At 38.3% G+C, this 144,179-nt stretch overlaps 1 protein-coding gene and 3 pseudogenes across 1 annotated transcript; 3 read left to right on the top strand and 1 right to left on the bottom strand.

The window, feature by feature from the left end:
* The first annotated feature begins 53,537 nt into the window (after positions 1–53,537).
* On the top strand, positions 53,538–91,749 carry LOC143664360 (large ribosomal subunit protein uL4 pseudogene; annotated as a pseudogene).
* A 25,173-nt stretch (positions 91,750–116,922) lies between these two features.
* On the top strand, positions 116,923–117,430 carry LOC143664630 (N-alpha-acetyltransferase 50 pseudogene; annotated as a pseudogene).
* A 3,884-nt stretch (positions 117,431–121,314) lies between these two features.
* Positions 121,315–121,773, top strand: LOC143664359 (rab11 family-interacting protein 2-like). The gene has a single exon (XM_077137993.1). The coding sequence runs from the start codon at positions 121,315–121,317 to the stop codon at positions 121,771–121,773; it is 459 nt and encodes a 152-aa protein (XP_076994108.1).
* A 4,476-nt stretch (positions 121,774–126,249) lies between these two features.
* On the bottom strand, positions 126,250–132,062 carry LOC143664629 (high mobility group protein B3 pseudogene; annotated as a pseudogene).
* Positions 132,063–144,179: the final 12,117 nt, after the last annotated feature.

Raw genomic sequence — 144,179 nt, 5'->3', positions numbered from 1 at the left:
GGCTGGGAATGGTGCACTCTCCCGGGCTATGGCGGCTGGCGCCCTCCCGCCACGCTTGGTGCCCCGGGCTGGCTAGGAGATTCGGTCGGGCTCTCCCGGGCTGCGGCGGCCGGCGACCCTCCCCTCATTCAGACCCACAGGCCGGCTGGCACTCTTCCAAGATGCTTCGGCTGGCGAACCACCCCCATGGTGAGAGTTTTCCAAAGTTAAAGGACCCACAGTACCTTTTACTGGTGGAACCCGCAGACAAACGTGTGCCACGAGCGCCACCTACTGGGCAGGATAAGAAAAACAGAACCCAGAGATTTCACAGAAAAATCTTTCAACCTGTTGGGTCCAACACCCAGGGAAATCTGACTAAATGCCCAGATGCCAGCAGAAGATAACGGATCACGCTCATAAAATTGAAAATATGGCCCAGTCAAAGGAACAAACCAATAGTTCAAATGAGATACAGGAGCTGAAACAACTAATGCTGAATATACGAACAGAAATGGAAAACCTCTTCAAAAACGAAATCGATAAATTGAGGGAGGACATGAAGAAGGCATGGGCTGAACAAAAAGAAGAAATAGAAAAACTGAAAAAACAAATCACAGAGCTTATGGAAGTGAAGGATAAAGTAGAAAAGATGGAAAAAACAATGGATACCTACAATGATAGATTTAAAGAGATAGAAGATAGAATTAGTGATTTGGAGAATGGAACATCTGAATTCCAAAAAGAAACAGAAACTATAGGGAAAAGAATGGAAAAATTCGAACAGGGTATCAGGGAACTCAAGGACAATATGAACCGCACAAATATACGTGTTGTGGGTGTCCCAGAAGGAGAAGAGAAGGGAAAAGGAGGAGAAAAACTAATGGAAGAAATTATCACTGAAAACTTCCCAACTCTTATGAAAGACCTAAGATTACAGATCCAAGAAGTGCAGCGGACCCCAAAGAGAATACACCCAAATAGGCATTCTCCAAGACACTTACTAGTTAGAATGTCAGAGGATCTTGAAAGCAGCAAGAGAAAAACAATCCATCACATACAAGGGAAACCCAATAAGACTATGTGTAGATTTCTCAGCAGAAACCATGGAAGCTAGAAGACAGTGGGATGATATATTTAAATTACTAAAAGAGAAAAACTGCCAACCAAGACTTCTATATCCAGCAAAATTGTCCTTCAAAAATGAGGGAGAAATTAAAACATTCTCAGACAAAAAGTCACTGAGAGAATTTGTGACCAAGAGACCAGCTCTGCAAGAAATACTAAAGGGAGCACTAGAGTCAGATACGAAAAGACAGAAGAGAGAGGTATGGAGAAGAGTGTAGAAAGAAGGAAAATCAGATATGATATATATAATACAAAAGGCAAAATGGTAGAGGAAAATATTATCCAAACAGTAATAACACTAAATGTTAATGGACTGAATTCCCCAATCAAAAGACATAGATTGGCAGAATGGATTAAAAAACAGGATCCTTCTATATGCTGTCTACAGGAAACACATCTTAGACCCAAAGATAAACATAGGTTGAAAGTTAAAGGTTGGGAAAAGATATTTCATGCAAATAACAACCAGAAAAGAGCAGGAGTGGCTATACTAATATCCAACAAATTAGACTTCAAATGTAAAACAGTTAAAAGAGACAAAGAAGGACACTATCTACTAATAAAAGGAACAATTCAACATGAAGACATAACAATCATAAATATTTACGCACCGAACCAGAATGCCCCAAAATACGTGAGGAATACACTGCAAACACTGAAAAGGGAAATAGACACATATACCATAATAGTTGGAGACTTCAATTCACCACTCTCATCAATGGACAGAACATCTAGACAGAGGATCAATAAAGAAATAGAGAATCTGAATATTACTATAAATGAGCTAGACTTAACAGACATTTATAGGACATTACATCCCACAAGAGCAGGATACACCTTTTTCTCAAGTACTCATGGATCATTCTCAAAGATAGACCATATGCTGGGTCACAAAGCAAGTCTTAACAAATTTAAAAAGATTGAAATCATACACAACACTTTCTCGGATCATAAACGAATGAAGTTGGAAATCAATAATAGGCAGAGTGCCAGAAAATTCACAAATACATGGAGGCTCAACAACACACTCTTAAACAACAAGTGGGTCAAAGAAGAAATTGCAAGAGAAATTAGTAAATACCTTGAGGCGAATGAAAATGAAAACACAACATATCAAAACTTATGGGACGCAGCAAAGGTAGTGCTAAGAGGGAAATTTATTGCCCTAAATGCCTATATCAGAAAAGAAGAAAAGGCAAAAATGCAGGAATTAACTGTCCACTTGGAAGAACTGGAGAAAGAACAGCAAACTAATCCCAAAGCAAGCAAAAGGAAAGAAATAACAAAGATTAGAGCAGAAATAAATGAAATTGAAAACAATAGAGAAAATCAATAAGACCAGAAGTTGGTTCTATGAGAAAATCAATAAGATTGATGGGCCCTTAGCAAGATTGACAAAAAGAAGAAGAGAGAGGACACAAATAAATAAGGTCAGAAATGGAAGAGGAGACATAACCACTGACCTCACAGAAATAAAGAAGGTAATAACAGGATACTACGAACAACTTTACACTAATAAATACAACAATTTAGATGAAATGGACGGGTTCCTGGAAAGGCATGAACAACCAACTTTGACTCAAGAAGAAATAGATGACCTCAACAAACCAATCACAAGTAAAGAAATTGAATCAGTCATTCAAAAGCTTCCCAAAAAGAAAAGTCCAGGACCAGACGGCTTCACATCTGAAGTCTATCAAACATTCCAGAAAGAATTAGTACCAACTCTCCTCAAACTCTTCAAAAAAATCAAAGCGGAGGGAAAACTACCTAATTCATTCTATGAAGCCAACATCACCCTCATACCAAAACCAGGCAAAGATATTACAAAAAAAGAAAACTACAGGCCAATCTCTCTAATGAATATAGATGCAAAAATCCTCAATAAAATTCTAGCAAATCGTATCCAACAACACATTAAAAGAATTATACATCATGACCAAGTAGGATTCATCCCAGGTATGCAAGGATGGTTCAACATAAGAAAATCAATTAATGTAATACACCATATCAACAAATCAAAGCAGAAAAATCACATGATCATCTCAATTGATGCAGAGAAGGCATTTGACAAGATTCAACATCCTTTCCTGTTGAAAACACTTCAAAGGATAGGAATACAAGGGAACTTCCTTAAAATGATAGAGGGAATATATGAAAAACCCACAGCTAATATCATCCTCAATGGGGAAAAATTGAAAACTTTCCCCCTAAGATCAGGAACAAGACAAGGATGTCCACTATCACCACTATTATTCAACATTGTGTTGGAGGTTCTAGCCAGAGCAATTAGACAAGAAAAAGAAATACAAGGCATCAAAATTGGAAAGGAAGAAGTAAAACTATCACTGTTTGCAGACGATATGATACTATACGTTGAAACCCCGCAAAAATCCATAACAAAACTACTAGAGCTAATGGATGAGTACAGCAAAGTAGCAGGTTACAAGATCAACATTCAAAAATCTGTAGCATTTCTATACACTAGCAATGAACAAGCGGAGGGGGAAATCAAGAAACGAATCCCATTTACAATTGCAACTAAAAGAATAAAATACCTAGGAATAAATTTAACCAAAGAGACAAAAAACCTATATAAAGAAAACTACAAAAAACTGCTAAAAGAAATCACAGAAGACCTAAACAGATGGAAGGGCATACCGTGTTCATGGATTGGAAGACTAAATATAGTTAAGATGTCAATCCTACCTAAATTGATTTACAGATTCAATGCAATACCAATCAAAATCCCAACAACTTATTTTTCAGAAATAGAAAAACCAATAAGCAAATTTATCTGAAAGGGCAGGGTGCCCCGAATTGCTGAAAACATCTTGAGGAAAAAAAACGAAGCTGGAGGTCTCACGCTGCCTGACTTTAAGGCATATTATGAAGCCACAGTGGTCAAAACAGCATGGTATTGGCATAAAGATAGATATATCGACCAATGGAATCGAATAGAGTGCTCAGATATAGACCCTCTCATCTATGGACATTTGATCTTTGATAAGGCAGTCAAGCCAACTCACCTGGGACAGAACAGTCTCTTCAATAAATGGTGCCTAGAGAACTGGATATCCATATGCAAAAGAATGAAAGAAGACCCATATCTCACACCCTACACAAAAGTTAACTCAAAATGGATCAAAGATCTAAACATTAGGTCTAAGACCACAAAACAGTTAGAGGAAAATGTAGGGAGATATCTTATGAATCTTACAATTGGAGGCAGTTTTATGGACCTTAAACCTAAAGCAAGAGTACTGAAGAAGGAAATAAATAAATGGGAACTTCTCAAAATTAAACACTTTTGTGCATCAAAGAACTTCATCAAGAAAGTAGAAAGACAGCCTACACAATGGGAAACAATATTTGGAAACGACATATCAGATAGAAGTCTAGTATCCAGAATTTATAAAGAGATTGTTCAACTCAACAACAAAAAGACAGCCAACCCAATTACAAAATGGGAAAAAGACTTGAATAGACACCTCTCAGAGGAGGAAATACAAATGGCCAAAAGGCACATGAAGAGATGCTCAATGTCCCTGGCCATTAGAGAAATGCAAATCAAAACCACAATGAGATATCATCTCACACCCACCAGAATGGCCATTATCAACAAAACAGAAAATGACAAGTGCTGGAGAGGATGTGGTGAAAGAGGCACACTTATCCACTGTTGGTGGGAATGTCAAATGGTGCAACCACTGTGGAAGGCAGTTTGGTGTTTCCTCAAAAAGCTGAATATAGAATTGCCATACGACCCAGCAATACCATTGCTGGGAATCTACTCAAAGGAATTAAGGGCAAAAACTCAAACGGACATTTGCACACCAATGTTTATAGCAGCGTTATTTACAATTGCAAAGAGATGGAAACAGCCAAAATGTCCATCAACAGACGAGTGGCTAAACAAACTGTGGTATATACATACGATGGAATATTATGCAGCTTTAAGGCAGGATAAACTTATGAAGCATGTAATAACATGGATGGACCTAGAGAACATTATGCTGAGTGAGTCTAGCCAAAAACTAAAAGACAAATACTGTATGGTCCCAATGATGTGAATCGACACTCGAGAATAAACTTGGAATATGTCATTGGTAACAGAGTTCAGCAGGAGTTAGAAACAGGGTAAGATAATGGGTAATTGGAGCTGATGGAATACAGTCTGTGCAATAGGACTAGATACAAAAACTCAAAAATGGACAGGACAATAATACCTAATTGTAAAGTAATCATGTTAAAATACTGAATGAAGCTGCATCCGAGCTATAGGTTTTTGTTTTGTTTTGTTTTGCTTTGTTCTTACTATTATTACTTTTATTTTTTTCTCTATATTAACATTCTATATCTTTTTCGGTTGTGTTGCTAGTTCTTCTAAACCGATGCAAATGTACTAAGAAACGATGATCATGCATCTATGTGATGATGTTAAGAATTACTGATTGCACATGTAGAATGGTATGATTTCTAAATGTTGGGTTAATTTCTTTTTTTCCGTCAATTAATAAAAAAAAAGGGTGGTTGTTAAACTGGATTAAGGGACGACATATCTCCACCCATTTGGGTGGGTCTTGATTGGTTTATTGGAGACTTATAAAAGAGGAAATATTTTGGAGAATGAGATTCAGAGAGAGCAGAGAATGCTGCAGCACTACGAAGCAGAGAGTCCACCAGCCAGTGACCTTTGGAGATGAAGAAGGAAAATGCCTCCCGGGGAGCTTCATGAAACAGAAAGCCAGGAGAGAAAGTAGCAGATGATGCCTTGCTTGCCATGTGCCCTTCCAGCAGAGAGAGAAACTGTGACTGTGCTCCCCATGTGCCTTTCCAGATGAGAGAGAAACCCTGAACTTCATCGACCTTCTTGAACCAAGGTATCTTTCCCCGGATGCCTTAAATTGGACATTTCTATAGACTAGTTTTGATTGGGACATTTTCTCGGCCTTAGAACTGTAAACTAGCAACTCATTAAATTCCCCTTGTTAAAAGCCAAAAAAAAAAAAAAAAGAAAGAAAGAAAAAGAGATATCTATATAATGCATAAGAATAACCTTCAGGATAACCTCTCAACTCTGTTTGAAATCTCTCAGCCATTGACACTTTATTTCTTTCTCATTTCTCTCTTCCTCATTTTGATCAAGAAGGTTTTCTCAATCCCTTGATAACAGACCCCAACTCATCCTGGGATTTCTGTCCCACATTGTCAGGGAGATTTACCCACCCCTGAGAGTCATTTCCCATGTAGGGGGTAGGGCAGTGGGTTCACTTGCCATGTTACCTTAGCGAGAGAGGCCACATTTGAGCAACATAAGAAAGTTCTCTAGAGGTGACTCTTAGACCTAATTTTAAGAAAGCTTAGCCTATCCTTTGCAAGAATAAGCTTCATAGGAACTAATCCCAAGACTTGAATTGGTTGTCCCCACTGCCTTGCAAGAATATCATGAATTCCCAGATGGAGAAGCTTAATGTTTTTTCCATTCTTCCCAGCCTCCCCAAGGCACTTTTGCAAAATTTTTTTTATTCTCTGCCCAAATTATTCTGGGATGTATCAGGGTATCACACTAACCGGTGTAAACCAACAAAACTTTACACCCTATTCAAGATTCCATGTAATTATGGTGTTCAAATAAACTAACCATAAAAGTTAAATTAGATAATGCACTACTAAAAATATAAATTTTGCACCAAATAAACATCTCTTCCATTGAGCACACACAGAAGTTGAAGTTTTAAAATATGGACCATATCATCCTTTACCCTGTATTCTGCTTTCCCTTAGTCCTCCAGATCAGCTTTCATTCATATCTCTAGTCGAACTTTGATCACTTTCTCAACTTTTAAACAATTGTTGTATGGGGTAATGTTGAATTTCATAGCTTTAGAGTTCTAACTGTGCATCTCAGGTGTCACACAAATATCTGAAGTTTCAGGGAATGATCAGGTTACACATAAATAGCTCAGAATCTCAGAATTTACAAATACTTGTTACAACTCTGGAATAAATGTGACTGCTGTAAGAGCTTACAGTCTAGAACCTCTATCATAGACTCCATCCTGATAACCCATGCTCTCGACTTTAATTCTCCAAGTTTGTATATTATAGTTAGTCCATATGAGTGAGGCATGATAATATTTGTCTTTTTGTTTATGACATTTCATTCACCTAGTAGCATTCCCCACAACTTCATTCCTTCTTGAGGCACTCAGTTTTTTGTATGTATACATGTATAGTCATAGCAATGGGCCTGTAGTAGCATATGGCATATAGGTTTTACTTTGATTTTATATTTAAAACTATTTAAATATAAATATTTAGTTTTTATCCTTCAATATATAAAAAAGGATAAAAACAAATAAATAATTGTGGGGATAAGGGGTAAAAAAAATAGGTGTAGGTTGCAATACTAGTGATCAATGAGAGGGAGAGATAAAGGGGTTGAGATGTATTTTTTTTCCTTTTGTTCTTTCCTTTTTCTGGAGTAATGCAAATGTTCTTAAAATGATGGTGACTACACAACTATGTGATGATATTGTGAGCCATTATTGTATATTTTGGATGAACTGTATGGTGCATGAAGATAGGTGAAAGGATGTATGCACCCTAGATAAACCGTGTTTCAGCCCTAATTCCATTTTGTAAAGGCAACCGTTTCTTCTAATCCTTATTCAGTACTGTATGTTTGAAACTTTAATTAGATCATCTCTCTGGAGATGTGACTCAATCAAGAGTGGTTGTTAAACTGAAATAGGTGGAAATGTGTCTCTACCCATTCTAGGTGAATCTTGATTAGTTTAGTGGAATCCTATAAAAGAGGAAACATTTTGGAAGAAAAAAGAGATTCTGAGAGAGCAGAATGACATATCCATGAGAAGCAGAGTCCACCAGCCAGTGGCCTTTGGAGATGAAGAAGGGAAATGCCTCCTGCGGAGCTTCATGAAACAGGAAGCCAGGAGAGAAAGCTAGTAGATGACGCTGTGTTCACCATGTGCCCTTCCAGATGAGAGAGAAACTCTGACTGTGTTTTCCATGTGCCTTCTCACTTGAGAGAGAAACTCTGAACTTCTTCAGCCTTCTTGAACCAAGGTATTTTTACCTGGAAGCCTTAGATTGGGCATTTCTATAGACTTGTTTTAATTGGGACATTTTCTTGGCCTTGGAATGATAAACTAACAACTTATTAAATTCCCCTTTTAAAAAGCCATTCCATTTCTGGTATATTGCATTCCAGCAGCTAGCAAACTAGAACACTCAATAAAAATATTTTTTAAGTAAAAGTTAAATTTGAATTGGAAATATCAATGTAAACTAATAAGTTACTTTAATTATCAAAAACATTTTTTTCTAACTCTTTCCACTGAAAAGACCTTGATTACTTTATATTCAAGCACCCAGATTTTGGTCTGTCACATTTTATTGGTCAATGCAAGTCAAAAGACACACCCAGACTCAGAAGGAGGGGAAATAGAATCCACCTCTTGGTGTAAGAAGTGGCATTAACACATAGAGAGAGAAGGAATTGATGGCGAATCACCTATGAGACCATCTACCATAGCCCATCCTCTGGCTAAAACAATTCATATCCCTCCCACCTGCACAGTATCCCCTGTTTCATGTTGTAAAGCTGAAGAAATGCAATAAGCCAGAAGTGGGTTGTCTTTGACAATGGGGATTTATTAGCTTACAAGTTCACAGTTCTGAGGCTGTGAAAATGTCCAAATCAAGGTATCATCAGTAGGATACCTGGACTCTGAAGGTCAGCTACAGTGAGCATGGGCTCCTCTGTCACATGGGAAGCTCTGTAGTGGTGTATACTGGTTCTTCTCTCCTAGGTTTCATGGTTTTCAGCTTCTGGCTTTTAGTTTCTCTGGATTTCATCTCTTTTCTTTTGTATGTGTTTTATCCTCTTATAAAGGACTCCAGTTAAGGGACTAAGGCCCACCTTGAATGAGATGGGTCACATTTCTATTGAAATAACCTAATCAAGAGGTCCCACCCATAATTGGTTTATAATCACAAGAATGGATTAAAGGAATGTGACCTTTTCTGGGGTTCATACAACTTAAATCTACCACATTCTCCATTCCAAGAGCCTTAAAGATCTTATTGCATTATAATATAATGCTCAGACTTGACATTCAAGATCTCATTAATTTGGGTCCAGATATGAATGATCTTCCTTGTATTTGGTTCTTCACATGCAGGGAGGTGTGGACTAAAAGACAAGTTATTCGGGTGCATGGATAGTTCAGTGGTTAGAATGCCCACCTCTCTTGTGGGAGACCTGGGTCCAATTCCCACACTATGCACCCTGCCCCCCCCCAAAAAAAGACAAATTATTCCTCTATACATCCAATGGACAAAGAAGATGAAACTAGGGTAAATATTTTCATTTAAAAAGGGAAAGACTGGAAAGCATAAAGCAATAATTGGTCCATAGAAATTGTCAGAGCACAAGCTGTCAGGGTCCCCTTTTCTAGCAGCAGAGAATGTTCCTTGATTTTGACCCCATCTGCCCTCTGGGAATATTTTCCTAGACAATTGTTCTCAATGACTCTTGGCTTTGCTCACTAAGAAATCCTTCCTTTACTGAAGGACCTGTGTTTGCCACTAAGTAGCTGTATTAGCCTGCTTCGTGTGCATAGAATTCTGAGGACTCAGAGGCCTGTTTTGAACTGTTTCTGTCCCTTTTAGTTCAAGGTGAAAATGCTTTCACCAATACAATCTTCTTTTAAACCAAAACCAAAACTATGGTTTCCATGAATCTGATTGGGGTTCACTCCATGCCCCCAAATACATATCCATAATTCTCTCCAAAACAGACCTCTCTCTGCCTGGTCATGCCAGACAGCTTTGGAACTGAAGATTATTAGAAGTTCTTTTCTCTAGCTGAGAGGCTCTGCAGCATTACCTTAAGTGTTTCTATCTTAGAGGGTGTCATGGTTAGGGACAGGTGTCAACTTGGCCAAGTTGTGGTACCTGTTTATCTGATTGGGCAAGTGCTGGCCTGTCTGTTGCAATGAGGACATTTCATAGGATTAGGTCATGATCACGTCAGCTACATCTACAGCTGATTCCATTTGTAATCAGCCAAAGGGGAGTGTCTTCTGCAATTAGTGATGCTAAATGCAATCATGGGAAGCCTTTTAAGGAGGACTCAGAGGAGACAGGTTCCATTCCTGCTTTGGCTGGTGAGCCTCTCCTGTGGAGTTCATCCAGGCCATCCATTGGAGTCATCGGCTTCGCAGCCTGCCCTGTGGATTTTGGACTCTGCGTTCCTACGGTCACGTGAGACACTTTCATAAATTTTATATTTGCAAGTGTTCCCTGTTGATTCTGTTTCTCTAGAGAACCCTAACTAATACAGAGGGCTTTATAGTTGTACCCTAGATTTGTTCTTGATGCTGATGACATTTCTTATTTTGAGAGTCATTTGCTATCTGTAGAGGCTGTCAATGAGAAACAGTTTTGAATCATATTGAGTTGCAAATATTTACTGTAAACTCTGCTTGAAAATTAAACTGTTCCTTTACACACCTCTTTTTTTCCGCATTCTTTGTTACAGGCAGGAAAAAGATGGCAATTGGCACTTTCATCATCCTGCCTGGAAATTTCTTTAACCAAGTAGACAAGTTTTTGTTGGGTGCATTTTCTATCTTCAATATGACCATAGGTGACAATATTGCCAAGTATTCCATCACTAGGCAACATCTCCCACCTTTTTTGAAGCGTCTGAGAGCGGTTTCCTCCTTCCCACCTCCACCAAGAATGTCCTCATTGTTATTGCAACATGGACCTGTTGCCTGGCGCCAAAACTCAAGATTTGGGTGTAACTTGGGAGTAAAGGTCTGAAAAGAGGAGTCTAAGGATCAGAGAAGTCACCAACCAATCAATCTGGGAAGCTGAAATAGTACCATGAAGGGGCGGTTGGTGATTCTATAGGAAGCTGTGGCATCTGTGGGTCCACAAGAATGAGGACAAATTGCCTCTCACTGGCACTTATGCATCTTTTACTGCAACCACGATGACCGTCAGAGTATAATGGCTACTACTTCATCTGCATCTCCCATATCTCATGCAAATTCTTCTTTTGACCTACTGGAGAAGGGGATTCTGGGAAGTGTGGTTCCCAGATAAACCAAATCAAGAATCATGTGATTCAACACAAAGAGAAACTTCCCCTCATCAACTACATAGTTATGTGGAGGGCATTTTCATTTTTCACACTTACAAGGATGGATCCAAGTTGATATTTTCCCAAATAGCTATCCACTTATTAGGATTTTTATTTCCCCACTGATTTAAGATGCTACTATTATCTAAATTTGCATAGGCATTCTGTTCTATCTCTAGTTCCAATTCTGTTCCATCTTCTTGTTTATGCACCAACACCATGTATAATAGAGGCTTTATAATACTTTAATATTTAGGAGGGCTAGCACAACCTAATTGCTAATTTAAGTTCTGTGTTCCTGTGGTTATTCTTGGTTATTTTTCCATAATAACTACAGCAAGCTGTTCAACTCCAGAAAATCTTTTGGTTTCCTTTCTCTTTTAATCAAAATCATGTTAAATTTATAAATTAACTTAGAATTTCATGTTTAAGTGTTGTCTTTGTGTCCAAGAACATAGGTTTTCTGTTTGTTCGAGTCTGCTTTTATGTCTTTCAAGAATTTTTCAGTTCTCCTTCTGTAGGTTCTGCACATTTCATAAGAAGTCATGCCTAGTAGTTTATCTTTCTTGTTGCTATTGAAAATATGATTTTTTTCTTCTAGGCCTTCTTATTGTTATTTTTTGTATATGTTAAAGGTATGCTTTCTGTATATTATCTTTACTGGGGTCAATTTTCAATGACAATTTTGTAGATATTGCCTTATTTTCTTCTAACATTGAATGTTGTGGTTGAGGCCAGCTTGAGTCCCACCTCCAATATGTAAATTTACTTTTCTGCTTGGTTGCTTAAATGTGTCTATCTTTTAATTCAAAGTTCAGTTATTTTTCTAGGATCTATTTCAGTTTTGTCCGATTTGGTTTAATTTTTCCTGGGACAAAGTGTCCCCTTGCAATACGTAGATTAAAATATTTTATTTCAGGAAAGATTTTGTGAATTGTGTCTATGCTTAAACCTGTTTTAATTGTTACATATGACACATTGAAAAGTACACAAAAGAAAAAATACCATGAAGCACCCATCCTTATAACTACCACTCAAGTAAAGAATATTGTCAGCATCCCACAAGCCTTCCCTGTGCTCTCTCCCAGTCACTGCCCTGGCCTTCATGGTTTTAGCACCCAAGAATGTCTTCCCAAACACTGCTGTTGGAACTTGCCCATTTTTTGAACTTTATATAAGTGGACTAGTAAAGTTTTTTTTTTTTAAGATATGGCCTATTTCATTAACCAAGTTTGAATTATGAATCTTGTGTAAAGCAATAATTCATCCATTTTCATTGCTGGATGTTACTCATTATAGGGACACACTGTGATATATATATATTTATTCTACTGTTGATAGACATTTTGGGTGTTTCTAACTTTTTTCTATTACAAATGATGCTCTAGTGAACATACTTAGCTATGTTTCTTCTATATGTATGCATAACTTTGTTAGGGAGAGTGTGCCAGTTTGAATCTGTTGTGAACTCCAGAAAAACCAAGTTCTTTAACTCTCATTCAGTGTTGCTGGGTGGGAATTTTTTTGTTGTTTCCATGGATATGTGACCCACCCAACTGTGGGTGGTAATTTTGATTAGATGTTTTCCATGGAGATGCATCTCCACCCATTCAAGGTGGGGTTTTTTACTGGAGCTCTTTAAAAGGGAACCATTTTGGAAAGAGCCGTGAAAGCCCATGTGCCAGGAATTCCCCGGGAGAACAGGGGAGAAGAAGGGATGCTGCACAGGATTAAGAAATAACAGACACAAGAAGATAGTTAAGTGGGGTCAGGGAAGTCAAGCTCATCAGGAGCAAGAGCCCTAAATACACTGACATCCACATATTTATTGTGCTCTTACATGGGAACTGCTTTAGGAAGTGTAATCAAAGCAAGATTACTTTTGAATATTTGTCATGCCTGCAAAGCTACAAAGTTTGGTTCCCAGTTCCTTGTCCCAGGAACTGTTTAATTCTTACCAGAATGTTTTTTTGAGACCTCCTCAGACTTTGGAGTCAACATCCTTGAGAACATTTGCTTCTGCAGTTTGCCACATCAGCAGGGCACGGTGTGGCTATGCCCCATGTCCTTAGCTGTCAGCTAACTTCCCAGAGTCCTCATGGCTGGTCTCCAACATCCATGCAGCCAGAGACCTTAGGAGATGAAGAAGGAAAATGCCCCTGGGGTAGCTTCATGAAACAAGAAGCTGGAAGAAAAAGCTAGCAGACCTCACCATGTGTCCTTCTAGCTGAGAGAGAAACCTGAACTTCATTGACCTCTCTTGAGTGAAGGTAAACTCTTGGTGTCTTAATTTGGACATTCTCATAGCCTTACCTTCATTTGGGCATTTTCATGGCCTTAGGACTGTAAATTTACAACTTAATAAATTCCCCTTTTTAAAAGCCATTCTATCATGGTCACTTCTTAGAACATTTGCATCAATTCAGAAAAAGAAATAAAAAGAAAACAGAAAAAAATTCATACGTACCATACCCATTATCCCTCGCTTTCATTGATCACTAGCATTTCAATCTACTAAATTTTTTTTTTTTTTTTTTTTTTTAAAGGAAAGACAGAGAGAAGGAAGGAAGGAAGGAAGAAAGGGAAACATTTTTAAACATTTTCTTGTTTTTATTGTATTCTGTTTCTCCGTTTTTGTTACATGGGCTGGGGCCGGGAATCGAACCGAGGTCCTCCGGCATAGCAGGCAAGCACTTTGCCCGCTGAGCCACCGCGGCCCGCCTCAATCTACTAAATTTATTTTAACATTTGTTTCCCCTATTATTTATTTATTTTTAATCCATATGTTTTGCTCATCTGTCCATAAGGTAGATAAAAGAAGCATCAGACACAAGGTTTTCATAATCACACAGTCACGTGGCGAAAGTGATAATTATACAATCATCTTCAAGAAACACGGCTACTGGAACACAGCTCCACATTTTCAGGCAGTTCCCTCCAGCCTCTCCATTACACCTTAACTAAAAAGGTGATATCTATTTAATGTGTAAGAAAAACCTCCAGGATAACCTCTCAACTCTGTCAGCGAACATGACAAGCAAACTCACTGCCCTCCCCCTCTCTAAAGGTTGCTGTTAGATATGCTGGATACAGTGATGAGGTAAAGGGATGAACTGAAGGCTTCACATAAGAAGCTTAAGCACTGTATGAAAGATGTAAAAGTTTCACTCTGTGCCCTGAAGGAAAATCTTATTTCCTGTAGCTGTAGACTTGAGATCTCTGAAAATCAGACTCAGAGTCTCTTTATTAGAGTAGCAGCTTTACAATGTAAACTGAAATCTCAACTTTGCAGGGTGTCTGCCATTAAAGTGAGAGCATTGATTGGAAAGGAAAAATGGGATGGTGACATATGGATTGATAATGGTGGCTGTAGAGGCATTGAAACTCTAGATTGTGCTGAGTCTTATCTAGATAACCCTGTAATGGTCTGCCTTGAGGACATTGCCACTCCACCTCCAGCCTACCCTGAGGAAAGAGCTTCTGGATCTCCAGCCTGCCTTGAGGAAATGGCTTCCTGACCTAAGGTCAGTTCTGAGGAGTTGGCCACCCAATCTCCACCTGAATATATTAACCCTTCAGTACGTAATTACCTCCCATGGAGAAACAGCCCTTGTTCCTCTGCCTGGAGTGATAAATTCTGTTTAACCAGATGAAACTGCAAAGGAATGCCCTGAGATAATTGGCTTGGAAGACACTCTTAATTCTTTGCATTACCCCCACCACCCATCTTTTCTTCCAGACCCATAACTAGACTAAAGTCCCAACAGGTTCCAAAAGGTGAGGTACAGAGTGTCACCCATGAGGAGGTACAACATACTCCAAAAGAACTGCATGAGTTTTCCAATTGATAGAGACAGAAATCAGGGGAATATGTTTGGGAATGGATTTTAAGGGTGTGAGATAATGGAAGGACTATAAAATCCTTCCATTTCCTGGATCAGGCTGAATTTATTAATATGGGCACACTAAGCAGAAATTCTGCATCCAGTGTTATAGCTCAAGGAGTTAGAAAGGGCATTAACTGTTTGGTTGGGTGGTTGGCTAAAATATAGATCAAACCTGAGATCCATATTTCCTGAGGTTGAAATGCCAGAACTGCCCTGCTATAATGTAGATCAGGGGATCCAAAGGCTTAGAGAGATTGAAATGTTAGAGTGGATTTATCATGGAAAATCTGCTCATACACCCCAGGAATGACCAGAGGACACATGTTTTACCAGAACTGTGAGAAATAAATTTGTGAGACTAGCTCCATCATCCCTGAAGAGCTCTGTAATTGCTCTTATCTGTAGGTCAGATGTTACTGTGGGAACTGCTGTCACTCAGCTGGAATCCTTAAACACAATGAGGGTAATTGGAAGCCAGGTGGCAGCACTTAATTGTCAAAGACAGGGTAGGCATGGCTATCATAATGAACGGCAGATTCAAAGCAGAAATCAAAATAATCTGACTTGTTGCTTTGGCTAGTAGATCATGGGGTACTTAGAAATACAAGAGATGGGCAGTCTACTCTATTTTTGTTTGGGCTGTGTAAGCAGAAGAGTTCCAGGTCAAGTGAACAGGAGTCTAATGTGAATTTGCAAAAACAGAGAGTCATGGCCCTTTAATCAATTTCCAGACTTGAGACCATTTACAGACCCAGAATGAGGGTGAGGCCAGGTCCCTTTGGAGAAGGACCCTGTTATACTGCCACAAATTTATACTGTTAATCTTCCTCCAAGCCCTCCCCAAGGAGGCTTACAGTCTTTCACCAGGGTAGCTGTGCCTTGGGGGAGAGTAAATGATCAGATATTTCAGGGATTGTTAGACACTGGTTCAGAAGTGACATTCATTCCAGGGACCCAAAACATCACTCTGGCCCACCAGTCAGAGGTGGGGCTTATGGAGGTCAGGTGATCAATGAAGCTTTAGCTCAGGTCCATCTCACAGTAGGTCCAGTGGGTCCCCAGACCCAGTCTGTAGTTATTTCCCCAGTTCCAGAATGTATAATTGGAATAGATATATTGAGTAATTGGCATAGAGAGCTAGGAGTGGAGTCCCTGGGCCATAGGGTCTGCCTAGCTTCAACTTTAAAAGATAAGACTGAGCTATAGTTTAAGTGTTTGAGCCAATTTATACCCTTACAATTAGTGTATGAGTGTTCTACTTATTTCACATTCTTACCAACACTTAATATTGTCAATATTTCTAATTTTAGCCTTTTTTTGATGGGACATCTTAATGTAGTTTAATTTGCATTTCTCTGATTGCTAATGAGATTCATAAACTTACATATGTCATTGGCCATTTAAATATACTCCTGAATACATTTCTTGCCAGTTTTTCTTTTAGGCTGACTTATTTTGATTTACAGGATTTCTTTTGGATATTATGGATACAAACCCTTTGTTATTTGTACTGCAAATGTCTACTTACACTCTGTGATTTGCCTTTTCACTCTCTTACTGGTATCACAGGATGAACAATTATAAAGTACTGTCAATATTTTTCCTTTATGGTTATGCCTTTTTATGTCCTATTTTAAAAAATCCTTCTCTATTCTAAAATCATGAAGACACATTCATATTTTATCTTCTAGAACCATCCTTGCATTCCAGGGATAAAATTGGACAGAAATAATATCTTTTCAGTGTAACACTGGACTTTATTTGATAATATTTTATTGAGAAATTTTGCATCTACAATCATGAGGAGTTGTTACTGGACTGTAACAGCATGGTCCAATAGAACTTTTAGTGATGACATATTGTTCTATAATGAGGCTGCCCAATATGGCAGCCACTAACCCTTTGGCTACTGAGTATTTGGAATTTGGCTAGTTTGACTGAGGAACTCAATTTTAAATTTTATTTAATTTTAACTTTAATAGTCACATGTTACTAATGACTACAATATTGGACAGTGCAGGTCCGAAATTTATTTTCTCATATTATCCTTATCTCTTTAAATATTTGCATATTCTCTTCTCTTATTTTGATTTTCTTGTTCAGGGACTCTCATTACATGCATGGTAGGTCTCTCTCTATCTTTCGTATACATAATTTTCTCTCTAATCCTTTTAATACTTTTATTTCAGCTTCATCCTGCTCTCTTTTCTCATGTGTATCCTCCACTAGGGTGCTCAACAGCATCATCTGCTTTTGAGTCTGAATTTCATTATCTTTTCACTGATGACTTGATTTTATTTTTCTTACACTTCTTTCCTGAAACTCCATGAGATTATATTTTATCTCATCCTGTTTGCTCACAGTTTCTGCCCCAACTGCTTGTACTTCTTCCCTGTGCTGTTGGTTAGTAGAGGTCATCCTTTTTTTTTTTTTAGCTTTAGGGTAAAATGTTTGTCCTAAAGTGTTTTTTAAAAATATGTTGTTACAAATGTTTTTTCTAGTGAAAGTTTCTCACCCACTATGCATTTTTCTCTCCTTTCCTAATTTATTTGTGGTATCCTTCATTGGATTCTTCTTTTGATTAAGTATTTTTTTTTTTAACATGGGCAGGCACTGGGAATCGAACCCGGGTCCTCGGGCATGGGAGGCAAGCATTCTTACCTGCTGAGCCACTGTGGCCCACCCTAAGTATTCTTGAAAGAAGTGTGTGTTTCCAAACCAGTTATCTGCAGAGGTCTGTAGTAGAAAAAACGCCAGAGCTATGCTTCAAGGTAGCTAGAATTTTTTTTTTTAAATCTTTGGTTTTATATGGGAAACTTTTTTCACCCCATCCAATGGAGGTTTGGAGTTTTCACAATTCAAAAGCTCTTCACTGCTGCAGAGAGAGATTGCTTTCTAAATGTAAGCCTTTTCTGTGTGATTCCCTGTCTAGTCTTAAGTCCTCTGCTTCTCAGAACCTGATTTGGAAGTTCTGCCACCAGTTATTGCTCAGTTCATACTATTAAAGTGAGGGGTTTAGAATTTGTATTTCAGGGTATACCTCCTAACTTTGGAAAGTGTACTTTTGCTATTTCTCTTAGAGTTTTAGTCACTAAATTCTCTCTCCATTGTCTTTTCTCTTTATCCATTACCTTTTAACCACATTTCTAGTTTGCTAGCTGCCAGAATGCAATATACCAGAAATGGAATGACTTTTAAAAAGGGGAATTTAATAAGTTACAAATTTACAGTTCTAAGATCACGAAAATGTCCCAATTAAAGCAAGTCTGTAGAAATGTCCAATATAAGGCACCCAGGGAAAGATGCCTTGATTCAAGAAGGCCGATGAAGTTCAGGGTTTCTCTCTCAAGTGGAAAGGCCCATGGCAAACATGGTCAGGTTTCTCTCTTGGCTGGAAGGGCACAGGGTGAACATGGCATCATCTGCTAGCTTCCTCTCCAGCTCCCCAGGAGACATTTTCCTTCTTCATCTCCAAAGGCTGGTGGGCTCTGTGCTTCGTGGTGCTGCAGCGTTCTCTGTTGTGGTTTGCCTGTGGTTCCGCCTTCTTCTCTGCTGTCTCTGAATATCCTCCTTTCTCCAAAATATTTCCTCTTTTATAGGATTCCAGTAAACTGGTCAAGACCCACCTGAAATGGGTGGAGACATGTCTCCACCTAATCCAGTTTAACAACCACTCTTAATTGAGCCACATCTTTAATGATCTAATTAAAGTTTCAAACATACAGTACTGTATAGGGATTAGAAGAAATGGCTGCCCTTACAAAATGGGATTAGGATTAAAACATCGCTGTTCTAGGGTACATACATCCTATCAAATTGGCACAACTACCTTTCTACCTATTGGGTGCCTGACCTTTAACTCCTAATTTCACTGAAAATGCCATTTGTCATTTGAGGTAGGCTTAGGATTAGGATGGTGGCTGGCTAAGAAAAGGGCAAACTCCAAGAAAGTGGTCAGACCTCAAGGAGAAAGATATCTCTGAGAAGAACAGCAATGAACAGCAGCTGGAGGCTAAACAACCCCCACCTGAGTGGGTCATATACATTCAAGCATCCATAGATGAGGGAAAAGGGGAGGTAAGTTTGTTAAAGCTGCGAGAATGGAATAGCTTTTAAAAAGGGAATTTATCAAGTTGCAAGTTTATATTTCTAAGGCCACAAAACATCCAAACAGATTCATCCAAGGAAAGATACATTGACTCAGGAAAGGGCCAATGATGTTCAGGGTTTCTCTGTCAGCTGGGAAGGTACCTCTGGAAGCTTTCTCTCCTGGTTTCTCATTTCAAAATGGCTTCCCCAGGGCATTTTCTTTCTGCATCTCCAAAGGTTTCTGTCAGCTTTGAAACTTTTTCCAAAATAGTTTCTTCTTTTTTTTTAATTTATTTTATTTATTAAACATACCCACATACAAACACAAACATTCTTACCATATGATCATTCCATTCTACATATATAATCAGTAATTCACAATATCATCACATAGTTGTATATTCATCATCATGATCATTTCTTAGAACATTTGCATCAGTTCAGAAAAAGAAATAAAAAGAAAACAGAAAAAAAGTCATACATACCATACCCCTTACCCCTCCCCTTCATTGGTCACTAGCATTTCAATCTACTCAATTTATTTTAGCATTTAAAATAGTTCCTTCATAAAGGACTCTGGTGAGCAGCCCCAGCTTGAATGGGTGGATACACAGCTCCATGGAAACCACCTAATCAAAAGTCAGGATTAAAGAACCTGGCTTTTCTGGGGTACACAACAGTTCCAAACTGGCACAGGAGGGTAGTAAAATAGCTCTTAAAAATTACAGAAGTAAAAAGAATCTATAAAAGCAGATTGCCCCACAGTATTGGGGCCTCTCGCCTTTCACCTCTCTTTCTTTACAGGAGTGCCCACATGCTCCTTCTCTGCACATGTACTCAGTACATTTTCTGCCTGCTGACTCTAGACTGTGCTGTGGCCTTGATTTTTTTTCTCACAGCATGGACAAGAACCTAGGAAGCCAAATCCAGCAACAGTTTTGTTTCTCATTTTTTAATTTCTCTTTTCTATGATTAAAGGAAGAAATGAGAGAATTCCTAACTTTATGCTGCCATGTTCAAATTAGAAGTTTGTTTTCATCTCAGTTTTACATTGCCTTCTCTTTTTTCCTCCTTGATCAGTCGCTAAAAATACACTAATTTTATTAGTCTTGTCAAAAAACTCTTGGCTCTTTTGATCCTCCACTGCCTCTTCTTCTCTTGTTTTCCTGCTCTTTTCTTTAGATCTTCTTTCTTCTACTTCTGTTCTATTGCATGCTTAGCTCATTAGCATTCAGACCTTTTTGTTTCTAATATTCTCCCTGAACTATTGTTTTAACTGTATCCCACAGATTTTGACATGTGGTATTTTGATTATAATTCCATTTTAAATTATATTCTAGCTGTCCAATTACTTCTTATTTGTTACATGACATCTAGAAGTGTTTTTAAAATTTCAAATGTATGGGTTTTAAAACATCTATTGTTAATTTTCAGAACTTTATCTGAGAAAATTAATGTGGAAATCTCCAATGCAATAGGTACATGTTCTGTCCAATTAAACAGGCAAAAATGGCTTTGTGACAAGGATTTTAATTTATGACATGGTATTGAAAACTTTACATTAAACTGTAGCATTGTCAATTGTATTTTAAATGCCATGATGAATAATATGCTCAAAAAAAGGAGAAAAGCAGATAACAGATTTGTATTAGAACTCACTTGCTTTTCCAATAGCATTTCATCAATGCCAAAAGTTGTTTTCTAAATAAAAAAGTACAAATGACTCTGCATGGCAGAAAAAGTAAAGTACATAAAAGGAATTTCAGATTTCTAAAACTCAAATTTAGAGTCCCTAGGTATTTTTCACATTTGGGAAAAAAACACAGCTTTTAAAAAAAGCATTTTAGCCTATCTTATTTTCTGGAGAAACATTCTCAAACATTTTGTAAAAAAGAGATATCAACAAAGTATCAATGGCTGAGAGATTCCAAATAGAGTAGAGAGGTTATCCTGGAGGTTATTCTTATGCAATAAGTAGATATCACCTTGTTACTCAAGATGTAATGGAGAGACTGGAGGGAACTGCCTGAAAATGTAGAGCTGTGTTCCAGTAGCCATGTTTCTTGAAGATGATTGTATAATGATACAGTTTTCACAATGTGACTGTGTGATTGTGAAAACCTTGTGTCTGATGCTCCTTTTATCTACCTTGTCAACAGACCAGTAGAACATATGGAATAAAAATAAATAATAGGGGGAACGAATGTTAAAACAAATTTAGTTTGAAATGCTAGTGATCAATGAAAGGGAGGGGTAAGAGGTATGGTATGGATATATATTTTTTCTATTTTCATTTTATTTCTTTTTCTGAATAGATGCAAATGTTCCAAGAAATGATTATGATGATGAATATGCAACTATGTGATGATATCATGCATTACTGATTATATATGTAGAACAGAATGATCAAAATAGGAATGTTTTCATTTGCTTTGTGTTTTTTGGTATTTAAAAAAATCAAATTAAATTAAAAATTAAAAAAAGAAAAGAGATATCAAGCCATTTAAGCTATTATTAGTCAGAAAGAGAAGAAAGGTACAGTTAGAATATGGTAGTAAGTATCTTATTAAGCTTTTTGGATCAGAAGGGAATGCTAATGGAACAGATGAGCATTTCTCCTTATGACTTCCAAGAAAATAGCTTACAACCCAAATAGCATTAGTTAATTTTTTCCCGTTTGGTCTTATCCACCACCACCTGACCGTACAGATAGGTAATGCAGATAGGCTTTTTCAACAGCTACTTTACTGCAAATCTGCAGACCCAGACTCCCCAGAGCAGCATCTATCAATTCTGATGGCAGATGGCAATATTGCACAAGTTAGAAAAACAGTTTGAGGCACTAAAAAGAATTCTTATGAGCATTACAAGTGAATGAATGAATGAATACTAAAAAAAAATGTAAAGCTGTTGCCATCACTACATCGATCAGTTGGAACATTAACAGAAGCCCACACCCCACTCACTTCTCTACTTTTTTTCCAGGCCACCACAACAATCTTCCCTTCACTGCAATAGTCAATCCCAATACATTGCTTCTTTTTTAAAAAATATTTTTATTGAGAAACCTTCACACCTATACATTCCATACATGGTATACAATGAATGGCTCACAGTATCATCACATCATTGTGTATTCATCACCATGATCATTTTGTAGAACATTTGCATCACTCCAGAAAAAGAAAGAAAAAGAAGAAACTCATACATACCATACACCTTATCCCTCCCTCTCATTGACCACTAGTATTTCCATTTACCCAATTTATTTTACCCTTTGTCATGCTTATTATTTATTTTTATCTATATTCTTTTTACTCATCTGTCCATACCATGGATAAAAGGAGCGTCAGACACAAGGTTTTCACAACCACATAGTCACATTGTAAACATTATATCTTTATACAATCATCTTCAAGAATCTAGGCTACTAGGACACAGATCAACAGTTTCAGGTACGTCCCACCACCCACTCCAATACACCATAAACTAAAAAGGGATATTCATATAATGCATAAGAATAACCATCAGGATAACCTCTCAACTCTGAAATATCTCAGCCACTGAAACTTTATTTTGTCTCATTTCACTCTTCCCCCCCTTTTGAACAAGAAGGTTTTCTCAATCCCTTGATGTTGGGTCCCAGTTTATACTGGGATTTCTGTTTCACATTGCCAGGAAGATCTACACCCCTGGAAATCATGTCCCATGTAGGAGGGAGTGCAGTGAGTTCATCTGCTGAGTTGGCTAGAGAGAGAGAGGTCACATCTGAGCAACAAAAGAGGTTCTCTGGGGGTGACTCTTAGGCCTAATTACTACACTGTTTTTTTTTTTCATGGGCAGGCACCAGGAATTGAATCTGGGTCTCTAGCATGGCAGGCAAGAACTCTGCCTGCTGAGCCACCGTGGCCCACCCTACATTGCTTTTTAATGGGGAAAAGAAAAGGCACATGTCCTAATTCTTGTCACTACAATTAGACAAACTCTGTAATAATTCTAAAGATGATCCACAACACAGATAGTAAGAAGAAGCTAAAGGAGTTGCATTGTGTATAACTTCAGGTGAGGTTAGAAAGAAAGAAATATGCGGAGTGAAAAAAGCCAATCTCAAAAGATTATATACTTATATATACTGCACATAAGAGGATTACATAAGTGAATATCCTTGTTCATAGATAATGCACATGGCAATATTAACTCTTCAAGTTGTATGATGTGTGCAATCTGCTCTCAGATGTTCAGTGGATAGATAGATAGAGGGCAAAATATTCAAATTGTTGGATCTAAATATCTGGCAGGGGGTGAGGGGGTCTGTTGGAGTTCTCTATATGGAGTTTGTATTGTTTTTTCAATTATCCTATAAGTTTGAATTTCAAAATAAAAAGTCTTAAAAAATAGAAATTAAAGGTTACATACTGTATAATCTCATTTATATGACATTAAGAAAAACACAAAATTATAATAATGGAGAACAGATTACTGCTTTTTAGGAGATAGGGGTGATGGGAGGATGTGACTATGAAGGGGCAGTACAAAGGATTTTTGGGTGATAGAACTGTTCTGTGTCCCAATTGTGGTGGTGTGTTAGGGTTCTCTAGAGAAACAGAATCAGCAGGGAACACTCGCAAATATAAAATTTATAAAATGTCTCACGTGACCACAGGCAGAGTCCAAAATCTGCAGAGTAGGCTGTGAAGCCCAAGACTCCGATGGAGGGTCTGGACGAACTCCACAGGAGAGGCTCACCAGCCGAAACAGGAAGAGCCTGTCTCTTCTGAATCCTCCTTATAAGGCTTTCAGTGATTAGATTAAGCATCACTCATTGCAGAAGACACTCCCCTTTGGCTGACTACAAATGGAATCAGCTGTGGATGCAGCTGACATGATCATGATTTAATTCTATGAAATGTCCTCATCACAGCAGGCAGGCCAGCACTTGCCCAACCACCACTTGGCCAAGTTGACACATGAACCTGACCATGAGAGGTGGTGACTACATGAATCTATACATGTATTAAAATTCATTGAACTGTATGCATCCTCCAGAAGTCAATGTTATTATGTGATAAGTGAAGAGAAGAGAACAGGAGAGCCAGAGACACACAGAGATAAGTCCTAACCATTTCCCAGAAATGGGAAAATCTTCAAGTAAAAACTTTTTTTTCATAACTGCTTAAGGATATGATCAATGATAAACAAAATGTGGTATATACATATGATGGAATATTATGCAGCATTTAGACAAAGTGATGTGCCAAAACATATGATCAAGGTTCAAGGATGAACCTTGAGGACATAATGCTGAATGAAATAAGTCAGACACAAAAGGACAGATAATGTATGATTCCATTATTATGACTTTGATAAAACTGCCAGTGTTTTGGAGCAGCTAGAAGGGAAAATCTGAGTTGAGGGCATGGTAGCCCATGACAAACTCTGGGAATTGTTCTATGACTTCTTGTTAAAGTGTGCTTTGAAAATTTTTGCTTTTTTTCTTTCTTTTTTTGTATATATTTGATATATTTTACAATTAAAAATGGTTTTTAAAACTATAGGCAGTTATAGTGATATTAGATAAAATAAATTCATGAAATTAAAAATTTGAAAATAGTGACATAGCTCAATACTATAGCAAAGTTGATATTTGTAGTACCTTTTTACTTATATTTTGAGAACACATACAGTTTTGATAGTTAATCAAATAGTTTTCAAAATAATGTTTAATATTTAGAATTCAAGTAACTCTGATATCTGCATTTACAGATTTTTTCCTTCCTTGCTTTAATTTTAAATTGGTTTATGAAACATTGTACAAACAGGCTTTACAATGATTATGTAGATTTTTTTCAATATACCTATGGATAAGCTAACTAAGATATCCATTTTAGGTGGTTATGATTTCTGTATATTAATTATAAAAATATTTGTATATTCATATTTTCCTGAAATCAGGAAAATATTTAGTAACATAGACATTACTATAGCAATGCAGATATTTGTAAGAACTTTCTAGTTGATATTTTGAGAACATTCACAGTTTTGACAGCTATTCAAATGGTATCTAAGTTAGTGCTTAATACTTAGAATTTAAGAACTCTGCTATCTGAATATGTAGATTTTTCCTTGTTGCCTTAATTTTTAATTGCTTTATGAAACTTACCACACAAACACAGGCTTTACAATGATTATATGGATACTTTATTTAAATATGCCTATGGTTAAGCTAACTAAGATATCCATTGTTGGTGGTTCTAAGTGTACTGTTTGCTTTCTTAAAAAAAAAAAAGAATATGATCAATGAATCCTTTACCTCTTTCTTATTCCTGATACTGGCCTTTATTTATCTTTAATTTTTCATAGTAATTTTTGGTCTCAGTTTCACTCTATTCATGATGTTGGCAGATGTTGTAGAGTTTACTTCGTAGATCTAAATTTCCTAAAGACATAAATCAAGTCAATGACTGGCCAGGAAAGAAAATTAGGTAAATTCAATATATTTTTATAGAGGTTTTAATATATCTAAGATGCTAAATTAAATATTTTGATTCTCTAAATAGCTAAAAATTTTCTGTAGGAGAGAATATAGTTCAACGCTCACTTTTATCAGGTATTACATTCTTTATCCTTTTAAAATATTTAAAATTATGTAAGTACAGCAGTGAAAGCTACCGACCCAATTTCAGCAAATGATCAGAGAGTTAAGGAAGCTTCCAAGAAAATCTAAGCAGAATGATAAAAGTAGAGGAAGTTCAACCTGGATGGTTATGTAAACTTTGGTAAAAGTTCTAAAGGGGAAGCCTAAGTTCGCAGGCAAATGGGAGAATGAAAGAAATATACCTGGCAATTTTTTTCATTTTTGATGGTCTTTTTGCTTTACTCTTACATTTGATTACTTCTTTGATATGTTTAATTATATCAAAATATTGATTTTATACTTAATAGCTGATAATGACAGTAGCTAATGTCTTGGTAGGTCTTGTTTTGCTGCTTTGTTGAACCTTATGACTCTTGTTCATAGTAACTTCTTTTTTTAATTTTTAATTTTGAAATACTTTCAAACTTATATGAAAATTACAAAAATAATACAGACCCCATACAGAAAACTCCAGCATACCCCTCTCCCCCACAGGTACCCAGATCCATCAATTTTAACATGTTGCTACATTATTCCATCTATCTACCTACCTGTCTGTCTATTATCAGTTCATTTTCTGAACACTTGAGTATAGGTTGTATATGTCACACTCATGGAACACTTAATAATGCCATGTACATTTCCTAAGAACAAGGATATGTAACAGTTATCAAGTTCAAGAAATTTAGCATTCATATAACCCTGACAGTCTATATTCCAATTTTTTCTTATGTCCCGATGACATCCTTTGTGCCTTTTCTCCTACCTTCTTAGATACTGTTCAGAATAATGTATTGGATTTAATTTTCATCATCTCTTTTGTCACTTTCTTTTAAGTTGTGGGAACTTATACATACAATGTAAATATTCCCATCTCATCCACTCCCAAGCATAACATTCAGTGGAGTTAATTATATTCACAAAGTGTGATACCCTTACCACCTCCCATTACCCAAACTTCCCCCTCTCCCAAACAGAATCCTAAACCCATTATGCGTTAACTCCTCATCATACCTGACCCAACCCCTGGCAATCTGCACTCTAATGTGTCTCTATTAATTTGCATATTCTCTGGTATTTTCTTTGCAGCTGTCATGGGGCTTAAATTTAATATCCTAAAACTATAACAACCTCATTTGCTTAGATACCAACTTAACTTCAATAATATATGCAAACTTTGTTCCAATATCCTTCATTCCCCACCTTTAGGCAGTTCTTGTCACAAATTGCATGTTTATATGTTATAAGTCCCAAACCATTGATATCTCTTGACATTTTATGCATTTGTATCTCAGATCCTATAGTGGAGTTATAGACCAAAAATAGAATTTTACTGGTATTTATATTTAGCCCTGTCATTGCCCTCATTAAAGATCTTTATTTCTTCACTCAGCTTTGATCTGCTATCTATTATCCTTTCCTTTCAATCTGCAGAACTGAATTTAACATCTCTTATAGGACTGGTTTAGTGGTGATAACTTCCTCAGCTTTTATTTATCTGGGAATATATTAATCACTTCCTTATTTCTTTTTTTGGGAGGGGGGCTCTTTTTTTTTTACATGGGCAGGCACTGGGAATTGAACCCAGGTCTCCGGCATGTCAGGCGAGAACTCTGCCACTGAGCCACCATTGTCTGACCTCCTTATTTCGTAAAGAAAGTTTTTCTCAATAAAGCATTCTTGGTTGGCAATTTTTTGCTCTCTGCAAACATCCTTTTCTGATAAAAACACTTCAAAAGATAGACATCAAAGGTAACTACCTTAATATAATAAAGGGAATATATGAAAAACTGATAACCAGCATTGTACTAAATGGAGAGAGACTGGAAACTTTCCCTCTGAGATCAGGAATGAGACAAGGATACTCTCTGTCACCACTATTATTCAACATTGTGCTAGAAGTTCCAGTTAGAAAAATCAGGCAGGACAAAGAAATAAAAGCCTAAAAATTGGAAAGGAAGGATTAAAGCTGATTATTTGCAGATGACACGATACTATACTTGGAAAATCCTGAGGAATTTACAGCAAAGTTACTTGAGCTAATAAACAAATTCAGCTAGGTGGCAGGCTATAAAATAAATGTGCAGAAATCAGTAATGTTTATATACACAAACAATGACTTAACTGAGGAATCAGTTAAGGGAAAAATTCCATTCAAAATAGCAACTAAAAGAATCAAGTACTTGGGAATGAACTTAACTAGGGACATAAAGGACTTTTACACAGAAAACTACATAACATTGCTAAAAGAAAGCAAAGAACATCTAAATAGGTGGAAAGACATTTCCTACTCAGGGATGGAAGGTTAAATATAGTTAAGATGTCAGTTCTACCCAGATTGATCTACAGATTCATTGCAGTACCAATCAAAATGCCAACAACCTACTTTGAAGACTTGGCAAAGATAGTTACCAAATTCATCTGGAAGGGAAAGAGACCCCGAATAACTAAAAGCATCTTAAAAAAGAATGAAGTGGGAGGATTAACACTTCCTGACTTTAAAACTTATTATAGGGGATGCAAGGATAGTTCAGTGGTAGAATTCTTGCTTGCCATGAAGGAGACCCAGGTTTGAATCCCAGCCCATGGATTTCCCAAACAAACAAGGAAACAAATGAAAATCAAGCAAACAAAAATTCAACAAGTGGTGCTGCAATAAAGGAATACTCACACGGAAAAAGAATGAAATGTGACTCCTGCCATACAGCATACAATAAAAAAAACCTTATTATAAAGCCACAGTGTCAAAACAGCCTGGTACTAGCACAAAGATAGAAATATTGACCAATGGAATTGAATCAAGAGCGCAGAAATAGTCCATCAAATTCATGGGCAACTGATTTTTGACAAGGCCCCCAAATCCACTAAACTGGGACCAAATAGTCTTTTCAATAAATGGGCATGGGAGAACTGGATATCAATAGCCAAAAGAATGAAAGAGGACCCCTACCTTACACCCTATACAAAAATTAACTCAAAATGGATAAAACACGTAAATATAAAAACTAGCACCATAAAGCTTCTAGAAAGAAATGTAGGGAAACATCTTCAAGACCTAGTAATAGGAGATAGCTTCCTAAACTCTACACCTAAAGCACAAGCAACAAAAGAAAAAATAGTTAAATAGGAACTCCTCAAAATCAAATGCTTCTGCACCTCAAAAGACTTTGTCAAAAAGGTGAAGAGACCGCCAACTCAATGGGAGAAAATATTTGGAAATCACATATCAGACAAAGGTTGATATCCTGTATACATGAAGAAATCATATATCTTAATCACAAAAGAACAGATAACCCAGTATATTGTGCTGGTTTGAAAGGACGTATGCCCCCTAGAAAAGCCATGTTTTAATCAAAATCCCATTTCATAAAGGTAGAATAATCCCTATTCAATACTGTATGTTTGAAACTGTAATCAGATCATCTTCCTGGATGATGTGATTTAGTCAGGTTTGGTTGTTAAACTGGATTAGGTGATGACATGTCTCCACCCATTTGGGTGGGTCTTGATTGGTTTATTGGAGTCCTATAAAAGAGGAAACATTTTGGAGAATGGGAGATTCAGAGAGAGCAGAGAATACTGCAGCACCATGAAGCAGAGGGTCCACCAGCCAGGAACCTTTGGAGATGAAGAAGGAAAATGCCTCCCAGGGAGCTTCATGAAACCAGAAGCCAGGAGAGAAAGCTAGCAGATGACACCGTGTTTGCCATGCGCCTCTCCAGCTGAGAGAGAAACCCTGACTGTGTTCACCATGTGCCTTCTCACTTGAGAGAGAAACCCTGAACTTCATTGGCCTTCTTGAACCAAGGTATCTTTCCCTGGATGGATGCCTTAGATTGGACATTTCTATAGACTTGTTTTATTTGGGACATTTTCTTGGCCTTAGAACTGTAAACTAGCAACTCATTAAGTTACCCCTTTTAAAAACCATTCCATTTCTGGTATATTGCATCCTGGCAGCTAGCAAACTAGAACACACATGAAGTGATGTTCATTTTCATTAGCTATAAAGAAAATGCAGATCAAGACTACAATGAGATATCACCTCACACCTATAAGCATGGCTGCTATTAAACAAGCAGGAAACTACAAATGTTGGAGAGGATGTGGAGGAATTGGGACACTTATGCACTGTTGGTGTGAATCTATAATGGTACAGCCACTATGGAAGGCAGTATGGCAGTTCCTTAGTAAAGTAAATATTGAGTTGCCCTATGACCCAGCAATAGTACTACTTGGCATATACACAGAAGAGCTGAAAGCAGTGACACAAACAGACATTTGCACACCAATGTTCATAGCAGCACTATTCACAATTGCCAAAAATGGAAAAAAATCCAAATGCCCATCAACAGATGAGTGTAGTAACAAAATGTGGTATATACACATGATCAACAATGTCATCATGACCAAAAAGGGGAAAAGAAGTATAACTAATAAAGTATCAGTGGCAGAGAGAGTTCAAATAGAGTCAAAAGGCTACTCTGGAGGTTACTCTTATGCAAACTTCAGTTAGTCATTGCTACTACTGCAGCAGTAAGATGAAATGATGTCCTGAAGCACATGACAAGATGGATGAGCCTTGAGGACATAAACCAGACACAAAAGGATAGATACTATATGATTACACTTTTATGACCAGCATAAAGGTATAATCAGAGGCTTACAGTACAGAATATAGGGGACTTAGAGATACATAGAAGCTAGAGATAGGTGAATCATTAGCTAATGCAGCTGAACTCCAATGTAAGGGTGTAGGAGCCAGGGTTAATGGAAAACCTGTGGAATTTATTGGGCGCAACTGGCTTCGGAGTGGCATCGGCAATAAACTGTGGAGACTGTTATCTGCTTTATTGGAGGATAGTCTGAGAGGGAGAGAATGTTTATTTTCTCTCTTTTTTTTAATTTTAATGTATTTTTATTGATATATATTCACACAGCATAGAAACCATTGAAAGTATGCAAACACTGCTTCACAGTATCATCACATAGTTGCGCATTTAGCTCCATGATCAAGTTTAGAACATTTCATTACTCCAGAAAAGAAAGAAAACCCTAATTCTCCCCTACTACTTATCCCCCCATATTATTGACCCATAGTATTGGTGTGGCACATTTGTTACAGCTGATGAAAGAGTAGTAAAGTATTACTGCTGTTTCACCCCCAGAGAATCCCTGCAGTTGAGGATTCCTCCTGGGAAGATGGCTGCCTGTCAGCAGGGCTCAGGAATTTGTGAAGAGCAAAATCCACTTGGGGAGGTGGTTGTGTTCGTCGAGCCCACCTGCCCCAATTGCAGAAGGACCCAAGAGATCCTCCCATCAAATGCCCTTCAAAAAGGACTTATGGAATTTTTCAGTATCACGGCCACCAGCAACACAAACGCGGTTCAAGATTATTTCCAACAGCTCACAGGGGCAAGAAAAAGACCATGACAAGTTCTGGTTTAGGATTCACCCATTGACCCAAAGATGTTGTTCTTTCTCTTTCACGTGTTTTTCTTACTGTTCTTCATGTGTAAGCAGTCCTCTACCTCTTAATCAGTGTTTTTCGACCACAATCATGTTTATTCCAGACAACCATGTTTATTCCAGGCCCCCAGGCTGACTTCATATTTGGTCTTCAGTACTACGCATCAGTCAAAATGAACTTGCTGAAGGCTTATCTAGTCTTATCTAAAAGGCGGCTTCTAGAGTTTACATTTGGAAATCAATAGCTTCTTAAATGTGATTTTTCAAACTTCATGCATATTCCCCTTTGCCATCTTTACCCCACTTTGTCCCATATTGAGAATCACTGCCCTGAGCCAGTGTTCTCAACCTCAACAATTTAGAGTTCTCATGGGAAATGTTCAACAATTCCATGAAACATCTGAGGATCAAAAGCTGAGAAACTGCACGAAAAGTTAAGCACAATCCTCACTTGGTGCCAGGGTCAGATGCACAAGCGCAGATCCTGCGATCATGTGGCAATATTCTTATGTCAAATACTTGTGCAGGTAATCCTGAACGAGTTGAGTGTTACCTTGATGTAGACCATCTGCAAAATTAAAAATTAGAAATCTTGTGGATCCCTTCCCCAAGAATATTTCTTATGGAAGGAGCTAAATTTGAGCAGCACAGTACTAAATGATTCTCAGTTTTTCCTTTCTTTTTACACTGTGTCATTGTCAGGTTCATGTGTCAACTTGGCCAAGTGGTGGCACCTGTTTGTCTGGTTGGGCAAATACTGGCTTGTCTGTTGCACTGAGGACATTTCATAGAATTAAATCATGATCACGTCAGCTGCATCCACAGCTGATTCCATTTGTAATCAGCCAAAGGGGAGTGTCTTCTGCAATGAGTAATGTTTAATCTGATCACTGGAAGCATTTTTTTTTTCTTTCTTTCTTTTTTTTTTTATTAATTAAAAAAAATTAACTAACACAGCATTAGAAATCAATCCATTCTACATATGCAATCAGTAATTCTTAATATCATCACATAGGTGTATGGTCATCATTTCTCAGTACATATGCATCGATTTAGAGAAAGAAATAGCACGACAACATAAAAAGAAATAAAGTGATAACACAGAGAAAACACAAATAAAAATAAAAAGTACAAAAATATATGAGAAAGAAAAAAAAACAAGAAAAAACTATAGATCAGATGCAGCTTCATTCAGCGTTCCAACATAATTACATTACAGTTAGGCAGTATTGTGCTGACCATTTTTTTTTTTTTTTTAGACATCATACCATTCTACATATGCAATCAGTAATTCTTAACATCATCACATAGATGCATGATCATCGTTTCTTAGTACATTTGCATCGGTTTAGAAGAACTAGCAGTATAACAGAAAAAAATATAGAATGTTAATATAGAGAAAAAAATAAAAGTAATAATAATAAGAACAAAACAAACAAAACAAAACAAAACAAGAACCTATCGCTCGGATGCAGCTTCGTTCAGTATTTTAACATGATTACTTTACAATTAGGTATTATTGTGCTGTCAATTTTTGAGTTTTTGTATCTAGTCCTATTGTACAGTCTGTATTCCATCAGCTCCAATTACCCATTATCTTACCCTGTTTCTAACTCCTGCTGAACTCTGTTACCAATGACATATTCCAAGTTTATTCTCGAGTGTCGATTCACATCATTGGGACCATACAGTATTTGTCTTTTAGTTTTTGGCTAGACTCACTCAGCATAATGTTCTCTAGGTCCATCCATGTTATTACATGCTTCATAAGTTTATCCTGCCTTAAAGCTGCATAATAATCCATCGTATGTATATACCACAGTTTGTTTAGCCACTCGTCTGTTGATGGACATTTTGGCTGTTTCCATCTCTTTGCAATTGTAAATAACGCTGCTATAAACATTGGTGTGCAAATGTCTGTTTGAGTTTTTTCCCTTAATTCCTTTGAGTAGATTCCCAGCAATGGTATTGCTGGGTCGTATGGCAATTCTATATTCAGCTTTTTGAGGAACCGCCAAACTACCTTCCACAGTGGTTGCACCATTTGGCATTCCCACCAACAGTGGATAAGTGTGCCTCTTTCACCGCATCCTCTCCAGCACTTGTCATTTTCTGTTTTGTTGATAATGGCCATTCTGGTGGGTGTGAGATGATATCTCATTGTGGTTTTGATTTGCATTTCTCTAATGGCCAGGGACATTGAGCATCTCTTCATGTGTCTTTTGGCCATTTGTATTTCCTCCTCTGAGAGGTGTCTATTCAAGTCTTTTTCCCATTTTGTAATTGGGTTGGCTATCTTTTTGTTGTTGAGTTGAACAATCTCATTATAAATTCTGGATACTAGACCTTTATCCGATATGTCGTTTCCAAATATTGATTCCCATTGTGTAGGCTGTCTTTCTACTTTCTTGATGAAGTTCTTTGATGCACAAAAGTGTTTAATTTTGAGGAGTTCCCATTTATTTATTTCCTTCTTCAGTGCTCTTGCTTTAGGTGTAAGGTCCATAAAACCGCCTCCAATTGTAAGATTCATAAGATATCTCCCTACATTTTCCTCTAACTGTTCTATGGTCTTAGACCTAATGTTTAGATCTTTGATCCATTTTGAGTTAACTTTTGTGTAGGGTGTGAGATATGGGTCTTCTTTCATTCTTTTGCATATGGATATCCAGTTCTCTAGGCACCATTTATTGAAGAGACTGTTCTGTCCCAGGTGAGTTGGCTTGACTGCCTTATCAAAGATCAAATGTCCATAGATGAGAGGGTCTATATCTGAGCACTCTATTCGATTCCATTGGTCGATATATCTATCTTTATGCCAATACCATGCTGTTTTGACCACTGTGGCTTCATAATATGCCTTAAAGTCAGGCAGCGCGAGACCTCCAGCTTCGTTTTTTTTCCTCAAGATGTTTTTAGCAATTTGGGACACCCTGCCCTTCCAGATAAATTTGCTTATTGGTTTTTCTATTTCTGAAAAATAAGTTGTTGGGATTTTGATTGGTATTGCATTGAATCTGTAAATCAATTTAGGTAGGATTGACATCTTAACTATATTTAGTCTTCCAATCCATGAACACGGTATGCCCTTCCATCTATTTAGGTCTTCTGTGATTTCTTTTAGCAGTTTTTTGTAGTTTTCTTTATATAGGTTTTTTGTCTCTTTGGTTAAATTTATTCCTAGGTGTTTTATTCTTTTAGTTGCAATTGTAAATGGGATTCGTTTCTTGATTTCCCCCTCCGCTTGTTCATTGCTAGTGTATAGAAATGCTACAGATTTTTGAATGTTGATCTTGTAACCTGCTACTTTGCTGTACTCATTTATTAGCTCTAGTAGTTTTCTTGTGGATTTTTCCAGGTTTTCGACGTATATTATCATATCATCTGCGAACAGTGATAGTTTTACTTCTTCCTTTCCAATTTTGATGCCTTGTATTTCTTTTTCTTGTCTAATTGCTCTGGCTAGAACCTCCAACACAATGTTGAATAATAATGGTGATAGTGGACATCCTTGTCTTGTTCCTGATCTTAGGAGGAACGTTTTCAATTTTTCCCCATTAAGGATGATATTAGCTGTGGGTTTTTCATATATTCCCTCTATCATTTTAAGGAAGTTCCCTTGTATTCCTATCCTTTGAAGTGTTTTCAACAGGAAAGGGTGTTGAATCTTGTCAAATGCCTTCTCTGCATCAATTGAGATGATCATGTGATTTTTCTGCTTTGATTTGTTGATATGGTGTATTACATTAATTGATTTTCTTATGTTGGACCATCCTTGCATACCTGGGATGAATCCTACTTGGTCATGATGAATAATTCTTTTAATGTGTTGTTGGATACGATTTGCTAGAATTTTATTGAGGATTTTTGCATCTATGTTCATTAGAGAGATCGGCCTGTAGTTTTCTTTTCTTGTAATATCTTTGCCTGGTTTTGGTATGAGGGTAATGTTGGCGTCAGAGAATGAATTAGGTAGTTTTCCCTCCACTTCGATTTTTTTGAAGAGTTTGAGGAGAGTTGGTACTAATTCTTTCTGGAATGTTTGATAGAATTCACATGTGAAGCCGTCTGGTCCTGGACTTTTCTTTTTAGGAAGCTTTTGAATGACTGCTTCAATTTCTTTACTTGTGATTGGTTTGTTGAGGTCATCTATGTCTTCTTGAGTCAAAGTTGGTTGTTCATGTCTTTCCAGGAACCCATCCATTTCCTCTAAATTGTTGTATTTATTAGCGTAAAGTTGTTCATAGTATCCTGTTATTACCTCCTTTATTTCTGTGAGGTCAGTAGTTATGTCTCCTCTTCCATTTCTGATCTTATTTATTTGCATCCTCTCTCTTCTTCTTTTTGTCAATCTTGCTAAGGGCCCATCAATCTTATTGATTTTCTCATAGAACCAACTTCTGGCCTTATTGATTTTCTCTATTGTTTTCATGTTTTCAATTTCATTTATTTGTGCTCTAATCTTTGTTATTTCTTTCCTTTTGCTTGCTTTGGGGTTAGCTTGCTGTTCTTTCTCCAGTTCTTCCAAATGGATAGTTAATTCCTGAATTTTTGCCTTTTCTTCTTTTCTGATATAGGCATTTAGAGCAATAAATTTCCCTCTTAGCACTGCCTTTGCTGCATCCCATAAGTTTTGATATGTTGTGTTTTCATTTTCATTCACCTCGAGGTATTTGCTAATTTCTCTAGCAATTTCTTCTTTGACCCACTCGTTGTTTAGGAGTGTGTTGTTGAGCCTCCACGTATTTGTGAATTTTCTGGCACTCTGCCTATTATTGATTTCCAACATCATTCCTTTATGGTCCGAGAAAGTGTTGTGTAAGATTTCAATCTTTTTAAATTTGTTAAGACTTGCTTTGTGACCCAGCATATGGTCTATCTTTGAGAATGATCCATGAGCACTTGAGAAAAAGGTGTATCCTGCTGTTGTGGGATGTAATGTCCTATAAATGTCTATTAAGTCTAGTTCATTTATAGTAATATTCAGATTCTCTATTTCTTTGTTGATCCTCTGTCTAGATGTTCTGTCCATTGATGAGAGTGGTGAGTTGAAGTCTCCAACTATTATGGTATATGAGTCTATTTCCCTTTTCAGTGTTTGCAGTATATTCCTCACGTATTTTGGGGCATTCTGATTCGGTGCGTAAATATTTATGATTGTTATGTCTTCTTGTTTAATTGTTCCTTTTATTAGTATATAGTGTCCTTCTTTGTCTCTTTTAACTGTTTTACATTTGAAGTCTAATTTGTTGGATATTAGTATAGCCACTCCTGCTCTTTTCTGGTTGTTATTTGCATGAAATATCTTTTCCCAACCTTTCACTTCAACCTATGTTTATCTTTGGGTCTAAGATGTGTTTCCTGTAGACAGCATATAGAAGGATCCTGTTTTTTAATCCATTCTGCCAATCTATGTCTTTTGATTGGGGAATTCAGTCCATTGACATTTAGTGTTATTACTGTTTGGATAATATTTTCCTCTACCATTTTGCCTTTTGTATTATATATATCATATCTGATTTTCCTTCTTTCTACACTCTTTTCCATATCTCTCTCTTCTGTCTTTTTGTATCTGACTCTAGTGCTCCCTTTAGTATTTCTTGCAGAGCTGGTCTCTTGGTCACAAATTCTTTCAGTGACTTTTTGTCTGAGAATGTTTTAATTTCTCCCTCATTTTTGAAGGATAATTTTGCTGGATATAGGAGTCTTGGTTGGCAGTTTTTCTCTTTTAGTATTTTAAATATATCATCCCACTGTCTTCTAGCTTCCATGGTTTCTGCTGAGAAATCTACACATAGTCTTATTGGGTTTCCCTTGTATGTAATGGATTGTTTTTCTCTTGCTGCTTTCAAGATCTTCTCTTTCTCTTTGACCTCTGACATTCTAACTAGTAAGTGTCTTGGAGAATGCCTATTTGGGTCTATTCTCTTTGGGGTGCGCTGCACTTCTTGGATCTGTAATTTTAGGTCTTTCATAAGAGTTGGGAAATTTTCAGTGATAATTTCTTCCATTAGTTTTTCTCCTCCTTTTCCCTTCTCTTCTCCTTCTGGGACACCCACAACACGTATATTTGTGCGGTTCATATTGTCCTTGAGTTCCCTGATACCCTGTTCAAATTTTTCCATTCTTTTCCCTATAGTTTCTGTTTCTTTTTGGAATTCAGATGTTCCATCCTCCAAATCACTAATTCTATCTTCTGTCTCTTTAAATCTATCATTGTAGCTATCCATTATTTTTTCTTGTTTGCTACTTTATCCTTCACTTCCATAAGTTCTGTGATTTGTTTTTTCAGTTTTTCTATTTCTTCTTTATGTTCAGCCCATGTCCTCTTCATGTCCTCCCTCAATTTATCGATTTCATTTTTGAAGAGGTTTTCCATTTCTGTTCGTATATTCAGCATTAGTTGTCTCAGCTCTTGTGTCTCATTTGAGCTATTGGTTTGTTCCTTTGACTGAGCCATATTCTCAATCTTTTGAGCGTGGACAGTTATCTTCTGCTGCTGGCGTCTGGGCATTTATTCAGATTTCTCTTGGTGTTGGACCCAGCAAGGTTGTAAGATTTTTCTGTGAAATCTCTGGGATCTGTTTTTCTTATCTTGCCCAGTACGTGGCGCACGTGGCACACGTTTGTCTCAAGTGTTTGGAATGGGTCTCCCCCAGTCACTGATCTCCGTGGCCTGGGGATTTCGGATCCAATTCTCTCCGTTGGTTCAGGGGCCGTGCGTGGTGGGGGCGTCAGCTGCTGCGGCTTGAGGGGACCCTGTGGCTGGTTGCGGGCCGCAGTGGGCCTGGGGGATTCCCCACCGGACCAGGAAGCCTCCCGTGGGGGTGGGGCTACCGCGGCTTGGATAGCCCTCCTATCCAAGACTCGTATCCGCGGACTCGAAGCAGAGACTCGAAGCCGCCCACAAAAGAGGGGTGCCGCCTGCCTCGGCTTGGGAAACTTGCTTCTCCAATACTCTCAGCCGGCCCGGAAAGGAGGGAGGGAGTAGCTCGGACCACCGCAGCTGCCGCTGATCGGGAATTCGCGCACCACTCGGGGGTCTCACCGCAGCCGAGTCTCGCAGTCAGTCTAGCCAGCCCAGACTTTGGATAGCCCTCTGATCTGAGATTCGTAGCCGCGGACTCAAAGCCGAGACTCGAAGCCGCCCGCAAAAGAAGGGCACCGCCTGCCTCGGCTTGGGAAACTTGCTTCTCCGATACTCTCAGCCGGCCCGGGAAGGAGGGAGGGATTAGCTCAGACCGCCGCAGCTGCGGCTGCTCGGCAAATCGCGCGCTGCTCGGGGGTCTCGCCGCAGCCAAGAGTCGCAGTCAGACTTGCCAGCCCAGACTTTGGATAGCCCTCTGATCCGAGACTCGTAGCTGCGGACTCGAAGCCGAGACTCGAAGCCGCCCGCAAAAGTGTGGCGCCGGCCACCTTGGCTGGGAAGCTTGTCTCTCCGAGTCTCTCAGCCAGCCCAGGAAGGAGGGAGGGATTAGCTCGGACCGCCGCAGCTGCGGCTGCTCGGGGGTCTCGCCGCAGCCAAGTCTCGCAGTCAGACTTGCCAGCCCAGACTTTGGATAGCCCTCTGATCCGAGACTCGTAGTCGCGGACTCTAAGCCGAGACTCGAAGCCGCCCGCAAAAGTGTGGCACTGGCCGCCTTGACTGGGAAGCTTGTCTCTCCGAGTCTCTCAGCCAGCCCGGGGAGGAGGGAGGGATTAGCTCGGACCGCCGCAGCTGCAGCTGCTCGGGAAATCGCATGCCACTCGGGGATCTCACTCACCGCAGTTGAGTTTCGCAGTCAGACTAGCCAGCCCAGACTGGGTTAGGCTGTGTGTCCATTCCCTGCTGTAGCCCCGGGAGCTGTTCTGTACTGTTTCTGTTCACCTATTAGTTGATTTGGAGTCGGAGGAACTAAGACGCATGTACCTTACTAAGACGCCATCTTGGATCCCCCTGTTTATTTTTTCTTAAGCCCCAAGGTCTTGTTAGCTATCTCTTGTATGTAGGGAATAATATACTGATAAGTAGGCACTCTGTTTTATCACGAAATGTATGCATGCTTTTAGTCACCTAAACCCTGCAGTATATAAGCAGGAACTAGTTAAGAATAAAGTTGTCTGTTGTCTGTTATGGCTAAGCTTCAGACCCCCTGAACCTGTCTGTCTCTCTCTCTTTCTTTCTCTCTTTCTCCCTCTCTCTCTCTCTCTCTCTCTCTCTCTCTCTCTCTCTCTCTCTCTCTCTCTCTCTCTCTTTCCTTCCTTCCTTCCTTCCTTCCTTTCTTTCTCATCATTCCTTAATATCGTTCGAGCTCCATTTCATAGGTAGCAACATCTGGCACCCAACGTGGGGCTTGAAGAAGAAAAAGAAGTCTTCAAAACAATATTAAGGAACCAAGGAAAAGTCTCCATTAGAGAGACGAGTGTCCAGCCGATAGAAGAGGACTCGAGTCATATTGTTAAAGTAAGTCATATTGATAAAGTAAGCATTTTCCTTGGAGCATCAGGGTAATGGGTAATCACAATAGGCGGCTGGAGGAGTATGTGTGTGTATGGAAAACATTGTTAGAAGCTACTGGGGTGCCTGTTAAAACATCTGAATTATTAAGCTTATTTGATCTCATTCAAAAGCATTGTTATTGGTTTCAACCTTAAGGCCGTAATGTTTTAAATCTTAAGTAATGGAAATTAGTTATGAAGGCTTTGCAGGGAGCATAACAAAACGGGGAAGATATTCCTGTTTCTATTTGGTCATTGTGTTCAGTCAGGCAATGAACCACCTAGCCCTCACTTTCTCTTAAACTCTGAGTTGTGCTTTTTCTCAATCTCCCACTGTCCCTTCTAACCGTGTTTGGACAGTTGCTTGAGCTGGACTTGACAATTGGTGCCCAGACAGGGGTCTGATAGGGGAACTCTTAAAGCATAAAGTGAGGAGACGCTCCAGGGACATCCACTACCAATACTACAAATGAGCCTTTGTGGGTTGAGCAGTGGCCCTTATCTACAGAAAAGTTAGAGGCTCTAACTCAGTTAGTTCAAGAACAGTTTAAAGCAGGACATATAGAAGAATCTCATAGTCCCTGGAATTCTCCAGTATTTATTATAAAAATGAAATCAAAGAATGGGAGAATGTTAACTGATTTGATAAAATTTAATGCTGTAATTCAGCCTATAGAGTCATAACAGCCTGGCTTGCCCACACCAGTTATAATTCCTAAAAACTGCTCTATTATTATAATAGATTTTAAAAATTGCTTCTTTACCATACCTTTAGCAGAGCAAGATTAAAGAAAAATTAGTTTCTGAGCTTGTTCATAATGAGCTGCCTTTATATGAAAATTCATATACACCTGAGTCAGAAAATATTCCATAAAAACAATGCCATGCTGAACAAAAGTCAGTACTCATTAATGGATCCTATAAAATTATAACAGATTGGTCCCCTAAAAGTTATGTAATTCAGGATTGTAGTTCTGACTCAAAGTGTTCTGTTAAGTTACCTTGGTTTAATCTAAATAATTATTCTACTGAAATTTATACCAATGCTACAAATAAAATCTTGTAACAAGGAATGGGAATGGCAGCCCCATCTCCTTCTGTTAACTTAGATCCTCAACAAACAGCAGTTTAGAAACTGGCCATGAGTTTAACTCCTATTCATATTTAAAAAGGAAATATATTTTCAGAAGTTTAAAACTGAAAATTCTTGTTAAAAACTGTATGTTGGTGTTTCAAATATGCATTAATAACTAAAGTATTTTAAGTATTTAACATTATTTTAACAAATTTAATTAATAATTATATGTGGTAAAATATTTGTTTAAAATAATGATTTAAGTATGAAAAATATGAAAGATGTATTTTTATTAATAGAAAAACAATAAAAAACATTTTACCCTAAGATAAAATGAATAATTGTTACAAAATGAGAAAAATATGGGACAAAGCCTAAACTAATATAATAATTGCTAAAAGTTTGTAAAAATGGAAATTATGGTCAAAATCAAGAAAGAGTTAATGAGTCTAAAATGACAATGTTTTCTTGGACTCTTAGCCTGTTCTAATGAAAAGATTAAAAAAAATTTTTTTTCTAAATAATCAGTGTAAAAATCAAAGAGTCTGTGTTTTATCAAAAATAATTTATATTAACTTTTATCACATTGTTATCTGTATAAAGGAACTGATTTTCTCCTAAGTATCATTATACGGGCAAAAAACTGTTTCTTTTCTTGCCCTAAACCAGGTAGCTTAATCTATTAATCTAAATAATATTGCTGTAAATGAATCTATTACTGGCTAAATAATATTTAAATCATATAAATACCTAAATTCCTTCAAGCCAAAATATTTTAATGCTTTGTTCAGTGCTTATATAAACTGCATATGTATAAACTAAATTTATCCCAAAATAACCATGGCTTATGTTGGGAGCAAATCAAATTTAAGAGCTGAATGCAAGAAAAAATATGCTTGTGGAGTCTGTTCTGTTCACCTGATGTTGCTATCACATGACCTTGGTAAGAAACAATTAAAATGTGCACTCTAGCTGGGAGGACTGGCTATCCTCCCAGAAGGAGGTGTACTTTAATAAAAATATTTAGGTCCTAGGAAGCTGCTCTTGGTCCCTAGCCAGTTCCCAGAGGACCTAACTGGGCCTGGTCATGTAAGCAAATTGGAATTTAACCACTTTTAAGGGAAAATGTCATAAAAACTGCATGCAATAAATTTAAAATTACCAAAAATGCACAGCCAAATATAAAAAAATCCTCATTCCTGCATTCTTTTTCAATCAATCCAATGAATCCATTTTACAAAATCTAGTCATTTACTATAGGTACATGTCACTATTGACACTCTGCTTTCACTTTTGCTGCCTGCCAATTTAGGGATTCTAAATTATATATTACAGAACCTGTTTGATATTTTACAAAGAAATTCTGATTTATTAAGCAAAAGGCAGTTAACAGCTGCAACTGAACAAGAATTACAATTAGTTGAACAGTGCATCCGGGAAAGATAGCTTATTCAAATAGATTTTTTAAAACCTGTTAATTTTATTATTTTCTTTACCTTGCAATCTCCCACAGGCCTATTTTAGCAAGATGGTATTTTTTTTATTAATTAAAAAAAATTAACTAACACAACATTTAAAAATCATTCCATTCTACATATGCAATCAGAAATTCTTAATATCATCACATAGATGTGTGATCATCATTTATTAGTACATTTGCATCGATTTAGGAAAAGAACTAGCAAAACAACAGAAAAAGATATAGAATGATAATATAGAGAAAAAAATAAAAATAATAAAAATAAAAAATTTAAAAAATATATAAAAAAGGAAAAAAACAAAAAACACAAACAAAAAAACTATAGCACAGATGCAGCTTCATTCAGTGTTTTAACATAATTACATTACAATTAGATAGTATTGTGCTGTCCATTTTTGAGTTTTTGTATCTAGTTCTGTTGCACAGTCTGTAACCCTTCAGCTCCAATTACCCATTGTCTTACCCTGTTTCTAACTCCTGATGGTCTCTGTTACCAATGACATATTCCAAGTTTATTCTCTAATGTCGGTTTACATCAGTGGGACCATACAGTATTTGTTCTTTAGTTTTTGGCTAGACTCACTCAGCATAATGTTCTCTAGGTCCATCCATGTTATTACGTGCTTCATAAGTTTAGTCTGTCTTAAAGCTGCATAATATTCCATCGTATGTATATACCACAGTTTGTTTAGCCACTCATCTGTTGATGGACATTTTGGCTGTTTCCATCTCTTTGCAATTGTAAATAATGCTGCTATAAACATTGGTGTGCAAATGTCCGTTTGTGTCTTTGCCCTTAAGTCCTTTGAGTAGATACCTAGCAATGGTATTGCTGGGTCATATGGCAATTCTATATTCAGTTTTTTGTGAAACCGACAAACTGCCTTCCACAGTGGTTGCACAATTTGACATTCCCACCAACAGTGGATAAGTGTGCTTCTTTCTCCGCATCCTCTCCAGCACTTGTCATTTTCTGTTTTGTTGATAATGGCCATTCTGGTGGGTGTGAGATGATATCTCATTGTGGTTTTGATTTGCATTTCTCTAATGGCCAGGGACATTGAGCATCTCTTCATGTGCCTTTTGGCCATTTGTATTTCCTCTTCTGAGAGATGTCTGTTCAAGTCTTTTTCCCATTTTTTAATTGGGTTGGCTGTCTTTTTGTTGTTGAGTTGGACAATCTCTTTATAAATTCTGGATACTAGACCTTTATCCGATATGTCGTTTCCAAATATTGTCTCCCATTGTGTAGGCTGTCTTTCTACTTTCTTGATGAAGTTCTTTGATGCACAAAAGTGTTTAATTTTGAGGAGTTCCCATTTATTTATTTCCTTCTTCAGTGCTCTTGCTTTAGGTTTAAGGTCCATAAAACCACCTCCAATTGTAAGTTTCATAAGATATCTCCCTACATTTTCCTCTAACTATTTTATGGTCTTAGACCTAATGTTTAGATCTTTGATCCATTTTGAGTTAACTTTTGTATAGGGTGTGAGATACGGGTCCTCTTTCATTCTTTTGCATATGGATATCCAGTTCCCTAGGCACCATTTATTGAAGAGACTGTTCTGTCCCAGGTGACTTAGCTTGACTGCCTTATCAAAGATCAAATGTCCATAGATGAGAGGGTCTATATCTGAGCACTCTATTCGATTCCATTGGTCGATATATCTATATGCCAATACCATGCTGTTTTTACCACTGTGGCTTCATAATATGCCTTAAAGTCAGGCAGCGTGAGACCTCCAGCTTCGTTTTTTTTCCTCAAGATACTTTTAGCAATTCAGGGCACCCTGCCCTTCCAGATAAATTTGCTTATTGGTTTTTCTATTTCTGAAAAGTAAGTTGTTGGGATTTTGATTGGTATTGCATTGAATCTGTAAATCAATTTAGGTAGGATTGACATCTTAACTATATTTAGTCTTCCAATCCATGAACACGGTATGCCCTTCCATCTATTTAGGTCTTCTGTGATTTCTTTTAACAGTTTTTTGTAGTTTTCTTTGTATAGGTCTTTTGTCTCTTTAGTTAAATTTATTCCTAGGTATTTTATTCTTTTAGTTGCAATTGTAAATGGAATTCGTTTCTTGATTTCCCCCTCCACTTGTTCATTGCTAGTGTATAGAAATGCTACAGATGTTTGAATGTTGATCTTGTAACCTGCTACTTTGCTGTACTCATTTATTAGCTCTAGTAGTTTTGTTGTGGATTTTTCCGGATTTTCAACATATAGTATCATATCGTCTGCAAATAGTGATAGTTTTACTTCTTCCTTTCCAATTTTGATGCCTTGTATTTCTTTTTCTTGTCTAATTGCTCTGGCTAGAACCTCCAACACAATGTTGAATAATAGTGGTGATAATGGACATCCTTGTCTTGTTCCTGATCTTAGGGGGAAACTTTTCAATTTTTCCCCATTGAGGATGATGTTAGCTGTGGGTTTTTCATATATTCCCTCTATCATTTTAAGGAAGTTCCCTTGTATTCCTATCTTTTGAAGTGTTTTCAACAGGAAAGGATGTTGAATCTTGTCAAATGCCTTCTCTGCAACAATTGAGATGATCATGTGATTTTTCTGCTTTGATTTGTTGATATGGTGTATTACATTAATTGATTTTCTTATGTTGAACCATCCTTGCATACCTGGGATGAATCCTACTTGGTCATGATGTATAATTCTTTTAATGTGTTGCTGGATTCAATTTGCTAGAATTTTGTTGAGGATTTTTGCATCTATATTCATTAGAGAGATTGGTCTGTAGTTTTCTCTTTTTGTAATATCTTTGCCTGGTTTTGGTATGAGGGTGATGTTGGCTTCATAGAATGAATTAGGTAGCTTTCCCTCCACTTCGATTTTTTTGAAGAGTTTGAGGAGAGTTGGTACTAATTCTTTCTGGAATGTTTGGTAGAATTCACATGTGAAGCCGTCTGGTCTTGGACTTTTCTTTTTGGGAAGCTTTTGAATGACTGATTCAATTTCTTTACTTGTGATTGATTTGTTGAGGTCATCTATTTCTTCTTGAGTCAAAGTTGGTTGTTCATGCCTTTCCAGGAACCCGTCCATTTCATCTAAATTGTTGCATTTATTAGCATAAAGTTGTTCATAGTATCCTGTTATTACCTCCTTTATTTCTGTGAGGTCAGTGGTTATGTCTCCTCTTACATTTCTGATCTTATTTATTTGCATCCTCTCTCTTCTTCTTTTTGTCAATCTTGCTAAGGGCCCATCAATCTTATTGATTTTCTCATAGAACCAACTTCTGGACTTACTGATTTTCTCTATTGTTTTCATGTTCTAGATTTCATTTATTTCTGCTCTAATCTTTGTTATTTCTTTCCTTTTGCTTGCTTTGGGGTTAGTTTGCTGTTCTTTCTCCAGTTCTTTCAAGTGGACAGTTAATTCCTGCATTTTTGCCTTTTCTTCTTTTCTGATATAGGCATTTAGGGCAATAAATTTCCCTCTTAGCACTGCCTTTGCTGTATCCCATAGGTTTTGATATGTTGTGTTTTTTTTTTCATTCACCTCGAGATATTTACTAATTTCTCTTGCAATTTCTTCCTTGACCCACTCGTTGTTTAAGAGTGTGTTGTTGAGCCTCCATGTATTTGTGAATTTTCTGTCACTCCGCCTATTATTCATTTCCAACTTCATTCCTTTATGATCCAAGAAAGTGTTGTGTATGATTTCAATCTTTTTAAATTTGTTAAGACTTGCTTTGTGACCCAGCATATGGTCTATCTTTGAGAATGATCCATGAGCACTTGAGAAAAAGGTGTATCCTGCTGTTGTGGGGTGCAATGTCCTATAAATGTCTGTTAAGTCTAGCTCATTTACTGTAACATTCAAATTCTCTATTTCTTTACTGATCCTCTGTCTAGATGTTCTGTCCATTGATGAGAGTGGCGAATTGAAGTCTCCAACTATTATGGTAGATGTGTCTATTTCCCTTTTCAGTGATTGCAGTGTATTCCTCACATATTTTGGGGCATTCTGGTTCGGTGCATAAATATTTATGATTGTTATGTCTTCTTGTTGAATTGTTCCTTTTATTAGTATATAGTGTCCTTCTTTGTCTCTTTTAACTGTTTTACATTTGAAGTCTAATTTGTTGGGTATTAGTATAGCTACTCCTGCTCTTTTCTGGTTGTTATTTGCATGAAATATCTTTTCCCAACCTTTCGCTTTCAACCTATGTTTATCTTTGGGTCTAAGATGTGTTTCCTGTAGACAGCATATAGAAGGATCCCGTTTTTTTAATCCATTCTGCCAGTCTATGTCTTTTGATTGGGGAATTCAGTCCATTAACATTTAGTGTTATTACTGTTTGGATAATATTTTCCTCTACCATTTTGCCTTTTGTATTATATATATCATATCTGATTTTCCTTCTTTCTACACTCTTCTCCATACCTCTCTCTTCTGTCTTTTCATATCTGACTCTAGTGCTCCCTTTAGTATTTCTTGCAGAGCTGGTCTCTTAGTCACAAATTCTCTCAGTGACTTTTTGTCTGAAAATGTTTTGATTTCTCCCTCATTTTTGAAGGACAATTTTGCTGGATGTAGAAGTCTTGATTGGCAGTTTTTCTCTTTTAGTAATTTAAATATATCATCCCACTGTCTTCTAGCTTCCATGGTTTCTGCTGAGAAATCTACACATAGTCTTATTGGGTTTCCCTTGTATGTGATGGATTGTTTTTCTCTTGCTGCTTTCAAGATCCTCTCTTTCTCTTTGACCTCTGACATTCTAACTAGTAAGTGTCTTGGAGAATGCCTATTTGGGTCTATTCTCTTTGGGGTGAGCTGCACTTCTTGGGTCTGTAATTTTAGGTCTTTCGTAAGAGTTGGGAAATTTTCAGTGATAATTTCTTCCATTGGTTTTTCTCCTCCTTTTCCCTTCTCTTCTACTTCTGGGACACCCACAACACGTATATTTGTGCGCTTCATATTATCATTCAATTCCCTGATCCCCTGCTCAAATTTTTCCATTCTTTTCCCTATAGTTTCTGTTTCTTTTTGGAATTCAGATGTTTCATCCTCCAGTTCACTAATTCTAGCCTCTGTCTCTTTAAATCTACCATTGTAGGTTTCCATTGTTTTTTCTATCTTTTCTACTTTGTCCTTCAATCCCATAAGTTCTGTGATTTGTTTTTTCAGACTTTCCATTTCTTCTTTTTGTTCAGCCCATGCCTTCTTCATGTCCTCCCTCAATTTATTGATTTGGTTTTTGAAGAGGTTTTCCATTTCTGTTCGTATATTCAGAATTAGTTGTCTCAGCTCTTGTATCTCATTTGAGCTATTGGTTTGTTCCTTTGACTGGGCCATATCTTCAATTTTCCTGGTGTGATCCATTATTTTTTGCTGGCATCTGGGCATTTAATCAGATTTCCCTGGGTGTGGGACCCAGCAGGTTGAAAGGCTTTCCTGTGAAGTCTCTGGGCTCTGTTTCTCTTATCCTGCCCAGTATGTGGTGCTCATCTGTCTGCGGGTCCCACCAGTAAAAGATGCTGTGGCTCCTTTAACTTTGGAAGACTCTCGCTGTGGGGGAGGGTCGCCAGCTGACGCAGCTTGGGGGAGTGCCGATCCAAATCTCCTAGCCGGCCCAGGAAGCTGTGCGTGGGGAGGTGCCAGCCGCCACGGCTTGGGGGGGTGCCATCCAAAGCTCCCAGCTGGCCTGGGAAGCCATGCATGGGGGGGGGGCGCCGGCCGCCGCGGCTTGAGGGACTGCTGATCCAAATCTCCCAGCCGGCCTGGGAAGGAGGGAGGGATGGGTTCCGGCTGCCAGCCGCCATGGCATAGGGAAGCACGCGCCTCTTGGGGACCTCACCGCAGCGGATTCTCTTAGCCGGTTCAGCCGTTCCAGAATGGGGTACGCTGTGTTTCTGTTCTCTGTCATGGCTCCGGGAGCTGTTCTGTACTGTTTCTATTTCTTTAGTAGCTATTCTGGAGGAGGAACTAAGACCCGCGCATCTTACTAAGCCGCCATCTTCTTCAGAAGTCCCATTCGCAAGATGGTATTTTAAAATAGATTTTTATACCAAACAATTGACAAAAACGTTTAAATACGTATTTGCAAAAAATAATTTCTTTAATAGCCAAAGGTCACCAAAAATATTATCAATTAAGAAGAAATGATCCTAATCGCACAGTGTGTGATCTCATAAGGGAAGAGCTTCAAAATCTATCTTCAATATGTCTTGGCAAATAGCGTTAAGTGATTTTAAAGGGCAAATTGATAATCATTTACCTATGTCAAAACTTTTACAATTTCTAAAAAAAACACAATGGATTTTGCCTAAAATAGTTCAGGCTGCCCCGTTGGAGAGAGCCATTACTGTCTTTACTGATGGTAGTAGTAATGGGCAGGCTGCATATGTCACCCCAGGGAAAAACAAAAGATAAAAAACACCTTATACCTAAGCCCAGTGCACTGAATTAGCAGCTGTAATTCAAATATTAAAAAATTTTCCACAATCTCTTAATATTGTTTCTGATTCTGAATATGTCTGCCAAACAATTACTCACATTAAAACAGCTTCTTTGTTTGAAAGAGATGAATTGTCCCGAATGTTTTTACATTTACTAACATTAGTCAAAAGTCGAATCAATCCCCTTTTTATCATGCATATAAGAGCTTATACCAATCTTCTGTGTCCTTTGTCATTACAAAATCAGCAAGCAAATGCTCTTGTGGGGGTAATTCAAAATCCTACAAGATTTCACAAATTGACTCATATTAATAGCAAAGGGCTATGAAAGAAATTTCCATCTTTATCTAAACAGCAAGCTCAGGACATTGTTAGGACTTGTCCAACATGTGGACCTTTAAATACACTCCCATTTGCATCAGGGGTTAATCCTTGAGGTCAAAAAGCAAATGAATTATGGCAAATGAATGTTACTCATATTTCACATTTTGGTAAAATGCAGTATGTACATGTTGTCATAGACACCTTTTCTCACTTCATCTGGGCTACCGCACAATCTGAAGAATGTTTCTGTCATGTTCAATCACATTTACTTCATGCTTTTGCTGTTATGGGATGCCCCCAATCTATTAAAACTGACAATGGTCCTGCTTATATAGGAAAGCAATTTCATAAATTTTGTACTACTTTTCATATTACTCATATCACAGGAATTCCACATAATTCCTCTGGGCAAGGAATTATTGAACGAGCAAACCAGACACTAAAATCTACGCTCTTAAAACAAAAAGGGGGAGATGATGATCAGGAGGATGATGTTGTAAAAATAAGTACACCTAAAGATCAATTAGCAAAAGCATTATTTACTTTAAATTTTTTAAACATTTATGATAATTCATCACAGACTCCTGCAGAACAATATTTTAGTAATTTGGAAAAGAAAGGTGATACAACCCAAACAGAACTGCAGCTGCAGCCAATCAACTGGAAAGATGTTAAGGATGATCTGTGGAAACCAGGCATGATAAAGGTGTGGAGTAGGGGATTTGCTCTTATCATTACAGATGACAGAACCTCGGTTTGGATTCCCTAGAAAAGAATAAAACCCAGGCATGTTGACTCTGATGAAAATAACTAAATGGGTAATGTACATTATAGAACATATAATTTTAATTGCTGAAGGACAGGGACATAATAATACTGATTGGGTTTATATTCTTAACCCACCTCTGCTGTGGGCCGTAACATGGGCAGATCCAACTTTACCAATATATCTGAATACTAGTTTAGGATTCCCAGGTCCAATAGATTCAAGGCTTCCAAAACTACTTAAAGAAGGAAAAATGGTGTCAAATTTAACTCTTCCATTTTTAGAAAGACCCATATGCATAGGCAATGAATTACCATGTATGGCAATAAGTAATTGAACTACATGGTTTAAGACTCAGAATGATTCTCATAATTACCTATATGTATATCCCTCCTTCAAATCTATGGAATCAAATAATACTTGCCTGTTAGATGGGAAAGAAAGTTGGAATGGATGGCAGTTATGTCATATGGATCGACCATTTATCATAATTAATGATTCCTATGGAATTGTAAGAGATGCGGCCCCTGTGGGGCCTCCCATCTCTAACTCCAGGATAACTGAGACTATATGGACAGGCAAGTTAAGTCAGAATTTAATACATAGAGGATGATTTGTGCCAAATCCATGGGATAATAAATATAACATTAGTCAGAGAAATTTATGGAAAATCTTCTTAGGACTGGGACCAATTTTTATAGCAAATTCTAGTAACTATAACTTCCTTTTAAATAGCAGCCACAAACATTATATGCAAATATGTACTAGAGATCCATATGTATTTGTTAAAGGTCATATGCATATAAGGAACCAAACTTTTAATTGTGAGAAATGTTCTCTATTCACGTGTCTCCAAGCATTTATGTTGCAGGGAAATGAGATGATCATAGCAGCAAGGAGAAGAAGAGGTATTTGGCTGCTGGTGCAGATGTCAAGATCCTGGCAATCCTCTCCAGAAACACAAATCCTGATCCATTTGGTAAAAGAATATCTGAAAAGGACTAAAAGACTAATTGGACTCATTATTGCAGCTGTCATTGGAATCACTGGATTTATCACTGTGGCTGTGGTCGCTGGAACTGCATTGCATCAAACTATACAGACGCAGCATTATGTTAGAGAATGGCATTAAAATGCCAGTGAACTGTGGCATAGTCAATCTCATATTGATGAGAAAATTAATAATAGACTAAATGATATAGAGACAGCATTAGTTCATATTGGAGATCAAATGTATAATTTACATTTTTTACGAAGTTTAAAATGTGACTGGAATGAGAGCAATTTTTGTATTACCCCTTTAAGATATAATCATTCTGAAATAGAATGGGAAAAGGTAAAAAGGCATATTTTGGGACATTTGGATAGTTTAAGTCTTGATATTTTAAAATTACAAAAGCGAGTCTTAGAAATATCTCAAAGTAATTTACATATAACTAACAGATGATGTTATACAATCACTTACCCAAGAGCTAAAAAATCTTAATCCTGTTTATTGGTGGAAATCACATCATTTTTGACTACTATAGGCTTAGGTTTGGGGTTGTTTATACTCTTTCTCTTCCTCCTCAGCTGTGTCAAACAACAAGTGTTCAAAGTAGCAAGCCGCGCCACTCAGCAGAGCCGCGCTAATGCTGTGATTCTGGTGAAAGCCCTTGGCTCCCTCCTGAATCAAAATCAGAGAGCTTGACTGGTAGCCAATGATGGGTAAGACCCTTACTTCAGAGCCTAAGGGCAACCTAAGACAGGCACAGTCACCCTGGCTTATAAAATAAAAAGGGGGAGATGTAGGAGCCGGGGTTAATGGAAAACCTGCGGAATTTATTGGGCGCAACTGGCTTCGGAGTGGCATCAGCAATAAACTGTGGAGACTGTTATCTGCTTTATTGGAGGATAGTCTGAGAGGGAGAGAGTGTTTATTTTTTCTTAAGCCCCAAGGTCTTGTTAGCTATCTCTTGTATGTAGGGAATAATATACTGATAAGTAGGCACTCTGTTTTATCACGAAATGTATGCATGCTTTTAGTCACCTAAACCCTGCAGTATATAAGCAGAAACTAGTTAAGAATAAAGTTGTCTGTTGTCAGTTATGGCTAAGCTTCAGACCCCCTGAACCCATCTCTCTCTCTCTCTCTCTCTCTCTCTCTCTCTCTCTCTCTCTCTCTCTCTCTCTCTCTCTCTCTCTCTCTCTCTTTCTTTCTTTCTTTCTTTCTCTTTCTTTCTTTCTTTCTTTCTTTCTTTCTTTCTTTCTTTCTTTCTTTCTTTCTTTCTTTCTTTCTTTCTTTCTTTCTTTCTTTCTTTCTTCCTTCCTTCCTTCCTTCCTTCCTTCCTTCCTTCTTCCTTCCTTTCTTCCTTCCTTCCTTCCTTCCTTCCTTCCTTCCTTCCTTCCTTCCTTCCTTTCTTTCTTTCTTTCTTTCTCATCATTCCTTAATATCGTTTGAGCTCTGTTTCATAGGAAGCAACATAAGGGAATAGATAGAAGTAAAGGCAGTTTTCTAGTGGGCCTGTAAGTAATATTACCATATTGAAAGTGAATATGATTGAAAGGGGTTGTTTAGACCTATGTGTCCGCACTGATTAACACTAGAAATATAAATAAGTTCTTGCCAGAACTATTTCAAAGGTATGATTCATGTACAAAGAGTGTTTAAGTCCAGGGTATGGGGGAAAACTGCTATTGCATGCTATGGAATATGTTTAATAGGAAAACATCCACAGTACCACAGCAACAGCAGGAGTAAATAATGGGCAGGGGTCAAGAGTTAAGGGGATGATTAGCTATCCTATTTTGTGAAAGTATGTTTATTGGTTATCTTTCTCTTGGGAACAATGAACTTATCTAAAATTGACAGTGTTCATGGACTGTTGGCTTTGGTCATTATACATGATGCCTGATAAATGCAAGTGCCTGAAGGATGCACTGACTGAAAAGTAGATTGGCGAGTGATGGTGTATACATATGATTGAATATTGTGCTGCTACAAAAAGGAAAGAAGTCATGAGGTATGCAATAATGTGAATGAACCTGTGGGACATTTGATGAGGCAAAATAAGCCAAACATGAAAGCACAGTTATGGTATGGTCTCCTTTAGAAAATGCTTATAAGAAAACAGGGGCCTAGATTGTAAGCTCTTATAGCAGTCACATTTAGTCCAGAGTGGCAATTATTATTTATGGATTTTGAGAGGCTGTTTTATATATGTATAACCTGGTATTTAGAGATAAGAATGAGGCTGATCTGTTCGGGATTAAGGTAATTCAGAAAACAGGGTAGGGAAAACATTGTCTACATTTTAGAACCACACACACTCTTTGAGACCAAAGGAAGAAATGTTTATTTTGTCCAGAACCTAAATTTTCTGTAGCACATAATCTTAACTCAAGCTGTCTGCACAGCTCAGTTAACAATTGAAACACAAGGACCCCAGAATAAGAAAGAGGTCCTTTAATCCTGTAGAGTTTAATGTAATGCCTGGATACATCCTAGAATATATTAAACAGATAATAAAAAAGTATTGGCAAAGTCCCTTGAGGGATGGAGATATACATGGAAATGTTAAACTTTACCATCAGGGAATCCCTATATACTGTGTCAAACATTAGGGACACCCAAATCAATAGGCCAATGCGGGAGCCGGTCCGGTGCGGTGCTCCCGCTTGGGGTCTGTCTCTCAGCGAAAGGGAGGACTCAGGCAGTCGCGATCTGCTTTCGGTCCCGGGGGCTCGAAGGTGTGGAGGGCGCGTGACGCTCAAGGAAGAGTCGCGGGAACGAGTGGAGGTGCACATCAAACGTTTATTAGAGGAAGTGCAGTTGCTTATATAGGGTGAAGCATTTAGGGGAGGGGTGAGCGAGAAGGGCTTAGAGCAATTTTTTGATTGGTTGGGACGGGTTTTATTGCCATAAGAGGAAGGCTCAGGCAGGGGTTTTAGAGGAAGGGCTGGTCCTCACTTGAAGGACCAATGGGATGGTTAGAAATGTGCTGTAAATAGTTGCTAGGTAAAGAGCTGGAGGAACGGGGACCAAAGTGATACCCGGCAGGCCAAGCCCTTGATCTTGAGGCTTACTCTTGTGAAGCTTATGTATGGTGTGGAGAAGCTTAGCCTACCTATAGGTATGCCTAAGAGTTACTTCTGGAAGACCTCTTTTGTTGCTCAAATGTGGCCTCCCTCACTCTAAGACCAACTCTATAAGTGAAATCATTGCCCTCCCCCCTACATGGAACATGACACCTGGGGTGAAGGTCTCCCTGGCCGCATGGGAAATGATTCCCAGGGGTGAGTCTGGCCCTGGCACTGTGGGATCAACAATGTCATCCTGACCAAAAAGGGGAAAGAAGTATAACTAATAACATATCTGTGGCAGAGAGAGTTCAAATAAAGTCAAGAGGTTAGTCTGGAGGTTGCTGTTATGCAAGCTTCAGTTAAACATTGCTACCTATCATAACTTGCCAAACCCCAAACAAAACCATTCCAGCCAGTCCTAAAGACACCTAGGGAATTATATAATATTCTACAAAGGTTCCATGCACTAGGGTAACTTTCCAGAAATTTATGACCTCCAGATGGGTCTCTGGATCAGATAATTCCCGAAACCTAGAGGGCCCAGCCTCTCCAGAACATCAGCTAGTTCATCTCCCTAGCCCATATTACTGAAAATCCCTTTCAACATGAAAAAGTTTGAATGGTCATAGCCTAAATCCTCTAAAGAGTGAAATAGAAAGATCAAAGGTGATGGTGTAGTTATACAGTGAAGATAGGATTTAACAAATGAGTATGATTGCTGAATCTGTAAATTAATATTTCTTTTAGTCTGCAGTATCTTAGAGCAACTAGAAGTAATAACCTAAAATTGTGGGATTGTAACCCATACCAAACTCTGAAATCTGTTCTACAACTAATTGTTGTGCTGTGCTTTGAAGTTTGTTGCTTTTTTTGTAAGTTTATTATTTTTCACAGAAAAAGAAGAAGAGTTAATTGTGATGATAAAAAAAATATTTATTCCTCTAGCCTCCTACTTTTTGAAGGAAAAATCTGGAGTGATATAGTGGCCCATGATAAACTCTTGGATTTGTCCTATAACTACTTGTTGAAGAGTGCTTTGAAAACTATTTTTTCTTTCTTTCTTTGTACACATGTTATACAATTAAAAAAATATATTAAAAAATAAATCATGCATGATACAGCCTGCGTGACAAAGCAAAAAAAAAAAAAAATAGGCTAGTATAATGAATCTCTATGTTTCAATTACCAGCTTCAACAATTTGCAGATTATCACCAATATTTTTTCGAGTTTACTTCCATTCACTCCCCTTCATCTATATTATTTTGAAGCAAATATAGCCACATTATGCCATTCTATCCATAAACATTTCATGTGTATCTCTAAAAGGACTCTTTAAAACCCACAATATGGTTATCATATCTAAAACAATTATTCTTTGACATCTAATATCCAGTAATTATTTGAATTTCCTCTTGTCAAGTCATATTTTTAAGAGTTTGGATTATGATCCAAATAATATCTACATATTGCAATTGGGTGATATATTTCAAGAAGCTTGTAATCTCTAGGATGTCCCTCTACCTTTTCCATTGCAGTTTATTTGTGAAAAATAAATTGAGTAATTAGCACTGAATTTGGGTGTTATTTAATAATTCTTCTGTCTCTTTTAGTTCTGACAAACTGGTAGTGATTCAAAGGCTTGATCAGTATTTGGTTAGTTTTGGTTTTATATTTTTGTCTTTTGACAAGAGATGTCCATAAGCAGTGGTGTGTTCTTCCATCAGGAAACCACAGAACATACATTTATCTCTCTTTGTAATGCTAACAATCAATCAACAACCAGATCCATTAATTCATTAGAATTGCAAAAAGATTATATTCTAAGTTTATTTTTCCATTTTCACTTATTATCTGGAAAATTTCTATAAATAGAACTTAACTAATATTTGGTTTTCCCTTGTTTCTGTGTTCTGATTCTGAGGAGAGCGCTTATCTTCTTACCAGTTCATAATTTTTAGGATATCTAACCTGCAATTTTGCCAGAAATACTTATAGACCTTTTGTTCTTTACTACTGAGTACACTCCTCAGGAAGGCCATCTTAGTTACAGGTTTAGAGATCACTAATATAGTGTGAAATGGTACAAAAATGGCTGCTTCACTGCAGGGTAAAAGTTAATGTTGGACATATAAATCTTGGCACATAGTAAACCCTCAAGTATTAACCTATGCAGAGAATCAGTGGATTCTATTCCCAGAAAATCAGTCATTTAACTGGTGAAAATTATTAAAACAAACATACATACAACTGATACTAATCAAATGTGAGTTTCTCTCCCTGATGTACTTAATAGCCAATCTATGACACCAGGGTTTCAAAATGGAGAAAGAAGAAGACTACATGGTCTATTGGCCTAAAATCTGTCTCCCTGCACTGAAATAACTGATAATTTTATAGCATTGGAAGATTGGCAGGTTTTAGGATAATGAGTATAGTGACATGAGATGAGTAAGCTAGAAATGGTCTCATTATTGAGTGCCTACAGTGTACTGATTTGAAACTGTTACGTGCCCCAGAAAATCCATGTTCTTTAATCCTCATTCAATATTGTTGGGTGGGATCTTTTTTTATTGTTTCCATGGAGATGTGACCCACCCAACTGTGCGTGGTACCTTTTGGTTTTTTGGTTTCCATGGAGATGTCTCCTGACCCATTCAAGGTGAGGTTGTTTACTAGAGTCCTTTAAGAGGGAGCCATTTTGGAAAAAATTTAGACCTCCACAGCCAGAGACCTTTGGAGATGTAGAAGGAACCCCACCCCCCAGGGGATCATTATGAAATGAGAAGCCAGAAAAGAAAGCTAGCTGATGTCACCATGTGCCTTCCCATGTGACAGAGGTGTTCCAGATGGCATCAGCCTTTCTTAAGTTAAGATAACCTCTTGTTGGTGCCTTAAATTGACATTTTCATCACCTTAGAACTGTAAGCTTGCAACTTAATAAATTCCTTTTTTAAAAGTCATTCAAGTTCTGGTATAAGGCATTCTGGCAGCTTTCGCAAACTAAAACATACAAATTGATTACATGCCTAGTCACAGCATGGATGTAAAAAAATGGTGGCCTTAATATGATTACAGGCATGATTTTTAGTATTATAATGAGGTATAGGTTACTTACAGGTAAAGTTTTAAGCTACTGGTCATGTCAGATGGGTCCATTTTTGTTAGATCTAGCTCTATCTAGTAAGATAACTTAGGAATTGGGGAGGGTTAGTTCTGGACTGACTCATGTTCTTTCATTAATAAACATTAGATTACTTTTGTAATCTTAAGGCTCTAAAGCTATAAAACAGGACAAGAAGATACAAATGGGTCCAGCCAAGAGGTTTGTACAATCACAAGATATATAGTTAAACAATCATTATCAAAGATCAAGGCATTTGTGTTACAGTTCATTGGGTTTCAGTAATTTCAGGTATTTTCTTTTGACTATTCTATGACATACTAGAAAGCAAGAAAAAGTCATCCATATAATGATTCAGTCACCCTAATCATTTGTTAATTCTTAATTTCTTGGTTATGCATACACACATATATATTTGAAGTCTTTGGAAATTGTACCAAGGACAGATGACAAAGGAAGAAACAAATCAAGAAAATCTACTAAAACTCAGTAAATGCCTTTGGTATTTGAGCAACAGCCCTGTTCCCTCCTCACACTCCAGCTACAGTGTGACAGAAGAAAACTCTGGGGTATCCCAGCCAAGATGTGGGGACTCCCCCTTCCTCATCTCTCAATGAAGGCTTATGAATGTGGTTGAAATGTTAGGGGTTCTCTTCCTCCACCCAGCTCTTACCCAGAGGATGGAGGCTCTATCAACAGGGGTAGCAGGCTGAGAATACCAGGGTCCCGACTGTGCTTGTCTCAACTTGCTCACAGGGTAAAGAGTCTATGCTAGGAGGGACAGGCCAAGGTCAGAACTGCGTTACTACCCAGGCACAAAAGAGTACTGGTTCAGAGAGTTTGCCCAGGGGAGAGACAATCTATGACAAAAGAGACTCCAAAACTCTCCCCAAGGATCTAACTTTATTTGAAATAGAACATGGGGATGTTCAGTCTAAGGCACTCCTGAAAACAATAGTTTCTCTTAAGAACAACTGACTAAACCATAGGCCAGATAATTTTTCAGAGAGAACTAGGGAAAGAGCCCTCCTAGGGTAGATCAAACTTCAAGACTGTCTTCAAAAAGAACCCCTACCCAGTTTTAATTCGATCAGACTGGTCTAATTGCAATGTATGCCCTGGGGCATTGTCTGAAACAATAGAGCAAGGTGGCAGTAATTAGTGGAGTCTATTGAGGAGGGTGAAATGCTAAATAAATGAGGTAGACAAATTAGCGGAGTTCAGGGAGACAATCAGAGAGAACCCTGCTAACAGGATCATCATTCACTGTTCCCCTTGGAGGAGTCCAAGGCTGTGCCCCTTGGAAGAGCAACAACAAAGGGTCACACTGGGGGGAGCAGAAGGAGGGATAGGCTTCACTACAAAAGCCTAGCCAGGATATAAGACAAATAAGCATGCAAAAGCTATGAAAAATGAACCCAAGAGAGGGGAGAAGGGAATCAGCCTCAGGAGGTGCTGCAATATATTACCTGAAATGTCTAATTTTTGTGTTCTTTCAAAAATTATGAGCTATGCAAAGAAACATATGACTCATAAACAGAGAAAAAAGCAAGCAATGAAAACTGCTGGGAGGGGACCAGATGCCAGATTTAACAAAGACTTCAAAGTAGCCATTATAAATATGTTCAAAGAACTAAAGGAAACCATACTTCAAGACATAAAAGAAGGTATGAAAACAATGTCTCAACAAATAGAGAGTATCAAAAAAGAGATGGAAATTATACAAATAAAGTAAAAAGAAATTCCAGGGTTGAAAAGTACAAAAACCAAAATGAAAAATTCAATTAAAATCGGAGCCTTAGAGAAATATGGGAATCCTATAAGCTCACCAGCATACATGCAATAGGGTTACCAGAAGGAGAAAAGACAAAAGAGCACAAAAATATTTGAAGAAATAATGGCAAAAAACTTCATGGATTGGCTGAAAAACAATCCACACATCCAGAGAAATTCGTGAACCCCTTGTAGGATAAATAGAGAGAGATCTATACCCAGACACATTATAGTAAAAATGTTGAAAGATAAACATAAAGAGAAAATATTGAAAGCAGTAAAACTGAAATAATTCATCTCTTACAAGGGAACACTAATAAGGTTAACAGGTGAAACAGTAGAAACAATGGAGGCCAGAAGGCAGTGGGGTAATATAGTCAAATGACTAAAGGAAAAATAAACTGTCAACCAAGAATCTTACATCTAAAAATTGTTTTTTCAAAGATGAAGGAGAGGTCAATATGGCTCAGTGGCAGAGTTCTCTCCCGCCATGCTGGAGGGAGACCCAGGTTTGATTCCCAGTGTTTGCCCATGTTAAATATATATATATATAATATAAAATATATAAAAGAAGGAGAAATAAAGACATTCCTAAATTAAAAAAAACAAACAAATAACTGAAAGAATCTATGCTAGAAGACCCACCTTACAAGAAATACTAATGGAAGTTCTTCAGGATGAAAGCAAGACTGCAATTTGAACCCATATGAAAAAAGAGGGAGCACTAGTAAAGGTAATCCATGTAGATGATTAGAAAAAAATAGTTATGTACGTATTTTTCTCTTCTCTTCTTTTAACTGATTAAAAGAGCAAGGGTATAAAACAATTGTATTGTTTATCATTATATTGTTGGCTTATAAGATATAGAAATGTAATATATTTGATGATAGCACCACAAAGCAGGTAGATGAGAACAAATTTGCATTAAAGCAAGAAAGTGACACCATTTGGTATCTTGAACCCACAGGAAGAAATGAAGATAACCAGAAATGGTTAATATAACAAGCTCTATAAATATATACTTGCTGTTCTCTCAATCCTTAAAACATAAAATTATATAAAGTAATAATTATAACAATGTTTAATGGGGTTTGTAATTATATGGATATAACATATAACAATGAAAAACACTGAAAAGGGAAGGAGAGAACAGAACTACATGGGAGAAAGTTTTTTATATTTCACAGAATTTAGTAGATTCTGTGAAGTGAAGATATATATTTTAAACCCTAGAAGAAAATAATTTTTGAAATAGTTAAAAATCATTTTTAAAATAATTTTTAAAATTATTTAATCATTTTAAAAATAGTTAAAAATTGGGGCAGATATTTCTTTAAGATGATTGTATAATTATATAGCTCTCTCAAAGTGACTGTGTGATTGTGAAAACCTTGTTCTGATGCTCCATTTATCTACGGTATGGACAGATGAATAAAAATATGGATTAAAAATAAATAATAGGGGGAACAAATGTTCAAATAAACTGGGTGGAAGGAAATACTAGTGATCAATGAGAGGGAGGGGTAAGCGGTATGGTATGTATAAGTTTTTTCTTTTTTCTTTTTATTTCTTTTTCTGGAGTGATGTAAATGTTCTGAGAAATGATCATGGTGATGAATATACAACTATGTGATGGTATTGTGAGCCACTGATTGCACACCGAGTATGGAATATTTGTGTTGTATGCCGATTGGTTTTATTAATACAAATTAAAGAAAAAGAACAATATTTGTACCCAATAAACATCAGCTAACGAAATGTGAGTGAAGATTGGAGCTATCATATTATGTGAAATAAGCAATTGGCAGAAAAATATGTTTAACATGATTATGGTTTTGAAGAATGTGCATTTTTGATATTTTTATCAATATTTTTGTTTATCTGTGATTATATACCGATGGAAACACATCTGGAGAACATGCACCTATCTATTTTCAGGGGATATCTTTGGGTCAGGGTGTGGGCGTTGGGCAGATGGGAGATACAGGATAATTTCCATCTACACAACCACATATTTGTCTTGTTTGAAGGTTTGTAATCAGAAAATTTTATTAAGACAAAAATTTGTAAAGAATGAAAATGTGACCCAATTGACAAAAATTACATATATTTTAGAAATGTGTTTATAATAAACTGGTTTGTTGGGAAAAAAAAAAATCAGGGCGGGCCATGGTGGCTCAGCAGACAGAGTTCTCCATGCCATGCCAGAGACCTGGGTTTGGTTCCTGGTGCCTGCCCATGCAAAAAAAAAAAAAAGTTTAAAATCATTAAAATGTTATGTTAGAAAGTATTCACTGAATGAAACAGAAGGTATTAAAAAAGGAACAGAGAAACAAAAAAGACTTGAGACATAGAAAAGGAAAAGCAAAATGGTACTTACAGACCCAACCATATCATTAAAAACCTTTAATGTGAATGGATTCAACAATCCAATCAAAAGGTAGAGATTGTCAGACAATTAAAAAAAAGATCCAAATATATGCCAGTCATAGGGAAACAATTTGGATTCAAAGATACAAATAGGTTGAAAGTAAAAAATTTGTAAAAAAAGAAAAAACATACCATGCAAAGACCAACCATAAGACAGCTGGAGTGTCTAGGATAATTAAATGTGGAAAGAACAGTCTCTTCAACAAGTGGTGCTAGGACAACTGGATGTCTATATGCAAAAGAACTAAGTTGAATCCCTACCTCACACCATGCATACAAATTAACTCAAAATAGACTAAAGACCTAAATTGAAGAGCTAAATCTATCAACTCCTAGAAGAAAACAGAGTAAATATTTGTGTCTTTGGGTTAAACAATCGTGGTGTTTTTTGTTTTTTAGTTGTTAAAAATAACAAATATTCAAAAAAGCAATAAATTTCAAAGGACACCGCAACAGTTAGTTGTAGAACAGATCTCAGAGTTTGGTATGGGTTACAGTTCCAAATTTAGGGTTTTCCTTTTAGCTGCTCAAAGGCTTTGGAGACTAAGAGTAATATCAATATAATGATTCAGCAATCATACTCGTTTGTTAAATCCTTTGTTCTCTGTTATAACTCCTCTTTCTCCTTTGATATTTCTCCCAATCTCTAGAGGTATTTGGGCTAGGCCCATTCTAACTTTGTCATGTTGAAAAGGGCTACTGATAACATGGGATAAGGGGATGGAACTAATTGATGTTCTGGAGAATCTGACTCCTTTGGGTTTCAGGCCTTATCTGGCCTAGGAATACATCTGGAGACTGTAGGTTTCTGGAAAGTAATCATAGTGCATGGAACCTTGGTAGAATCTGAGATAAAGCCCTAGGTGTTCTTTAGGGTTGGCAGAAATGGTTTTAGTTGGGGGTTGGCAAACCATGATAAGTAGCAATGTCTAGCTGAAGCATGCATAGGAATAGCCTCCAGAGCAGTCTGTCAACTCCATTTGAACTCTCTCAGCCTGTAACACCTTATTTGTGAAAATTATTTTCCCCTTTTTGGCCAGGCAGTCATGTCAATCCCGCAGTGCCAGGGCCAGGCTCATCCCTAGGAGTTATACCCAACATTGCAAGGAAAACTTTCACCCCAGATGTCATGTCCCGTGTAGGGAAGATAATGACTTCTGCTATAGAGTTGGGCTTAGAGAGAGAGGCCACACGGGGCAACAAAAGGGGTCCTCTGGAAGGAACTCTTAGGCATAACTATAGGTAGGCTAAGCTTCCCTACTACCTAAGTAAGCTTCACAAGAGCAAGCCTCAAGATCAAGGGCTTGGACCTGAGGGCCCCTAATGTTTGAGATAGTATCAGGGGTTACCTCGAGGTAAAGCTTAACAGTTCCATATTTTTTCTCCCATCCCTCAAGAGACTTTGCCAGTACCTCTTAATTACCAGCTCAACATACTCTGGGATGTATCCAGTCATGGCATTACACTATACAAAATTCCAAACTCATTCCCATTCCAGGCTCACTGTGTTTGGGTTGTTTAAATGATCTATCCAGACAAGTTGAATTAGATTATGTGCCACAGGAAATTTAGGTTCTGGACAAATTAAACCTCTCTTCCTTTGGACTCATGGAGTAGGTGAAGTTCTAAAATAAAGACAATGTCCTCTTTACCCCTGTATTCTGATTTACCTTAGTCCCAACTGGATCGACTTCATTCTTATCACTAATTGAAGCCTGATCTCTTATTCAGTTTCTTTAACAGTTGTTGTATCTGGCAATGCTGACCTTCAGATCTGCTGAACTCTTAATCTGAGTCTTAGGTGTCACACAGGTACCCAAAGTTCCAGGGAAATACCAGGTTATACATAGATAGCATAGCCTCTCAAAATCTAGAAATAATAATTATAGCTCCAGATTAAACGTGGCTGCTATAGGAGCCTACAATCTAGACCCCAATTTTCTTATAAGTATTTTCTAAGAGACCATACAATGTTTGCTTTTTTGTTTCTGGCTTATTTTGCATCACATAATGTCCCACAGATTCATTCACAACATTACATGCCTCACAATTTTTTTCCTTTCTGTAGCAGCACAATATTCAATCATATGTTTACAGCACAGTTTGACATTCTACTTCTCAGTCAGTGTATCCTTTATCTACCTCTGTCCATTGTGCATCATGTAAAATGTTCAAAGTCAACAGTTCATGTCTCACATTATCCTCACTTAGTGGTATAATCATCAATACTCTCAATTTTAGACAATTTTCATTACTCCCAAGAGGAAAATAACTGATAAACACATCCTCACTATTCTAGTTTGCTAGCTGCTGGAATGCAATATACCAGAAATGGAATGGCTTTTTAAAAGGGGAATTTAATAAGTTGCAAGTTTACAGTTCTAAGGCCGAGAAAATGTCCCAGTTAAAATGAGTCTATAGAAATGTCCAATCTAAGGCATCCAGGGAAAGATACCTTGGTTCAAGAAGGCTGATGAAGTTCAGGGTTTCTCTCTCAAGTGAGAAGGCACATTGTGAACAGGGCAGGGTTTCTCTATTGACTGGAAGGGCACATGGCAAACACAGCATCATTTGCTAGATTTCTCTCCTGGCTTCCCTTCATGAAGCTCCCCAGGAGGCATTTTCCTTCTTCCTTTCCAAAGGTCACTGACTGATGGACTCTCTGCTTCTCGTGGATATGTCGTTCTGTTCTCTCCAAATCTCTCATTCTCCAAAATGTTTCCTCTTTTATAGGACTCCAGTAAACCAATCCAGACCCACCCGAATGGGTGGAGACATGTTATCCCTTAATCCAGTTTAACAACCACTCTTGATTAAATCACATCTCCAGGGAGATGATCTAATTACAGTTTCAAACATACAGTATTGAATAGGGATTAAAAGAAATGGCTGCCTTTACAAAATAGTATTTAAATAGGTTTAAAACATGGCTTTTCTAGGGGACATACATCCTTTCAAACCAGTACATTCACCAAATAGGAAATCTAAGCCTCCCCTTACCTCTTGTCCTTCCCCCCAACTGTTTACCTCTGGTATTTATGTGGCATTGTTGATGTTCTCCTGTTAAACATAGTCCATAGCATGTACTAGCTGTTTTCTCCCTATACCTTTACATTATTTACTCTTTCTACAAGATTGAAACCTTTGAAGTAGTTCATGCAGGAATTTATTTAGATTTGTAGTGTTAATTGCTGGGCTACATGGCTCCAAACAACCTCTTTCAATCTTGTTCACCTTCAATATGGTAATATCACTCATACATCCACTAGAGAACCACCTTCACTCCTCTCTGTTCCTTTACATTGGAGTTCAACCTCATTAGCTAACGGTTCACTCATCTCTAGCTTCCATATATCTCTAGGTCTCCTATATTCTGTATTATAAACCTCTGAGTTGACCTTTACCAGGTTCATAAAAGTGGAATTATATAGTATCTATCCTTTTGTGTCTAGCTGATATCACTCAGAATTATGTTCCCAAGGCTCATCCACCTTGTCACGTGCTTCAGGATGTCATTTTGTCTTACTCCATCGTATATATATATATATATATACCAAATTTTGTTTATCCACTTGTATGTTGATGGGCACTTGGATTGTTTCCATCTTTTGGCAATTGTGAATAATGCTGCTATGCATGTGCACGCATTAGTGCGCACATGTCTGTTTGTGTCACTGCTTTCAGCTCTTCTGGGTATATGCCAAGTAGTGGTATTGCTGGGACATAGGGCAACTTGATTTTTTTTAAACTTTTAAATGTAAAACACATCATATATATGAAGGAAAGAAAGAAAAAAGCAATAGTTTTCAAAGCACTCTTCAACAAGTAGTGATAGGACAGATTCCAGAGCCTGTCATGGGCTATGATACAATCCTCTCAGACTTTTCCTTCTAGCTGCCCCAGAATATAGGAGACTAGAAGGCATAAGTATTTTTTTTTTATTATTGCAATAGAATTTTCTTCTTTTTTGTGAAAAATAACATATAAACAAAAAAGCAATAAATTTCAAAGCACAGCACCACAATTAGTTGTAGAACATATTTCAGAGTTTGACATGGGTTGCAATTCCACAATTTTGGTTTTTACTTCTAGCTGCGCTAAGATACTGGAAACTGAAAGAAATATCAATTTAATGATTCAGCAATCATATTCATTCGTTAGATCCGATCTTCTCTGTACAACTCTGCTATCACCTTTGATCTTTCTATCCCTCTTTTTAGGGATATTTGGCTATGGCCATTCTAACTTTTTCATATTGGAAAGGTCTGTCAATAATATGAGTTAGCGAGATGGACATATCTGATGTTCTGGAGAGGCTGAGCCCTCTAGATTTTAGCACTTATCTGGTCCAGGGACCCATCTGGAGGTTGTAGGTTTCTGGAAAGTTACTCTCATGCACGGAACCCTTGTGGAATCTTATATATTGTCCTAGGAGTTCTTTAGGATTGGCTGGAATGGCTCTGATTGGGGCTTGGCAAGTTATGATAGGTGGTAATGTCTAACTGAAGCTTGTGTAAGAGCAACCTCCAGAGTAGCCTCTCGACTCTATTTGAACTCTCTCTCTGCCATTGATACTTTATTAGTTATACTTCTTTTCCCCTCTTTTGGTCAGAATGGCATGGTTGATCCCACAGTGCCAGGGTTGGAGTCATCTCTGGGAGTCATTTCTCATGCTGCCAGGGAGACTTTCTTCCCTGGATGTCATGTCCCATATAGAGGGGAGGGCAATGATTTCACTTGCAGAGTTGGGCTTAGGGAGAGTGAGGCCTCAGCTGAGCAACAAAAGAGGTCCTCCAAAAGTAACTCTTAGGCATATATATATCAGCCACTTGAAATCCAAAAATAATAATTACCACTTCAGATTAAATGTGTCTGCTCTAAAAGCTTACAATGTAGGCCCCTGTTTTCTTATATATTCAGCATTATGCCCTCAAGACTCATCCATCTTGTCATGTCCTTCAGGATGTCATTTTGTCTTACTCCATATATATGTGTATGTGTGTATATATATATATATATATATATATATATATATATATATACCACATTTTGTTTATCCGCTTGTCTGTTGATGGGCAATTGGATTGTTTCCGTCTTTTGGTAATTGTTAATAATGTTGCTATGAACATCAGCGTGCAAATGTCTGTTTGTGTCAGTGCTTTCAACTCTTCTGGGTATATACCAAGGAGTGGTATTGCCGGGGTCATACAGCAACTCAATATTTAGTTTTCTAAGGAACCACCAAACTGTCTTCTATAATGGCTGTAACATTGTATATTCCCACCAGTAGTGCATAAGTGTTTCAACAACCTCTCCAACATTTGTAGACTCCTGTTCATTTAATAGCCGCCGTTCCCACAGATGTGAGGTGGCACCTTACTCTAGGCTTGATCTTCATTTCTCTTATAGCTAATGAAAATGAACATTTCTTCATATGCTTTTTAGCCATCTGTATTTGCTCTTTAGAAAAATGCCTAGTCATATCTTTACTCCATTTTATAATTGGGTTGTTTGTTCTTTTGTTGTTGAGTTGTATTATTTCTTTATATATACAGATATCAAACCTTTATCTGATACGTGATTTCCAAATATTTTCTCCCATTGAGTTGATTGACTCTTTGCCTTTTTGAAAAAATCTTTTGAGGCACAAAAGCATTTGATTTTGAGGAATTCCCATTCGTCTATTTTTTCTTTTGTTGCTTGTGCTTTGTGTGTAAGGTTTAGGAAGCTACTTCCTATTACTAGGTCACAAAGATGTTTCCCTATAGTTTCTTCAAGAAGCTTTATGATATTGGTTCTTCTATTTAGGTGTTTGATACACTTTGAGTTAGTTTTTGTATAGGGTGTAAGGTAAGGGTCCTCTTTCACTCTTTTGACTATTGATATCCAGTTCTCCCATGCCCATTTATTGAAAAGACTATTTGGTCCCAGTTCAATGGATTTGGGGGTCTTGTTGAAGATCAAGATTTGGTGGTCTATTTCTGTGCTCTTTATTCAATTGCATTGTCAATACTTCTATCTTTGTGCCAGTACCATGCTGTTTTGACCACTGTGGCTTTATAATAAGCTTTAAAATCAGGAAATGTTAATACTCCCACTTCTTTCTTCTTTTTAAGGATATTTTTAGCTATTTGAAATCTCTTTCCCTTCCAAATGACTTTGATAACTAGCTTTTTCAAGTCTTCAATGAAGTTTGTTCGAATTTTGATTGGTATTGCATTGAATCTGTAAATCAGTTTAGGTAGAATTGAAGTCATAACTACATTTAACCTTTCAATACATGAGCAGGGAATGTATTTCCTCTTATTTAGATCTTCTTCGGTTTATTTTAGCAATATTTTGTAGTTTTCTGTGTATAGGTCCTTTACTTCCCTAGTTAAGTTTATTCCTAGATACTTGATTCTTTTAGTTGCCATTTTGAATGGAATTTTTTCCTTATGTCTCATCAGTTAGGTCATTGCTTTTGTATAGAAACATTACTGATTTTTGCACATTAATCTTTTATTCTGCCACTTTCCTGAATTTGCTCATTAGCTCAAGAAGCTTTGTCATAAATTTCTCAGGATTTTCCACATATAATATCATATCATCTGTTCTAGTTTGCTAGCTGCCGGAATGCAACACATCAGAGATGGATTGGCTTTTAATAAAAAGGGATCTATTTTTTTGGTTCTTCAGAGGAAAGGCAGCTAACTTTCCACTGAGGTTCTTTCTTATGTGGAAGGCACAGGATGGTCTCTGCTGGTCTTCTCTCCAGGCCCTTGGGTTCCAGCAACTTTCCCCAGGGTGACTTCCTTCTGCATCTCCAAAGGCCTGGGCTGAGCTGCGAGTGCTGAGATGAGGAATGCCGAGCTGCTTAGCTGTGCTATGTTGCAATCTCGCATTTAAGCACCAGCCAATTAAGTCAAACATCACTCAAACGTCACTCATTGCAGCAGACACGCCTCCTAGCTGACTGCAGATGTAATTAGCAACAGATGAGTTTCATGCACCATTGGCTTATGTCCGCAGCAACAAGACTAGGTATGCTTACCTGGCCAAGTTGACAACTGAATCTAACTAACACATCATCTATAAATAATGAAAGCTTTAATTCTTCTTTCTGATTTGGACGCCCTTTTATTTCTTTTTCCTGCTTGATTGCTCTAGCTAGAACATCTAATACAATGTTGAATAATAGTGGTGACAGAGGACAACATTGTCTCATTCTTGATCTTAAGGGGAAGGTTTTCAATTTCTCATCATTGAGTACGATGCTGGCTACAGTTTTTTCATATATACACTTTAGCATATTGAGGAAGTTTCCTTTGATTCCTCTTTTGAAATGTTTTTATCAGAAAAGGATGTTGAACATTATCAAATGCTTTTTCAACATCGACCAAAATGATCATGTGATTTTTTTCCCTTTCAAATTGTTAATGAGCTGTTTTACATTGATTGATTTTCTTGTGTTGAACCACCCTTGCATTCCTGGTATAAACTCCACTTGGTCATGGCGTATGATTCTTTTAATGTTGTTGGATTTGATTTCTTAGTATTTTTTGTTGAGAATTTTTGCATCTATATTCATTAAGGAGACTGGACTGTAATTTTTCTTTCTTATAGTGTCTTTATCCAGTTTTGGTATTAAAGTGATGCTAGCATCATAAAATGAGTAAGGTACTGTTCCTTTTACTTCTTTTTTTTTTTTTTTTGAAGCGTTTGAGCAGTATTGGTGTTAGTTCCTTTGGAATATTTGATAAAATACCCCTGTGAAACCATCTGGCTTTGGGTTTTTCTTTGTAGGAAGATTTTTGATGACTGATTGAATCTCTTCTCTTGTGATTAGTTTGTTGAGATCTTCTATTGCTTCTTGAGATAGCGCATCTTGTTCATTTGTTTCTAAGAACTTGTCCACTTCACCTAATGTCTAGTTTGTTGGCATATAATTGTTCATTATATTCTCTTATGATTAAAAAAAAATTTCCTCAGGGTCCATACCCAGACCCCTCTCTGAATTCTGATTTTGTTTATTTGCATCCTCTCTCTTTTTTCTTTGTCAGCCTAGCTAGCAGTCCATAGATTTTATTGATTTTCTCAAAGAACCAACTTTCTAAATTCTTTCTACTGTTCTTTTGTTCTCCAATTCATTTAATTCAGCTTTAATCTTTGTTATTTCTCTTCTATTTGCTTTGGGGTTAGTTTGCTGCTCTTTAGTTCCTGCAGGTGAGCAGTTAAGTCTTTGACTTTTTGCTTGTTCTTTTAAAATATAGGCACTTAGGGTGATACATTTCCCTTTCAGCATTGTCTTTGCCACACCCTATAAGTTCTGATATGTCATATTCTCATGTTCATTCATTTCTAGATAGTTTCTGATTTCTCTAGCAATTTCTTCTTTGACCCATTGGTTAAGAGTGCCTTATTTAATCTCCATATATTTGTGAAACTTCTGGTTCTTTGGTGGTTATTGATTTCCAGCTTCATTCCACTGTGATCAGGGGAAGTTCTTTGAATAATTTCAATCTTTAAAAACAATTTTTTTGGGGGGATGCGTTGTCCGGGAATCAACCTGGGTTTCCCACATGGAAGGTGAGCATTCTCCCACTGAATTACCCATGCACCTTTCAATCCCTTTAACTTTATAAAGACCTGTTTTGTGCCCCAGCATATGATTTATCCTGGAGAACATTTCATAAACACTAGAGAAGAATGTATATCCTGGTGTTTTGAGTTGCAACAATCTATATATGTCTCTTAGGTCTAATTCATTTATCAAATTGTTTGAGTTCTCTGTTTCCTTGTTGATCCCCTTTCTGGTTGTACTATCTATAGAGGAGAGTGGTTTATTGAAGTCTCTCACTATTGTTGAAACATCTGTCTCTCCCTTCAGTTTTGCCAATGTTTGACTCATATACTTTGGAGCTCCTTGATTGGGGGCATAAACATTTATGATTGTTATTTCCTCTTGGTTAATTGTCTCTTTTATTAATTTATAGTGTCCTCTTTTGTTTCTTATGGCTTCTTTATGCTTAATGTCTGTCTGATATTAACAAAGCTACTGCTGCTTTCTTTTGTTTATACTTGCATGGAACACCTTTTTCCACCTTTTCACTTTTAATCTATTTGTATTCTTAGGTTTAGGATGAGTCTCTTGTAAGCACCATAAATGGATCATATTTCTTAATCCATCCTACCAAACTGTATCTTTTAATTTGTGAGTTTAATTCATTAACATTTGAAATTATTACTGTATAGGCATTTCTTGAATCTACCATCTTATCCTCTGGATTTTATTTATCAGTTCTATATATTCTTCTCCCTCTTTCTCTTTTTTATTCTTTAAGTTACCCTCACTGACACTCTTCAATTCTGTGCCCTCCTCCAGACCTCTCTTTCTCTTGTCTTTTTTTTTTCAGCCAACAAAACTTCCTTTATTACTTTTTGTAGGGCCAGTCTCTTGTTGACTTTTTCTCTCAGCCTTTGTTTGTCTGTGAAAATGTTAATCTTTCCCTCACTTTTGAAGGCCAATTTTTTTGGGCCCAGAATTCTTGGCTAGAAATTTTTCTCTTTCAGATCTTAAATATATCATACCACTGACTCTCACTTCCATGGTGCCTGTTGAGTAGTCTGAATTCAGTCTTATGTCCTTTCCCTTGTATGTAGTAGATTGCTTTTCTCTTGCTGCTTTCAGGGTTTTCTGCTTCTCTTCAATATTTGACAGACTGATTAGTATGTGTCTTGGAGTAGGCCTATTTGTATTTATTTTATTTGGGGTTCATTGAGCTTCTTTAATTTGCATTGTCTTTTATAAGGGTTAGGAAGTTTCCCCCCATTATTTCCTCAACTAATCTTCCTAGCCCGTAACTCTTATCTTTTCCTTCTGGGATACTGATGATTCTTATATTTGTGTGCTTTGTGTTGTCCATCGTTTCCTTGAGATCCAATTCAAATTTTTCCATCATTTTGGCCATTTGTTCTTTTCTGCATTCAAAATCAATTGTTCTATCCTCTAGTTCACATATTTTTTTTTCCTCTTCAAATCTTCTACTGCGTGTCTGTAGTATAAATATATATATATAGTCATTGTATGGCAGGGTCACATTTCATTATTTTTCCATGTGAGTATCCTATTATTACATTCAACAAATGGTTGTTGAATTTTCATTTGTTTGGCTTGTTTGTTTTTTGGGAAGTGCATGAGCCAGGAATTGAACCCAGGTCTAGCGTATTTCTCATTTGGTCTATGGTATCTTTTATCTCTGTAATATCTGCTGTTTTTCTATTTATTCTTTCAAATTCCTCTTATGCTCTTCTAGTGTCTTTTTGAGCTCCTTTATGTCATTAGCCAACCCACTGAATTCAGTAGAGTTGTATGAACACTTTGATTTGTTGTTCCGAGGTCTATGTCTCCTCTGGTGTTTCAATTTGGTCATTAGGCTGGGCTATATCTGCCTGAATCTTCATATACTTTGTGATTTTCTGTTGCCTTTGAGGCTTGTGATTATCTTGATAGGGTTACTCTGGAAGTTCATTTCTCTCAGTAGTCTAAGGTTTTGTATTGGCAGGATGGCCATAGGCAGGATGTGGGGCACGCAATAGGGCAGAGCTGTGTGGTGGTAGCACATGATGTGGGACTAGGCATACAGTGGGGACACTACACTGGTGCCCAGGAATGTGGAGTGTGAGGCACAGGGCTGTGGGTGTGTGTGTGCTGTTTGGGCCTCAAAGTGCAGAGGCAGGGTGCAGCATGGGGGACATGGAAGTAGGGCATGGCAGGAGGTAGATCGGGCTTGCTGTGTGGGTGTGTGCAGTGCAGAGGGGTGGTGTGGGGGAGCAGCAAGTGACAGGGCATGTCATAGTTGTATGGGGGTGTGTTCTAGTTTGCTAGCTACCAGAATGCGATATACCAGAAATGAATGGCTTTTAAAAAGGAGAATTTAATCAGTTGCTAGTTTACAGTTCCAAGGCTGAGAAAATGTCCTAATTAAATCAAGTCTATAGAAATGTCCAATCTAAGGCATCCAGGGAAAGAAACCTTGGTTCAAGAAGGCCGATGAAGTTCAGGGTTTCTCTAAGTGAGCAGGCACATGGTGAACACAGTCGGGGCTTCTCTCTCAGCTGGAAGGGCATATGGTGAACACGATCAGTGTTCCTCTCTCATCTGGAGGGATGCATGGCAAACACAGCATCATCTTCTAGCTTCTTCTTCTGGCTTCTTGTTTATGAAGTGCCCCAGGAAGCATTTTCCTTCTTCATTTCCAAAAGTCGCTGGCTGATGGACTCTCTGCTTCTCGTGGCTATGCTGTTCTGCTCTGCTCTCTGAGAATCTCTCATTCTCCAAAATGTTTTCTCTTGTATAGGATTTCAGAAACTAATCAAGACTCATCCGAATGGGTGGAGACATGCCTCTACCTAATCCAGTTTAATTCTTGATTAAATCACATCTCCAGGGAGATGATCTAATTACAGTTTCAAACATACAATACTGAATAGGGATTAGAAGAAACAGATTAGGATTAAAACATGGCTTTTCTAGGGTACATACATCTTTTCAAACCAGCACAGGGTGGGTATGCAGGAAGAGTGCAGGTGCATGTGTGGAGTATGGAGGTCATAGGGATGGGGCATGGGGTTCCAGGCATGGAGGCTGGGGAGCAGAAGGGCATGGTGTGGGTGTGTCCATGCACTGGAAGAGACACAGGTTACTGGGGTGAGGAGGCAGAATGTAGGGGTGTGCTTGCATGGTGGGTAGGGTGTGGGTGTGCCTGGGGTGCCAGGGGAGTTGGCATGGGGGTATGCATGTGCATGGGTTAGAAGTGGGGTGGGACATGGATGCCCACATGAGTGCCTGTGGGGGGGGTGAGGTATAAGGAGTGGGGATGAGTGGGGCATAGGTGTATGCATTTGTGGGGTGGGGGATAGCCCTGTGGTGGGGGTGCGTGCCTACATGGGGCCTGGGGATTTCAGAGGAACAGGGTGCAGGGGTCAAGGTGGTGGGGCATGGGTTTTGGGGTCCATGGGCAGTAGTGTTTGGGGTGCCATGGGGTGGGGCTTGTGTGTGGAGGATGTGGGGTGGCAGAACATGTTGTGTATGTGGGGTGCAGGTGGTGAGGGATGGCACCACGCATGGGGATGGCATGTTCGAAGAGTGTGGTTTGACTTAGTTTCTAGTCCCTGCTTCCCTTTTTGTCACTCCTGAAGGCTCAGGGCCTCCCTTTGGAAAGGGGCATGTTAGGCTCTTTGTATTATGGAAAATCTTTGGTTCTCTGTGTCTCAACTATTCAGCTTTTTCAACCAGGATCTCCCTATATAATATAGAACAACATCTTTAAATGTACATATGAATCATCTGGAGATGTAAAATGAAGGTTATGATCTATCAGATGTGGTAAGGACACATTTTGGGTAGGAAGGGGATAACATATAAGTTACATTCCCTTTAGGCCAATGAAATATAATTACAATATGATCAGTAAAAAGGAGGTAATGTGAACTATCTTCTCCCCACTCCCCAAATATGCGAAAATATATACAAGAGTAAAGACTGAATCTTGAAAAAAATCAACAAATGAGGATGTGGTTAGTTATTGTGGATATTATCAGAGGCATCCATGAACTGCTTGAGGAGATTTGCCATCACCTAAGTCAAATCAAATAGGCCCAATTTGTCTTCAGGGACTGTATTTTTAGCTAGAACTCAAACCTGGTCTATTCAGCTGAGTCTTAGCTAAAGAAAAGCTGTGTTTAAAAAAGAAGGTGCAAATGTAGGAAAGCAAAGCCAGAAAGTCTGAACATGCTAGTGTTCTCTGCTGTAGAGGTGGTGGTATCAAGTGTCTGAATCTGAAGACCCTTGTCCTGAATCTGGCTCAAGCAACCTTCTGGTAATCGTTATTCTCCTCGGGAGCTCTCCTAAAAGGGATTTACCAACCTGTTCAGTATAAATTGCTGTTTTGATGTCTGGCTTATCCAATTGGGACCTGTGGTGGCTGGAGCTAGGTACCCCAAAAAGCATGTTCTTAATTTTAATCCATTCTTGGGTGTCAACCCATTGTAAATAGGACCTTTTGATGAGTTCACTTAAATTAACCTGAAATAACTGCATCAGGAGAGTTCTTAATCCTGTTACTAGAGGCCATATGCAGAAGGTCAAGAGAGAAAAGCCATGGAGAGCAGCAAGAAGCTAGAGGTCAATGGAAACTGGAAGAGAAAGTGGAAGATGCAGCCATGTGCATTGTCATGTGACAAAAAAGTCAAAGACGAAGGAGTACTGGCAGCCAGCCTCAGAAAGTCTTGCCTTGCTGGCACCTTGATTTTGAACGTCTTCTAACTCCAAAATTGTAAGCCAATAAATTCCTGTTGTTTAAGCCAACCCATTATATAGTATTTTGGTTTAGTAACCAGGAAAGTAAAATACAAAGGAAAAGAGGCACATTTCTGAGCGCAGAGTGTAATCAGTGTCTGGACTCAGGCTGTGATTGCAGGGCATGGACTACGTGAAGAGAGCAAGTACTGCCCTCTGTGAAGCCTGGCGCAGCACTGCTCACCTCTGCAGACAAAGAGCGTCCATATCTTGTTCTCTTTTATTACAATTCAGATAGAAGGACTACAATCTAAATGTCAGAGAAAGACAAAGTGGATCTTGAGTTCAGAAGGAGAAATTGTTGAGAGGTAGTCAAGGATGCCTTTATCCAGGTCAGCCTTGACCCAGGCCCTGAAAGACAGAGAGAGTTTGAATGACTTGGGGAGAAAAACAGACTTTCTTGCATAAGAAATATGCCAAAAACTAAGTTAAGCCAGCGGGAACTTACTTGGCTTCCTCAGGGGACCAATCTTGTTAGAAAAGAAAGATCATGCAAAGAACAGAAGGCACTTCTAGGTCCTAAAGATAGGTTCCGGTCTGATGATGGAGAATCTTGAATACTGTGCTAAGGAGTATGAAATTTATCCTTGCAGATGACCAGAAGTAATATTGTTTTCTATAGGAGAATCATCTGTCAAATGACATTTTAGGGAGATCTGGCTATAGTGTATACCAGCAGTTGGCAAATTATGGCCCCTTGAATGTTTTGGTGAAGTTTTATTTGAACGCACCCACACCCATTATTTTACATATTGTCTATGGTGGCTTATGTGCTACAATGGAACTGAGTTGTTGCTACAGAAACCATATGGCCTGCAGAGTGGAAAATATTTATATGTAGCTCATTATAGAAAAAGTTTGCCAGCTTCTGGTGTACAAGATAGGGTGGGTTACATCAAGCAGCATGGAGCTTAGTTAAAAACCATGAAAGGATTTAGTCATAAGGTGAAGGGGATCATGGGACACCTTGGAAATATGGAATATGTATCAATCATTGCAAAGCAAGAGTTTATGGATTGACTGCAGTATAAGGCATGGCAGATAGTTCTGAGATTTGGAGCTCAACTGACTAAAAGAATAAGGAAATCAAAAGATGGAATCTGTTTTGAGATAATAAAACCTCATTCAACCTCAAATATCCAGAGAGACCTGGAAATTTGTAATTTTTGAGTTTTTCTGGAAATATGTATAGCTTTTCAATGAGAATGTATTCATGTATACTTGGGTAACTTTTCAAAAATCAATAACCCTTACAGATGACCAGAAATCATCTATAAAAACAATGAAATTGAATCATAGTTCCATATTTATTATGTAACTCTGAACACATTCTAACCTCAGTTCTACTCTAAATCTCACTTAATCCTTGATACTCTGTGTGGTACTGTTATCTTCTAGAAAGAAGGAAATTAGAGACTCAGAGATGAAAAAGTCTAGCTGGATAAATATCTAAGCCTCTGAATCTCAAAGATCCATCCTCTTTTGCTGTCCATAATGGTATGTAGCCAAAAAAAGAGGTTGGAGCCTACAGAGACAAAGAATAGAATTAAAATTTAGTTATCTCTGTATTGGAAGAAAAATATTCACAAGTGAGTCATTGGCTTGACTGTCAGTAGCATTTCATCTTGTGAAATGCTGGCTGCATCATTTTTCAAGACATCAGAAGAATAATTAAGATATTTTTATAAGTAAAAACACTGCAATTTGTCATAAGCAGGACTGTGCATAAGTAGAGAGCAGAATTAAATCAGCTCATTTTCCTCTGTTCCTCTGCCTTGGATTCCTGGGAAAGAAGAAACAAAAATTGTACTTAACATAGGAATGATACCTAATCAAAATAAGATATCCTCCTGACACCTTCAAAAGAAACCTCTGCTGACTTCTCTGGGGATGTGAAGAGGAGCTAGACCTGCAGCTGTTTTTCAAGGTGTTCTATGTACCTTAGCAGGAAAGGTGAACCAAGGTGGATGACTCAGATGCAGGGGAGCAAGTTGTCTATAAAAGGCTCCAAGATCCACCCTCATTAACATATTACACCCACACCTTCCTTTACACCAATCTGGGCAGCAGCTGCGGTGAGAATTCCACTGCCCACCCCCTCTTCTCCAGCATTTGCTCCTGCTCCCTGTCTGCCTCCCACTTCTCCCCACCTCTCCAAAGGCATTTAATTCTGTGTCCATAAATTTTTAATTATCCTGTCTCAGAGCCACTACTATCTGACAAAGCAGCCATCAACCCCTAGTTGAAGGGAAAATCTTACCAAATATCCTTCCCCACACCCCATAGAAGCACACCCATCCCTATTACTTTCTACCTCCTCGACCTGGCTTATCATGGTTGTAGTTTTTAGCACTTTCTGAAATCATGTCTTATTCATTTTCTCTCTTTGCTCTCACAAGAATGAAAACACCTGAAAGACTTTGTCTGTTTTATCTAGAGCTGCATTCTCAAAGTCTTCAATGGTGCCTCGTGCAGAAGTTTAAAAATATGTATTGAATGAAGTAGTGAATATATAGACTCATTTCTTTCATTTTATTAGAGCTGTTGTAGGTTTACAGAAAAATCATACATTCACGCACATAGTTTTCCCTATCAATATTTTGCACGTACCTTTGTTACAATTGATGAAACACTATTATAATATTATGCTATTGACTTTAGCCCACTGTTCACGTTAGGGGTCACTGCTTGTGTTGTACAGTTTTATGGTTGTGTGTGTATGAAATAACATGTACAACCTAAAATTTTCCTTTTTATTCCTTTTTAAACATGCAATTCAGTGGTATTAATTGCTTTCACAAAGTTGTGCTTCTGTCACCATCATCCATTGTCAAAATTTTCCATCATGACCAACAAACTCTGTACAAATTAAATACTAACTCCCCATTTCTATCCCCCACTCAGCCCCTGGTAAACTGCATTCTTGTTTCCAATTTATGAATTTGCATATTCTGCTTGTTTCGTAAAGTATTTGTCCCTTTGATTCTGGCTTATTTCTCTCACCATGATGTCTTCAAGGGTGTTGATCCATGATATAGCAAGCATCAGAACTTCATTCTTTTTTATGGCCAAATAATATTCCATTATATGGATAGACCACATTTTGTTTATCCATTCATCTGTAGATGGACTTTGCGGCTGCCTCCACCTTTTAGCAATTGTGAATAACGCCACTATGAACATCAAGGTGCAAATATCTGTTTGAGCCCCTGCTTTCAATTCTTTGGGGGTATATATCTAGGAGTGGGATTTCTGGGTCATATGGTAATTCTATACTTAACTTTCTGAGGAACCACCAAACTGTTTTCTACAGTGACTGTACAGTTTTACGTTCCCACCAGCAGTGAATGAGTATTCCTATTTCTCTACATATTCTTCAACACTTGTTATTTTCTGTTTTCTTTTTAATAGAAGCCATTTTAGCGAGTGTGAGATGGTATCTTATTGTGGTTGTTTTAGTTTCCTAGGGTGCTTAAAGCATGTATCACTCAATGGATTGGCTTTCAACAATGGGAATTTATTAGCTTATATTTTGAGATCAAGAAAATGTCAATCAAGGCATCATCAAAGGGTTGCTTTCTTCCCAAAAAGCAGGTGCCAGCAATCCCTTGGTCCTCTGCCACATGGCAAGACACATGGTGGCATCTGCTGATCTCTCCCTTCTCTTCCAGTTTTTCTTGCTCTCAGCTTTGTGCTTCCATGACTTTCTCCCTCTCTCTGTATTCATCTCATTTATAAAGGACACAAGTAAGAGCATTAAGACCCATCCTGAATGAGGTGTCACATCTTAATAGCCTCATCAAAAGGTCCACACCCACGGGAAGGGGTTAACCTTAAAGACATGTTTTTCTGGGGTACATACAGTTTCAACCCCCCACAGTTCTTTTAGTTTGCATTTCACTGATGGCTAATGACACTGAGCATCCTTTCATGTATTTATTGGCTATTTACATATTTTCTTTGGAGAAAAGTCTATTCAAGTCTTTTGCCCATTTTTAAAACTTTGTCTTTTTGTAGTTGATTTGTGGAGATGTTTATATATTCTGGGTATTAAGTCCTTATCAGATATATAGTTTCTGAATATTTTATTCTGTAGGATGACTTTTTAAGTTCTTCATAAAGTCCTCTAATGTACAGACATTAAATTTTGATGAAGTCTTGTTATCTCTTTTTTCTTTTGTTGCTTGGGCTTTTGGTGTAAATTCTAAGAAACCATTACCTAACAAAAAGTCCTGATGAGGTTTCCTCATTTTTATAGTTTTGATTCTTAGATTGAGTCTGTTATCCATTTTGAGTTAATTGTACATATGGTATGAGGTAGGGGTCCACCTTCATTCCTGCATATGAATATCTGGTTTTCCCAGCACCGTTTGTTGAAGAGACTATTCTTTTCCAATTGAATGTCCTTGGCACCCTTGTCAAAAATCAACTGGACATAGATATGTGAGTTTAGTTCTGAACTCTTAATTTGATTCCATGGATCTATATGTCTTTCTTGTGCCAGAACTATGCCATTTTGATGGGTTTAGCTTTGTAATGTTTAAAAATCAGGAAGTGTGAGTAAGTTTTCCAATTTTGTCTCTTCTTTGTCGAGATGGTTTGTCTATTCAGGGTCCCTTACCCTTAAATATGAATTTGATGATGACTTTTCCACTTCTGTGAAGAAGGCTGATGGAATTTTGTTTGGGGTTGCACTGAATATGTAAATTATTTTGGGAAGAATTGACATCCTAGCAATATTTACTCCTCCAATCCATGAACATGAAATGTCCTTCCATTTATTTGGCCTTCTTTAATTTTTTTCAGTAATAGATATTTTAGTTTTCCATGTATAAGTCCTTTACATCCTTGATTAAATTTACTCCTAAATATTTAGTTCTTTTAGTTGCTATTGCAAATTGATTTTCTTTTCTTGATTTCTCTTTAGATTATTCATTACTAGTGTCTAGAAATACCCCTGCTTGTTTTTGTGCTCTTACAAACTGTCATTTTTCTGAATTCATTTATTATGACTTTTTAGAATTTTCCATATATAGATTGGTGTCATCTGCAAATAAGGAAAGTTTCATTTCTTCCTTTCCAATTTTGATGGCTTTTATTCCTTTTTCTTAACTAATTGCTCTGACTAGGTGAGAGTGGACATTCTGATTTAAGAGGGATGCTTTTCAGTCTATTACCATTGAGTATGATGCCCTTTATCATGTTGGGAAAATTTACTTCTATTCCTAATTTTCTAAGTGTTTTTTATCAGTAAAGGGTGCTGGATTTTTTCCAATGCCTTTTCTGTGATGATTGAGATGATCATGTGGGTTTTTTCCCCTTAATTCTTTCAGTGTGGTGTATTACATTAATTGTGAGTTGCTAGTATTTTGTTGAGAATTTGTGCATCTATATTTACTAGAGATCTTGGTCTGCAGTTTTCATTTTCTTCTGGTATTTTTAGCGGGCTTTGGTATTTCTGGCCTCATAGAATGAGTTAGGAAGTATTCCTTCTTTTTCAATTTTTGAAAAAGTTTAAGCAGGATTGGTGTTAATTCTTGGAATGTTGGGTAAAATTCACCAGTGAAACATAATCCTGGGCTTTCCTTTCTTGGGAGATTTTTTATGACTGATTAGATTTCTTTACTTGCTATTATTCTATTGGAATCTTCTATTTTTTCTTTGAGTCAGTGTAGGCAGTTTGTGTGTTTCTAGGAATCTGTCTATTTCATCTAAGTTATCTAATTTGTTGGCATACAATTATTCATAATGTTCTCTTACAAGCCTTTTTATTTTGGTAGCATTGATAGTAATGCCATTTCTGATTTTAGTTATTTCCATTCGCTTTGTCTTCCTTTTTTCAGTTTAGGTAAAGATTTGTTGATTTTATTGATCTATTCAAAGAACCAACTTTTGATTTTGTTGATTCTCTCTACTGTTTTTTATTCTGTACTTCATCATTTATCTCCATTCTAATCTGTGTTATTTCCTTACTTGTGGTCACTTTGGGTTGTTTGCTCTTTTTTCTTCTTGTTTCTCCAGGTATGATATCTCTCTCCTTATTATTTTTATTTATTGTTCTAGTTTGCTAGCTGCCAGAATATGATATATCAGGCTTTTAAAAGGAGGAATTTATCAAGTTGCAAGTTTACAGTTCTAAGGCCATGAAAATGCCCCAATTAAAGCAAGTCTATAAAAATGTCCAATTAAGGCACCAACAAGAGGTTACTTTCACTCAAGAAAGGCTGATGAAGTTCAGGGTTTCTCTCTCAACTGGAAAGGCACGTGGTGAACATGGTGAGGTCTGCTAGCTTTCTTTCCAGGCTTTTTCTTCATGCAGCTCCCACTGGGGCATTTTCCTTCTTCATCTCCAAAGGTCTCTGGCTGCGTGGGCTGTGATGGTTCTTGTGGCTCTGCTGGATCTCATTATTTTGAAGCTTTCTCTAAAATGCTTCCTCTTTTAAAAGATTCCAGTAAACTAATCAAGACACACCTGGAATGGGTGGAGTCACATCCCCCTCTAATTAATACCCACAATCGGGCAAGTCACATCTCCATGGAGATCATCTAAGCAAGTTTCCAGCCGAAAGTGTTGAAAAGGGATTAAAAGAAACTGCTGCCTCCACATGATGGGATCAGGATTAAAACATGGCTTTTCTAGGGTACATAAACCATCCATTTATTTTTATTTTTAAAAATATTTTATTGAGATATCTCCATGCATCATAGAGTCCAACCAAAGTATAGAATCAATGGCTCACAATATCATCACATAGTTGCATATTCATTACCATGATCATTTTGAGAACATATCATCACAAATAAAAAGAAAAAAGAAAAACCCATATGTCCCATACTCCTTATCCCTCCCTCTCATTGACCACTAATATTGCAATCTACCCATTTTTTTCTCTTCTTTTTAAATGTAAGCACTCTTACTTTTCCCTCTCTGCACTGCCTGTGCTGCATCCCCTAAGTTTGAGTATGTGGTGGTTTTTTTTCATTCATTCCAAAATATTTCCTAATTTCCCTTGTGATTTCTTCCTTGACTCATTGATTAAGAATGTGTTGTTCATTGCAATGGATGGGTACAACAACCGAGGAATGGAAGGGGGAACTGTGGTATATACATACAATGAACTACTAAGCAGCTGCAAGAGAGAATAAAGTTATGAGACATGGAATTACATGAATGAATCTTGAGAACGGTATGTTGAATGAAATGTCAGAAACAAAAAGACAAATATTATCATGCCTCACTCATATGGACTAACTATAATATAAAAATTGGGAGAATTCAAGTCAAGAGCATGGGTTATCAGGTTGGGGCCTATTGTAAACATTCCTAGATTGTAAGTTCCTACAGCAGTTACACCTATTCCAGAGTTGTAACTGTTATTTCTATATTCTGATATGCTGAGCTATTTGTGTATAACCTGGTCATTCCCTCAAACTTCAGGTATTTGTTTAATATCTGAGATTCAGATTTAGAGTTCTAAAACTCTGAATATCAACATTACCCCACACAGCAACTGTTTAAAAAGTTGAAAAGGTCATCAGTCTTCGACTAGCAATATGAATGAAGCTGATCTAGATAGGACTAATGTATAGCAGAATATAGGGTAAAGGATAATATGGTCTATATTTTAAACTTCAACTTCTATGTAAGACCAAAGGGAGAAATGTTTATTTGGTGCAAAATTTATGTTTTTGGTAGTGAATTGTTCTAGTCTGCTAGCTGCCAGAATGCAATATACCAGAAACAGAATGGCTTTGAAAAGGGGAAGTTTACTAACGTGCTAGTTAACAGCTCTAAGGTCGAGGTAACGTCCCAACTAAAGCAAGTCTATAGAATGTCCAATCAAAGGCATCCAGGGAAAGATACCTTGGTTCAAGAAGGCTGATGAAGTTCAGGGTTTCTCTCTCAAGTGGAAGGGCACGTGGTGAACACAGTTACAGTTTCTCTCTCATCTGGAAAGGCACATGGTGAACACGGTCAGGGTTCCTCTCTCATCTGGAAGAGCTCATGGTGAACACAGCATCATCTGCTAGCTTCTTCTCCTGGCTTCCTGTTTCATGAAGCTCCCCGGGAGGCATTTTCCTTCTTCATCTCCAAAGGTCGTTAGCTGGTGGACTCTGCTTCTCATGACTATGTCATTCTGCTCTGCTCTCTCTGAATCTCCTCCTTTCTCCAAAACGTTTCCTCTTTTATAGGACTCCAGAAACTAATCAGGACCCACCCAAATGGATGGAGACAAAGTTCCATCTAATCCAGTTTAACAGCCACTCTTGATTAAATCTCATCTCCAGGGAGGTGATCTAATCACAGTTTCAAACATACAGTGCTGAATAGGGATTAGAAGAAGTGGCTGTTTTAACAAAATGGGATTAGCATTAAAACATGGCTTTTCTAGGGTACATACATCTTTTCAAGCCAGCACAGTATGTATGAATATTTTTTCTGTTTTCTCTTTATTTCTTTTTCTGAATTGATGCAAATGTTCTAAGAAATGATCATGATGATGAATATACAACTATGTGATAAAAAAGAATGTTCAGCTTGTATGTTGATTGGTTTTATTGATAAAAATTTTTTTAAAAAAGAAATGATGAAATATGCAGTTGCCTCCCAGCATTTACTCTTAACAATCCATAAGTAGGTTACAGTCCTCTCTGCCTTTTCCACCAGACTATGAGCTCCCTGAAAGTAGGGACTGTGTCTTATTCACCACTGTATCTAATGTCCTAAGAAAATACCTGGTACAGAGTAACGGTCAGGGACTATTTACTGAATGAATAAATAAACAAACAAACTACTCCCTAGGCTATCTTGCCGTAGCCATCAGACTGAATGCTGTTATGCTAATGCTTGCCTAAATCATCAGAATTTGTTTTATGCATTAGCACTGTGTATGGATTGTTGGATAGCACTCAATGGATTAGTTGGTAGTCAGACATAGGATAAAACCACGTATTTCTTGTTCAATGTATTTCACTCCTTGGTTATGATGCTTATACACAGAGGGAAGGGTTCAGTTTCCTTGTAACTAAAGCAAGTGCCATGAAGTGGGTTGGCTTAAACAATCAGAGTTTATTGACTCTTATTTTACCTAGGGAAAGTCCAAATCAAGGCATCATCAAGGCGATGCTTTTTTCCCAGACAGGTGTTCTGGCTCTGGCTACTTGTGATCCTTAGTACTGGGCTCCTTAGCCACATAGCAACACATATGGCAGTCTTTCCTGGCCTCTCCCTTCGTTTCCAGGTTCCATTGATTTCCAGCTTCTATCTGCTCCCTCTGTGGCTTTTTTCTCTACGTGACTTTCTCTATAACGTCTTCAGTAGTAGGATTAAGACCCATCTTGTGTCACACGTTATCTGGAGTAACCTCATGAAAAGGTCCTATTTACAAGGGTTAATACCTACAGGAATGGATTAAGTTTAAGAACATGTTTTTCTGGAGTACATAGATCCAAATCACCACAGAAAGCAATGCTGCTTCTCATGTCACCAGGAAATCCTGCTATATAAGTAGAATTGCTAAAATAATGATGGTGACTTGCTAAAATAATGATGGTGACAATAATGATAATAGTTATTGGATGCCTACTGTGTGCCAGGCAAGTTCACTTCTAATCCTTACAACAAACCTGCAGGATAAGTAATACTATCCATTGCAGAAGGAAAAAAGTTTAAGCTCATAGGAATGAAGACTCTTTATCAGAATTATACCCAATAGTAAGTGGCTGTGAAAAGTTGTACTCTCCATCTAAGGTATGCCTTCAAACCTATTTTCCAATAGGTTTTGGATTTGTGCCTGGGCATGAAACACTGAGAAGAGTCAAGGGTTGTGAGCCCACAGGTAAACTGGACATCCAAGAATTTACTTGAGGTTGTAGGATGTAATTGGAACAATCTATTTCATATGTATCCACTGCACTCCCTCCTTTCCTTAAAATTAATTCAACACCACATACTTCCTCTTTTTGACGTTCTATGCTAATGGATTCATTCATTCAACAACTATTTCTCAAGTTCCTACTATGTGCCTGCCATGGTGCTAGATGTTAAGAGATACCAACCTTATTCCCAGAGCTTAGAATCTAGTAAGGGAGATAGATATTTGAAAATTAAACAAGTACTTAAATACAATGTAATAAGTGATATTAAGGAAAAAGTATGAGATATTTTAAGAGTTTATAATAGAAAGTATGGGAGGTAGGAAGGAGCCAGAGAAGGCTTCCCTGAAGAAGTGACAACATGAAAGCTGAGTCTGAAGGATGAACAGGAGTTGCTACTCATAGAATGGGGGAAGAGCGATCCAGGCAGAAGGAAACTCCTGGAAGATGTCTGGTGAGGTTAATAACAGTAAGGTAGTGTGACTGGAGCAATGGGGAACACAGCATGAGAAAAGGGTGCAGATCTAGGCAAGGGCCTGATCATGCAAGGTCTTATAAACAATGTTAAGGATTTGGGATTTTATCCTATATCCAGAGTTTTGATAAGTGGATTTGAAGTCTTTGAAAGATCTCTTAAGTGCTGGATAGAAGGGAGGTGAAAGGTATACATGGGGAGACAGAACTTTATACAGATGAGGTGGCTTAGAATAAGGTTTAAGACATGGAAATGGGGAGGTGGATGGGATGGAAACTTAAGAGGTAAAATATGTTGAATGTAGAGGTAAAAGAGAGGGGAATGTCAAGAATGATGTGGCAAAAATGATGAAGTGGAGAGAGGTACCATTTTCTGTGCTAGTTGTCACTGGCTGGAGGAGAAAATTTTGCAGGAAGATTATGAGCTCAAACTTGGACATACTGAGTTGTAAATGCATATTAGATATCCAAATGGAGATTCCAAATAGGCAGTTGAATATATGGGTCTGGAGCTCAGAGGAGGTTTAGGTTGCAAAAAAATGTGAGCCATCCAGTATGGATAGTATTTGAAGCCATGAGAATGGATGATAACACATAAAAATTCTTCTCTGAAAGACTAGACTCTCAATCATTAAAAATCCCCTCCCATTAAACTGTTTTAAAACATATGCTAGCTTTGGCCAGAAACTGTCTTCCACAATGTTATCTTGGAGAGAATGAAAAAGATAAATAAAAATAAATCCTGTCAGCACTGTGCTAGTCAAAACTCACTGGATGTCCTCAGGTTATATCACCTGTGGTTGATTCCCACCTAAGAAGCCTCTGACAATGTTGGGGATTGAATTGCATTCCTTACAAGACATGTCCTGTCTTTACTCATTTGTAAGTAGGATCTTTGAAGATCCTAGAAGATGAGACCAACTTGAATCAGGGCAGGTCTTAGATCACAATGTGACTGGAGTTTTCATAGGCAAAGAAAGTTTGGATTTGGAAGCAGAACCCACAGGAGAAGACCAAAGGAGACAGACCACCATGTGATGGAGGCAGAGACTGATGGCCAGTTAGTGACCACCAGAATGCTGCAGACCTCGGAGAAAGCATGGCCTTGATTTTAGACTTCTAGCTTCCAAAATCGTGAGACAATAAATTATTTCTGTTTAAGCCAACCATTATTAGTTGTGTGGTATTTGCTGCAGCAGCCCTGGCAAACTAAGAAGGCTTGAGAGTCCAGGAACCTAGTCTGGGTGGCAGATTTCAATTTATTCAGAAGAGTCATCAGTTTATCAAATGACAATTCCTGAGAGTTATTCAAACCTGGCTTTTAGGGTACACAAGAGATTCAAACTGGTACAGGGACAATAAGGAACTGATTTAAATATGCAACTCTTATTTCTATAAATTACATTCTGGTCTTGGGCAGTAGTGGCTAAACAAAGTGAAGCACCCGTGATGCTCTAGGCCCTGGAATCCCATACACTTCTGGCTTAATCTTCATTCAATTTTGCTGGCTGGGAGCATTTTGGTCATTCCCACGGAGATGTGACCCACCCAATTGTGGGTGATAATTTTTTTTTCATAGGCAGGCACTGGAAATTGAACCTGGGTCTCTGGCATGGCAGACAGAAATTCTGCCACTGAGCCACCATCACACCACCCTGTAGGTGGTAACTTTTGATCAGATAGCTTCCATGGAGCTGTGACTCCACCCATTAATCCTTTAAAAGAGGAAACATTTTGGAGAGAGTTTACAGTTTTTTAGAGCCATGAGAAAGCCACAGCAGAGCAGAGTGGAGCCACGAGGCCAAGAAAACCACAGAGTCCACCAGCCAGCAACCTTTGGAGGTGAAGGAGAGAAACATCTCCAGTGAAGCTTCATGAAACAAGAGGCCTGGAGAGTAAGCCAGCAGATGCTGCCATGTTTGCCATGTGCCCTTACAGCTGTGAGAGAAATGCTGAACGTCATCAGCTTTCTTGAAGCAAAGTATCTTTCCCCAGATGCCTTAGATTGGACATTTTCTTGGCTTAGAACTGTAAACTAGAAGCTTATTAAATTCCCTGTTTTAAAAGTCATTCTGTTGCTGGTATATTGCATTCCAGCTGCTGACAAACTAGAACGATACCCATGTCTGACTATATTGTGGTGTCCAGGCTAATAATACACACAGATTAGCTTAGAGCAACCAGGGCCCATCCCAGAGTTTAGGGCAGTGTCAATTCAACTCAAACCCCATGACTGAAAATAAAGAGGAGGAGTCATCTCCAAAGAAAACCTGGACATTGTTAGAGGAAGATGGGGACATGGATGCATAAATGTGTACTATGCCTTTTTCCACTAAAAGGTAGATAAGGTCTTCAAGCTAGCATGTCTGTCTGATTTCCCAGTCCTTGAGTCCCTGAGCTAGGACATACTTTAGGCTCATTGTCATGACCTTTGTTACATCTTTAACCATTTTAGATAAATGGAGTTATCCACTAGTTTAAGATTCAGTATGCATCTTGTGAAATATTCTGTATTGTTTCTACTCTTCATGAAGAAATTTCAAATAACAATGAAGGGTAAGCTCAAGGCAGAGAGAGGGACTTCCTTAATACACCTTCTAGGCTTGATCAGCTCCCCATTATGTTTCCTTTATCCTATGTTCCTTTTAATAATCATCATCACCTTATAATCACTTGTAAAACATGTTTAACATCTGTCTGTAATCCTCATCAGGCCATCTGCCCCATTAGGTGGATGCAGCTCCTTCAGTGCCAAATGCAGTACTTGGTCTAATAAATACTTATTGATGGAAGTTAAAAAAAAATACTGCTTCTTTTTCCTCTCCTGAAGGAAAATGGTACCAAGCAGTCCTGGCCCTGTAAAGGGTTGGTTTCAGAATCTTCCTTTTTGTGAGGCTAAGCAGGTGAGTCAAGTTTTGCCAGCCAACAACAGGGGACCTGGTTTCTGAGCTTTTGTTGGGGGCAACCTATTCTACAGAAGGATTTGAAGCTAGAGAGCAAACCCTTGAAGGAGATCCTGGGTGTCTAAATAATAATTATAATAATTTTTCAGGGACATGATTGGAATCATTAAAACAAAATAGTCAAGAGTCAGAAGCCAATCTGGATCAGAACCATTAAGTAGGAAATAAGCAAGTCTGGGACACCAGCTGCTAATAGACAATCTGTAACTTGTCATCATTGGTTACTGTGTATGCTACATGCAGTATGTGGGTTGGTTGAAAGGTGCAGTCATAGGGACACCTGGAAAGAAGTTCTTTAGTTTGTTTTAATTTTTTTTTAAAAGGCAAAAATACTATCTTTTTTGTTGACCTGCCAGTTCAGAACCTCTTGGTCTTATGTTTGTCCCCTATCCCAAACAGCACACTCTCCTTTACTCATTTCAAATGTCCTTTTTCTGCTATGTTTTTTTTAGGGAGTGAAAATTGGGTCCTGTTGACATTTTAACAAGTTTCCTTAGACTCTTAGGTCTGGGTAATCTCCACTGCATTCAAATAACTAGGTTTCAATGAAACCCAGAGAAGTGGATGCACAATGCTTGAAGGGCATACTTATACAACATTCTTTGGAAAGGCATTGATTAGCCACAGGAGGGCCTCTTGAAAGAAGGCTGCCTCCTTTATTCTTCCTGGAAGTTCAGGGTCCTAATGAATGCAAACTTTCTTCTTGTATACATTCAGGTCAGAGGGTGGCCATGTAGAGGAGCTATTATACAAAACCCAGCTATTTTATCATTCTATCCACAATAAACATTCTATCCAAAATATAAATATCAGTGTTTCCCAGAGTTTCATGCTTACTGGAACACAACCAAATTTCAGCTTTGCAAGAAACTGCCATAACTAAGAGTCTTTGACTCTGAATTTCTTTGGAAATCAGGCAGGGCTCCTATCAGAGGGCTCCCCAAGATATCCAAAACTCAAAGACCTTCAGAAAGTGTGATGCAGCTGGGTGCTATGCAACAGGGAGTGATGGTTTCTATATAAAGGCATCCAAATTCAATTTAAAAACAAAGACAAACACATGCAAAAAAAAACAAAACAAAACAAAACAAAAAACCCATGTGGCCAAATAAAATATCTGCAGGAGGTCAATTTTCCTCTGTATAGGCTATTTTTCAACCATCCTGCACTCTCTACAGTTTAGTTAAGACTGGGTGGAAGGGGAAGGGAAGAGAGGGGAGGGCGGCAGCCTGGATTATAGGGCTGTGTAAGTAGAATTAATTTTAATCAAGGTATTTAGAATATTTTTTTCCATTTGTTCCAGAAAAATAAATACTCCTAGACTTTCTTTCTGGTGGAAACACACTTGATTCCATCAGATGTCCTCTTTGGAAGGGGTGGCTGTGAAAATAAAGTCAGAGCAAGGCAGTCTCTCCAAAGAGAGAACAATGCCAACCTAGGGACCTGCTACAGAGAGAAAATCTCCATACTACAATGAGAAAGACCTAAGTCTTAGGTAAAGACTTGTAGCATAGAACCATAGAAAGTATCCAGGCCAATTGAGGTGGATTCCCAGCTTCTACCACACATCAGTGGCAGGGACTTAGGGCATGTTCCTCACCCTCTCTGAACCTGTTTCCCCAGCTGCAAAGTAGGCCTTTTCCTGACACCAGTAGGTAATATTGATAGTTACTATTATCACTCATCAGAATGTATGTAAGAAGACTCCTCTAAGAGTAGAAGTCTGAGTTCAGACCTAAAAGCCAGAAACGTTTTATGTTCCAAGCTCAGAATTTATCTAGTCAACTGAATCAAACTTAGCAATGTTTTCCCTTTGTGCTTAGCTCACCCAAATTGTGTAAGTTATTAAGATGCAATACAGGAGTGTGGTGGCTCTGTGCTATTCTGGGTGAGAAAATAGAAGTGTCAACACATTTTGATTCTCAATAGCTGTGAAAGTACCTTGAATAGTGGAAACTATGGATGGTAGCAAGAAAAGACATCTGTTCTTAAAAAAACTTTCTGTTTTCCTGTGGGAGTCACCAGGTTGAAGGTGTGTGACCTTCTCTCTCCACGACAGCATGGTCATCCATCAATATCAGCGTATTCTGAAAAGGGGCAATCATCTGGAAAGAATGTTACTTTGCTTGCCATGTTCAAGGCTCCCATTAGGCCAGACATCGTAAACTTTGTTCACACCAATTTGTGCAAAAGTTTACAGACAGTCCTATGCTGTCAGTGAGTTAGCAGGTCCTCACACCAGTGCTGAGTTCTGGGGCATGACACAATGGTGGCTCTAATTCCAGAGTTCAAGGTGGGGGGATCACCGATCTGGTCAGGGTGCTTCTGGAAATATGTGTTGTGGAGGCCGCGTATTTGCACCAACCAAAATATGGTGATGACAGCACTGAAGAGTAAACACAATGCAGAGGTTCTACGCCATCTGCTCTGCCCTGGCTGCCTTAGACTTACCAGCATTGGCCATGTCTAACAGTCATCATATTGAGGAAATTCCTGAACTTCCTTTGGTGGGTGAATTAGTTAGGGTTCTTTAGAGAAACTGAATCAACAGGGAATACTTGCAAATATAAAATTTATAAAAGTGTCTCACATGACCGTGGAAATGCAGAGTCCAAAATCTGCAGGGCAGCTGTGAAGCTGACGATTCCGATGGAGGGTCTGGAGGAACTCCACAGGAGAGGCTCACCAGCCAAAGCAGGAAGAGCCTGTCTCTTCTGAATCCACCTTAAAAGGCTTCCAGTGATCAGATTAAACATTACTCATTGCAGAAGACACTCCCCTTTGGCTGATTACAAATGGAATCAGCTGTGGATGCAGCTGACATGATCATGATTTAATTCTATGAAATGTCCTCATTGCAACAGACAGGCCAGCATTTGCCCAACCAGACAAACTGGTACCACCACTTGGCCAAGTTGACACACAAACTTGACGATGACAGTGGGTGAAGATAAAGTTGAAAGCTACAAGAAGACAAAGGAGGCTGTTTTGCTTCTTAAGAAACTTAAGGCTTGGAATGATAACAAAAAGTTCTATCTCTCAGCGTGTAAGAACTGGCAAGGTTAAAATGAGGAACCGTTGTCACATCTAGCACAGGGGGCCATGCATCTTCTATAACAAGGACAATAATATCATCAAGGCCTTCAGAGAACTCCCTGGAATTATTCTGCTTAATGTAAGCAAGCTAAACATTTTGAAACTTGCTCCTGGTGGGCACATAGGATATTTTTGCATTTGGACTGAAAGTGCTTTATGCAAGTTAGATGACCAATATAGCACTTCTCAAAAAGCTGCCTCTCTCAAGACAAACTACAACTTCCCATGCATGAAATGATGACTATAGACCATACCAGGACCTTGAAAAGCCCAGAGATCCAAAGAACCCCCCCCAATCACCTTGCAAGAAAATTCATTGCCAAGTCCTAAAGAAGAACGTACTGGAAAAATCTGAGAAACATGTTGAAACTAAACCCATATGCAAAGACTATGCACCAAAACACCATTCTTCACCAGGCCAGGAATCACAGACTCAGCATGGATAAAGCAGCAGCAGCACTAGAGGCCAAATCAGATGAGAAGAAGGTTCCAGGCAAGACGCCTGTAACGAGGAAGAAAGGAGGAAAAAAGGCCATTGGTGTTAAGATGCCACAGAAACCTTTGGTGGGAGAGAAGGCTGCAGCTACCAAGAAAACATCAGCTAAAAAGAAGTCAGCAGAAAAGACACCCACTACAGAAGAATCCTGCTGTTTAAATTACTTATTCCATAAAAATCACATCATTTTGGACAGTATATTTTGAATTAAGAGCAGATCAAAGAGGCAGTGAAAACAAACAAAAAAACTTTTCCCACTTTTCAGGAACAATAAGGCCCACTCTACCCCATGATACGGCAAGTGTAATTAAAATTTAAACATCTACTAGATGTGCGAGGTAATTTTCATATCTACCTCATGTTATTTAATGTTACAGATGAGGAAAATGAAGCTCAGGGAGGAAAAGTAACGTGCCCCAAATCACACAGTAAGTGAGCAGTAAAACCAGGGCCTCTCAACCTGGGCACTCCTGACATTTTGGGCTGAATAAGTCTTGTTGTGGGGTTATCCTGTACGTTGTAAGATGTCTAGCAGCATCCATGGCCTCTACCCATTAGATACCAGTAGAATCCCTTCAGTTGTGACAATAAAAATATTGCAAAATACTGTTCTATACCTGTAAGGGATATCACCATCACCAATGGGCTATACAAGTGCTTTCACAGGGCTTGGTTTGGAGGAGTCCTCTGGATCAAGGCCAATGGTGGTGGGTCTCTCTTTTTTTAAATATTTTTATCGATAAATCTTAACATACAAACATTCCATACATGGTGTACAACCAGCGACTCACAATATTATCACCATGATCATGTTTTTTAGAACATTTGCATCATCTTAGAAAGAGAAATAAAAAGAAAACAGAGGTCAGTGTGATGGTGGCTCAGTGGCAGAATTCTTGCCTGCCATCCCAGAGACCTGAGTACAATTCCCAGTGCCTGCCCATGCAAAAAAAAAAAAAAAGAAAGAAAGAAAGAAAGAAAAGAAGAAGAGAAAGAAAAAAAAACTCATACATAGGTGGTGGTCTCTTTCAAATGAACAAATGCTTGAAGTCAGAAATCCTCATGGAAGTCACTTCTTTCAGTAATTCATCTGCCTTACCTATTGACACACTATTTACTGAGGTGCCTTTAATAAATACTGAGAATAAGTAATTACCATATGCTACTTTAAACCTGCATTAAGAAAGCTAGGTGGTCTTTGGGATGAGAAAGGACCCTTACACCCTAATAAAAACATATGGGTTCTGTCTCTTTATTCTTTCTTCCTGGATAATTCAGATGGTCCTGAGTTAAATTTCTCCTTTATCTACTCTTAAATTCTAAGTGCAAAAGAACTGCTAGAGAAAAAGGGTTTCATAACAGTTATAGGAAAATTGGTTCTCCAAGCAAATAAATTGAAGTTTAAGTTTAGGTTCAACTGCTTGCACCCTAGACAGATCATTTAAGCAAGTTACTTAAGCAAAGCCTTAGCTTTTTCCATTAATGTCTAGTTTATGAAGTAAGGAAATAAAGATTTAAATAATGTCAATTATTTAATAATAACAAGTTTATGATGTTATACATTTTAAACTAGATAGCATGTGCTTTAGTTTGCTAAAACTGCTGAAATGTACTATATCAGAAATGGGTTAGCTTTTACCATGGGGATTTATTAACTCACAACTTACAGTTCTGAAGCCCTGAAAATGTCCAAATCAAGGTATTGCCAAGATGATACCTGGACTCTGAAGGCAGGCTGCTGGTGATCTCAGCTTCTCTGCCACATGACTAGGCACATGGCAGGTCTGCTGGTCTCTCCCTTCTCTTCCGGGTTTTCTTGTTTGCAGCTTCTGGCTTCTCCATCTGTGGCTTTCTTTCTTAGCTTCTGTGTTTTTTCTCTCTGAGCTTATGTGTGCTTCTCTGAATTCCATCTCTTAATGACTTGGGTAAGAGAATTAAGACCCACCTTGGGGACACCTCAACTGAAGGAACCTAATCAAAAGGTCCCACCCACAATAGGTCTTCACCTATAGGAATAGATTAGTTTAAGAGTACGATCTTTTCTGGGGTACATACAGCTTCAGACCATTATAGCATGCATTTACTGGGCTAACAGTGGTTCTAGTTCTATTTATTGAGCATTACCATATGCCAGGCACCGAGAAGCATGCTCCTCCTAGAAGAAAACAGGGGAAAAAACTTCAGGACCTTGGATTTGGCAATGGACTCCTAGATATGACACCAAAAGCACAAGCAACAACAACAAAAAAAGATAGACAAGTAGAACTTTATCAAAATTAAAAATTTGGGTACATTAAAAGATATTATTTAGAATGTAAAAAAGATAACCAATAGAATAGGAATTCTACCAAACCCTTAAGGAAATCTTAATGCCAATTCTTCACAAACTCATACAAAAATACAGAAGGAACACTTCTTAACTCATTCCATGAGGTCAGTATCCCCTAATATCAAAACCAAAGACATCACAGGAAAACAAAACCACAGAATATATTTCTTATGAAGACAGACTGAAAAATCCTCACAATAATATGAACAAACCCAAACTAATAATATATAAAAAAGATTATACATCATGGCCAAGTGGACTTTATCCCAAGAATGTAAAGTTGGTTCAACATCCATCATATACCATATACAAATTCTGACTACTAAAAATGGGCTGCAGCTTAGCTGAACCTTGAGTAAAAGCTGAGGTTGCTGGGTTTTGCACTGATGCAGAGGGAGCAGGGCTGACAGAAAAAGAAAAAAAAATAGAGATTTTTTTTGAACAATCAACACAAAATACTTGAAAGGGCCTGGGCCCTGAAGGAAAGGAGGGGGCACATAGGACCTGGAGATACACAGAACAATGTACCAACTTAAGATCTTGATTGGTAAACCCAAGGAAGGAGGTCCTGCTCTGAAAAGGATTTTTTTCTTTTTTTTGTGCCTGTGTTTCTATGGCTTGACTGCTTTTTGGATACAACTGCAAGGCTTCTCAGGCTCCCACTGCCCCAGGCAAGGGTGGAAATAAGCTTGTCTAAAAGCTTGTCTGGAGGCTGTGCCTTCCCCAGGAGAGGGGTTGGGCCCAGTTCAGGTGGAATCACCCCCTAAAGGAATTCAGACCCCAGGGTCTGGAAAACTGAAAGCCATTAAAGCCAGCATGTGACCTCTCCTCTATCTCAACCACACTCCCAGCAGTGAGAGTCTGATGAAGTTAAAGGTACCACATCACCTTATGCTGGTGGGACATGCAGGCAGACAAGCACCATATACTGGGCAGGATAGGAAAAACACAGAGTCTAGAGGCTTCATATGAAAGTCTTTCAACCTGCTGGGTCTCACACTCAGGTAAAACTGACACAGGTAACTCTTTCCTCCTGAGAGGAGGCCAGTTTGGTCTGGGAAAATATGACTGGGGTCTATAATATCTAAATAGACCCTCCTAAGGGGGGGGGGGGGGAAATGGCACCATACAGGCAGGGCAAAAAACTAGAAAACAAGAACTGAATAACTGATCTGTTAAACAAAACCTAAGCTAGAGGTCTAGAATAAGCTGAACTGATGGTCAAAGAACAGATAGACAGCAAAGTCATGTGGCAAGAAAATCCTATGTAAAAAAAAGTGAAAACAACCTCCAGAATAAACTAATTAAGGAAATTAAATGCCTAGCACCAGCAAAAAATAGTGAGTCACATTAGGCAAATTGAAGATATGGCCCAGTCAAAGGAACAAACCAACAATTCAAATGAGATACAGGAGTTGAAACAATTAATTCAGAATGTTCAAACACACATGGAAAACCTCATTAAAAATCAAATCAATGAATTGAGGGAGGATAGAAAGAAGGCAAGGGATGAATGAAAAGAAGAAATCAAAAGTCTGAAAAAACAAATCACAGAACTTATGGGAATGAAAGGCACAGTAGAAGAGATGAAAAAAAAACAATGGAAACCTACAATGTTAGATTTCGAGAGGCAGAAGATAGAATTAGTGAACTGGAGGACAGGACATCTGAGATCTGACAAGCAAACAAAAATATAGGGAAAAGAATGGAAAAATATGAGCAGGGAATTGAATGACAACATGAAGCACACGAATATACATGTTATGGGTGTCCCAGAAGGAGAAGAGGAGGGAAAAGAAGGAGAAAAACTAATGGAGGAGACTTCCTGGAAGATGGCAGCTTAGTAAGACGCGCGGATCTTAGTTTCTTCTCCAGGACACCTACTAGGGGAGTAGAAACGATACAGAAAGCGCCCAAAGCCACAACAGAGATAAAAAAGACAGCGTACCTCATCCTGGAACGGCTGGCTGGCTGAGAGAAGCAGCTCGGGTGAGATCGCCGAGGCGCGCGGGCCTTACCGGGCGGGGTGGCAAGCGGCCGGAGTTACTCCCTTCCCCCTTCCCGGGCCGGCTGGGAGAATTGGAGAGGTGGTCCCCTGAAACCAAGGCGACTGGCGCCCACACCACGCGCAGCCCCCGGACCAACTGAGAGAATTGGATCGGAAACCCCCAGGCCGCGGAGAACGGTGACCCCGTGACTCCCGGGGAACGTGCACTCTCTCGGGCAGGCCGCTGCCGCTGGCGCCCTCCCACCACGCTTGTTGCCCAGGGCCGACTAGGAAATTCGGACGGGCTCTTTCCCTGGCTGCGGCGACCAGCAACCCTCCCTGCGTTCGGACCCCAGGCCGGCTCAAGCCGCTTCGGCTAGCGAACCCCAAGGACGGCGAGAGTTTTCCAAAGTTTAAGGTCCCACAGCACCTTTTACTGGTGGGACCCGCAGACAAACGTGTGCCACGAGCGCCACCTACTGGGCAGGATAAGAAAAACAGAACCCAGAGATTTCACAGAAAAATATTACAACCTTGCTGGGTCCAACACCAAGAGAAATCTGAATAAATGCCCAGACGCCAGCAGCAGAAGATAACTGTCCACGCTCAAAAGATTGAGAATATGGCTCAGTCAAAGGAACAAACCAATAGCTCAAATGAGACACAAGAGCTGAGACAACTAATGCTGAATATACGAACAGAAATGGAAAACCTCTTCAAAAATGAAATTGATAAATTGAGGGAGGACATGAAGAGGACATGGGCTGAACATAAAGAAGAAATAGAAAAACTGAAAAAACAAATCGCAGAACTTATGGAAGTGAAGGATAAAGTAGCAAACATAGAAAAAATAATGGATAGCTACAATGATAGATTTAAAGAGACAGAAGATAGAATTAGTGATTTGGAGGATGGAACATCTGAATTCCAAAAAGAAACAGAAACTATAGGGAAAAGAATGGAAAAATTTGAACAGGGTATCAGGGAACTCAAGGACAATATGAACCGCACAAATATACGTGTTGTGGGTGTCCCAGAAGGAGAAGAGAAGGGAAAAGGAGGAGAAAAACTAATGGAAGAAATTATCACTGAAAATTTCCCAACTCTTATGAAAGACCTAAAATTACAGATCCAAGAAGTGCAGCGCACCCCAAAGAGATTAGACCCAAATAGGCGTTCTCCAAGACACTTACTAGTTAGAATGTCAGAGGTCAAAGAGAAAGAGAAGATCTTGAAAGCAGCAAGAGAAAAACAATCCATTACATACAAGGGAAACCCAATAAGACTTTGTGTAGATTTCTCAGCAGAAACCATGGAAGCTAGAAGACAGTGGGATGATATATTTAAAATACTAAAAGAGAAAAACTGCCAACCAAGACTCCTATATCCAGCAAAATTATCCTTCAAAAATGAGGGAGAAATTAAAACATTCTCAGACAAAAAGTCACTGAAAGAATTTGTGACCAAGAGACCAGCTCTGCAAGAAATACTAAAGGGAGCACTAGAGTCAGATACAAAAAGACAGAAGAGAGAGATATGGAAAAGAGTGTAGAAAGAAGGAAAATCAGATATGATATATATAATACAAAAGGCAAAATGGTAGAGGAAAATATTATCCAAACAGTAATAACACTAAATGTCAATGGATTGAATTCCCCAATCAAAAGACATAGATTGGCAGAATGGATTAAAAAACAGGATCCTTCTATATGCTGTCTACAGGAAACACATCTTAGACCCAAAGATAAACATAGGTTGAAAGTGAAAGGTTGGGAAAAGATATTTCATGCAAATAACAACCAGAAAAGAGCAGGAGTGGCTATACTAATATCCAACAAATTAGACTTCAAATGTAAAACAGTTAAAAGAGACAAAGAAGGACACTATATACTAATAAAAGGAACAATTCAACAAGAAGACATAACAATCATAAATATTTACGCACCGAATCAGAATGCCCCAAAATACGTGAGGAATATACTGCAAACACTGAAAAGGGAAATAGACTCATATACCATAATAGTTGGAGACTTCAACTCACCACTCTCATCAAGGGACAGAACATCTAGACAGAGGATCAACAAAGAAATAGAGAATCTGAATATTACTATAAATGAACTAGACTTAATAGACATTTATAGTACATTACATCCCACAACAGCAGGATACACCTTTTTCTCAAGTGCTCATGGATCATTCTCAAAGATAGACCATATGCTGGGTCACAAAGCAAGTCTTAACAAATTTAAAAAGATTGAAATCTTACACAACACTTTCTCGGACCATAAAGGAATGATGTTGGAAATCAATAATAGGCAGAGTGCCAGAAAATTCACAAATACGTGGAGGCTCAACAACACACTCCTAAACAACGACTGGGTCAAAGAAGAAATTGCAAGAGAAATTAGCAAATACCTCGAGGCGAATGAAAATGAAAACACAACATATCAAAACTTATGGGACGCAGCAAAGGCAGTGCTAAGAGGGAAATTTATTGCTCTAAATGCCTATATCAGAAAAGAAGAAAAGGCAAAAATTCAGGAATTAACTATCCATTTGGAAGAACTGGAGAGAGAACAGCAAGCTAACCCCAAAGCAAGCAAAAGGAAAGAAATAACAAAGATTAGAGCACAAATAAATGAAATTGAAAACATGAAAACAATAGAGAAAATCAATAAGGCCAGAAGTTGGTTCTATGAGAAAATCAATAAGATTGATGGGTCCTTAGCAAGATTGACAAAAAGAAGAAGAGAGAGGATGCAAATAAATAAGATCAGAAATGGAAGAGGAGACATAACTACTGACCTCACAGAAATAAAGGAGGTAATAACAGGATACTATGAACAACTTTACGCTAATAAATACAACAATTTAGAGGAAATGGACGGGTTCCTGGAAAGACATGAACAACCAACTTTGACTCAAGAAGACATAGATGACCTCAACAAACCAATCACAAGTAAAGAAATTGAATTAGTCATTCAAAAGCTTCCTAAAAAGAAAAGTCCAGGACCAGATGGCTTCACATGTGAATTCTACCAAACGTTCCAGAAAGAATTAGTACCAATTCTCTTCAAACTCTTCAAAAAAATCGAAGTGGAGGGAAAACTTCCTAATTCATTCTATGAAGCCAACATCACCCTCATACCAAAACCAGGCAAAGATATTACAAAAAAAGAAAACTACAGACCAATCTCTCTAATGAATACAGATGCAAAAATCCTCAATAAAATTCTAGCAAATCGTATCCAACAACACATTAAAAGAATTATACATCATGACCAAGTAGGATTCATCCCAGGTATGCAAGGATGGTTCAACATAAGAAAATCAATTAATGTAATACACCATATCAACAAATCAAAGCAGAAAAATCACATGATCATCTCAATTGATGCAGAGAAGGCATTTGACAAGATTCAACATCCTTTCCTGTTGAAAACACTTCAAAAGATAGGAATACAAGGGAACTTCCTTAAAATGATAGAGGGAATATATGAAAAACCCACAGCTAATATCATCCTCAATGGGGAAAAATTGAAAACTTTCCCCCTAAGATCAGGAACAAGACAAGGATGTCCACTATCACCACTATTATTCAACATTGTGTTGGAGGTTCTAGCCAGAGCAATTAGACAAGAAAAAGAAATACAAGGCATCAAAATTGGAAAGGAAGAAGTAAAACTATCACTGTTTGCAGACGATATGATACTATACGTCGAAAACCCAGAAAAATCCACAACAAAACTACTAGAGCTAATAAATGAGTACAGCAAAGTAGCAGGTTACAAGATCAACATTCAAAAATCTGTAGCATTTCTATACACTAGTAATGAACAAGCTGAGGGGGAAATCAAGAAACGAATCCCATTTACATTTGCAACTAAAAGAATAAAATACCTAGGAATAAATTTAACTAAAGAGACAAAAAACCTATATAAAGAAAACTACAAAAAACTGCTAAAAGAAATCACAGAAGACCTAAATAGATGGAAGGGCATACCGTGTTCATGGATTGGAAGACTAAATATAGTTAAGATGTCAATCCTACCTAAATTGATTTACAGATTCAATGCAATACCAATCAAAATCCCAACAACTTATTTTTCAGAAATAGAAAAACCAATAAGCAAATTTATCTGGAAGGGCAGGGTACCCCGAATTGCTAAAAACATCTTGAGGAAAAAAAACAAAGCTGGAGGTCTCGCGCTGCCTGACTTTAAGGCATATTATGAAGCCACAGTGGTCAAAACAGCATGGTATTGGCATAAAGATAGATATATCGACCAATGGAATCGAATAGAGTGCTCAGATATAGACCCTCTCATCTATGGACATTTGATCTTTGATAAGGCAGTCAAGCCAACTCACCTGGGACAGAACAGTCTCTTCAATAAATGGTGCCTAGAGAACTGGATATCCATATGCAAAAGAATGAAAGAAGACCCATCTCTCACACCCTATACAAAAGTTAACTCAAAATGGATCAAAGATCTAAACATTAGGTCTAAGACCATAAAACAGTTAGAGGAAAATGTTGGGAGATATCTTATAGATCTTACAACTGGAGGCGGTTTTATGGACCTTAAACCTAAAGCAAGAGCACTGAAGAAGGAAATAAATAAATGGGAACTCCTCAAAATTAAACACTTTTGTGCATCAAAGAACTTCATCAAGAAAGTAGAAAGACAGCCTTCACAATGGGAGACAATATTTGGAAATGATATATCAGATAAAGGTCTAGTATCCAGAATTTATAAAAAGATTGTTCATCTCAACAACAAAAAGACAGCCAACCCAATTACAAAATGGGAAAAAGACTTGAACAGACACCTCTCAGAAGAGGAAATACGGATGGCCAAGAGGCACATGAAGAGATGCTCAATGTCCCTGGCCATTAGAGAAATGCAAATCAAAACCACAATGAGATATCATCTCACACCCACCAGAATGGCCATTATCAACAAAACAGAAAATGACAAGTGCTGGAGAGGATGCGGAGAAAGAGGCACACTTATCCACTGTTGGTGGGAATGTCAAAGGGTGCAACCACTGTGGAAGGCAGTTTGGCGGTTCCTCAAAAAGCTGAATATAGAATTGCTATACGACCCAGCAATACCATTGCTAGGTATCTACTCAAAGGACTTAAGGGCAAAGACACAAACGGACATTTGCACACCAATGTTTATAGCAGCATTATTTACAATTTCAAAGAGATGGAAACAGCCAAAATCTCCATCAACAGAAGAGTGGCTAAACAAACTGTGGTATATACATACGATGGAATATTATGCAGCTTTAAGACAAGATAAACTTATGAACCATGTAATAACATGGATGGACCTAGAGAATATTATGCTGAGTGAATCCAGCCAAAAACTAAAGGACAAATACTGTATGGTCCCACTGATGTGAACGGACATTCGAGAATAAACTTGAAATATGTCATTGGTAACAGAGTTCAGCAGGAGTTAGAAACAGGGTAAGACAATGGGTAATTGAAGCTGAAGGGATACAGACTGTGCAACAGGACTAGATACAAAAACTCAAAAATGGACAGCACAATAATACCTAATTGTAAAGTAATCATGTTAAAACACTGAATGAAGCTGCATCTGAGCTATAGGTTTTTGTTTTGTTTTGTTTTGTTTTGTTTTGATTTTACTATTATTACTTTTATTTTTTTCTCTATATTAACATTCTATATCTTTTTCGGTTATGTTGCTAGTTCTTCTAAACCAATGCAAATGTACTAAGAAATGATGATCATGCATCTATGTGATGATGTTAAGAATTAATGATTGCATGTGTAGAATGGTATGATCTCTAAATGTTGGGTTAATTTCTTTTTTTCCGTTAATTAAAAAAAAAAAAAAGAGAGAAGGGATAATTGGAGATGAAGGGATACAGACTGTACAACGGGACTGGATATAAAAACTCAGAAATGGACAGCACAATACTACCCAATTGTAATGCAATTATGTTAAAACACTGAATGAAGCTGCATGTGAGGTATAGGTTTTTTGTTTTTGTTTTTTTTCTTTCTATTATTGTTTTAATTCTTATTCTGTTGTCTTTTTATTTCTTTTTCTAAATCGATGCAAATGTACTAAGAAATGATGAATATGCAACTATGTGATGTTATTAAGAATTACTGATTGTACATGTAGATTGGAATGATTTCTAATTGTTTTGTTAATTCTTTTTTTAATTAATAAAAAAAAGCCCTCGGTAATCAAGAGAAAAAAAAAAAAACTAATGGAGGAAAGTATCAATGAAAATTTCCCATCTATGAAAGACACAAGATTACAGATCCAAGAAGTGCAGCATACCCCAAACAGAATAGATCCATATAGACATACTCCAAGATACTTATTAATCAGAATGTCAGATGCCAAAGAGAAAGAAAGATTTTGAAAGCAACAAGAGAAAAGCAATCCATCACATACAAGGGAAATCCAATAAGACTATGCATAGATTGCTCAGCAGAAACCACGGAGACAAGAAGACAGTGATATGATATATTTAAAATACTAAAAGAGAAAAACTGCCAACCAAGAATTCTATATCCAGCAAAATTGTTCTTCAAAAATGAGGGGGATTCATTTCCCGGATGCCTGCCCATGCAAAAAAAAAATGGGGGGGGAGCTTAAACATTTTCAGAAAAACAATTACTGAGAGAATTTGTGACCAAGAGACCAGCTCTGCAAAAAAATACTACAGGGAGCACTAGAGACAGATCGGAAAAGACAGGAGAGAGAGGTCTGGAGATGAGTGCAGAAAGGAAGAGTAACAGGAAGGGTAAGAAGAAGGAAAATTATATGTGACATATAAAATCCAAAAGGCAAAATGGTATAAGAAAGTACCGCCCATACAGTAATAAGACTAAATGTTAATGGATTAAACTCCCCAATCAAAAAGACATAGACTGGCAGAATGGATTAAAAAACAGGACCCATCTATATGCTGTCTACTGGAGATGCATTTTAGACCCAAGGATAAACATAGGTTGAAAGTGAAAGGTTGGGAAAAGATATTTCATGCAAACAATAATCAGAAAAGAGTAGTAGTAGCTATATTAATATCCAACAAATTAGGCTTTAAATGTAAAATAATTAAAAGAGACAAAGAAGGACACTGTGTATTAATAAAAGGGCAATTCAACAAGAAGACATAACAATCATAAATATTTATGCACTGAGCCAGACTGCTCCAAAGTACATGAGGCAAACACTGAAAAGAGAAACAGATACATCTACCATAATAGTTGGAGACTTCAATTCCCCACTCTCATCATTGGACAGAACATCTAGAAAGAGGATCAATAAAGAAACAGAGAATTTGAATAATGCAATAAATGAGCTAGATTTAATAGACATTTATAGAACATTACACCTCACAACAGCAGGATATACCTTTTTCTCAAGTGTTCATTGACAAGTCTCAACGACAAACCATATACTGAGTCACAAAGCAAGACTCAATAAATTTAAAAAGATTAAAATCATACAAAACGCTTTTTTAGATAATAAAGAATGAAGTTGGAAATCAATAATAAGCAGAGGGCCAGAAAAGTCACAAATATGGAGGCTCAACAACACACTCTTAAAACCAGTGGCTCAATGAAGAAATTACAAGAGAAATCAGTAAATATCTCAAGGCAAATGAAAATGAAAACACAACATATCAAAATTTATGGGATACAGCAAAGGCAATGCTAAGAGGGAAATTTATTGCCCTAAATATCTATATCTAAAAAGAAGAAAGAGCAAAAAAATGAAGGAATTAACTGTCCACTTTGAAGAACTGGATAAAGAACAGCAAACCAACCCCAAAGCAAGTGTGCTGGTTTGAAAGGAAGTATGCCCCCTAAGAAAAGTCATGTTTTAATATAAATCCCATTTCTTAAAGGTAGAATAGTCTCTATTCAATGCTGTGTATTTGGGACTGTGATGGGATCATCTCCCTGGTTGATGAGATTTAGTTAAGAACGGTTGTTAAACTGGATTAGGGGATGACATGTCTCCACCCATCTGAGTGGGTCTTGATTAGTTTCTGAAGTCCTATAAAAGAGGAAACATTTTGGAGAGAGGGATTCAGAGAGAGCAGAGAATGCTGCAGCACCACGAGGCAGAGTCCACGAGCCAGCAACCTTTGGAGTTGAAGAAGGAAAGTGCCTCCCGGGGAGCTTCATGAAATAGGAAGCCAGGAGAGAAAGCTAGCAGATGATGCCATGTTCGCCATGTGCCCTTCCAGCTGAGAGAGAAACCCTGACTGTGTTTGCCATGTGCCTTTCCAGATGAGAGAGAAACCCTGAACTTCATCGGCCTTCTTGAACCAAGGTATCTTTCCCTGGATGCCTTTGATTGGATATTACTATAGACTTGTTGTAATGGGGACATTTTCTCGGCCTTAGAACTGTAAGCTAGCAACTCATTAAATTTCCCTTTTAAAAAGCCATTCCGTTTCTGGTATATTGCATTCCAGCAGCTAGCAAACTAGAACAGCAAGCAAAAGGAAAGAAATAACGAAGATTAGAGCAGAAATAAATGAAACTAAGAACATGAAAACAATCAAGAAAATCATCAAAACCAGAAGTTGGTTCTATGAGAAAATCAATAAGATTGATGGACCTTTAGCAAGGTTGACAAAAAGAAGAGAGAGGAATCAAATAAATAAAATCAGAAATGGAAGAGGAGACATAACCACTGACCCCACATAAATAAAGGAGGTAATGAGAGGATACTATGAACAACTTTATGCTAATAAACTAGACAATGTAGATGAAATGGATAACTTACTAGAAAGGCATGAACAACCAACATTGACTCGAGAAGAAATAGAGGACATCAACAAACCAATCACATGTAAAGAAATTGAATCAGTCATTAAGAAACTCCCCAAAAAGAAAAGTCCAGGACCAGATAGCTTCACATGTGCATTCTACCAAACATTCAAGAAATAATTAGTACCAGTCCTGCTCAAATTTATAACAAGGCACTCTTCAAAATAACTGAAGAAGAGGAAGGCTACCTAACTCATTCTATGAAGCCAACATCACCCTCATACCAAAGCCAGACAAAGATATTACAAGAAAAGAAAACTACAGACCAATCTCTCTAATGAATATAGATGCAAAAATCCTCAACAAGATTCTTGCAAATCAAATCCAGCAGCGCATTAAAAGAATTATACACCATGAGCAAGTAGGATTAATCCCAGGTATGCAAGGATGGTTCAACATTAGAAAATCAATTAATGTAATACACCATATAAACAAATCAAAGCAGAAAAAAACATGATCATCTTGATTGATGCAGAAAAGGCATTTGACATAATTCAACATCCTTTCCTGTTGAAAACACTTCAAAGGATAGGAATAAAAGGGAACTTCCTCAAAATGATAAAGGGAATATATGAAAAACCCACAGCTGGCATTATCCTCAATGGGGAAAAACTGAAAGCTTTCCCCCTAAGATCAGGAACAAGACGAGGATGTCCACTATCACCATTGTTATTCAACATTGTGTTAGAATTCTAGCCAGAGCAATTAGACAAGAAAAAGAAATTCAAGGCATCAAAATTGGAAAGGAAGAAGTAAAAGTCTCGCTGTCTGCAGATGATATGCTACTATACGTCAAACCCCAAAAAATCCACAGCAAAACTATCAGAGCTAATAAATGAGTACAGAAAAGTGGCAGGTTACAAGATCAACACTCAAAAACCTGTTTTATTTCTATACACTAGTAGTGAGCAATCACAGGGGGAACTCAAGGAAAAAAGTTCCATTTACAATTGCAACCAAAAGAATAAAATATTTAGGAACAAATTTAACTGAAGAGACAAAAGACCTATACAAAGAAAACTATAAGCAATTGCTAAAAGAAATCACAGAAGTCCTAAATATATGGAAGGGCAAACTGTGTTCATGGATTGGAAGACTAAATGTAGTTAAGAAGTCAATTCTACCTAAAATGATTTATAGATTCATTGCAATACAAATTAAAATCTCTAAAATTTACTTTTCAGAAATAGAAAAACCAATAACCAAATTTATCTGGAAAGGCAGGGTGCCCCAAATAGCTAAAAGTATTCTTAGAAAGAAAAATGAAGTTGGAGGTCTCACATTACCTGAGTTTAAGACATATTATGAAGCTACAGCAGTCAAAACAGCATGGTATTGGCATAAAGATAGATATACTGACAAATGGAATCAAATAGAGTGTTCAGATATAGACCTTCTCATCTACAGACAATTGATCATTCATAAGGCAGTCAAGCCAACTCACCTGGGACAGGACAGTCTCTTCAGTAAATGGTGCCTAGAAAACTGGATATCCATATGCAAAAGAATGAAAGAGGATCCATATGTCACACCCTATACAAAAATTAACTCAAAATGGATCAAAGACCTAAACATTAGATCTAAGGCCATAAAACTGTTAGAAGAAAATGTAGGGAAATATCTTATAAATCTTACAATAAGAGGTGGCTTCTTAGACCTTACACCCAAAGCACAAGCATTGAAGAAAAAGAAAGAAAGAAAGAAGGAAGGAGGGAAGGGAAGGGGAGGGGAGGGGAAGGGAGGGGAGGGGAGGGGAGGGGAGGGGAGGGGAGGGGAGGGGAGGGAAGGGAAGGGAAGGGAAGGGAAGGGAAGGGAAGGGAAGGGAAGGGAAGGGAAGGGAAGGGAAGGGAAGGAAGAAAGAAAGAAAGAAAGAAAAACTCCTCAAAATTAAACACTTTTGTGCATCAAAGAACTTCATCAAGAAAGTAAAAAGACAGCCTACACAATGGGAGATAATATTTGGAAATGATATATCAGATAAAGGTCCAGTAACCAGAGTATATAAAGAGACTGTTTAACTCAACATCAAAAAGACAGACAAACCCAATTACAAAATGGGCAAAAGACTTGAACAGACACTTCTCAGAAGAGGAAATACAAATGGCCAAAAGGCACATGAAAAGATGCTCAACTTCCCTGGCTATTAGGGAAATGCAAATCAAAACCACAATAAGATATCATCTCACACCCATCTGAATGGCCATTATCAATAAAACAGAAAACAACAAGTGCTGTAGAGGATGTGGAGAAAGAGGCACACTTATCCACTGTTGGTGGTAATGTCAAATGGTACAACCACTGTGGTAGGCAGTTTGGCGGGTCCTCAAGAAGCTAAGTGTAGAATTGCCATATGACCTGGCAATACCATTGCTAGGTATCTACTCAAAGGACTTAAGGGCAAGGACACAAACAGACATTTGCACACCAATGTTTATAGCAGCATTATTTACAATTGCAAAGAGAAGGAAACAGCCAAAATGTCCATCAACTGACAAGTAGCTAAACAAGCTGTGGTATATACATACGATGGAATATTAAGCAGCTGTAAGACAGAATAAAGTTATGAAATATGTAACAACATGGGTGGATCTTAAGGACATTATGCTGAGTGAAATTAGCCAGAAACAAAAGGACAAATACTGTATGGTCTCACTGATATGAACTGACATTAGTGAATACTTGGAGAATTTCATTGGTAACAGAGACCATCAGGAGATAGAAATAGGGTAAGATATTGCATAATTGGAGCTGACAGGATACATATTGTGCAACAGGACTGATAGTAAAAACTCAGAAATGGACAGCACAATACTACCTAACTGTAATACAACTATGTGAAATCACTGAATGAAGCTGAATGTGAGAATGATAGAGGTAGGAAGGCTGGGGGCACAAATGAATTCAGAAGGAAAATTAGACAATAAAGACTGAGATGGTATGTGTTAGTTAGATTCAGTTGTCAACTTGGCCAGGTGAGCATACCTAGTCTTGTTGCTGCAGACATAAGCCAGTGATACGTGAACCTCATCTGTTGCCAATTACATCTGCAGTCAGCTAGGAGGCGTGTCTGCTGCAATGAGTGATGTTTGACTTAATTGGCTGGTGCTTAAATGAGAGATGGCAACGTAGCACTGCTAGCAGCTCGGCATTCCTCATCTCAGCACTTGCAGCTCAGCCCAGGCCTTTGGAGATACAGAAAGAAGTCACCCCGGGGAAAGTTGTCAGAACCCAGGGGCCTGGAGAGAAGACCAGCAGAGACCATCCTGTGCCTTCCACGTAAGAAAGAACCTCAGTGGAAAGTTAGCTGCCTTTCCTCTGAAGAACCAACAAAATAAATCCCCTTTTATTAAAAGCTAATCCGTCTCTGGTGTGTTGCATTCCGGCAGCTAGCAAACTAGAACATGGTATAATCCAAGAATGCCTAGAGTGTATAATGATAGTGACTAAATGTACAAATTAAAAAACATTTTTGCATGAGGAAGAACAAAGGAATGTCAATATTGCAGGGTTTTGAAAATAGATGGTAACTTATATTTTAAATCTTTAACTTTTGTGTGAGACTAAAGCAAAAAAATGCTTATTTGGTACAAAATTTATATTTTAACTAGTGCAGTTCCTAATATAACTTATGTGGACAGCTTAATTGAACACCATAAGTACATGGAACCTTGAGTAGGGCATAAGATTTTGTAGGTTTGTCCAGAGTGATGCCCCAATAAATCCCAGAGTGATTTGAACAGTGAGTAGAAAAGTATTTGCAAAGTCCCCTTGGGGGAATGGTGAGAATGGGGAGAAATTCAAAACTACAAGTGGAGAATTCTTGGTATTCTCACAAGCAGTGGGGACAACCAAAGCAATAAGCTGAACCCCCAATCGTGGGGCTTGTTCATATGAAACTTAACCCCACAAAGATAAGTCAATCCTACTTAAAATTAGGCCTAAGAGTCACTCTCAAGAGAACCTCTTCTGATGCTCAGATGTGGCCCCTCTCTCCAGCCAACACAACAAGCAAATTCTCTGCCCTCCCCCGTCTATGTGGGACATGACTCCAGGGGTGTGGACCTTCCTGGAAACATGGGGCAGAAATCTTAGATTGAGCTGGGGTTCAGCATCAAGAGATTGAGAAAATCTTCTCAACCAAAAGGGAGAAGAGTGAAATGAGACAAAATAAAGTGTCAATGGCTGAGAGATTCCAAACAGAGTTTAGAGGCTATCCTGGAGGTTATTCTTACACAGTAAATAGATATCACCTTGTTAGTCAAGATGTAATGGAGAGGCTGGAGGGAACTGCCTGAAAATGTAGAGCTGTGTTCCAGTAGCCATGTTTCTTGAAGAAGATTGTATAATGATATAGCTTTCTCAGTGTAACTGTGTGATTGTGAAAACCTTGTGTCTGATGCTCCTTTTATTTACCTTATCAACAAACGAGTAAACATATAGAATAAAAATAAATAATAGGGGAACAAAGTTTAAAATAAATTTAGTAGATTGAAATGCTAGTGATCAATGAAAGGGAGGGGTAAGGGATAAGGTATGTATGAATTTTTTTTCTGTTGTCTTTTTATTTCTCTTTCTGAATTGATGCAAATGTTCTAAGAAATTATCATGATGATGAATATGCAACTATGTGATGATATTATGAATTGCTGATTATATATGTATAACAGAATGATCATATGTTAAGAATGTTTGTGTTTGTTTGTTATATATTTTTTAAATTAAAAAATTAATAAAAAATAAAATTCCATCTACAATAGCATAAAAAAGAAAAACAATTAGGAATAAATTTAATAAGAGTTCAAGTCTTGTATAATGAAAAGTACAGACATTATTGAAATTAAAGAAGACCTAAATAAATGGAAAGATAATCTTTGTTCATGGATTGGAAGACAATACAGTTAAAATGGCAATACCCTCCAAACTGATCAACAGATTCAATGCAATCCATACCTAAATTCAACTTTTTTTGCCAAACTTAACAAGTTGATCCTAAAGTTCACACACAGATACAAGAGACTGAGAATAGCCAACTCAATCTTGAAAAAAAAAAAGTTGGAGGACTCATATTTCCTGATTTCAAACTTATCACAATGCTACAGTATTCAAAAATATATAATACTGCCATAACGATGGATATATAGAGTGAGTCCAGAAATAAATCTTTGTATTTGTGGCCAACTGATTTTCAATAAGAGTACTAGGACAATTAAATGGAGAAGGAAATGTCTTTTTTAACAAATGGTGCTGGGAAAACCTCATAGCCTCTGCAAAGAACGAGGTTGGGGGGACTGCAAGGGTAGTTCAGTGGTAGAATTGTCACCTACCACGTGGGAGACCCAGGCTTGATTCCTGGCCCATGCACTTCCCCTCCAAAAGAAATTCATTAAATGATGCTGCAATAATGGGATACCCACATAGAAAAAGAATGAAATGTCATCCCCACCATAAAGCACACACACAAAAAAAGAAGAATGAGATTGGACCCCTACCTCACACCATATAAAAGAAATTTAGCTCAATATGGATTTTAAAACTATATTTAAGAGCTAAGACTATACAACTCTTAGAAGAAAACAGAGATATAAATTTTCATAACCTGGATTAAGCAACAGTTTCTTATTTATGATATCAACAAAATACAAAAGAAAAATATATAAATGGGACATCATAAAATTAAATACTTTCATGCTTCAAATGATGCCATCAAGAAAGTGATAAGAAAACCCATGGGATGGGAGAAAATAATTACAAATCATAATCTGAAAAGGAAACTGTATCCGGAATATATGAAGAGCTCCCACAACTCAATTGAGAATAATCCAACTTAAAAGCAGGGAGAAGAAAGAAAAAAAAAGGCAGAGGATGATGCAACAGTGGCTCAGTGCAAGAATTCTCACCTTCTCACCTGCACCATGCCAGAGACCCAGATTCACTTCCTGGTGCCTGTCCATACCAATAAAAAAAAAAAAAAAAAAAAAAAATGGGCAAAGGCAAGAGCCCATGCAGCCAGAGACCTTTGGAGATGAAGAAGGAAAACACCCCCAGGGGAGGTTCATGAAACAAGAAACCTGGAGAGAAACCAGACATTGCCATGTTTACTGTGTGCCTTTCCAGTTGAGAGAGAAACCCTGAACATCAACAGCCTTCTTGAACCAAGATATGGCTTTGTTTCTAACAATTTGGGGGGAGGGGTCATCTGGGATCTGAGGCTTTGAAGGAGAGCACTTGGACCCACCAATTATGAAGGATAAAAGGGGGAAGGCAAAATCTGCCTCACAGTGAGCAGGCAATTTTGCGCATGGACCAAGGAAGTGTGACTTATTGGCCCAGACCCCACCTTTTAAATTTGCTGTCCATCCTCACCAACCCAGCAGTTGAGTCCTCATCAAATCGTGGAAGGAGTCCAAACCCCAACCAGCCTGGGAGGGAACCTATCAAGTTCTGTCAGCAACTGAGACAGCCATCTGGATGGCAGAGAAAGGCTGGACTCACTACACCTGAGTGAAGAACTAGCACCTGAACCAGACGGTAAGTACCCGACAATACAGTCTGATTCCTGGGAAATAACTCCAACTTCAGACCTTATAAAATTATGTTAAAGAGACAATAATTGGGAGGGTTGAAAGGTATTTTGGATGTGAGGTTTGGATTCTGTATTTTAATTTAACATAGTTAATAGTGACCATGGTCAGAGAGTCTTACCAAGGAAGATAGACGAAGGATTTAAAGCTCAATTTTAAAATGAATGTAATTATATTACCTATCATGTTCCAAATTTGGGATGCAATAAGTCCAGTCAGATTGGTGGTGAATGTAACTGAAGGCTTAGAATCCCAGACTATAGAGTTTGATGTTTGCCAAGTAGTAGACTGCAGAGACTTAACAAGTCAACAGCAACTGAGTGGGGAAAGCAAGTCTCTGTCTCCAGAACCAGAAGGGGGTGTTACAGTCAAGCCTCTCCTTGCCCCTTGTAGGATGATGTATAATAGCTACCCAGTTTCAAGGGTGGACCATGAACATGGGATTAGTTTCATAGACACAGAGGCCATTAAAGGATAAAATAACATTTTATAAAGGAAATTCCCCACCAAATTGCAAAAAGTCTTCAGTGTAACCCAGTGGTGATAACCATCAAGCAAGCAGAAAAACATCCAGCAGGGGGAGGCAGCAGAGATGCAGTAGTACTTGATAGAATATATGGGATGGGGGCAGACCTCACTAGAAAAGACTCTCAAGGAAGGTTCAGGATACAGGTCCTCTTCACCAACGACACTCTCTCCAGTTAACTCTTCAGTAGCACCAAAGGAGATCCAGCTGAAAGCTAGTTCCCCAGTACACAATGATCCCAAAGTTGTTAGGGTGATCAAGGCAGAAAATTTAAAGCAAACCATAGAAAGAGAGACAGGGTATGGGGATACAAATGCCTGGATTTGGAATGGATTAAATATACAGTCCAGAGTTTAAACAAAACAACAGTTATACTTGCACAACAGGTTGACCCACTGCCTTTATCATGCACTTTCCAATAGGTATGGAGAAAACAAATCAATAGGCTGAGCCCTCAATCATGGGGTTTGTCCCTATGAAACTTATCCCTACAAAGGAAAGGCTAACTTACTTAAAATTAGGCCTAAGAGTCACCCCCAGAGAACCTCTTTTGTTGCTCAGATGTGGCCTCTCTCTCTCAACCAACATGGCAAATGAACTCACTGCCTTCTCCCTCTCTACATGGGACATGACTCCCAGGGGTGTAAACCTTCTGGGCAACATGGGACAGAAATCCTAGAATGAACTGGGACTCAGCATCAAGGGATTGATAAAATCTCGACTGAAAGGGGGAAGAGCAAAATGAGAGAAAATCAAGTGTCAGTGGCTGAGAGATTTCAAACAGAGTCAAGAGGTTATCCTGGAGGTTATTCTTATGCATTATATAGATATCCCCTTTTTAGTTTATGGTGTATTAGAGTAGCTAGAGGGAAGTACCTGAAACTGTAGAATTGTGCTCTAGTAGCCATGTTTCTTGAAGATGATTGTATAATGATATAGCTTTCCACAATGTGACTGTGTGATTGTGAAAACCTTGCGCCTGATGCTTCTTTTATCTACCGTATGGACAGATGAATAAAAAAAATGGATAAAAATAAATATATTATAGGGAGAACAAAGGTTAAAATAAATTGAGTAGATTGAAATACTAGTGGTCAATAAAAGGGAGTGGTAAGGGGTATGGTATGTATGAGTTTTTTCTTTTTTCTTTCTTTTGCTGGAGAGATGCAAATGTTCAAAAAATGATCATAGTGATAAATACACAACTATGTGATGATATTGTGAGCCATTGATTGTGTAACTACGTCAAGAATGTTTGTATGTTTGTTCATCGTTTATAATAAACATATTAAAAAATAAAATAAAAAGAAACATGAAAAGGAGTTTAATTGCATGATACTCCTTTTTCAAAATACTACTCCTGTTGAAAATTGTAGTACGTTGAAAGCTAGTTCCCCAGTACAGAATCTCTTTACCCTCCAGTCAGGGGCAGAAAAGTCAAGTCCATCCAGCTTCCCACCTCAGTCTAGGAAACCACTCTGCTTGTCTTGTAGATGGGGAGAAGGGCTCCAGAACCTTGGGACCATGGCCTCGTGCACCCAAGCATGAGATGTGACTAAGGATGGTACTGGCAATTTCCCCAGTTTAACCATACCCTGAGCAGACCTTTGGTGGTATTGTGGAAAGGGCATTCTCTGGCCAGTATTACCTAAGAAGTTGGAAAGGGACCTGTGTTCTGATCCATTTAGCCATCCCCTTCACCCTGGCCATTGAAAAGGAGGAGGAAGTTCTAACGCAAGGGAAAAAAAAGAAAAGAAGTTTCCTTGGTCCCTTCAACAATGGAATTATTTAAACAATATAGGGGTGCCACAGGGAATCCCAGATGAGTTTAAGGCTAGGAATCAAGTAGCTGCAGGATTTGAGTCATCCTTATTCTGACTGGTCACCATCAACAAAAACGTGGACTGGATTAATATTATATATATATATTATAACCAGCAAAGATTTATCAATTACACCAAGGATGCAGCTAAGGGAATAGCGAAACAGTTGGATGCTACTAGCCAAATGACATGGGGACAATAGGATGGCCCTAGACATGATGCTAACTGAAAAGGGAGGCATTTGTATTATGGTTGGGGGTAGTTGTTGTGGATTTATCCCCAATAATACAGCTCCAGATGGAACCATCACCAAAACTTTACAAGGTCTGACAGCTTCATCTGAAGAATTGGTGGAAAACTCAGGCATTGATTCCCCCTCACAGGGGTGGTTAGAAAGCTGGTTTGGGAAATGGAAAGGGGTGGCACTGTCCATGTTAACTTCTTTAATCATCATAACTTGGGTACTCACAGCACTTGTGTGTTGCATTATTCCATGTGCCCAGGGGTTAGTTCAGAGACTCACTGAGGTTGCTTTAACCAAGCAAATGCCTATTCAGTACAAGCAAAACAATCTGTACCCCCCCCCCTTAAAGAGGAAGATCCCTTTGATGAAGAGAATGAAAAGCTCCTATCAAAACTAAAAGAGTCCAAAAAAAGAGGGGGGATTTGTAAGAATAAAATTAAGTTTAGCTTTCACTCAAGGTGGTGGAGGATGAGAGAAATGGAACTCACTAAACAAAGGGCTGCAAGACAGTTCAAACCAGTCTTGCAGGCAGGGAAAGAGAGGGCCTCTGATGCAAGCCTAGAATTGATGCCGAATCCTTATATGGGTAAAAACAAGTTTAAATAAATAATGGCCAGGGTCACTAGAATGTAAAGCACAATCAAAAGCAGGGACTTTCGGTGGGAAATTTTAAATAATTAGGCTACTCTGATAGGCTGTAACCTCTGGAGTATCCAATCAGCAGAGAAACAGGGGAGGGACCTGTGTGTTAGGCTTAGGGAATAAATACTGCTGATTTTTGGTTGCTCAGGGCACCAGCCACCACTTTTTGGTTGCATGCCCTAAGTGCAATAAGATTCTTACAAGATTGAAAATAAATTCTTTTCTTCTCCAAAAAAGAATTTGGGGTGGTGCAGAGTGCATAGTGCAGAGGCACTGTGGGACTGACAGCACCTTCCTGACCAAAGGGGGAAAAGAAATGTAACAAAATAAGATATCAGTGTCTAAGAGATTAGAGTTAGGAGGCTATTCTGAAGGCTCCTCTTAAGAAAGCTTTAGTTAGATATTGCTAGTTAGCATGCTTTGCCAAACCCCAACCAGAACCATTCTTGTTAACCCTAAAGAACACCTAGGGCTTTATCTGAGATTCTTCAAAAGTTTCACGTACTAAGTTTACTTTCCAGAGACCTACAACCCTGAATGGGTTCCTTGGCCAGATAAATTCTGAAACCCAGAGGGGCCAGCCTCTCTAAAACATCAACTAGTTCCAGCCCCTTATCCCATATCATCAACACCCCTTTCTAACATGAAAAAGTTGGAAAAGGCAGAGCTCAAATACCAGTAAAGATTAGGAGAAGGATCAAAGGAGAAGGATGAGTTATAACAGAGAAGATAGGATTTAACAAATGAGTATGACTGTTGAATCATTATATTGATATCTCTTTCAGTCTCCAATGTCTTAGAACAGCTAGATTTATGGAAATGTAACCCATACCAAACACTGAAATCTGCCCTATAACTACCTGTTACAATGTACTTTGAAATTTATTGCTTTTTTGTACTTATATTTCATAATAAAAAATATTTTTAAAAAATGGGCACAGAACCTAACATTTTTCCATGGGAGATATAAAAATGGCCAATATGCATTTGGAAAAAAGCTCAACATCATTGGCCATTAGGAAATGCAAATCAAAATGACAATGAGATGTCATTTTATACACACTAGGATGGCTAGAATCAAAAAGTTAGATAAGAGCAAATGCTGGCAAGGATATGGAGTGATAGGAACCCTTGTCCACTGTCAGTGGGAATGTAAAGTGGAGCAGCCACTGTGGCAAATGGACCAGCAGTTCTTCAAAAAGTTAGACTTACATATGACCCAGAAATTCCACTTTCTAGGTATATATCCAAGAGAAATGAAAACATGTGCCCAAATAAAAACCTGCATGTGAATGCTCATAAGCAGCATTATTTATAATAGCCAAAAGGTGTGGGAGCAATGCAAATGTCTACCAAATGATGAACAGGTAAATAAAATGTGCTGTATCCATAAAACAGAATATTGTCTGAATAAAAATGAATCATGTCCTAGATTGTAAGCTCTTATAGCAGTCACATTTAGTCTAGAGCTGTAACTGTTTGTTCTAGTTTGCTAGCTGCTGGAATACAATATACCAGAAATGGAATGGAATGGTTTTTAAAAAGGGGAATTTAATAAGTTGCTAGTTGACAGTTCTAAGGCCGAGAAAATGTCCCAATTACAACAAGTCTATAGAAATGTCCAATTTAAGGCATCCAGGGAAAGATACCTCAGTTCAAGAAGGCCGATTATGTTCAATGTTTCTCTCTCAGCTGGAAGGGCACATGGTGAACATGGTGGCATCTGCTGGCTTTCTCGTGGCTCTACTAAAAGGGACTCTCTCCAAAATGCTTCATCTTTTAAAGGATTCCAGCAAGCAACTCCACCTTCAATGAGTGGAGACACACCTCCATGGAAATCATCTAATTGAAAGTTACCAGCCACAATTGGGTGGGCCACATCTCTATGGGAACAATCAAAATGCTCCCACCCAGCAATATTGAATGAGGATTAAAGGACATGGCTTTTCTGGGGTCCACCACAGATTCAGCCGGGCACAGTGTTATTTCTAGATTGTGAGATGCAGTGCTATATGTGTATAACCTGGTATTTCCCTGGAACTTTGGCTACCTGTGTGACACCTGAGACTCAGAGTAGGAGTTTTGCAGTTCTGAAAGTCAGCATTGCCACATGCAACAACTGTTAAAGAATCTGAAAAAGAGGATCAGGCTTCAGTTAGAGATAAGAACAAAGTGGAGGAGAAGCGGCAGCACCAACGCGGCAGCAGGAGACAACTCTGCCCTCTCTGGAGGCACTGGGCCGAGATTCTCAGGGCCTCTGTCACCCACTTTAGTTCCCTGCTCCGGGAGAGTAGACTGGCTTGTGGGGTTGAGTGGCCCGAGCTGAGGGCACAAAGAGCTCAAGGTGGTGGCGATGACAGCGTTGATATCAGTGGTAATGATGGCCTCAGCAGGCGGAGAATATGAAAGGTAGCCGGATCGACCTGGGAGATGTGACACCACACAATATTAAACAGTTGAAGAGATTAAACCAAGCCATCTTTCCAGTCAGTTACACTGACAAGTTCTACAAGGATGTGCTGGAGGTTGGAGAGCTAGCAAAACTTGCCTATTTCCATGATATTGCAGTAGGTGCTGTATGCTTTAGGGTGGGTCATTCACAGAATCAGAAGAGACTTTACATCATGACACTAGGATGTCTGGCACCTTACCAAATACTAGGAATAGGAACTAAAATGTTAAATCATGTCTTAAACATCTGTGAAAAAGATGGCACTTTTCAGCATCTATCTACATGTCCAGATCAGCAATGAGTCAGCAATTGACTTCTACAGGAAGTTTGGCTTTGAGATTATTGAGACAAAGAAGAACTATTATAAGAGGATAGAACCTGTAGATGCTCATGTGCTGCAGAAAAACCTCAAAGTCCCTTCTGGCCAGAATGCAGATGTGCAAAAAACAGATAACTGAACAAATTACAAAAATGAACTTTCTTGCATTTGCTTGTCGCCAAATAAAAGAGAGGCCCATTGATTTTTCCCCTTCTTTCTTTTAAAGCTTCCTCCTTCTTTATCTTGTTTCTCTCTATTTCTTCTATCTTTCCTTCCTTTTTCTCTAAAAGTTTTAATACTTTCCAGGACCTTAAACATGAATCATGTTTGGATTGTTTTAGTTTTCTGACTTTTGTGAGGTGATTTCATTGAAGGAAGGAGAAGGTATAGGTATGTTTAGTTTCATAGTTAAGATACATGGTCCCAAAGATTGGGGTGTCAAATAATTTCAGATTTTTAAGCTAATTTTTAAAAATATCATGCTTTCACATTGAAGGGCAGAGTCTACAAAACATTGTATAGTCAGAAGACAAAAAGAAGCAGCAGCAATATCTTGTTCTCTAATTCATAGACAAGTTAGTATGTTTGTGGCACTTTGAGTTTTTAATACTATTTGTGGGATACAAATCCCTAAACATTGCCTTCATTCCACCTTTAGTCTTTCTGAGTAATGTCTCAGGAGCTAGACCATTATTATTATCCTTGCAAGAAACACTTAAGCTTTTGTTGTTGTTTCTTTAAGCAGTTTTTCCTCTCTTCCTTGGTGGTGGTTGAGGTGGATGGAGCAGTTTGGGTAGGTGGTGTTTATACTTCAGTCTCAGTATTTGAGTTAAACTGCTTTTTGCTGATGAGTGGGCTGGTTGCTAGCGGGTTTATTTTTCCTGCTGTTGATTGTTACTAGTACATTAACTTTTAGAATGTGGGCTGGTGAGATTAATTTATTTTAATATCCCAGCTACAGCTATGGCCTTTAACTGACCGAAAGAGATTCGTTGTGATTTACCTTTTTTCCCTCCTGTCCTTTTTCTTCAGTGAACCCCAACAGTAGTTTTAGTCAGCATTGTTCAAAGTGGAGTTGATGTCCTTGTAGGTTAATGCTCTCTAATTCAATCTGAAGCAGAGGTTTTCTCTTGGACTTTATTATAAAAGGACTTAAAAGGAAGTTTAGATGGACTTGTGGCACAAGAAAATTCATTTAATGTCAGCTAATGCAGGCTGCTAAACCTGTGGCCACCAAGTGTTTGATTATATGGGAAAGAATATCAAGGCAGTATTTTCTGAGAATATAGCTATACTATTACTTATCTGTTGGAGAGAGAACATCCCAGATTTGATTATATTCTGTGCCTACAATGCTGAGTTTAAGGGTTTGGGGAAGAGTGGAATTGTGAAACGTATTGCTTCCTTCCTTGGAAATGTAGAAGTCTAGAAGTGTTATAATGCACATGTCACTATGACCTCCTCAACTGAAAGAACTGACTTATATCGGAATATTTTCTGGCATGTAGACAAGTGGCTTTGGTGGGTCGATAAATTTTTGTAAGATGGGAAACATCTGAAAATTTTTTTATCTTTTCTTCCCATAGTCCCATCTCCAATGTTTAAAATTTTTTATATTGTCAGTACTGATGGCCCATTACAATGTCCCATTAGATCTTATAACAGTACACAGGGCTTGAGTTTTCTCTCACTTTACTTTAAAAAGAAGGTTGATTCATAATATTTCTCCTCTTTTGTAAAATTCTAGTATAAAAAGTCTTATCTCTCCAAATATACTATTTGCAAGATGTTTATGCACATTTTATAGTCCTAAGTTCTTATTTGAGAATGTGAAAGTATAATAGACTTAAACAGTCTCATTGAGTGCCAAGAATAATACAGAAGAGGAAGGTAGTTGATGAGTGAATATACAGGGTTTTGATTTTAAGATAGCAAAAATCTACAAAGACCATGCTGTTTCTTGAGCATCAATTTCTTAAGCGGTCCAAATCAGCTTAGAAGAAAGATTTCATATTAAGCACATTTAACCTTCATGGATAAGCTTTAGCTTCCTCTTGCCAAGAGAAGAGTGCTTGAGTTACACAAGACATTAATTTGAAGAATTTACTTTTTGTAAATTTCAGATATCAAAATAGATTTTGATATGTAAATGAGTTTTCTGAGATGACACTGCCTCTATTTCTATAACCATTTTGCCTGGACTATCTAATCAGTCCTATGGATGTATCCCTAAATGCGGTTATTGAAAACAGAATAGCTGCCTCATGACTAATTAAATACGTTATTTAAGGAGGGAAAAAATTAAATTTTGACTTGAGTGTGTAAAAAAAAAAGAACAGAGTGGATCTGGTTGGGACTAAGGTAAATCAAAACACAGGGGTAAGGAGGGCCTAGTCTCTATTTTAGAACTTCACCTACCATATGAGACTAAAGGAAGAGAGGTTTATTTTGCCCAGAACTTAAATTTTCTGTAGCAGGTAATCTAACTCAACCTGTCTGGATAGATCATTTAAACAACCCAAACACAGGGAACCCAGAATGGAAATGAGGGCTTGTAATTCTGTATAACTTAATGTAATGCCTGGATACACCCCAGAGTATGTTGGACAGATATTGGCAAAGTTCCTTGAGGGATGGGAGAAAAAACATGAAACTATTGAACTTTACCACCAGGGAAACCCCTGATACTGTGTCAAACATTAAGGGACCCTCAAATCAATAGACCAAGCCCTTGATTTTGTGGCTTACTCTTGTGAAGTTTATTTATGTAGCGGAGAAGCTAAGCCTATTTATAGTTATGCCTAAGAGTTACTTCCAGAGGACCTTTTTTGTTGCTCATATGTGGTCTTGGTTGCTCAACTCTCTAAGCCCAACTCTATAAGTAAAATCATTGCCCTCCCCCAGGGGTGAAAGTCTCCCTGGCAATGTGGGATATAACTCCCAGACATAAGCCTGGCCCTGCCCAGCAGGATCAATGTCTTCCTGACCAAAAGGGGGAAAGAATTTTAACAAATGAGGTATCCATGGCTGAGAAAGTGCAAATAGAGTCGAGAGGCTACTCTTACGCAAGCTTCAGCTAGATGTTGCTACTTATCATGGTTTGCCAAACCCCAACCAAAACCATCCCGCCAACCTTAACTCTGAGAAGACGCTTTTCTATTCGGAAGGCAATGGGCGTTAAGCATTTCCCTTGATCAGTGAACTTCTAATTCAACCAACAGGGTTGGGTGAGGGAGTCTGAGAGGCCCCTCAACGAGGACCCAGCGGCCAAGGAAGGCCTCTCCTCCACCGCCCAGGGGCTGCACTGTATCACAACCTTGCCCTTCCAAACACGGTCGGAATTCATCCAAGGAAAGAACCAAGTCAGACCCTGGCCAAGGGCCCCTATGGGACCCGTCAGGCCTCACCTGCTCCCCAAGCCCACCCAGACTTGAGCGTTGGCACGTGACCTCGGCCTTAAGGCCTATAGTCAGAAAAGCCCTCTTTGTGCTTTTGCTGACCCCACCCCAGGCATGCGGGAGAAAGGATGCCAGTCAAGGGGGAAAGGGGCGGAGACTCAGGAGGAGGAAGGCGGAACCAGGGAGGGCGTTCCGCCCACACAGACCGGGTGTAAACCTGCGGAGGAGTTTGCGTCTCAGTACAGGTGTCACGGTGGGACCGCCTTTTCCAGAGACACCCCGTCCCACCCCGGTCCTCATTCATCCCACTCCTCTCCTCGAGCCTGACTCCCTACTTTGCCTTCAGGGCCCCTGGGGGTCCCCTCCTATCATTCCCCTATGCAGTAGCCAGCCTCTTCCTTCCAGTAAGTGGCCTATAGAAAATTCTGTGAGCCAGGCCAGCCTACCCCTGCCAGTCCCACATAACCCCAAATCACCTAAACAAACCCAACTTTCCCAGCCTTACAAGTGAACTTCCTACCTCCATCAGTCCCTCCTTCCTTGGAAAGCAGCGTCCTGCATCCAGGGGCCCGATCCACCCTGGTTGGACTCCCTTCCAGTTCCCAGCACTCCACAGGAAAGGGACATGGGGCCCATTTTAAGCACGAGCACGTTGCTGTTACTTTCCCCCAGCAGGTCTGTAGTTGGGAAGGAATGGCTTCCGACTCACATGCAGATGCCCATTCTCCAGATGCACTCTCTGCAGGCCAAGGGGCTTTCAGGCTTCAGCAGTCCCTTCGTGGTCATTCAGCTCCGGAAGCAGACGTTCACAACCTCGGTGATGCATCGAGATCTTGGCCCCGAGCAGAGGGAGAGCTGCCTCCTCAAGTGGCCTCAGAGCCTGCACCTGTGGGAGAAGGCCAGCCTCATACTCGCTGTCAGACATCACTTGCTTTGGTTCTCTGACCAGTTCTTGGGGCAAATTTGCCTTCCCTTGAAGCAGCTTTTCCAGGGGGAGGCCAAGAGGGACACTGAGTGGGTATTACCAGTGGAGAGAGGTCTCCTTGGGGTTGAGTTTTCACTTGTTGAAGACACTTTTCCTTAATGAGATGGGAGGAGGGGAAGCCCGTGAATGACTACAGACTTTTTCTTACATTAATTCAGCAAACATTTATGGTGCATTTTCTTAGTCCCAGCTACTGTTCTAGGCACTGTGTTCCAGTTTGCTAACTGATGGAATGTGATATACCAGAAACAGAATGGCTTTTAAAAGGGGGAATTTATTAAGTTGCAAGTTTACAGTTCTAAGGCCAAGAAAATGTCCCAATTAAAGCAAATCTATAAAAATGTCCAAATTAAAGCATCAGCATGAGGTTACCTTCACCCAGGAAAGGCTGATGAAGTTCAAGGTTTCTCTCCAGACTCCTTGTTCTAGGAAGCTCCCACAGGAGCAGTTTTCTTCTTTGTCTTCACAGGTCTCTGGCTAACTGGGCTCTGTGGTTCTCTTCATTCTCATGGCTTTCAGGACCCTCAAGATTTTCCAAATGTTTCCTCTTTTAAAGGAGTCCAGTAAACTAATCAAGACCCACCTAGAATGAGGTGGGGGGGGGGCTCTAACATCTCCCTCTAATCAAAAGTTCATACCCACAGTTGGGTGTCACATCTCTGTGGAGATAATTTGATCAAGTTTCCAACCTACAGTGCTGAATAAGGATTAAAATAAATGGCTGCCTTCACAAAACAAATCAGGATTAAAACATGGTTTTTCTTGGGTACGTAATTCTTTCAAACCAGTATGCACAGGGAGTATAGCAACCAACAAAGCAAAGTCCTGTTCTTCTGTGAAGGAAGGCAGAGAATTAAAAAAAAAATCAAGATAATTTCAGGTATAGGTTTAAAACTGTAGTGCTTTGAAGAGGACATTACTTGATGGGAGGGATATTTTAAATAGGATGTTCAGAGAGTACCTCTGAGGAAGTGACATTTTGAGCTGAAATCTGAATGTCAAGAATTGGCCAGGTCATGGAAGACATTATAAGCTGTGGTCACTTTATACTTGTTAGAGATCCTAGGGGACATTAAATCCAGTGTTTCCTAGCTCCAGGTGTCTTTTCTATGAGTAAATAACTAAAATGGTCAGTTGTGGAACCCAGACATAAGGGGGAGGGGATGAGGAACTGAGCCATAAGAACTACTGTTGCTCTAAAGGAAACAGCAGCCTGAGCAGATAAGAAGCTACAGTGATATTCTAGTTCAACCTCCTCTATTTACACATAGGAAACCACAGATACAGGAAGTTAAGCCACTTGCCTAAGGTCATACAACTAGAAAGAAGTGGCAAAAGGAGGACTAGAACCCAGATCTTCAGGCTGCTAGTCCGCTATCAGAGGTTCTGGGATGTGAAACAGACCCGAAGTCTGAGCCTAGTACCTGGACTTGAACTTCTGGCTTCTGTAAGTCCAGGTCTTGGGTCCAGAGCCTTGGAAGGATTTGGGTCTAGGTTCTTGGCTGTGCTGTGAGAAAGAATTCAAAGGCACAGCAGAAAATGTATTAAATATGTATGCAGAAAAGGAACACGCAGGCACTCTCGGGAAGAAAGAGGTGAGGAGCAAGAGGTCCTAGCAATGTAGGGCAATCTGTTTTCTGTTTGTTTGCTTTTACTTTCTTAATTATATAATATGACATATATACAAAGCAAAGAAATAAAAAAGAAATAGCTTTCAAAGCACTCTTCAACTAGAGATTACAGGACAGATTCCAGAGTTTGTCATGGACTGCTGTGCCATCCTCTCAGATTTTTCCTTCTAGCTGCTCCAGAATACAGGTGACTAGAAAGAATAAATATTTTTTTCATCACAATCGACTTTTTTCCTTTTTTTGTGAAAAATAACATATACACACAAAATAATAAATTTCAAAGCACAGCACCACAATTAGTTGTAGAACAGATTTTAGAGTTTGGTGTGGGTTACAATTCCACAATTTTAGGTTTTTATTTCTAGCTGCTCTTAAATACTGGAGACTAAAAGAAATATCATTATAATGATTCAGCAATGATGCTCATTAAAATGATTTTCAATATTTAAAAGTACTTGTCTTACAAGTACTCAAAATTAACTGTTAAAATTAAAATTAATGTTATAAACAAAAAAAAGGAAGTAAATCAAATGATAGTTTTTTCAACCAGGAGAGAGGAGAAGAGACCAAAACTCGATTAAAGGAGCTTTATTGCAAGGCTACCACAGACGGGCTAAAATCTAAGATGACAATAGCCATGAGCAGGGGAAGGGGCACAGCTTATATAGAATGGTTAGTGGGAAATAGGGAAAGGGAGGTGGTGGATTTTCACTGGCTAGTTTGGATGTGGGAATTGGCATGTTCTCATTGGTTGGTTTAGAAGCCAAGGGCTAAGCAGGGAGTTGGCAGCTTTTCATTGGCGAGGTTTTAAATATAAATGCATCTGAAGTCATGCAGGGTTGCAACTGCCAGAGGGCAGATGTTGGGTAAGAGGAGTTTATTGCAAGATTACAGCTGCCAGAGGGCAAGAGGGTATGGGCTGGGGTGGGCTCAGTGGTTTTACTGGAAATCATGGGTGGGGGGAACTTCTCGGACTATCTGCTAGGAGTTGGTCACATCATGGGGGGAGGGATTATGCCTGACATCCAGACTTTTCCTTTTAATTTGCCTGGAATACTGAAGGGAAAAGGTCTGTTTTCTGTATCTGCTTCTGGCTGGTAGAGGGCAAAGAGCTGTCCCTTCGTTTCACACAAGGCAGTGGCTGGTTCCTGTGTTTTTGCTGGAGGAGTGGCATGTCACTGACAGTCAGAATTGTCACTGTTTGGACAGTTCTGCAAATAAAACTGGTTAAGAGTTGTAAGAGATAGGATCCAAAAATGAGGAGGAGTATAATTATGAGAAGGAGTATAATTATATAAAAAATGTGTGTTAGTTAGGTTCAGGTGTCAACTTGGCCAGGTGATAGTGCCTAGTTCTGTTGCTGTGACTTGAATCATTAGCATGTGAAACTCATCTATGGCTGATTACATCTGTGGTCTCTAAAGGGAGTATCTTCTGCAATAAGTGATGTTTAATTTAATTAGCTGGAGGCTTAAAAGAGAGAAGTCGGACGAGAGCTCAATGCAGCACAGCCCAAGCAGCTCAGTGTACCTCATCTCAGCACTCACAGCTCAGCCCAGACTTTTGGAGATGCAAAAAGGAATTGCCCTTCCAACAGGGTAAGCTGTTGGAACCCAGAAACCAGTTGAGAAAGCCAGCAGACATCACCCTGTCCCTTCCTGTGTAAGAGAAAACCTCAGATGAAAGTTAGCTGCCTTTTCTCTGAAGAACTATCAGGTTTTAACTAAATAAATCCCCTTTCATTAAAAGCCAACCCATCTCTGCTGTGTTGCATTCTGGCAGCTTTGACAGACTAAAACAAAGTGGAATTAAAATTGTCTTCAGAGGAAAGGAGAAATAAGATAGACCCTAGCCATGACGAGTTGTCATATGCAGCATTCTCTTGTGCCCTCTTTACTATTTTTATGTGATCTTTTAAGAATTTTAGATTAAAACAGAGGTTTAGTTTCTTTTTCTAATATAACTAAGGTTAGGCTAGTTAACAGGTAGAACATAGTTTATATGCTTGCCTTGCTGCTTTCAAAAGTTTCCTTTTGTTGAAGGTGAATTTTTTTGTTTAAATATAACAATGTTTATTTAATTTCAAAAACATTTCAGCACTCTAAACACACACAAAAGTAACAACATTGTAAATTGTGTTTCAGGACAGAAGGTTCTTGAGCTTTGATGCAATGCCTTTTCACATTGCTGACAATGAAGAGTTCTACAGTTTGTTGGAGAACAAACAGTTTTAAAACTACTGCACTTAACTAAAAAAAAAAAAACAATCCAAACACTTCTCATGCCAGCTGACCCACCTCCTCTTTCCACAGCTATGAATGGCAGCAAAATGCTATGTCACTATATACAAAACCAAGATAACCTGAAGCTAAATGGATGCCCACTGCAGTGTCGACAGGTCCAGCTTTCCAATGTATGCCCTGAACTGTGACCCTGCCAAGAGGCATCTTTGCCACCACCTCGATGCCCAACACGGACCATCTGAGGATTTCCCTCATTTCATTCATTTTTTATGAACTGTAGATATACAGGTACAGATATAGATGTACAGTTGATAACAGGATTTCTAACCAAAAATCAGAGTTAGCACCACCTTACAGGTTAGAAAACAAACAAAGAAAAAAGTCAGAAACATCTTTTCATGCCTTGTCACACCAACATCAAAGGGCACAGAGTGAGGAGAACACCAGAGGGCCTTTCCATTTTTAAAATGTTTGAAAATATGTACAACTTTGATGCAGTTTCAGGATTCTTCTGACACCCATGGCCCCTTCATGTAAACCAGTGACAATTTCTAGAGCACTTTGAGAGACTACAATATAATGATGATCCAATTTTGTAATTAAATCTAATGTGGGCAACAGACATGTCTCAAACAAGAGCAGTTTCTGGTACGGTGCGCCCTTACTCTGAGATATTCACAAGGAGACAGGGCAACATGTTTTTATTCATCCTCCTCCTCCTCTTCATCTTCCTCTTCCACCTTTCTCTGGACAACTTTAGTGGGACCCTTTGCACCATCAAACTTCCCTTTAGACGTACAGTCAGCAACATCTTTCTCTTACTTCTCCTCCAGCTTCACTGCCTTGTTGTTGTGAGGCTCCTTTTCGTTGTCACTCAGTTTGTTCCACCTCTCACCCAGATTTTTGGCCACATCTCCAGTAGAGATGGCAGGGTTTGTGGGTTCGATCCTGGGGCACAAATCTGAACAGAAGAGGAAGAACCCAGATAGTGTCTGCTTTGGAGCGTTAGGATCTTTCTTTTTCTCGCCTCCCTTCACTGGTCCATAATCCTTCATTTCCCAATCATAGTATACTTTGTCCACCTTCACCATCTCAACAACGTTAGATTTCTTCTTCCTGGCCATTGTCTTCCTCCTCTCAGAGTACTTCTTGGAAAATCCCTCAAAATTGCCAGGGACTTCAGGGATTTTCTTCTTATGTTCCTCTCTGCACATCTGCACAAAGAAGGCATAAGCAGATATCTTGCCCTTTGGTTTCTTGGGGTCACCTTTAGCCATCCTAACTGTATTGTTTGTTGGTCTCAAAGATGAATTTTTCATTGCAGTTTACTGCAAGCACTGCTACTAAGAGAGTCACCCGAGGTTCCAAATGAGTGATTATTGGGGGGCCTTGAGCAGTTCCCCTGGCATCTTCAGTCTTCTGCTGCCAGTCCCAAGAGTTCCTGAGATGATTTGCCAGTGTTGGTGCTGAAGTCAGGCAAGTGGGTTTCATCCCCTCCTATGGAGGTTTTGTCTCCATTTCCGGTCCTGGGTTTTGGCACCAAAATGATAGGTTTCTCAAGCAGGAGAGAGGAGAAGAGACCAAAACTCAATCAAAGGAGCTTTATTGTGAGGCTATCACAGGCAGGCTGAAGCCTAAGATGGTGGCAACCCTGAGCAGAGGAACAGGTACAGGTTATATAGGATGGTTGGGGGGGGGGGCGGCAATCAGTTTTTATAGATTTTTGTTCATTTTGTAATTTTTATTGACTTTTATTACCCTCCCCTTTTTCCTCTATTGTGGATGCTTGCTTTTAGATTTCTTACTCATGTAGGGTCAATTGGTTCCGAGATGCTGTTTATTGCTGTTTTTCTCAAAAATATTTTTCTCTTTGCAGCCTGACCCCCTCTTGGAATTTGCCCTTTGTTGGTCAGCCAGCGAGGGTCCTAAATTTAACCCTGACCCACTATGATAATCTCTGGCTTTACGTCTCCCTACTAATTAGGGTCATGGTATTCCAGAAAGTAGATATGTCACTTTACAATGAAATACAGCTATATAGAGAAGATTAGCCTCCCAAACTATTGGACCTTTCCCTTGAATAGTGAATTGCCATTTTAAGTGGTATCTTAAGATATTTACATGTTTGTAAATATTAAGCATTGACTATGTGTCAGACACTTGAGGACAGTAGTAAGCCAATACAGATGCAACTTCTGTCATCTTGAAGCTCATGGTCAGGGGTTCTAGACGTAACCACACAAACAGCTGAAATATTGTAATAGGGACAAACATTAGGAAAAAGAAGTACTCAAGTGCAATTAGCAGGAGAGGGTTAGGTGGTGGTGGGGATTTGATCTAGTTATGGAGTTCTGGGTAAGCTTCCTTGAGGTAGTGACACTTGAATGGGGATCTGAAAGATGAATAGGAGTTAAGGAGAGAAAGAGGAGGAGACAGGAGGTTTCCAGCCTGAGGGAATAGCACGTGCAACCTCCCTCCCTGTGGCATGAGGGTGCAAGGTAAGTACGAAAAGAAGGCAATATTCCAGGAGCACAGAGAACATGGGAGAGATTTCCGGTTTTCAGGAAAGTCAAACTTGGCATTCATATAAATGATCCTGTTGAAAACAGCTAAAAGTGCTAGACATGCAATCTTAAAACTGTAAGGAGCTGAAAAGATAGAAAAACAATCACATTAAAACTGAAAGAAAATGAGGACACAAAAAGGTATTCCAGGACTGAAGCCATGTTTATAAGACATTTGCTAATCCTCTCAAATTTTTACTTTTGATGTTCTCAAAGGGTGAAAGGGGTCAGAAATCAAAACCCAGAAATCACACCCCAAGTAGGCAATCTCATAGGAGACCTTCCAATACAAAAATGGGGTTCCTTACTGTTCTAGTTTGCTAGCTGCCAGGATGCAATATACCAGAAACAGAATGGCTTTTAAAAGGGGGAATTTAATAAATCGCTGGTTTACAGTTCTAAGGCTGAGAAAATGTCCTAATTAAAATAAGTCTATAGAAATGTCCCATCAAAGGTATCCAGGGAAAGATACCTTGGTTCAAGAAGGCCAATGAAGTTCAGGGTCTCTCTCTGTCAAGTGAGAAGCACAGTCAGGGTTTCTCTCTCAACTGGAAAGGCGCGTGGTGAACATGGTGTCATCTGCTAGCTTTCTCTCCTGGCTTCCTGTTTCATGAAGCTCCCCGGGAGGCGTCTTCCTTCTTCATCTCCAAAGGCTGGCTGGTGGACTGTGCTTCGTGCTGCTGCAGCATTCTCTGCTCTCTCTGAATCCCTCATTCTCTAAAATATTTCCTCTTTTATAGGACTTCAGAAACTAATCAAGACCCACCCAAATAGGTGAAGACATGCCTGTACCTAATCCAGCTTAACAACCATTCTTGATTAATTTACAAATCCAGGGAGAATATCTAATTACAGTTTCAAGCATACAATACTAAATAGGGATTAGAAGAAAAGGCTGCCTTTACAAAATGGGATTAGGATTAAAGCATGGCTTTTCAAGGGTACATACATCCTTTCAAACCAGCACACTGATTCTACCTACTTCAGATTAAGGGTGAACTGGAAGTAAATGAGTTTCCATGGATTTATCCTGGCTGCGTTCACAGTGTCTGGATGGTACAAGGAACTTCAAACCTTGTACTTGGAATTAGGTGGCCCTGGATTAGTAGTATCTTCAGGTGTCTGGAATAATAGGGAGAAATCTTCTCCAGAGAAAGGTACCTTCATCTTAGACTTCAAATTATTTCTACAAGTGATTTTTCAATTATCATAACCTCTATAAGTCAAACATAAATAGGCATACCAGGAAATGAAAGTCATAAGTGAGGAGAAATAACAAAAAAACAAGCCCACAAACAGTGTAGATATAGGAATTACTGGAAATAAATAGATTCAAAAGAATAAAAGGCAAGCTTGAAAATATCTGCAGGAACAAAAAACTACTAAAAATAGCATAGTTTTTTGTGTTTTTTTGTTTGTTTTTTGTTTTTTGTTTTTTTGCACGGGCAGGCACTGGGAATTGAACCCGGCTCACCAGTATGGCAGGCAAGAACTCTGCCTACTGAGCCACTGTGACCCACCCTAACACAGTATTTTGACAAAGGTATTATGCCTGTTTGAATATGCTGTAGACCCCAGGAAACCCTGTCTTTTAATCTTCATTCAATATTGCTGGGTGGGAGCTTTTTTATTGTTTCCATGGAGATGTGACCCACCCAGTTGTGGGTGGTTACTTTTGATTAGGTGGTTTCCATGGAGATGTGTCTCCACCCATTCAAAGTGTGATTGGTTACTGGAGTCCTTTAAAAGGGAACCATCTTGGAAAAAAATCTCAGAGCCCATATAACCAGAGACCTTTGGAAATGAAGAAGGAAAATGCCCCTGGGGGGACTTTATGAAGCAAAAAGTCTGGGGAGAAAGCTAGTGGAGGTTGCCATGTTTGCCATGTGCCTTTCCAATAAAGAGAGAAACCTTGAACATCTTCAGTCTTCTTGAACCAAGGTATCTTTCCCCGGATGCCTTCGATTGGACATTTCTATAGCCTTGCTTTATCTTGGACATTTTCACAGCCTTAGAATTGTAAACTTGCAATTTATTAAGTTCCCCTTCTTAAAAGCCATTCAATTTCTGGTATATTGTATTCCAGTAGCTCTCACACTAAAACAGATGCTAAGGCAATTCAATAGAGAAAAAATAGTTTTTCCAGCAAATGGTGATGGGACAATTAGATATCCACATACAAAAACAAAACAAAACAAAAAACAAAGAATGTATGTCCTTGCCTCAAACAATACACAAAATGAACTCAAAATGGATCATAGTCCTAAATGTAAGAGCTAAAACTATAAAAATTTTAGAAGGAAATATGGGCAAAAATTTTCATGGCCTTGGGCAAGACAAAAGAGTAGTTAAATATGACACCAAAAACATGGTCCATAAACAAAAATTGTTAAGTTTGGACTTCATCAGAATTAAAAACGTTTGCATGTAAAGAGACAGTACTCAGAGAATGAAAAGACAAGCCATAAAATGGTAGAAAATATTTGCAAATCATGTATCTGAAAAATGACTTGTATCCAGGATATAGAATGAACATTTACAACTCAATTATGAGAAGACAAACAATTTAAAAATGGGCAACAGATTTGAATAAACATTTCACCAGAGAAAATATGCAAATGGATACTAAGAATATGAAAAGATGCTCAACATTATTAGGCATTAAGGAAATACAAATTAAAACTGCAATAAAATACCACTTCATAACCAATAGAATGGCTATAATAAAAAATATAGGCAATGATAAGTATTGGTGAAGATGTGCAGATAGCTCCTACATTGCTGGTGGGAACGTAAAATTGTGTAACCACTTTGGAAATAGTTTGGCAGCTTCTTAAAAAGTCAAACCTAAATTTACCATATGACTTAGAATTTTACTTCTATCCAAGAGAAATGAAAATACATGTCCACGTATTTATATGCAGCATGACATATCAGCGTTTTTCATAATAGCCAATAAAAAAAGAATCCTGGAAGCAATACATTCCCATTAACTGGTCAAAGAGTAAACAAAATGTGGTACATCCATACAACAGATTACTATTCATCAATAAAAAGGAACAAACATACTACAGCATGGATAAACCTCAAAAACATGCTAAGTGAAAGTAGCCAGATGCAAAGCCACATGCTGAATGATCTAATTTCTATGAAATGTCCAGAAAATGCAAATCTATATAGACAGAAAACAGAAGAGTGTTACCTGGGCAGGGAATGGGAATAGATTGTGCAAATTAGCATAAGGGATCTTTTCAAGGTATTGGACATGTTCTAAAATTGTTTTGTGATGACTGCATAGCTCTTTAAATCTACCAAATATCATTGAATTGTATAGTTAACACAGGTGGATTTTATGATATGTAAATTATAGCTCAATAAAGCTGTCTTTAGAAATGACATAGATTTGTAAAAGAATCCGAGAGAACACCTGAACATGAAAGGTACTATTACTGAAATTTAAAACTCGATGCATTCAAGGGATTGAGAAAATCTTCTCAACCAAAAGGGGGGAGAGAGAAATGAGGCAAAATAAAGTGTTAGTGGCTGAGAGATTTCAAACAGAGTTGAGAGGTTATCCTGGAGGTTATTCTTATGCATTATACAGGTATCTCATTTTTAGGTTATGGTATATTGGAGTGGCTAGAGGGAAGTACCAGAAACTGTGGAGCTGTGTTCCAGTTGCCATGTTTCTTGAAGATGATTGTCTAATGATATAGCTTTTACAATGTGACTATGTTACTGTGAAAGCCTTGTGTCTGATGTTCCCTTTATCTAGGTTATGGACAGATGAGTTAAAAATATGGATAAAAATAAGCAAATAATAGGGAGAACAAAGGTTAAAATAATTGAGTAGCTTGAAATACTAGTGGTCAATGAGAGGGAGGGGTAAGGGGTATGGTATGTATGAGTTTTTTCTTTTTTCTTATGTATTTCTTTTTTTTTGGAATGATGTAAATGTTCTACGAAATGATCACGGTGATGAATGTACAACTACATGATAATATTGTGAGCCACTGATTGCACACCAAGCATGGAATGTTCATATATTAAGAATGTTCGCATTGCATGCATTGTATATTGATCAATTTTATTAATAATTTTTTTTAAAAAAAGTAATGAAGTGCTAATGCATGCTATAACATGGATGAACCTTGAAAACCTTTTGCTAAGTGAAAACAATCAGATGCAGGGCGGGCCACGGTGGCTCAGTGGCAGAGTTCTTGCCTGGCATGCCAGCGACCTGGGTTTCTTTCTCGGTGCCTGACCATGTAAAAAATAATAATAATAAAAATCAGACACAAAAAAGAACCATACAGATTGTCTGATTCCATGTATATGAAATGTCCACAGTGACTAAAGAAAGAAGAGAACTTTTTTAAACTGACAAAAATTATCTACAAAACGTCTCACTTAATGGTGAAATGTTGAAAAATTTGCCTTTGAGACTGGAAAAAGGCTAGGATATGTGCAATCACTACTTCTGTGCAGTGTTGTATTAGAGGTGCTAACCAATGCAATAAAGAAAGCAAAAACTGAAAGAAAAAAAGATGCCATTATTTGCAGACTATATTTGTGAACATAGAAAAGCCCAAACTATTCCAATAAATAATTAGAAATAATAGAGAGTTTAGCAAAGTTGCTGAATATTAAATCAACATATAAATTTTTTATGGACTAGCAAAAGAAAAATAACAACAAACAAGTAAAAACTGAAAATAGAGAGCAAGAGGATTTGCAGAGGATTCATTCAGGCTGGAAGGTGGGCAGGGGTGAGACCAAGAGTCCTGCTAACAAGATACTCATGTAGGATCATGTGTGTCTTCACTCAGTGCTCCCTTTACCAAGTCTATAAGGATAAAAAAAAAAGTAAATAAATAAGAGGGGAGATAACGGGTAAAAAACTGGGTAGATTGAAATGTAGTGGTCAATGAGAGGGAGGGGTAAGGGATATGTGATGTACAAATTTTTTCTCTTTTCTTTTTATTTTTTTTTCTGGAATGATGCAAATGTTCTAAAAATGATCATGGTGATTAATACACGTTTTAGTTTGCTAGCTGCCAGGATGTGGTATACCAGAAATGGAATGACTTTTAAAAGGAGGAATTTCTTAAGTTGCAAGTTTACAGTTCTATGGCCATGAAAATGTCCCAATTAAAGCAAGTCTATAAAGATGTCCAAATTAAGGCACCAACAAGAGGTTGCCTTCACTCGAGAGAGGCCAATGAATTTTGAGGTTTCCCTCTCAACTTGAAAGTGACGTGGTAAACATGGTGACATCTGCTAGCTTTCTCTCCAGGCTTCTTGTTTCATGAAGCTCCCCTAGGGGCATATTCCTTCTTCATCTCCAAAGGTCTCTGGCTGTATGGGCTCTTATGGTTCTCGTGGCTCTCTTGTGGCTCTGTGGCTTTCTCCAAATACTTTCTATTTTTAAGGATTCCAGTAAACTATTCAAGACCCTCCTGAAATGGGTCACATCTTCCTCTAATCAAAACTAATGCCCACAATTGACTTCCAGGGATAAATCCAGACCTGGTACCATGGGATCAACAATTTCATCCTGACCAAAAGGGGGAAAAGAAGTGTAACTAACAAAGTATCAGTGGCAGAGAGTGAGTTCAAATAGATTCGAGGGGCTATTCTGGAGGTTGCTCTTAATGCAAGCTTCAGTTAGAATTTGCTGTTATCATAATCTGCCAACCCCCAACCAGGACCATTCCAATCAATCCTAAAGAACACCTGGGGCAATATATAAGATTCCACAAGGGTTCCATGCACTAGAGTAACTTTCCAGAAACCTACAACCTCCAGATGGGTCCCTGGTCCAGATAAGTCCTGAAAACTAGCCCAGCCTCTCCAGAACATCAGATAGTTTCATCTCCCTACCCCATATTAGTGACAGACCCTTCCAAGATGAAAAATTTAGAATGGCCATAGCCCAAACACCCCTAAAGAGAGGGATAGAAAGACCAAAGGTGATGGTGGAGTTATATAGTGAAGATAGGATTTAACAAATGAATATTAATGCTGAATCATTAAATTGATATCTCTTTTAGTCTCCAGTATCTTAGAGCAGCTAGAAGTAAAAACCTAAAATTGTGGAATTGTAACCCATGTCAAATTCTGAAATATGTTCAACAGCTAATTGTGGTGCAGTGCTTTGAAATGTATTGCTCTTTTATATATATGTTATTTTTCACAAAAAAAGAAGGGGAAAAATGTTGATTGTGTTGACAAAAAGAATATTTAAGCCTTCTATCTTCCTATATTCTGGAGCAGCTAGAAGGAAAAAATCATAGAGGATCATATGGTAGCCCATGACAAACTCTGGGATCTGTCCTGTAATTACTTGTTGAAAAGTGCTTTGAAAACTGTTGCTTTTTTATTTCTTTGCTTTGTATATATGTTATACTATACAATTTTAAAAAGTCAAAAGAAAAAGTTAGTACCCACAATTGGATGAGTCACATCTCCATGGGAATAATAAAAAAGCTTCCAGCCAGCAATATTGAATGAGGATTACAGGATGTGGCTTTAGTGGGGCCCACTGCAGCTTCAAACCAGCACAATACACAACTATATGATGATATTGTGAGCCATTGATATATACCATGTATGGACTGTATGTGTGTGAAAATTTCTCAATAAAAATATTTTTAAAAATAAGTAAAAAGAAAGATACAAATGCTGGAGAAAACATAGAGAGAGAAATGTACCTATGCACTATTGGTAGGGAAGTAGAATGGTGCCGGCCCTCTGGAGGAGAGTGTGGTGGTTCCAGAGCAGGCAAACTATAGGGTTGCCACATGTTCTAGTTTGCTAGCTGCTGGAATGCAATATACCAGAAACAGAATGGCTTTTAAAAAGGAGAATTTAATAAGTTGCTAGTTTACAGTTCTAAGGCTGAGAAAATGTCCCAGTTAAAACAAGTCTATAGAAATGTCCAATCTAAGGCATCCAGGGAAAGATACCTTGGTTCAAGAAGGCTAATGAAGTTCAGGGTTTCTCTCTTAAGTAGAAGGGCACATGGCAAGCACAGTCAAAATTTATCTCTCATCTGGAAAGGCACACAGCAAACACAGCATCATCTGCTAGCTTCTCTCCTGGCTTCTGGTTTCATGAAGCTCCCCAGGAGGCGTTTTCCTTCTTCATCTCCAAAGGTTGCTGGCTCATGGACTCTCTGCTTCGTGTTGCTGCAGCATTCTCTGCTCTCTTTAAATCTCTTTCATTCTTCAAAATGTTTCCTCCTTTATAGGACTCCAGAAACTTCTCAAGACCCACCCACATGGGTGGAGACATGTCGTCACCTAGTCCAGTTTAACAACCACTCTCGATTACATCACATCTCCAGGGAGATGATCTGATTACAGTTTGAAACATACAGTATTGAGTAGGGATTATTCTGCCTTTATGAAATGGGATTTAGATTAAAACATGGCTTTTCTAGGGGACATACATCCTTTCAAACCAGCACACCACGTGATCCTGCAGCTCCATTATTAGGTATACACTTGGAAGAACCAAAAGCAGGGACATGAATGAACATTTGTACAGTGGTGTTTATGGTGGCAATATTCATGATTTGCAATGGATGGAGGTGGCCATGAGTACACAGACTGGCAAACCTGATGAATGGGAGGGGGAACTGTGCTATTTGCATTCAATGGACTATTGAGAGGCTGCAAGAAGGAAGGAAGTTGTAGGGCATAGAACTAGGTGAATGAAACTTGAGGACAATTTGATAATTGAAATAAGGCAGAAACAAAAAGACAAACATATGACCTCACTGAATGAACTATAACATGCAAAATCTAAGAATTTAATTTGAGAGCATAGATTATCAGGAGAACACTTGTTGTAAAGGTTCCTAGATTGTAAGCTAGATTGTAAATTCTTACAACAGTTATATCTATTCCTGAGTTGTAACTGTTATTTCTAAATTCTGAGAGGCTGAGTTCTTTGTATATTACCTGGTCATTCCCTGGAACTTTGGTTATCAATATGACACCTAAGACTCAAAGCTAGAGTTCTACACCTATGAAAGTCAGCATTACCCCATATAGCAACCATTAAAAAACCTGAAAAAGAGATTAGGCTTCAATTAGAGATATAAATGAAGCTGATATGGACAGGACTAAGGTAAATCAGTCTAAAGAGTAAAGGATGATATTGACTGTATTTTAAAACTTCAACTTCCATGTAAGACCAAAGAAAGAGATATTTATGTGGTGCAAAACATATTTTCTGTAGTACACTATCTAATTTTATTAATATCATCAGTGTATTCAAACACCATAATTACATGGGACCTTGAATTCGGAGTGAGATGTTGGTTTGTACAGATTAGTGTGATGCCCCAATACATCCCAGAGTAATCGCAGCAGGAGATAGAAAAAGTATTTGCATAGTCCCCTTGAGGACCTGGAGAAAAAATGTGAAAATATTAAATTTTCCAACCTGTGGAAGACCTGATATTTTCACAAGCATAGTGGAATACAAATTTAATAGACCAAGCCCTTGATCTTGGGGCTTGCCCTTATGAAATGTTATTCCTGCAAAGGAGAAGCTAATTCTAGTTAAAATGATGCCTAAGAGTCACCCCCAGAGAACCTCTTTTGTTGTTCAGATGTGGCTTCTCTAAACCACCTCCACAGGTGAACTCACTGCCCTCCCCCCTTGATGGGATATGACTCCCAGGGTGCAAATCTTCCTGACAACATGGGACATCACTCCAGGAGATGAGCTTGGCCCTGGCATTGTGCTATTGAGATGGCCTTCTTGACCAAAAGGGGGGAAAGAATTGAGACAAAATAAAGTTTCAGTGGCTGAAAGATTTCAAATAGAATTGAGAGGTCATTCTGGAAGTTATTCTTATCCATTACATAGATATCCCTTTTCAGTTTTTGGTGTAGCTAGAGGGAAATGCCTGAAAGTGTTGAACTGTAATCCAGTAGGCTTGATTCTTAAAGATGATTGGATAATTATATAGATTTATAGTGTGACCATGTGTATTAGTTAGGGTTCTCTAGAGAAACCTAGAATAACAGGAAACCTAGAATAAACAGGAAACACTCACAAATATAAAATTTATAAAAGTGTATCACATAACCATGGGAATGAAGAGTCCAAAATCCTCAGGGCAGGCTGTGAAGTCGACTATTCTGATGGAGGATCTGGATGAATGCCACAGGAGAGGCTCACTGGCCGAAGCAGGAAGAGAGCCTATCTCTTCTGAATCCTCCTTATAAGGCTTTCAGTGATTAGATTAAGCATCACTCATTGCAGAAGACATGCCCCTTGACTGATTACAAATGAAATCAGCTATGGATGCAGCTGATGTGATCATGATTTAATTCTATGAAATGTCCTCTTCACAACAGACAGGCCAGCACTTGCCCAACCAGAAAAACAGGTACCACCACTTGGCCAAATTGACACATGAACCTGACCATGACAGTCCACCCCTTGTCAACTTGGCAGCTATACATAGCACCTTAAACCATACCTAATTTCTAAATGCAAAACAATAAAACACATTTTTTTCTTTCACCTAACAATACTCAACTGTCCTGCATATAACTGGAAGCACATTAAATCTCTCCAGAATAGGGTGCAAGTCGTTGGGTAATAGTCATTCTTTAACTTGATATCTTACAACTTAAATAGTATAACATGATGCAGAGGGCCAAGATGGAGACTTAGCAATGTGCGCATTTTAGTTTGTCCTCCAGAACAACTACTAAACAACCAGAAACAGTACAGAACAACTCCCGGAGCCATGTCAGTGACCAGACACACAGCGTACCCCAATCTGAACCAGCTGGACTGGCTGCAAGCCTCCCCAAAATCGTGAGTTCTCCAAGCTGCAGCGCCAGGCACCCCTCCCCCACAGGCGGCTTCCCAAAGGGAAAGGAAAGAGACTCTAAACCTGGTCAAGGCAGAGGTCACTCATTGGGCTCGTGGAAAAAGAGGAAAGGGGAGGAAATGGAGGCTTTAGTGGCTGTGTCTCTATGGAGACTTGGCAGCCTCTGGATTGAGTGGCGGGACTTCTCGAGCTGCAACTGCCCCAGGCATAGGCAGAAACAGGCTGCTTTCAGGGCTGTCTCCCACCTGTGCCTTCCCTAGGAGAGGGGTGAAGCCTAACTCAGGTGGAATCTCTCCCTCAAGGAATTCAGACCCCAGGGCTTGGCAATTTGACGCCATTAAAACCAGCCTACAACCTCTCCTCCATCTCCACCATGCCCCCAGCAAGGAGAGTCTTCCAAAGTTAAAAGTGCTGCAACACCTTTTGCTGGTGTGACCCGCAGACAGATATGCCACATACTGGGCAGGATAAGAAAAACAGAGCCCAGAGACTTCACAGGAATGTCTTTTAACCTGCTGGATCTCACCCTCAGGGAAAACTGATGCAGGTGACTCCTTACCCCTGATAGGAGACCAGTTTAGTCTGGGAAAACCCGGCTGGAGTCTATAATACCTACATAGACCCTCCTAAGGGTGGGGAGGGAAGAGGCACCATACAAGCAGAGCAAGAAACAAGAAAACAAGAACTGAAAAATTATCCTCTGTTAAACAAAACCTAAGGTCCAGAAAAAGCTGAACTGAAGGTCAAAGAACAGATAGACAACAAATTCATCTAGCAAGAAAACCCTAGGTAAGAGAAGTGAAAGCAATCACCAGAATAAACTAATTAATGTAATTAAATGTCTAGACACCAGCAAAAAATAACAAATCACACCAGGAAAATTGAAGATATGGGCCAGTCAAAGGAACAAACCAATAGCTCAAATGAGATAGAAGAGCTGAAACAACTAATTCAGAATATACGAACAGACATGGAAAACCTTATCAAAAACCAAATCAATGAATTGAGGGAGGATATGAAGAGTGCAAGGAATGAACAAAAAGAAGAAATGGAAAATCTGAAAAAACAAATCACAGAACTTATGGGGATGAAAGGTACAGTAGAAGAGATGAAAAAAACAATGGAAACCTACAATGGTAGATTTCAAGAGACAGAGGTTAGAATTAGTGAACTGGAGGATGGAACATCTGAAATCCAATAAAATATAGAAACTATAGGGAAAAAAATAGAAAAATATGAGCAGGGACTCAGGGAACTGAATGATAATATGAAGCACACAAATATACGTGTTGTGGGTGTCCTGGAAGGAGAAGAGAAGGGAAAAGGAGGAGAAAAAGTAATGGAAGAAATTATCACTGAAAATTTCCCAACTCTTATGAAAGACCTAAAATTACAGATCTAAGAAGTGCAGCATACCCCCAAAGAGAATAGATCCAAATAGACATTCTCCAAGACACTTACTAGTCAGAATGTCAGAGGTCAAAGATAAAGAGAGGATCTTGAAAGCAGCAAGAGAAAAGCAATACATCACATACAAGGAAAGCCCAATAAGACTATGTGTATATTTCTCAGCAGAAACCATGGAGGCGAGAAGACAGTGGGATGATATATTTAAATTGCTAAAACAGAAAACCTACCAACCAAGAATTCTATACCCAGCAAAATTGTCCTTCAAAAATGAGGGAGAAATTAAAACATTTTCAGACAAAAAAAATCGCTGAGAGAATTTGTGACTAAGAGACCAGCTCTGCAAGAAATACTAAAGGGAGCACTAGAGACAGATATGAAAAGACCAAAGAGAGAAGTGTGGAGAGGAGTGTAGAAAGAAGGAAAATTATATATGACATACAAAATACAAAAGGCAAAATGGTAGAGGAAAGTACTACCCAAACAGTAATATCACTAAATGTTAATGGATTGAACTCCCCAATCAAAAGACATAGACTGGTAGAATGGATTTAAAAAACAGGATCTTTCTATATGCTGTCTACAGGAAACACATCTTAGACCCAAAGATAAACATAGGTTGAAAGTGAAAGGTTGGGAAAAGATATTTCATGCAAATAACAACCAGAAAAGAGCAGGAGTAGCTATACTAATATCCAACAAATTAGACTTCAAATGTAAAACAGTTAAAAGAGACAAAGAAGGATACCATGTACTAAGAAAAGGAACAATTCAACATGAAGACATAACAATCATAAATATTTATGCACCAAACCAGAATGCCCCAAAATACATGAGGCAAACACTGAAAAGGGAAATAGACACATCTACCATAATAGTTGGGACTTCAATTCCCCACTCTCATCAAATGTACAGAACATCTAGAGAGAGGATCAATAAAGAAACAGAATTTGAATATTACAATAAATGAGCTAGACTTAACAGACATTTATAGGACATTACACTCCACAACAGCAGGATACACCTTTTTCTCAAGTGCTCATGGATTATTCTCAAAGATAGACCATATGCTGGGTCACAAAGCAAGTCTCAACAAATTTGAAAAGACTGTAATCATACAAAACACTTTCTCAGATCATAAAGGAATGAAGTTGGAAGTCATAATAGGCAGAGTGCCAGAAAATTCACAAATATGTGGAGGCTCAACAACACACTCTTAAACAACCAGTGGGTCAAGGAAGAAATTACAAGATCAATCAGTAAATATCTCAAGGCAAATGAAAATGAAAACGCAACATATCAAAACTTATGGGATGCAGCAAAGGCAGTGCTAAGAGGGAAATTTATTGCCCTGAATGCCTATATCAAAAAAGAAGAAAGGGAAAAAATACAGGAATTAACTGTCCACTTGGAAGAACTGGAGAAAGAACAGCAAACTAACCCCAAAGCAAGCAAGAGGAAAGAAATAACAAAGATTAGAGCAGGAATAAATGAAATTGAGAACATGAAAACACTAGAGAAAATCAATAAAACCAGAAGTTGGTTCTATGAGAAAATCAATAAGATTGATGAGCCCTTAGCAAGATTGACAAAAAGAAGAAGAGAGAGGATGCAAATAAATAAGATCAGAAATGTAAGAGGAGACATAACCACTGACCCCACAGAAATAAAGGAGGTAAAAATAGGATACTATGAACAACTTTATGCAAATAAATACAACAATGTAGATGAAATGGACAATTTCCTAGAAAGGCATGAACAACCAACTTTGACTCAAGAAGAAATAGATGACCTCAACAAACCAATCCCAAGCAAAGAAATTGAATCAGTCATTAAAAAGCTTCCCAAAAAGAAAAGTCCAGGAGCAGATGGCTTCACATGTGAATTCTACCAAACATTCCAGAAAGAATTAGTACCAACTCTGCTCAAACTCTTCAAAAAAAATTGAAGTGGAGGGAAAGCTACCTAATTCATTCTATGAAGCCAACATCACCCTCATACCAAAACCAGGCAAAGATATTACAAAAAAAGAAACCTACAGACCAATCTCTCTAATGAATATAGATGCAAAAATCCTCAACAAAATTCTAGCAAATTGAATCCAGCAACACATTAAAAGAATTATACATCATGTCCAAGTAGGATTAGTCCCAGGTATGCAAGGATGGTTCAACATGAGAAAATCAATTAATGTAATACACCATATCAACAAATCAAGGCAGAAAAATCACATGATCATCACAATTGATGCAGAGAAGGCATTTGACAAAATTCGACATTCTTTCCTGTTGAAAACACTTCAAAGGATAGGAATACAAGGGAATTTCCTTAAAATGATAAAGGGAATATATGAAAAACCCACAGCTAATATCGTCCTCAATGGGGAAAAACTGAAAACTTTCCCCCTAAGATCAGGAACAAGACAAGGATGTCCACTATCACCACTGTTATTCAACTTTGTGTTGGAAGTTCTAGCCAGAGCAATTAGACAAGAAAAAGAAATACAAGGCATCAAAATTGGAAAGGAAGAAGTAAAACTATCACTGTTTGCAGATGATATGATACTATATGTCGAAAACCCTGAAAAATCCACAGCAAAACTACTAGAGTTAATAAACGAATACACAAAGTGGCAAGTTACAAGATCAACACTCAAAAATCTGTAGTGTTTCTATACACAAGTAATGAACAAGCTGAGGGGGAAATCAAGAAACGAATTCCATTTACAATTGCAACTAAAAGAATAAAACACTTAGGAATAAATTTAACTAAAAAGACCTATACAAAGAAAACTACAAGAAACTGTTAAAAGAAATCACAGAAGACCTAAATAGATGGAAAGGCATACCATGTTCATGGATTGGAAGACTAAATATAGTTAAGATGTCAATTCTACCTAAATTGATTTACAGATTCAATGCAATACCAATCAAAATCCCAAAAACTTACTTTTCAGAAATAGAAAAACCAATAAACATATTTATCTGGAAGGGCAGGGTGCCCCAAATTGCTAAAAGTATCTTGAGGAAAAAAAACGAAGCTGGAGGTCTCCCGTTGCCTGACTTTAAGGCATATTATGAAGCCACAGTGGTCAAAACAGCATGGTACTGGCATACAGATAGATATATTGACCAATGGAATCGAATAGAGTGTTCAGATATAGACCCTCTCATCTATGGACATTTGATCTTTGATAAGGCAGTCAAGCCAACTCACCTGGGACAGAACAGTCTCTTCAATAAATGGTGCCTAGAGAATTGGATATCCATATGCAAAAGAATGAAAGAGGACCCGTATCTCACACCCTATACAAAAGTTAACTCAAAATGGATCAAAGATCTAAACATCGGGTCTAAGACCATAAAACAGTTAAAGGAAAATGTAAGGAAATATCTTATAAATCTTATAATTGGAGGCGGTTTTATACACCTTGCACCTAAAGCAAGAGCACTGAAGAAAGAAAGAAAGAAATGGAAACTCCTCAAAATTAAACACTTTTGTGCATCAAAGAACTTCATCAAGAAAGTAGAAAGACAGCCTACACAATGGGAGACAATATTTGGAAACGACGTATCAGATAAAGGTCTAGTATCCAGAATTTATAAAGAGATTGTTCAACTCAACAACAAAAAGACAGCCAATCCACTTATAAAATGGGAAAAAGACTTGAACAGACACTTCTCAGAAGAGGAAATACAAATGGCCAAAAGGCACATGAACAGATGCTCAATGTCCCTGGCCATTAAAGAAATGCAAATCAAAACCACAATGAGATATCATCTCACACCCACCAGAATGGCCATTATCAACAAAGCAGAAAATGACAAGTGCTGGAGAGAATGTGGAGAAAGAGGCACACTTATCCACTGTTGGTGGGAATGTCAAATGGTGCAATCACTGTGGAAGGCAGTTTGGCAGTTCCTCAAAAAGCTGAATATAGAATTGCCATATGACCTGGCAATACCATTGCTAGGTATCTACTCAGAGGACATAAGGGCAAAGACACTAACGGACATTTGCACACCAATGTTTATAGCAGTATCATTTACAATTACAAAGAGATAGAAACAGCCAAAATGTCCATCAACAGATGAGTGGCTAAACAAACTGTGGTATATACATACGATGGAATATTATGCAGCTTTAAGACAGAATAAACTTATGAAGTATGTAACAATATGAATGGACCTTGAGAACATTATGCTGAGTGAGACTAGCCAAAAACTAAAGGACAAATACTGCCTCATTGATATGAACTGGCATTAGTGAATAAACTTGGAATATTTTGTTCATAACAGAGGCCATCAGGAGATAGAAACAGGGTAAGATATTGGGTAATTGGAGCTGAAGGGATACAAACTGTGCAACAGGACTGGATACAAAAACTCAGAAATGGACAGCACAATATTACCTGACTGTAATAAAATTATGTTAAAATGCTGAATGAAGCTGCATGTGAGAATGATAGAGGGAGGAGGGCTGGGGACATACTGAAATCAGAAAGAAAGATAGATGTTAAAGATTGAGATGGTATAATCTAGGAATGCCTAGAGTGTATAATAATAGTGAAATGTACAAGGTACAATTAAAAAAATGTTTTTGCATGAGGAAGAACAAAGGAATATCATTATTGCAGGGTACTGAAAATAGATGGTAATTAATATTTTAAAATGTCACCTTCTGTCTGAGACTAAAGTAAAAAAATGTTTGTTACAAAATTTATATTTTGACTAGTGCATTTCCTAATATAACTTATGTAGATAGTTTGATTGAGTGCCATAAGTACTTGGAATCTCAG

The sequence above is a fragment of the Tamandua tetradactyla genome, chromosome 20, assembly GCF_023851605.1.
Source record: "Tamandua tetradactyla isolate mTamTet1 chromosome 20, mTamTet1.pri, whole genome shotgun sequence".
Lineage (NCBI taxonomy): Eukaryota > Metazoa > Chordata > Mammalia > Pilosa > Myrmecophagidae > Tamandua > Tamandua tetradactyla.
Note: the sequence above shows the minus strand (reverse complement) of the source record. Positions and strands in the feature narration are given on the sequence as shown.

Excerpts from the sequence above, each read along its gene's own strand:
- LOC143664359 (XM_077137993.1), top strand. The coding sequence starts at position 121,315 with ATGGGGCCCATTTTAAGCACGAGCACGTTGCTGTTACTTTCCCCCAGC.